The sequence below is a fragment of the Sebastes umbrosus genome, chromosome 3, assembly GCF_015220745.1.
Source record: "Sebastes umbrosus isolate fSebUmb1 chromosome 3, fSebUmb1.pri, whole genome shotgun sequence".
NCBI lineage: Eukaryota > Metazoa > Chordata > Actinopteri > Perciformes > Sebastidae > Sebastes > Sebastes umbrosus.
The window spans coordinates 9,193,888-9,305,436 of record NC_051271.1 but is presented as its reverse complement, the minus strand read 5'-3'; the positions used below and the strand labels follow the sequence as shown (position 1 = coordinate 9,305,436).

The following is a 111,549-nucleotide window of genomic DNA, read 5'->3' as shown; positions in this document are numbered from 1 at the left end:
GGTGGGCGGTGCTACTTGGTGTTTCCTCAACTGATCTCAACATGGCTGCTGGGTCACAGCCAAATCACAGCTCTCTGCAGTCTCCCGTCACGGGCTAGATTCTTTAAAGCCTGAAAACAGAGCCATGATGAGGTGCAGAAGTCTAGTTTTTTTCTCAGAAAACTTGAATTACAATATGCTGAAAGGTTAATATGGAATTTGTGCCCAATCATGGCAAAAAATATTCTGCCTACTGCAGGTTTAACGTTGTCACGGTCTGGCGGTGTGACCAGAGGTCGTTGGACTTTTCCTTTTGTTAAGGCTCCAAACTTTCTTGTTTATCTTTCTTAGTGGCTTATTACTTACTTCTGTGATATTCTTTGTTTTATTTGTTTAGTGTGTCCCGTTTCATTTTGATAAGTTCACTCCTCTTGTGTCTTGTCTGGTTTTACTTTATTCACCTTTGTTTGTTTCCCACCTTTGTGATTGTCTGCCCCGCCCTGATTTGTTCCATCTGTGTTCAATCATCCTGTTCTCCTCGTGCATTTACTCTCTTTCCCCTGTTTCTTTGTCACTTCGTCGTCGCTCCTCGTGAGTTGTGTTTCTCCTGGTGTTTCCCTCTCGTGAGGTTTCTCTCAGTATTTCTAGTTGACTCCTTGTCACTTTACTTTGTGGATTGGTTTTTGTAACCTACCTGCCTGGATCAGCTGCATTTGTGTTCTAGTTTTTTCTCTGCTGCCATCTCCTCATCCTTACCCGCATTGGGGTCCAAACCTGTTTTCCTGAAAATCATGACAAACGTTAGTTAGAATAGCTCAGTGGACTGTGAACTTACAACAAATTGACACATACAAACAAGCAGAGCTCCAGCGCAAATATAAGATTCACATATTTATTTCACAATTACAGAATCCACAGCAGGACAAGGGACTCTGCCCTCTGGTTTTTCCAGTGTTGTGAAACTGGAGCTTATACCATGACTATAAAACCGGACGAGCCTCTTCAGCATCATCCTTTTCAGTCGCATACTGCAGTGCAACTGAGTCGACGTTTGCCGTGATGTTTTCAACAAACAGAGACATGTTTGCTGTGTGTGCAGTCGCTCTCTTCTGCTTGATGTCTGTGAGCCATTCAGCTCCTCTGAGCTGCGAAGACCTGGTCTGTCCTCTGGATCAAAAGAATCCTTATGATATGGTGGGCAGTTGGGCTTTAATTGCGGGCGGCCTGAGCAGTGCAGCAGATCTGGAGGACTTCAAACTTAGAGACAGTTCCTGGATCCTCTTTGCCAATGGCAGCGAACCCTCCCAAATGCTCTTCACACGCCACTATGGTTTCCCTGACCGCTGTGAAATTTATCCCTCCAACATCACCGGCCAACTCGGCGGCCTCACCATGGAGTCATTGAACCTCACCGTGGCTTTCCTGTACACGTCCTGTCCAGACTGTGTCCTGATGCGGTGGGATGTGACGCCAGGTGACAAGCTATCTCCGGCCTTGTACCTGGTGAGCAAGAGGAGGGAGCTGGAGAAGAAGGAGATGGACGAGTTCAGGGCTCAGGTGAAGTGTCTGAACCTGCTTCCGCCTGTTGTGATGGATCCTACCAAAAAGCTTTGTCCAGAGGGGGCGGCCGGCGATCTTACTGCTCAAACGGAAGAGGGCTAAGAGACACTCTGGCTCATGATATACGGTCACATGGAACATTTGCACATGCTTTGTGCAAATGTTAAATTGTGCTGTTCTTCCTATTTTTGCAAATAATTCAGAGTTAATGAGGGAAATGCAGTGAATAACAAATGATGCTATGCTTAAATCAGTCTTCAGACACTGCCAACATAACATGGACTGACTGGATAACTTCAGGGAAAGAGTTTTATGTCTCTATAATGTCATTTAAGCAGACATGCAGCATCCTTGATATGATGCAGGAGTAAGCAAAGCATTATGTTTGTATTTGTTACTTTGTAATGCATTGTTTCCCAGAAATACATTTGTTATAGACTCATGCTAGATTATGTGTGGTAAAAAGATTAATACCAGCATTATATCTCAAACCACATATTTGAATTTTGCTGTAAATGAATCCAAAGATGTATTTTGTAAATTTCAGCTTGAATTAAACAAAATTGCTTCAAATTTGTGTCTGTAAATTAATAATACATCAATAACATGTTTAGTTGGATGTGCAAAAATTATTTTTAAGAGGGCTTTTTTATTCACTATTTGTTGCAGTATAATGTGTGTCCTTCTCATATTTCCTCTCAATGTTATTTATACAGATAATTACATTAAGATTCAGATTACTTTGATCAGTGAATCAGAATATTGAACATTCAGAATCAGATCAACTTTATTGTCCATTACAAGGCACTGGGACGTTTTCTTTGACGTGGCTCACAAGCAAAATACACAAAACCTGCATTTCTGCAAAACTATCTGTGCCAGTTTTCAATTGTATTATGAAGGCTGTTGTTTAGGACCCAGAAGCAGACACAGACACAGCTGGATGGTGGTTGAAAGTCAGGTGGATTTATTATAATAAAGGTGGCGAGGGCACTGGAGAAGGCAGGGGACAGGCAGGCTGCTGAGCAGGGTGGAGTGGCTGGAGGAATGAGCTGAGGCGGAGTGTGAGGATGGCTCGATGGGAGGCTGGCACTAGAATCCAAGAGCACAGGAGAACACAATGTTAACATGAGAAGCACAAGGAAAAAACACAAGAATTACCCTGGTATCTACGGTACAGAGCGGCCGAGAGTATACCAACTGGTAGGCAGAACAATCTGGCGAGGACTGGCAGGAAAACTGGTGTTCTTGAACTGTGGGTTGATTATTGACAGGTGCAGAGTGGAGAGTGAGACCAGATGCCTGTTGAGGAAGCCGCGTCCCTGCCACACCTACACACACAAACAGACAGGGGAGGGGGAGACAGGGGAAACAGAACACAGGAAAACCACTGGAGTCACGGCCAGAGCCATGACATGTACTGTATATTCTTTCAAAATCCAAGTGTGGTTACAGACAGAGAAATGCAGATTTAATGGTTTTTACCTTTAATTGCATGCTTTACAGAAATTGCAAATGCACCACTTGTGCAAGAGATTAGAAGTGAACATTGGAAAAGTCCACTGTTCTGGTGGCAGGTTCCTGCCTTAATAGAAAATTATTTTATGTAACTTTTGGGACACTAATTACTGTGATACCCTTGTATAACTAAAATATATATCATCAATATTTAAGAATTATCTGCAATAACAAACCAATGGATTGTAGCCCTGGTAAACTTATACGCTACTACTAAGTTAGTCTATTGTGGTGTGAGTCAATTAAACCAGTGAAATGCTAGTATTTTGTCCTCTTTGATTTTGAGGATTTTGATATCCTTTCATAATTTTTATGCTTATTGGATTTTGGGTGTAGCACTCCACCGTCCATGGTTCCCATTGTTGAAGCGCAACCTCCTTTACCAAAATATAGTTATAGCTAGGTTAACTATTCAAATAAATAGTTAACTTATAATAGCTATAGCTTTAATAACTACCGACAATGACCCTGCCAGTCAGGTAACTGTAACTAAAAAAATAGCTAAACATAAAACCTGCAACTATTACCATATAGCCTAATAGCCTACTTTTTTATTGTATTATCAAAATATAAGTAATATAAGTAAAAACCTTTGGCATGCCACTGGGGTGGACACTTGTTATTTGGGGTACTTTTCTTGTCTATTCAAGTTCATAAGAGTGAGTGAGAGAGGCACATGGTGTTGGGGGCATCCCAGGTGAAAGTGTTCAGTGTCATGGAAGCTGATAAGCATTCATTCTAGGTAGAGTGATAACAAGGCAACAATAACCCATGTAAGCAAAATGCTAAGAAGTTAGTGTCGTTTCAGGCAAAAATCTTTAAGCTAGATGCTCAGTTAGTTAAAGCTGCAGTGGATAGAATTGGAGCAAATATGATTTTAAAAAGTTATTTTTATAATACAGTCACCATATCCTGAGACAAAAGAAAAAAAAATCATGTGTCTCTGTGTCTCTGTGTCCTCCGGTGTCCTCCGGTGCTCCTAATGGCATCAGCATGATTTCACAGACTGGAGGAAAACAACCAATCAGAGCCGAGCTGGAGCCTGCCGTCTCTGAGCAGCTGTCAATCACTCGCAAACTCCGATCAAACGGTCAAACTAGGCAGCGTTGATCAAATATGAATCAATATTCTGTTACGTTAATGCCTATTTCTAGCATAACATTTTTTACCAGAATCATCTTGTAGTGTACTGTTTAGCTGTAAAATGAGAAAGTTTGTGACGCTTGTTAAGACTCCAGACTATCTTGTGTATCTTTTTAGTAGCTTATTAGTTCAGAAATTGTCGAGGGGATTTTTGGTTTCTTGGTTTTGGGGTTTTCTGTGATATTCCTTGTTTCGTTTGTTTAGTGTTTTCCTGTTCTATTTTGATGAGTTCACTCCTCTTGTGTCTTGTCTGGTTTTACTTTACTCACCTTTGTTTGTTTCCCGCCTTTGTGATTGTCTGCCCCGGTTGGCTGCCTGTAGTGCTGCTCAAATGGCACCATGAACTACTGGAACGTTCGTGGTTTGTTTGAGTTAGCCGCCATGGAAGCTTCACTACCGAGTAGCGATGACGGTGACGGGGGGAAGTCGGCAGTTGCATTCGTCCTCGAGGGAGCAAGTTTGTGAAAAGCCTGTGAGTACATATTCATTGAGCTCGAAGGCCTTCCTCTTGCACTTTGTTTTGATTCACTGTTTTCATATTGTATTTCTCACTCAAGTGTTATTGCATTTGGCATCATTGGCTATAAGCTGTTGTATAGCCAGGGGTCAATTCCTGTATGTGATGCTCATAAGAAGGGCTACATAATTAAACCCCGGTCTCTAAAATCAGTTCACATTATTTATTGTTAAAGTCTTTATTTGTTCCAGTAGAAACACAGATTTGTTGGTTGATGATTTACTTGTAAATCACAGCAAAACGCTGCATTTTCTTTGTACTATGTGATTATTGGTGAACTTACAACAAAATGACACATAAAAACAAGCAGAGCAAATATAAGAGTCACACATTTATTTCACAATTACAGAATCCACAGCAGGATAAGAGACTCTGCCCTCTGGTGTTTTTCCAGTGTTGTGAAACTGGAGCTTATAACTATAAAGCCGGACGAGCCTCTTCAGCATCATCCTTTTCTGTCACACACTGCAGTGCAACTGAGTCGACGTGTGCCGTAATATGTTTTCAACATACAGAGACATGTTTGCTGTGTGTGCAGTCGCTCTCTTCTGCTTGATGTCTGTGAGCCATTCAGCTCCTCTGAGCTGCGAAGACCTGGTCCGGCCTCTGGATCAACTGGATCCTCATCATTTGGAGGGCAGATGGGCTTTAGTTGCGGGCAGTTTGGGCAATCCAGAACATCTGGAGTCCTTCAAACGAAGAAACAGCTCCACCATTAACTTCTCCAATGCTGGTGCGAACTCCACCATTTTGTACACACCGAACGTCGATTTTGGTGGAAAGTGCGTCTATCACACCTATAACATCTCTCTGGAAGGCAGCACTTTCACCTTTGATGTGCGGGATCCGGTGAACCTCACCGTGACCTTCCTCCGTACGTCCTGTCCAGACTGTTTGCCGATGCGCTTTGACGACAGCGAGTCCAAGAAACCCCTGCGTTTGTTCCTGTTCAGCAGGAGGAGGGAGCTGGAGCAGAAGGAGATGGAGGAGTACGGGGCTCAGGTGGAGTGTCTGAACATGCTTCCACCTGCTGTGATGGATCCTAACAAGGAGCTTTGTCCAGAGCAGAGCGTTAGTGATCCTGCAGCTGCTCAGACTGAGGAGAAACAAAAGTCTTGAGATGCTTTGGCTCATGATATTGTCACATAGCGTGGAGTGGAGATGGAGTGTCTGAATGTGCCACCAGCTGTCGTGATGCAACCTTCCCATGGAGCTCTGTCCAAAGCAGATCACCAGTGATCCAGCCGCTCAAACTGATGCAGAAACAAAAGGCCTAAGAGACTTTGATTCATGAGTTAATGATATTTGGTCACCATATGTAAATAAATTGGCACTACAGTACTGTATGTCAATGACAGTGAGATGTTAAATGGTATTTTCCTTTTAATTCTCCCAGATATCATCAGTAAACTTGTCCTATTACAATAATTAGTTCTAATTATGCTGACATGTACCACATGAAATGTAAAAATGAGGTTGAGCACTGTGCATGATCAAGTTTTATTTGTTGCCCATTAAATAAAATTGTTATTTTTGACAAACTTGTCAGGAATGTCGGATTCAATGTTGAATTTTTGCATTTGGGCACTTAAAGGAATAATTTGACATTAGGAGAATTATGCTTAGTTGCTTTCTTACAGAGTTTTTGATGAGAAGATTTATACCACACTCATATTTTAGCTGAATCTACAGCCAGCAGCTGGTTAGCTTAGCTTAGCATAAAGACTGGAAACAGGGGGAAACAGCTAGCATGGGTATTCAGTTCAATTCAATTCAATTCAATTCAATTCAATTTATTTTTATATAGCGTCAAATCATAACAGAAGCTATCTCGAGACACTTTATATATAGAGCAGGTCTTAGACCGTACACCATAGTTTCGGTATGTCCAAAGGTAACAAAATCCATCTTTCTCTAAAGCTCACTAATTAACACGTTATAGGTTGTTTGTTTGATTTGTACAAAAAGAAAATTCCCAGTTTTACTTTGTTTTTATGCCAGACTTTGGACCCGTTGCCAGGCAACCAGAAACGTACTGGTCCTGGCCAGTATATTCAAGTACATAACCCCCGTAAAACATTGAGTTCTCATTTTTTTACACGTTGATTTTAACAAGAAACAAATATAGTAATTAGGGAGCTTTAGAGACGTATTTTGTTACCTTTGAACAGAGCCAGGCAAGTGGTTTCCTCCTGTTTCCAGTCTTTATACTAAGCTATCAATCTTCTCATCTAACTCAAGGCAAGAAAGCAAATAAGCGTTTTTGCCAAAATGTTAAACGTTTCCTTTAAAGAATAATTTGTTCCACTTATATGGGAGAAAATACTACTATGATTTTATCAGTGTGATAGTATTCTCGATTACATTTAGGTATAAATCACATAGAGAAATCTATGATGTGTCTCCAGTGAATGATTTCAACCACAAGAGGCCTTTTACACAGCAGACTAATAACATTAACAATGGCTTTGTCATGTGACCCTGAAACTGAAGCAGCTAAATGGACTTCAGCCATCATTCATTTTATTATTTACACATGTGCTTCTCCTAATGTCACAAGTCAAGTGTCTTCCATTAAAAAAAGTCCTATCCAATTTACCATGATGAATAAAACTATACAGTAACAATCTTTGAGTTTCTTCATGTTTTATAGATTAATTCTACTTACTGTAATGAGTTGCTTAGACAGCCTATAGCACCAGAAACCATTGGAATCAGTCCCTCTACACAAATGAATATAGAAATATACATTTACATATTTTAATGTAAAATTCAATGTACTTTTTATGAGCCAGGGTTGCCTTTTTCTCTGTGTTCACAACATACTGTACCATTAGACTGTCTACATATCTACACTAATCAATATTTTTTTGTTTGTGCCAGTTTTTAACGACATTTTTTTTAATAATAATATACACATATCGTTAACAAACCCCTCTCCAAAGTCTTTATCTCAGCTCACCCCACATTGTCTTCAGGGAAGAACAGAAACTGTTATTAACAGAATCACGTTCATTTTGTTTATTGCCTGAAGTGACATGCATGTGGTCTCTTTTATCTCTAGATTCAACAAATTAGAAAAATAACTCTTATTTTGGTTATGAACTTTTTTTGTGATCAAATTTTGTATTTCTCAATACTGGGACTTAGATTGACTATAGCAGCAAATCATCAGCATTTACATACATCTGTAATACTGGACATGGATCATTTTAACATAAGTATACAAACATGGTATCCTTTTTCTTTTTATTAATCCAAGTGTAGTATTTACGTATATTAGGGCTGCACAACTTTGCAAAAATATATAATTGCGATTATTTTTGACTGATTTTGCAATTGCGATATAATTTGTGATATTAGAGGGAATGATCATTTTTACATCATTATTCTCATTTTCATTGAAAAACATATTTAAATTATTGTGCTGTGATTTTTGCAGGGATCTACCAAACAAAGATGTTTACTTAAGTCTGTAAAAGATAAGATAAGATAAGATAAGATATTCCTTTATTAGTCCCGCAGTGGGGAAATTTGCAGTGTACAGCAGCAAAGGGGATAGTGCAAAAAACAAGATGCATCAGCTAACACAATAAAAAAGAGCTAAACAAAGTGTAACAAAATATGAACCATTTAAATAGAAGGAAGTATAAAAACAGGAGCAGTATATACAGTATTGACAATAAACAGACTATTAAAAAAATTATATTGCACAGTGAGAATGAAATGAAATTCCACCTGAAAATGTTGCACAGTATGAATTACACCTGAGTAGTAATAATGATATTGCACATTATACAGTATAGTGCAGTTATTGTCAGTATTTAGTGTGTGAGTGTAAGTGGTCTACTGGGAGCAGTGTGCTGGTTGTGGAGTCTGACAGCTGCAGGAAGGAAGGACCTGCGATAGCGCTCCTTCACACACTTTGGGTGGAGCAGCCTGTCGCTGAAGGAGCTCTCCAGTGCTGAGATGGCTTTTGGCCATGATTTTAACAAATACTGCAAAATTAAATGTAAATTGCAGAAGGCCATATTGCGATTTCAATAAAATTGAAAACATTTTGATTAATTGTGCAGCCCTAACCTATATCTGCCCGAAAAAGGGCTCTTATTTGCCCCTACAGTGTTAAAAATATCCCATCCTCACTTCCCCCACCTCAGATGTCACATTGGTACGACAACCAAAAATAAATAAATAAATAAATAAAATAAAAAATGAAAAAAAATGAAACATTTTGGTTATGAACTTATACATAACTACTGTTTGCATTGTTGCATGCTGTATATATTTACTGTAAGGGAAGTACAAGGTTGGAGATTGCCAGTTTGGAGAGTTTGGTGATCTTATTCCACTGCAAACACTGTTTTATTCCCAGAAAATATCTAATAAATAAATAACCCACAAAAATATCTGACATGGGAGAGAGCTACAAAACAGTACAACTAGTGATCAAACTTTCTGTCATTGCACAATAATGGAGTCCACAGTTAGATAAGGGATCATGAACCTGTACTGTGTTGCAAGACTGGACATTGGTGTTGCAAGTTGGACTATAAAATTGGACAAGCATCCCAATCCAGCTCCACTCTTGGTGAGAAGTAACAACGGAGACCACAGATTAACACAGAATCATCAACATGTTTGCTGTATTTGCCATCTTTCTCCTCTGCTTGATGTCAGTGAGCCGTTCAGCTCCTCTGGCCTGTGAAGACCTGGTCCGGCCTTTGGATCAGCTGGATCCTCATCATTTTGAGGGCGGGTGGGCTTTAGTTGCAGGCAGTCTCAACCACGTGGCATCCATGGAGGCCCTGAGACTAAGAGACAGCATCACAATGTACTTCTCCAACTCCAGTGAAACTTCCACCTTCTCTTATACCCAAATCAACCGCTTTGGTGATCAATGCCAGTACCTGCCCTACAACATCACCGTAGAGGGCAGCGCCTTCACCTTTGATGTGGGGAACCGCTTCAACCTCACCGGGTCTTTCCTCTACACGTCCTGTCCAGACTGTGTCGTGATGCGGTGGAATGTGAAGTCAAGGAAGAGGCAATCTCTGGACTTGTACCTGCTGAGCAGGAGGAGGGAGGTGGAGCAGAAGGAGTTGGAGGAGTTCAAGGCTCAGCTGAAGTGTCATGACCTGCCTCCACCCGTTGTGATGGATCCTACCAAAGAACTTTGTCCAGAACAACCCGAGAGCCAACCACCACCAACAGCAGCAGCAGCAGCTCAGACTGAGGAGGAAACAGAGATACAAAAGGCATAAGGGACTTTGGCACATTTGTACATGATATTCAGTCACACAGTTGAAAAAAAATATGACTGTATTACTTTAATATTTCCACATTCCTTATATTCCTTTAAATATCTTGACTCAATATGGTAATGAACGCAATGCATATTTCTCATCATGTCGCCCTAAATCAAGCCTGCCAATACACAACGACATGATGGGATTTATTTTGTTTGAATGTTTATTTCTGTTCGCCTGACATTACCCCGATGAAATGCAGCACACAGTATGAATCAGTGTTTTTTCTTTCTTCTTTTTCTTCCAATACATGGACACCTGCCTGCTGTAATTCCATTAACTCTCAATTGAAATGTAGTTGTTATTTTTTGGCAACCTTCTCAGGAATTTCAGATTCGACTTTTGCATTCAAGGGCCAAAGGAAAGAGGGTGTTGTATGCCCTTTGAGGCAAATTTGTGAATTTTGATTGTAGGCTGTATGAATAAAATTTACTTGATTTGATTTGACTACTTTAAAAAATGCTTTAAATTACACCTTGAAACAGGTCACTGAACTCATAGATTTCTGGTATTTATAGCAAAAATTGCATTCACTTCACAACAAGTCGTTGCCAGGCACTGACCGTCAATCTCAGCCATTTATCTGTTTTTTTACCACCTGACGACCCAGAGATACCACGTGATACCGACGTCGTTTGACTATTGGCTCACAAACCTTGTTAGAAATGGGAATCAAACGTCAGATATCTTCCACAGAGATAAACGAAACATTCATTTTGGACCCGCCAAATTATTAATTCACAATCATAATCATTTTGTTAGGAAAAGCCATACTTTTATTTGGTACCTTTCTAAAAGCTCTGTGGATGTATTATTTAAAAAAATAATAATTTAATATTTATAAAAATGTTATCAATAAGACCTTTAACGCATGTAATGCTTAATAAAATCACACCGTTTTGTTTTTTCCCCCAGTTTCAAGTGGACAAAATTAAAGCATGTAGTGATATAATCACCCCCTTATCCCTCTGGTACATTCCTCATTCACATGCATGGTGTAATAATTAATATGTGTTGCTCACTAATTGGATTAGTGCTATACATTTTCAAATCCACAACAATAGGGTAAGCCTCGAGCACGTGTTAGTGCACTCACACGTGCCCGTTCTGTGTTAGTGAACGTTTGCTAGTGTAAGCATGGTATGCAAATGTGGGCGTGCGCAATCGGTGTACTGGGGGTGTTAGTGTGCACGAGGGAGGAGATGCAGGCAGCGAGGCTGTGGAGCTGTTATTCCTTTTGTGTTGATTAAACAAAAGTGACCTGAAACAAGACAAGTGGGCCTTCTCAGAAATGAGTGTCTGTCATTTGGAGGGCGCCTTCAAAGCATTTTGTTAACAGGTATGTGCAACCGTAGATTGTAGCATTCTGTAATTTACTTTGGTGTTTTGTTGAACTTGAAATTATTGTACTCATATGTCTGTTATAATACAATCAGGTGAATAATTTCTACAATAGAAAACAATAGATAAACCTGTAGAGATCAGCTTTTCCTGGTGTTACTTTTTGCCACAATGACTAAAGCATATCAGTGACTGTAAAATGGCCAAAGAACTACAGTATGTCAGCAACCATTAGACAGCAGTAGAACTAATTCTAATTAAGGATGAAGTTGGCTGCATTTATTTAAATTCATTTGCATTTTTGTCAAATGCCCTCAGATCTTAAACTACCTTAGGACACTACTGACCCCGAAAAGGAGGGCAGGTTTACTTGTATGGCCCGTCGCAGATGTATTTTTAATGACGATCGTGATTTTGCTGTTCTTTTGATAAAGTGAGCCCCTTTGTAGATAATGAGCAAAACATAAGTCTGTTATGTAATAGGAGTTTTAATCCGCAATCTCTTGCAACCTCACTTACCCAACGAGAGACTTGGAGAACCTTTGCTTGAATTCTGCCAGTTTTCTCTGAGCATCTTAGAAAATAAAACCCAACAGCATGTCATATTAGATATATAATGCCATTCGTTTGTAGAAGCAAGGGAAATATCTAATTAGGGCATACCAGAGTTTAGTAGTCAGATTACATTACTATACCACAATGTGAATGAGGGGATTGTTTCACTAGCTCTAGCATTGCAGGATCATTGTATTAATTGATTTAAGCTTGTTTGTGTTCAGCAGGATTTTCAACAGAATCAGCAGGTGCAGGTGAATGAAACTGTTTAAGCAGAGATTTGCAATAGATTTCAGAGTTAAGACGATCACAACAATCGCCTTCTCACTGTGACACTGCTTTCACGCTCCATTTCACAATGAAACTTCACATTGAGAACTCTCAGTCAATGACTGACATATTATGCTGCAAATTTATGAATTGCATGAGAGTGAGTCTGTCAACATGTGGGCTATTGCTATATGTAGACTTTTCCCTTTATTTTTTGTGGAGGCAATGACTGATATGTGATAACTTTATGGAAATGCCAACTATCCCACATGAGAAAACGGCCAGTTTGACAGTCTGCACTGTAATTCATGTATATCCCCCGAAATCAATTTGCATGTTACCAGGAAGTACCAGGAAATATAAAGAGCAACAAAAGCTGCATGGGGAGGAGGTCGAGGTGGATGGGTGGGTCAAAAAACACTGGACTTTTGCACAGGAGACCTGTATTCGTACCCCGTGTGAAACTGGAAGTCAACATTGATTTGTCACGTAACTTCCCTACTTAAGTTAAGCCACTTCCGGTGTTATTTGAATCCAAACCACGATCTTTTCCTAAACCTAACTATGTAGTTTTGTTGCCTAAACTTATCCAAAGTCGGTCTTTTCCTAAAACTAAGTAGTTTTGTTGCTTAAACCTAACCAAAGTCCATCTTATCCTAAGAAGTTTTGTTGCTTAAACCTAACCAAAGTCCATCTTATCCTAAGAAGTTTTGTTGCTTAAACCTAACCAAAGTCCATCTTATCCTAAGAAGTTTTGTTGCTTAAACCTAACCAAAGTCAATCTTTTCCTAAGTAGTTTTGTTGCTTAAACCTAACCAAAGTCAATCTTTTCCTAAGTCGTTTTGTTGCTTAAACCTAACCAAAGTCAATCTTTTCCTAAGTCGTTTTGTTGCTTTGATTTTTTCCTAAACCTAATCAAGTAGTTTTGTTGCCTAAACCTAAGTAAGTAGTTTTGTTGCCTAAACCTAACCAAGTTGTTTCCTGTGAAGACGGAAGTTTATTTTGAAAAGACTGGAACGGAAATGGCACGTGCTGGACATTAGTAGGAAAACACGCAAAAAATTAGGAATAACTTTTCGAACTGTTGTCCGAGAATACGTTGCAGAAAGTCAACGGCACATCCACAGTCCACTCTAATAAGCTGTTTGTTCATCACATAGACATAGGACAATATATATTAATATTTTTAGAATAGAAAATAATGGTGAAGTGATAGCAACACAATTTTACCAATGACAGCTCAAATACAGTGATGGTATGTGCAGCTGGAGAGTGCATGGTTCCCCAAACCAACCATTGTTGATTGTAAACAGTGTCTGTCATAACTCTTCATGACTCACTGCTCCCTCACCGCTCTCATCCTGATTCACCCCCATTAGGCCACTTTGTTCTGCCGTGGTGCATACAGGCTCTGCCGTCATTGTTACTACAGTGTTCCCCATTAGTCCTGCCGTGTCATGCCGTCAGTCCTTATTATCTCTACATGAAGGGGGAGCTGCACTGTAACTATCTAACTATTGTATCCGTCCATCCGTCCCAACTGATCATCAGAGACTAGTCACCCCCAGTGCTGTGATGATGAGCTACATCCGCCTTAATGATCAGACTCAGTTTGAGTCCAACTAGAGTTGCTTGGCAAGAATCAACATGGATGGGAATAGGAGTTTGTCAGGATGCAGGCTGAAAAGAAGACGTCAGAGCAGTTTTGTGTGTATAATAAGAAAGGTGTGGAGAGCAATAATATTGATACAGGGCAAAATTTAAATAACAAACAGAGAGATAGTGTGTGTATTAAAGAAGAAGAGAGGAGCTGTACTCCCCTTTAGTCAGTATACCCTGCGGACAATCCTATTGTTATTTCAGATTGTGTGTGTGTACTGAGCCATTACCCAGCCTGTAAGCAGATTAAAGAAAGGTGAGTTCAGCAGAAAACTTTATACGTTGCACAGCGGAGTACAGTAGCTACCACCTTACAGCCAAAGCCAAGCACTAAGTTATTAACAGTCTGCCTGCCATACAATAACAAGAGGACTCTAGATAGAACACAAACGCACTATACACATCAACTGGATTGCTCTTATCCTACACCAGCTATCGTACACAACTCTTTGCACAAATGGGTGACAAGTTAAAAGAAAATAGAACATAAAGTGTCATAGTAAGGTATTGGGCTACCACAAAGACAAGACAAGATGAAAAGCAATTGTTTGTATTATTCTTTATTTATTTTGTATTTTCAGCATCTCTTTTAAAATGTCAGTAAATGTCACGGTAAAGACAGTATGATGATTCATTCACATGGTAGTACTACATTTATAGGAAACACTTCATTTTACAGGTCTGCAAATTTCATGGTAATTAGGGGATAATTAGCAAGTAACCTATTTGAAATTTCATTGGAATTACTGCCAAATCACCCCAATATTTACCTCAAAATTCATAGAAAATTACTTTATTATAAACATGATTTAATATTATTATTGAAATTATATGCTAAAATAGCATACAATTGTTAAACTAGGGCCCTTAGTCTTGAAAAGCGCTGCTCTTCATCGGAAGTAAAAAACCAAAATGAATAGCATATCAGTTAACTTTGTATTCTTTTCCTGGAAATGTATTAAATAAATTACCAGCTATTAGAAAATAGCGGAATATAATTATTATTATAATGTTTATAATAAAGCAATTTTCGATAAATTTGGAGGTAAATATTGGGGTAATTTGGGAATAATTCCAATGAAATTTCAAATAGGTTACTTGCTAATTATCACCTAATTACCATGAAATTTGCGGACCTGTAAAACGAGGTGTCACCCATTTATGCGATGAAACAAAGATGGGTGCCCATGTTTGTTGTTGAACTCCATTAATCACTCCGTTGTTCCCCCTTTTTCCCCCCTCTGTGTTCCTCTGCTTTCACTCAGACTGACTGGCTGGAACATTCTGACCGCTCCAAAACGGTTTTGCATCAGCAGACTTGTCACCATGGCAACACAGCCCGTGGCCTGGCAGGAGCTGGGTCCCGTCGACTCGCTGGACGAGGGGGTCAATGAGTTCTGGGCACAAGGTGAAGTAGGTGCAAACGTGAGCCACAACTCCCCTCAGCGAGACAAAAAGGCTCCCAGGGCAGAACCTGAAGAGGACATAGATGTCCCGAAGCCTGGAGCTCCGGACGAAACACGCCAAACGCTCTCAAGAACCGAAACACCTAATGCAACCAAATCAGAAAATCAGGAGTCAACAAGAATTAGTCCATGCACCCCCAGGGAGACGCAAGAGATGGTGACAGAATTAGAACAAGTCATCCAGCTATCAGACGCATTAAAGGCTCAAGAGGAATCTGTTGATCCATGTGAGGATGCTTTCACACCTCCTCCTCCTCCCCTCAGCGCTTCATCAACAGAGGAATGCTTTGAGAGAGAGAGCTTTTCCAGCCTAGAAGGGGAGGTGGCCGACTGGATCAGTGATGCTGAGATCATGTCAGACCCAACAGAAGACTTTATGTCTCTTCATAGCCAGAATAGTCCAGAACGGCCATGTCTTCTCACTGCGCCAGTAAATAGAGGAGAGGAGGAGGAGATGACAGGAGATAATATGACAACAGAGGAGAATGGCTTACAGCTGAACCTCTTACCAGATGACTACAGTGAATCTGAAAATATTAGAAACAACCTAGATGATGTATATACTGTGTTCTCTCCTCCGTTTGCTGATGAAAGTGAGGAAGAAGAGGAATTGAGCATTGATATTATGTCCTGTCAGCAGCAATGGACTACACTAGATGTCAGAGGCGAGCCTTTCCAACACTCATATTCTGCCAATACTTCCACTGAACCAACCTCAACCCCGCCTGCAGTTCCCTCAGCCAAACAGCAGAAGGAGCTGTTGTCCCAGTGCCAAAGTGAACTTGCCCCCAGGGGAGCAAACCAGGAAGCCGCACAACAGGTGCTCGGCCAGAGCTCTTCACCTTTGTCAACCGTTGCCATGGAGCTGCCCAATCGGGGCGGGGCAGCTTCTCAAGGCTCTGGTTGTGTTGTAGCTGTGAGAGAGAGGCACAGCAGGGTGGGGGAAAGGACTGAGAGAGAAAGCAAGCAAACAGGTGGAGAGGGAGGGCAGAAAGAGCTTGAAAGGAACAAGGCGGTTGGGCAGCAACACGGCAGAGGACTGTTAAACTTTTCAGTCCAAACACAAGAGGTTAAGACAGGAAAACACAGCTCTGCGTCCTCTAAACACACCAGGATGGAGAGCGACTCGTGTGACGATAGCCAGAGCGACAGTGGGGTTTCAGCGGACTTCTCCCCGTGCAGCACCCTGGAGGGCAACACCACCATCTCTACAGGCTCTCCAGCAGCTGCACCCAAAGAGACTCCCATTGAGAGGGAGATCCGACGGGCAATAGAGCGTGAGCACAGCCTGAGAAGGTCCAGAGGGCTTACGAATCCCCCCACTTCACCAGAGTACGTAGAGATCCCTTTAAGGAAAACTGTTCTCAGCCAGTCAATAACCGGTAAGCCTGAGAGGTGTCAAGGCAAAGACAGGCAGTTAGCAGGCAAAAAGATGCAGCACGAGATCCACGAAGAGAACAAGAGGGAACAGGATCTGGTCAAGCTCGGGAAAGTTCCAGGTTTCTATGACAAAGGCACCGTGCGCCAAGTCAAAGAGAGGAAACAGCTTTTTGAGGCCTTTCAGAAATCCAATGACTCAAATTTGACTGCCAGGAGTAAGACCACGTCCTGGTCCTCTGCCAGTGACACCTCAATCCTGGAGGACATGTCATCGCAGGCATCCACCATAGGAGGCTCATTCATGGAGAGGATTCCCACACAGAGCTCAAACTTAGCCAAAGGAGGAGGTTCTTTGACTCCCCGAGGTCCAGGCCTATCTGAGGGGACAGCCTGTCAGATCATTATCCTAGAGAACAATCTGAGTGTCCCAGCACAGAAGCTCTACCACGCCAAAACAGAAGTCGACTCTGGAGGTCCTAACATGTCATCATCCAGGACAGCAGGACATGGTGGGATTAAAGTGAGAGAGCAAGAAGAGGAGGAGGAGGAGGAGGAGGAGGAGGAAGCACCCAAGGAGAACCCATTTTTCAAGCTGCGCTCCTCAACAAGTTTAGTTAAAGTGGAGCAGGACATCCGGGAGGCTCAAGAGAGGGAAAAGGAGCTTCACAAGCAGAGGCTCAGTGTGTATGGGGGCACAGAGGGTGCAAAAGGAGGAGGGAGGCCAGGCAGCTCAGACGGAAAGAGTCCCATGTTGTCTTCTTCTTCACTGAATGGACTGGCTGTTCCTGACTTACCTGGCACATCATCCAGAGGGGGAACTAGACCCACAGCAGGTTAGTGTAATGCTGAGTAAGAGCTAGAAGTGTGTGTGTGTGTGTATGTGTGTGTGACAATGTGTTTGTGTGTATGGATGCTTGTGTTTGGGTATGTGTGTAATATTTTTTATATCCGTGGTGAGATGATGAAAACCCTCTGAAACAGCCCCGGGAGCACATTATTTCATTTTTCTCATGGTCAGTGGAAAACCTCAGAACATCTTTCGATATCAGTGTTAGCTGTTACGAGCAATAATTTCGCATCGGGGAGACCATAAGCTGGCCGACAAGAAAATAAAATCCTGTAACTCCGCACAATAAATAAAGCATCTAGTCTGTCATATTAATTGCAAAAGCTGAGTTGAAGAAAACCCGTTGTTGTGTCAGCAAGAAAGGAGCGCGTTGGAAGAGTCCAATTTTGGGATGAAGCATTCAAAAAGTGCAAACAACTTGTTTTTTTTTTAGTTCTTATGGTGATAAAGTTGTATATCTTATTAGTTCCTTATGACAACAAGAGCAAATGTGAAATACAGTGCTGCCAATACGGCCTGCTGAGAGGACAAGTTATTAACGTGCATCTCTGTGGGATTTCAACTTTGCTGCCATTGTGTGCACTGTGCTGTATAGCAGTGATTCCCAACCAGGCTTGCAGTTGCCAGGGGGTGCTCAACTAATCAATGTCCATAGATATATATATTTATCCTTTATTTAACCAGGTAGTACTCATTGAGATTAAGAATCTCTTTTGCAAGAGAGACCTGGCCAAGACAGCAGCATTTAAAGATACATTAAAGTTTCAGACGCCACAACATAAAACAAATGCAAAATAAATACATAGCATAATATCATACAAAAGCCATTAAAATCAAGAGTTTGAAGCCAACGTTAAAGGGAAAATATTCAGAAACACAGACAGCTCCCGATTGCCTCTGCTTCTAGGTCTTTCATTAATGTTTTAAATTCATCAAAAGTAATCAGATTTTCCAGCTTCAACTTAGCTTGCAGCGTATTCCAGGAAGAGGGAGCGGAATAGCTGAAGGCCATCTTACCAAGTTCTGTGCAGACCTTAGGTACAGATAATAAGTACAGGTTAGAATATATATTAATAATAATGTGATGAAACAAATACAGCCACATGTTGAGTCATGTAACACCTGAACACTACATGTTGAGCGAGTGTGAAGGCTAGTTAGACAGCAAGCTGAGAAGTCCAATAGCTGTAGGGCTGGGTGATAATTCAATATGATGATTTATCGTCTTTCAGTGGAATCATATCATGATGAAATCATATATCGAGATATTGTGATACACAATTACATCGTCTAAATTGATAATAACATACTAACTTAAATTTCTCCGAAAATCTGAATTGATAAGAAATTCAGTTTATGGGAATACACCAGTGTAGTTAAACCAAACTATTATCTTATCTCTGATTACTCTGTATTTGTGTGCATGCATATGCATATGTAAACATAGTCTGTGTATAGCAAGATATATATATTTTTTTTTTCTCTATAATTTTTCACTTGTAACTGTTATGCTCATTTTGCACAAATTCTTAATCAAATGAGAAAATACTCAGTACTTTTCATTTGTCAAGTATTTAATTCACACAAAAATAGACCTTACCATGTGGTTATTTCATATTGATCATTCATTTATTGAATTACCCGAGAACATGCAATATTGTGATATATATCGTTATCGAAATACGAAATAACCAATATACGGATAGAAGATTTTGGCAGACCTGTAATAACAGACCGTAGAACGCCGTTATTGACCAATCAGAATCAACAATTCTGTGTAATAATGTTAAATAACCTCCAGTTTAAAGCAAATGAACACATTTTGAACATGATGGGTGGTGTCGATGAGGCTTAGGGAGTACATCAGACGACAGACTGCAGTACAGTATGTTTGTGTGTTTTGTTGGCAGGAAGGATTGTCAATGAGTTTTTTTGTGACTGTATAATATGAATGAAAGTGTCACCAGTCATCGTAGATTTTACAACTGTGTAACAAACAGATCAGGGTGTGCTACTATCGGACCTGAATGACCATGACTTTTCTTTGTCTTATAGACAATGAGTTATGCAACCTTTTATATGCCTGCTTCATTTCCGGTGCCTACTTTTTCTTTCTCTTTCACCGAGTTCAATCGAACACATTTCGTTCCTTTAATTCCCTCTGTATTCCTCTCTTCTCATTTCACCGTGCTGCTTCAACATGTTCACTCTTAATTAGATTCAGGCAGGCTTTATTGCACACAGTGCCGAGCACAAACAAAATCACAGGAACACCTTTGCCTCATTGCTAGTACCCTGCTCTTGCTCATCCTGCCTGCACCCATTTTTTATTCTCTTTCTCTCTCTCTCTCTCTCTCCTGCAGAACGCCAGTCAGTTGGCAAGCTGGGCGTGTGGCCCCCGGCACCGGCCCCGGCTGAAGAGGAGAAAACGAACCGGCCAGAGGTGAGTCAGCGTTGCCAGTCGTCCTGTTGGAATTAAGTTTAATCATTACAATGCCCTTTACACTGCTTGCTATGACTTTCTGAAAATCTAACCAAGTGGAATAACACCAGGCCTCATATGGACATTTATTAGGTAGTTTTTGCTCTATTAGATTAACGCAGCAACCCTACCTACCTCGTAAACTTGGTATAGGACATGAAAATGTAGGCAAATCACCTTCCTGAGTCGTCGCACTCAAATGCAGTCAAAAGGATATCAGGTTCCACAATCATGAAGCTTCTTTAACCGAGAGTTCATATATATAGATATATAAATTGCAATGTCGCTCTGGGGGTTTGGTTAAGTCTCTCAGCGGCATGAATATGAACGCATGTTTTAAAAACTGCAATGGATTCAATGAAGAAAGGCTCTTGGGAGGATGTCAGCATCTCTTTTGCACCAAATGTGGGCCACAAACATCTGATAACATACTGAACACACAGTAAGGAGCTTATCTTTATAGATAAGGGAAGAAGGCAAACAGCTCTGAGACAGAAAGGGAGGGAGTGTGTGTGCGTGTGTGTGTGTGGGAGGGCGGGAGTGTGTGTGTGTCTGTGTGTGTAGTCAATAGTGGAGAAAGTGGAAAGTCAATTGACAATCCCACTGATTTCCGTTACCTGCCTTGTGGGTCTCGCATCTCTTTGAAACTGTGGTATCTCTGATTAGAGTTGAGTGCTGCTCCGTGGCTTTAGCTCTTTAATTCAGTTTGGCATTGATATGCTGGGTTTTAGCTGCACGCTTTCCATTTGACGTTGGCATTAGCAACGTTTTGCTCTCTTTCCTCTCACTGCCTCTCTCTCTCTCTCTCTCTCTCTCTGCCGGTTGGTTATCTGCTTTCTGCACAGACCTTGTTCCTGATTAGAGTTCAGGAACAAACGGAGGACTGCAGGAGAAATTGGCCTCAGTTGTTGACTGAGTCATCCTGAACATGGCCTTGGATCACAGTCGCATTACCCTCCCTCTGACTTACAGAGCTAATGATGCACATCCAAAGAGATGTCCTCTAGAGGAAATAAATTCATCCGTCTCTTTTTTATCTTTTTGCTCCTTTTTTTTTTTTTTACCTTGGTCTGCTGCTCCCACACATCTGATGTTTCTACTCTTTCATTCTCTTTCACATGCAACTTGTATACCTCCTCTTTTACCTTGCGATCGCCACTTACTCTTGCCGTCTTTTCACCCTCAGGTCCTCCAGAGTCCCCGGACCCCCAGACACAAGACCCCTCTGGTGCAACGCTGGGAGTCAGGCCTAGTCAACGGACACAACACAGAAGACGACTGAGGAGGCGTTGACGGAGCGAAACTAAAGGAGGGAGGACAGTTAGCCGAGACCTGGAGGGCTGAAAGACTGTGAGATAAAAAAGGAAAGCAGTGTAAGGAAAGTGCGAGCAGACTAGCGGATGGAGTAGGAGGAAAGAGAGAGTTTGAAGCGAGAAAGAGGTCAGGGATTGAGGCTACAAAGGGGGTCAGGAGGATTGGGAGCAAGGAAAAGGATTGGTGGTGGACTGAAAACCCTGAAGAGTCCTTCATCGAGGAGGAGAGAAAAAGGAGGAGGAGGGACACCTATTAGTGGATAAGCACTTGGCGTGTTTCTTGTGCTGGAAAACTCTGCATATAATGAATGTAAAAAGGCAAAAAAAAATAATGATAACATTTCACTGGAGAAAAGAAAAGTAAGAATGGGATTTTCAAACTTTAATGAAGTTCTTTTCCATAGGATTTTTTTTGAATAATAATGAGTTATTATTTTGTTGATGAAAATAGCTTGAGTGGTACCGTATCTAGCTAGAAAAACAATGTCATCACCAATTGTATGCCTTTAATGATGTCTTGACACTGAGTTACTAGTTTATTACACCTGTATAACCTAATGCAGTCCCATGCAAAAAAAATCTACCTTTGTGTAACTCATGATGCCTTCAAACGGGGTCGTGTTTACCGTGTTCACGAGTTGAGTCCATATGAGCGCCCCCCTCTTGTGGTATTCATGACCTCGTAAGTGGAAAATTTCTGAAATCTCCGAGTTCACGAGTTGTGATGTGTTTGTTGACGTTGTCAGAAATGGCGGAGGCCATGGAAGTTAATATATGGTAATTTTAGTCGTATATTGTTTTTTCTTCATAATTCTATAATATATCTGAGGAAAATGTTGATATTCCCAACGGCCTCATCTTTGTTCCTCTGTCATTATGCCTTGCATTTACTGCATTATGTTACCCGCTTGCTAATCTGCTAAACTGTACAGTAACGACAGTAACGTTAACATTGCCGTTGCACAGCAGCGGTGTTCTCACGACTTCAACACTTGAACGCCACGCATGACGTGTACATGACTTCCCAAGTTGTAAACACAAGCTCCTGAGTTTCATTTGAAGGCATCATCAGTCTGTTCAGTCTTTATTAAATCTGTGTCAGAGAGTTGTTGATTCAACTTTATAGTTAGTGGTGGGGTTGTATTTGACTGCATTATAATGAAACTCCATTTACATAGAAACGCATCTCAGCATAATGGAGTCCAGTCAAACACCAACACTCACTAAAAAAAAACGACCTGCTTTTATTGTGTTTGATCACTTAATTAAGGTGTTCCTAATAAAGTGGTAACTCAGTGTATATAGGCCAGTGATCTGAATTATTGCACGGGTCGTAATCCATAAATGGCTACTACTGTTTTATTTCGTGCATCACTACTGAAAGCTGGATTATAGTGCAATAAAGCACTTTCTTAAAAAAAAGGATTTCAGAGCTGAATGCTACGTAATACACAACTAATGGTTAAATAATAGCTGTTGTTTAGACTTATAACATTTTTTAAATGATGCAGTAAGTAAGTATTTTGGAATGAAACTTGACAGTTAAGAGTGTCTCCTTTATTTTCTTTTTTGTTTTGTATCCGTCTGAGGCAGACGTAATATAACGGTAATACATGCAGTGTTATTCTACTAACTCATGCACCACAGGAGCCTAAAATTACACTAATTACAGTGGGCTGAGGTCCATAATGGAGCCGCGTCAGTGCAGTTTCTCTTCCAGGGCTTGACCCGTTAGCACCGACACTATGTTTTGGCCACAAAATAAACGCCACCGATCCTCTGAACAATTATCTGCTTTATGGTTCTGTCTTTATTCGGGTCCCTAACGCTGTCGGTGGTCAAAGAGAAAAGGCGTCGCCATGGATACAGCTTTGGAAGAAGATGGAGGCTTTGCTAGAATTAAGCAGCATAAATGCCACAGTGGACCTTTGTGTGTGTGTGTATGTGTGTGTGTGTGTGTGTGTTTGTGTGTGTGTAGGTGAGATCAGCAGACCACGCTTTAGTGACCTCCCAATCTCCTGTGAATAATTCATCAGCTCATTCTGACTGGACGCAGCCCAGTGACATCGCCGGTACATTATTATTATGGCGGAGCTGCTGCAATTTAAGTGCTCAAAATTATTAATAAGCTTCAGCCCTCACTAGGCATCTTCCCTCATATTGCCACATTGCCAGGTTTCATGGCACATTACCAAAAACCTTGATATCACAGCAAGTGATGTAGCTACAGCCTGTCAACATATTTGGAAATTAAACATAGCAAACAAACTACACTCCCTGTAAGACCAAAAGCTTGGCGCTGAGGAGAAGAGCTGTAACACACAGTGTCGTTTATGTTTTGTTATCTAAAGATCAAAGATTACATTTTTTATGCTCAGACAATCAAACATGGCAACCCATCCAGGCAGGTCAAACTATACTTTCCAAGTCATCTCTCTCTCTCTCTGATATCTAATCTCGCTGCTTTTCAAATGTGGTGACCCAAAAATAAACCTGTCTATCACCCGCTCAGCTCCAGACTCATTTCCATGATATTTCATTATCACCGTCTCCCAAAGTCCGGCGGCACGAAGTCATCGAAGCGGCATTGTGTGAGACGGTCGGCGTTTAGAGGATTAGCCGCTGCTCTTGTAATGCCTCTTTGTCAAGAGGACAAAAGTATGAGAGGAAGTGAAGGGGATGTGTGTGTGTCATTTTTAGATTTATTGTAATATGTGTATGATATGTGAGTGCCGGTGTGGACTCAAATGAGTGTGCGTGTGTGTAGAAATAAAGCAGTGGTGGAATGTCATTAAGTGTATTCACTCAAGTACTGTTATTAAGTCTAATTTAAAGGTACTTGTACATGCTTGAGTGCCGCCATTTTCTTCTTCTTTTACTTCAGTACATTGCCTAGAGAAATATTTGTGACACTTTATTGTATTCCTTGAAATAAAAGCTCAAATTAAACCCACGTAAATATTTATTCATCATTTATCATTGAAAACGTAACCTTATATTGTATATTCAGCGTGTTCAGCTCATTAAAACACTCTCAAGGTTACACTAAGAATTAATTTAAATTAATTAATTGGAAGTGTAACCAATTAACACGTTTTTCTATTTACCATATGATTAGTACCAAATTACATATTTCAAGGAAAATTCTTGGATAAGACGTTTCAGTGCAGTTCAAGGTCAAAAATATAGTCATAATCTGCCCTGAGGTTATGTTTTGATTGTTTCAAGTCACCTATTCCTGTTTAGTGTTTCCTGTTTTATTTTGTTACTCTCCTCTCATTTCAGATCACTTCACTTCCTGCCTTTGTGTGTTTTCCCGCCAGTTTTGATTGTCCGCCCCGCCCTGATTAGTTTCACCTGTCCCTCGTTAGCCCTGCAGTCACCTGACCTCCTGCTCACCTGTTCCCACTTCCCCATCATCAGCCACTCACTACATATACCAGCCCAGTTCCTTTGTTGGTTAGGCTCCATTTTTGTTTGGACGTTTGTTTCCTGTGGCCTGTTTGCATGTGCAGCCCAGTCACAAAAAAAAGGGGTCTGGATGACACGTAATTAGCGAGGCATTTATCGCACAATAAGAATGCCGTTCTTGCTTTTAGCGTGTCATTTGTATGCGAGTGTAAACACATCAGCGTAAATATATACTACTGTCATAGCTAATGTTGTAGAATAAAAAGTGAGAAAGACACAAGACCAGAGATTTGTTTTGTAAGTTACTTTAGTGACGTTTGTGGCGTGTTTTCCGTACTGATGTTACGTTGTTTCTGTATAGTATAGTATTTTAAGCCCAACCATGACGTTTTTTCCTAAACATAACTAAGTGGTTTTGTTGCTAAACCTAACTGTGGACGTTACCTTAGTTTTGTTGCGTGGCGTACAAATAATAATAACTTTATTTATATAGCACTTATCTAAAACAAGTTACAAATTGCTTTACAAAGACATGAAAAGCAGCACAAATTAACAGGTAGTAATAAATAAAAATAGAGTTGATACAGTAAAAATGACAAGCAAGGTATGAAGTACTAAAACACAGTAAAAACAAGTAGAATAATTGCAGAAGAGTAATTGATTAAGAGAAAGCAATTCTGAAAAAGTGCGTTTTTAAAAGAGATTTGCAAGACAAAACATAGCTAGCCTGCCTAATCTCCTCCGGCAGGTCGTTCCAGAGTCGTGGGGCCGTGACTCAGAAGGCTCCGTCTCCTCTGGTTTTTAGCCTTGACCTAGGAATAACAAAGAGCCTTCTGCCGGAGAATCACAGGCTGCATTCAGGCTCGTGAGGGGTTAGTAGGTCAGAGATATAATTAGGGGCCAACCACAACCGTGCTTTAAAAGTAATCATTAAAATTTTAAAATCAATTCCACAACGTATAGGTAACCAATGTAGAGATGCTAAAACTGGTGTTATGTGGACTCTTCTGTTCTATTTTGTGAGTAGTCTTGCTGCAGCATTTTCAACTAGTTGAAGTTTGGAGAGGTTGTGTTGGGTGAGACAGGAATGCGGTGAGTTACGGTAGTCTCAACGAGATGTAATGAAAGCTTGGATCACTGTTTCTAGATTCTTAGGAGATAAAAAAGATAAATATTTTTAGATATTGACACGCAAATGACACGCAAAAAGCCTCAAATGCATCCTCATGACATGCGGAATGTCCTTGTAATGTCGTGTTATTCATACGCCTTCCCATGAGATCGGGTTGGCCTGTGACTCAAAACCTGTAAGCCATATCCATTAAATCATTGCATTGTTCCTGCTACCTCCTCATCTTTTATCTGCGTTGGGTCCTTCCCCTGCTGCCTGCTCTCTAAACTGTGACAAATATTTCACTTTTTACCATGTACTGCACAGTTCTACTTCACTACATTTGACAGCTGTAGTTACTAGATACCTTATAGATGACAAATTGGTGGTAAATAGGTGAATACCTTATAAAACTATCCAGTAGGTGTAAATTGGATCTGCTGCAACATCAATGACTTTTGAGGTCATGAGGTCATGAGGTTTGATGCTATACACGCAGGCCTCCAGTGCGTCATATATTTGTGTGTGTGTGTGTGTGTGTACTGTCAATAGACATTAAAAGAGATTCAGAGATTATTCTTTTGATTTCCTCACATACTGTATATGGGCCTTTTATATATCATAATGCGTCATGTGGGTGTGTGTTGTGTTGCTTTGATGTTTGAGAGAAGGGGGAATAAATGGCAGCTGAGTCACAGAGAATAAACACAACAGCACATTTCATGCAGTCTCTTTTATTGTATGAAGAGGAGGAGGGGACCTATTTATTTACTCGTTCACTGCAAACACATCTCCATATTTACATAAGAGTTTGTATAATGTTTTTTTTTTGTTGTTAATTATCAGATCTTAAACATATTCTTAAAACAAGTGAGAAAGGTTTGTTTCAGGAGAGTATCTGTTCCAAATCAGTTTGATTGAAGTCTTTTTTTTTTTGTTCAGTGTCAGTATCTCATCTTTAAACAAAACCAGAAATTAAAAGTGCTCTATGCGACATTCTGAGCAATAATAGCAGCAAGCAACTATTTGCTACGTAAAGATATAGAGGAGTAATGTCTACCTGAGCAGAGAATGAAGTCCCTCTGTGTGTATTGTAATTATAGCTTCTCCTCGGCTTTGTGTACAGCACATATACGGAACGGCCAGGCGTTAGTGAGTGTGAGCGTGCCCCACTCGCTAGCTCACGGCAATGAAGGTGGAAAGAGGAGAAGTCACATGTCATCATAGCATCATATCATTGGGGTACAACATGCGCGGTAAAATGTAGTCTGCACTCACCGAAATTGCGCCAAGAGCAACACTTAACTGCAGCTCGAATTACACTGCGCATGCGTCATACCCCATAGGGACCCCATCTCCTTCAATAAGACTTGGAGCACGGCCGCCGCTCTGCACTGCGCTCATACGGCGGTTATTGCTAGTAACGCCGACCCAATCGACGGCATCGTCACAGAAGCGTAGCGCCCACCTTCCGGTTCCCACTCAGGTTAACACCGTTAGCTCTGTCAACACTTTCACCATTGTATGCACTGTTAGCCCTGTTAGCTGCGAGCTGCTTCTCAGCCGTCGCCGTGTTGAGAGCCATGTGGAGGCAACACAAATGCTCTGAACTTCAGATTTACCGGTAAGCATCTTTTTAGAGCAATTTCAGAAATTGCCATACAGTCAGTTAGTGCAGAGTGCAAAAAGCTAAAAGTAGTTGAGCTCAAATTTCATGCTTTGTAAAAAAGTATTACACTTAATAACTCAGATTTGCTTTTGCTTTTGAAATCTGAATTATTTTACAAGGCTGTCTGCATAATATTACCGAGTGTTCAAAAGCCACTGACAGAGAGGGGTGAACTTGAGCTAATGTGTCTGAAGTGGTCAGAAAAAAGGACAAAGCAACAGCACTTTTCTCTGTAATCTATTGAAGATAATCTCATGAGACAATTTGCAACCCAACCTAAATCCTCCCTTTAGTCATGATTTGCTAAATTGATGAAGTGCATAGCAGCAGATTGAATTAAATGTAGAACCCAAACAGACTGCCAAAACTCCCACAGTCTTTAGATTTCAGCACACACCTTCCTGCTCAGCCAGCCCTTTAGCTAATACATGGAGACACAGCATGGGGTGGCAATAAAAGGCCAATTATCATGAGATTCAAGATTGCAGATGTAAATTATTATCGACCTGAGTCATAGTTCAGTGTGTCACATATACAGTATGCACAGGGTGAGGCTGCCACAAGCCAGTGTGCTGTGGGTGCAAATTAAGGTGCCACTTTAATTCATTGCATCGCTCAAGCCTCTTATCGTTATTCAGCCTCTTATTCAAACAAATCACCTTTATCTGGAGCTGAATATCTTCACTGTGTGTGCATGTGCTTGTGTGTGACCGCACAGGAAGAGTAAACTGACTCAGACATGACAAATCAAGCAGACTTTGCGATCCTTTAAAGGGGATGTAGCATGCATGTTTTCAGGTTCATATTTGTATTTCGGGTTTCTACTAGAACATGTTTACATGCTGTAATGTTCAAAAAAACACATTATTTTCCTCATACTTTCTGTCTGAATATACCTGTATTCAGCCTCTGTCTGAACTGCTCTGTTTTAGCGTCTGTCTCTTCAAGCACCCTTCCCGAAAAAGCCCCATTTGCTCTGATTGGCTTGTGAGAAAAACATGGTGCACCTTTGTAAAGGTAGTTCTCAAGGGGCCTTTCTCAAACCACCCCCTACACCTTCTCTCTACCTACTTCCACTCTGCACGTTCGCGTGCGGGGGAGTGGAAGTGGGTTATAAAACCCTCCCAACAACGAGCCTGCATCAAAGCCAACTTACTGGCTACATGCGTGAGTTTTGTGTTCGTCATGGAACACGCTCCGTACAAATGTACGTTCTGTGCAACTACCTGTACAAACATAAACTGTTCAAACTAAGACAGACATTTAATTTTGTCATACAGGAATTAATAACTTAGAAAACTGTCTAGAAAACAGTAGACGTGTTCATTTGATTGTAAAATGTTGTATATTTACAAGAACTGCTGCAAAAACCGAGAAGCTCATAAACATCATAGATAGAATCAGAGTTAAAAAACGAAAAAGAAAAAAATGCCACCAAAGAAGCATAAGAGTAAGTTTTATTTCCAGTTTCTCTGTATATTGCATATTCCTTTTATTCTTAATACTGTGACCTTTGCACATCCCCTAAAATATATCTTTGCACATTCTTTCCAAGCTCTTTCATTTTAAACAGACACATTGTACATATGTTTTTAAAAGTAGGCCTATTTTTTATATATATATTTTCATTGTATTTTTTCTATTCTATATTTTCTTTCTTGTTTATGCATCAAAACAACAAAGCAAATTCCTTGTATATGAAAAATCTGTAAGTAAAGATTCAGATTCAGATTTTCCTCCATAGGCTTAAGCCCTGTTTTACGTGGAGTGAATGTAATGAGTCTGCCGCCTCACTGCCCACACACTTACTTATGTATATTATTAGTGCTGTGTATGACAGTTGCCGCTTGATACAAAACCATGGTTACATGACGTTACGACAGTTTCTGTTTCTGTCAGAGAGAGGGAAGTTCGTCACAAAGCTTGCCGCTATATTTATACCCTATATACCTGATGTGTGTGCCTTAGACTGCAAACAGAGTTCACTCCGTCGTGGAGTGGGAGTGGGGAGGGTCCGGTTTGAGAAAGGCCCGTGTTTTCTGATCTAGACAGCCCACAAAAAGCTGACTGGGTTGTCTTATTTCACAGTTTGTGGGTTGGTAGGCACTCCAGGTACCCAAATGTAGCACTTAAAAAGTGTTTTTTTCATAATATGTCCCCTTTAATTAATCCTCCTTTTCCTGTCCTCACATGCCGTCTGTTTTCTTTTCTGCGTGTTTGAAAGAGAAATGAATAAATACGTTACCCCGTGTGCATTTCTGCTACCGGCCCTGCGCAGTAAAATGTAATAAAACTCAGTACATATACAGAGGTGGCTTTCTGCTGCGTCCTACAATGACAGCCCTTCTCTGCTGAGTTATTGTCCACCATAAAAGCCACGAACAGGTGGGAGGCGTCTCTCCCTCCTGAGTCCTTTTACTTTCTTACTTTCGCACAGTACTGAAGTCTCAGCATATTCACTTACAATGTAGGAAAAAACTAATATACTGTAGATATGAGGGCTCAGTCATAAATGTCCTCTGGGTTCATGCTTGTCCCATCAAACTGCCTGCTGTTGCATTACTGTGGATACACCAAGATTCATGCACCTCAGAGTCACATTGTTCCACTGAACTCAGGACCTGTTTTGTCATTATAAAGGAGATCAGCTTGCTAAATGACACTCTTTATGCTGTGCCATACCGTAGGTGTGTTTTTGACGTTCAAATTATATCCAAACGGTGCCCTCTGCAGAGTATTTAGCAAAACTACAGCAGGACAATTTCAGTAAGTGCTGTTAGTTGTCTTTTCCTTCACAATCACTACACACTGTGTCACACGGGTCTGCCAGCACATATTAAACGTGTGAGATACATCATTATGTCCCAGCCGGGCCTGAGATTATACTTCTGAATTGCTCTGCTCTTATCAACCTGCACACAGTTGGATGTCCTCAGGCAGGAACCTGTTTGCTGTTTACGGATCAAAAATGACCAAGCGTTTGCACTTAAGGAACCTCACCTCCTGCAAAATCAGTATGCCCTTTTAAATCACTTCTGAAAATGTAATGTTTTTTTATTGCATTGTGCAAGTGATTTGTTTGCATATGTATATTTTAGAGCTGCAGCGATTAATTGATAAGTTGTCAAATTAATCGTCAACTGTGGCACTTGATAATCGATTAATCTGTTAAAAAAGAAAAAAAAAGTCAAAATTCTCTGAATCCAGCTTCTTAAATGTCAATATTTTCTGGTTTCTTTACTCCTCTATGACAGTAGTTTGAATATCTTTTAGTTGTGGATAAAACAAGACATCATCTGAGGACGTCATCTTGAGCTTTGGGAAACACTGATCGACATTTTTCACAATTTCTGACATTTATAGACCAAACAACCATTTGATTCATTGAGAAAATAATTGACGGATTAATCAACAATAATAATAATTGTTAGTTGCAGCCCTCGTGTATTTATGTGTGCATTTAGGTTAGTATATTCACTGTATCTATGTAATACATCTGTGTATAGATATTCTCACGTTGTATGTGTTTTTTTCCCTTTTTTCCTTGTAAAGTACATTGAAATCTCTGCTTTTGATACAATAAGTGCTATATAAATAAACTTTATTATCACCATTTATATGTAACTGCAAAAAAAAATTTTCAAAGCTCCATATATAGTTAAATATAAATAGTTAAGTGTACAGACTTTGATTTTACATAATGTTATTGGCACTGTAAGGTATTGCAAATCTGGAAATAGCACTACAAAATAAATTGTAATCTTAGTTAAGCCTAAACAGTTAGACAGGTATGATACAAAACAATCCATTTAGTAGCTGTTATTAAATCCCACGGCGTCTGGTCGAACTGCATCGGCTGACGAACATCCTGTAATACGGTGGAAAGCCCCAGAGCGAGCAGCTACTAAAAGGACCTTAGGGTGACGTTGTTTTGTCATTTTCTAAGGTCAAGAATGAACTTTGAAGGTAAACTTAAGGTAAAGTATTCACAAAATAGATACAAACTTAATAATAATAATAATAATAACATCTGTATTTTCACTGGCTCAGTCACATGTAAGATCAACAAACATCATATCCTGTCAAATTGTACAATTTTACTGCTGCACATGAAATAGGAACTGGGGAAATAGCCCTTCCTGTCCTGCTGTGTAACTTCAACTAATGCTACACTGATAAACTGAATAAAGTATACACAGAGAGAGAGAGAGAGAGAGAGAGAGAGAGAGAGAGAGACAAACATGTCTAATGGCTCGGATGGATCGGGGTTGTGAAAGTGGAGTGTGAGTTCCATAACGGAGATCTGGAGGCCGTCTCTGTAGTTGAGTCCACACTGGCCCATTCCTACACGTAAAACACACACAGAAACAAGCTGTTAAAGATCTCAGCATAATGTTTCCTGTGATAAATAGTTCATATCATACCACTGGTTTTACTTTTAAACAAGCCTCCCTGTCTGGGTATCTAAAAACAGCACATTATCTTGGGTATTTCATAACCTAGTATCACTTCCATCACTACAAATACATCATCCCAAAAATACCCCGTTTTCTGACACTCCCAGTCTACATTCTCCGTCTCCAGCATGATCGTTATGTTGAAAGTTAAAAAATTGCTATTTCCTCTTGCATTAATCTAAACCGTCACTTCTTCTTTCCCAATTTCGCCGGTTCAAGTCCCCGCCTGGACCAAGTACCAGTTTGCCTCTTGGGGTGAGGTGCCCTTGAGCAAGGCACCAAACCCCCAACTGCTCGGGGCGCCTTTCATGGGCAGCCCCCTCGCTCTGACATCTCTCCATCAATGCATGTGTATAGGTCCTGTTTGTGCATGTGTGTATGTATTTCGGGCCTGTGTGTGTAATGTGTAAACTAACAACAGAGAAAACAAATTTAATTTCCCTTCGGGGATCAATAACGTCTTCGTCTTCTTTCTCTAATAAAACAAGACATAATAGACAAAAATATACCCTCCAAAAGCTGTGATTCGTGATGGAATTACTGCTCTTTAAGCAGAAGGTACATTAAGATATCACTGCTCAGACTGAGACACATCTGATATTAAATATTCAGTTCAGCTGTTTCTTGATAGCTGGTTGGTCTTTCCATCAGCTGGCGATGACAGCATTATGTCCTCTATTCAGTAACAGTGCACAGACAGCCTTTAGTGTAATGAGAGCCCTTCATCCAGCTAATTAATGAAGGTGATTACAAGTAATGAGAGGCGGACCCAAACCCTGCACTACAGCACTAACAAGGAATATGTGTGGGTTGACAGTGTGCTTGGTGATTGGCAGTGTGTGCGCACATGTGTGTGTCTGTGTGTGTTTGTTTACAGCAAAGGGATCAGGGATGTTTACAGTTGTTTGTCAAAGTGAATACAGGAGAAACATACCGCAGAGGCCGCAGAAATACCAGAAATACCAAAAGCAAGAAGCAGACTGATGTCAGAAAACTGCACATGATCGGCCTTAATTTGTGTCAAAATGAATTGTATTGCAAAGTTTAACTTGCTTAAAAGTCTTGTCATATTCTATGTTTTTCTTATTGGCAACAAATAATTGAACAAAATAATCCTAACAAGTACTGTGTATCCAAACACTCTCCTGCTGCTGCAAATACTCAAAACACCAAATTCGTATTAATCCACTGCTGAAAATGTACTATTTGAGTCCTGTTTGCCAAGAGCTGCCGTGTCCAGCTGTTTAAGATTCACATCTTCAGTAGGAACCACTGGGCTTGGTGCCACAGACTGACAGTATGAGGAAGTCAAAGTAAAGAGAGATTTCATCTCCTTGATATCCTTTAACTCAAGTAATAGAGCATACAAAGTTAAAAGGAAGCTATTGCTTAATCATAGTTGATAAATCCCCCAAGAATTTTTATTAGCAATTGGAGATTCAGGTATTGATTAATAATTACCTGAGATGTGAAGCTTGGACGTCTGAGTTCAATGTCTGCAAAACAAAGAAGAAGAGAGCATACACAGCGTGAAGCAGTGATTTTATCGGTATATCTCTTCACTTTCATGAAATATAGAGCAGAACTATTAAAATCGCCTCAAAGAAATGAAAGGAAACTGAATAGATAGACAATTAACAAGTTATATTTATGATCGTAAACTCACCAACAACATGGTCCTTAGAATGAACTTGAGTCCAGAACTGTGCTTCCTCCCTGAAACAGGTCAACACAGCAAACATTTTTACCACATTACCAATTCCGCAATTGCAATAATGCATTTTATGTGCCACGTTATATGAAAATCAACTTGATAAGCCCAAATCGGAACTGTGTAAAGGCAAGCCTATTATGTCAAATGGATGTTGTTATTGTGGCAGTGGGATCAATAAAGTGCAACTACTTTTCTCTGATGGCCATTATAGTACATTTTTAAACATATTCTGAGCAATTTTAAACTGCGTGTTTTATTGATAATCTTTCCTTTAAACAGTTTGTTATGTTGCCAACTTGAGAAACAATGTTCGCAATTGTTGTCTGTCATAACTTTAAGAAGACAAAATGATTCAGAATAGACAAACGCAGTGATCTTGGTATTTAAGAATAATGAGCACTAAAAAGACAATACCTTTTCTTCTTTTTCTCAGCTGCTGCTTTTACTTTAAAGAAGAGCGGAGAGACAACAAAGAGAGGAAACAATAAGTTTCACGAGGGAAAACAATCATGACAGTGTAAATGTGTCATGTGAGAAAGCAGAAATTCATGTGTGGGATACCTTTCCTGTGTGCCACAACAACCACGAGGGCCACTGAACAGAGGAACAACACCACGGCGGAGAAAGAGCCCAGTACGAGAGGCCAGTCCACACCGGACAGATCTGCAGACATCGCACTGGCATTAGTGGGAGTGATATTTGTATTCATTGTCACTGGAGGTAGGTTACTTCCTGCCACTCACAATAGATAAAATATGAAATAATGACATGTACCTGTTGATGATGGAGGAGGAGTTCCTGAAATATTAGAAAAGAAACAGTCACATTTTATGTCAAATTACTCTCTAATAAAACCACACACGTACAGTACAACCGTAAATCTGCACCTCTGGTTACAGCCAAAGGGAGGCTGCGCTCAGAGTGGCTCCATTTCTCTCCCAGTAACACATCATACTGGCACTGGTACAACGCCACTGGAGTGTCCTGGACAGGCACTGGGAAGGAGATCTGATGGTTGATCATGGTGGCGTGGTGAGTGGTAACAGGATGTTCATGATCAGCCAGGTAGAGGGAGAACATGGCGCCGGGGTACGCGGGAGACCCCGTGCAGAGCAAGTGCCACACGTCCGTCTGCTGCTGGAGGACAAGGGTGGGAACTGGCAACCCATCTGGCAACCAACAAAATCAGAGGAAACATTAGTGAAGGTGCTGCCATGTACTGTATATTTTATTGTATTGAAAGAAAATACATGATGTTACTAGATCAAAGGACTATGATGTTTCAACTAGAAGTGAAATTGTTAATTTATTAATTGCTATTAATCTGCAACAATTGTGATAATCAATTAATCTTTTAAGTAAAAAAAAATACTAGTTCCAGCTTCTTAAATGTGAATTTTTTTATTTTTTTTTTTTTTTGCAAATAAAATATGTCAGGTTCAGTAGTGGAATGTAACTATGTATATTTACTAAAGTACTGTACTTAAGTACAATTTTGAGGTTTTACTTTACTTGAATATTTCCATTTCATGCTACTTTCTACTTCTACTCCACTACATCAGGGAAATATTGTACTTTTAACTTCACTACATTTATCTGAAAACTACTTGTTACTTTGCAGATTTAGATTAATAATACAAAATATATTAACTAATCAATTATGATATATTATTATAGGTTAAGCTACCGAGCAGTATTTAAAATGAGCTCAACTTTTACTAGCTGCAACATTAAAGTGATGAACACATTAATGCATAAATGAACATAATCAAGTGATATATTACATATGATTCTGAAATGGGTACTGTTACTTTTGGTACTTTAAGTATATTTTTATAGTAATACTTTTGTACTTTTATTGAAGTAATATTTTGAATGCAGGACTTTTACTTGTAACAGAGTGTTTCTATACTTTAGTATTTCTACTTTTAGAAAAGATCTGAATACTTCTTCCCCCACTGGTCAGGTTGAACTTCGGGAAATAGTTATCTGGACATTTTCACTATTTTCTAACATTTTAAAAACAACTTTCACCTCCTTTGCAAATGTTAAATATTTGCATGCAGTAATTAATTCAAATAATATTTTTCAGAATGCATCATAATGATAGTTATAACATCTAATTCATAAACGCAAAATGACAAAGGTGAGTCAGAAAAAAACATCCCAGAACAATAAAATAAGTGAAACATTTTGGAAAAATGCAAAGAAAAACTAGTTTGATTGAGTTGTACCAAATGACATCAAAAGAAAAACCCACTTAATGTAAAGCAGGTTTATAAACATTAGTAAAGATTTATAGGAAGTCAATGGAGCAATAAGGTAAACAACAGGGATGCTGAAAAAGTAATGTGGGACATCCTCACCTGAAATAGTGATTTGAACCGTGTTGCTGACGGTTGAATTAACCAATCCCGTTTCCTTGGTGATCTGGTAGAGACAGGTGTACTCGCCCTCCTCTCCCCCCCTCACTGGTCCCACGGAGAAGACTCCTGGCTGGGGTTCAGGGTTCGATACCTGACTGGCCGTAGGCTGGAGGATAACAGATGTCAGCCCTGTTCGCTCAGCGGCCCTCAGCAAAAGGAAGGTCACTGGGTTGTTGTTATGGCTGGACTGGGGCTGAGCCTGAGACAGGAGAGGGAGTGAGCAGCTGAAGGACAGCATGTCACCAGGTTTTACCACACCGGTAGAGGGATTGACGGACAGGACTGGAGGAGGGAGAGAGGGCATGGAGCGAGTGGGGGCAGTATCTGGAAAAATAAAGAAAGGGAAAAGAAAATGAAACAACTATGTCTTTTATAGTTCAACTGGCACAAAAGTCATAAACTCTGGTAAACCCCATACAATAATGCTGACAACTTTGGTTTGCCACCGTTGCTAGCCAAACTTCCCTCTGTAACCGTCAACACTGGAAGCCAGTACGCATTGTGTTTGATGTGTGTGTGTGTGTGTGTGTATGTAGGTGTGTGGTTTCTAAATGAAGAGCAGGATGTTACCACCATTGCACACACCAACAGAGCGGATGACAATAGCAGACCACAGAGAGCACCTGCATGCAGCAGTGTGTTTCGGGGGTTGGAGAGGAGCGGATGGGAGTGTTTATTATTTTATACCACATGTAGAATCACTACTGGGTTCACACAGAACAGATTGACTCTACAGACTCTGCTGTTCCACTTTTAATCAGAGGTGGAGCTACGGCCTGGAGCCAACTTCTCTCTGCTTTGTCCTCTCAGTAAAAGAAATACAAGTAAAAGAGAGAAAATGTTTTGTCCGTTAAAGTTTCCATCAAGAAACTGAGACTCAAATCAGATTGTAATCAGTCTCAGGCAAGATTTCTATCAAGATATGGATTTTTTTTAAAACATAGACACACCTCTTGTGGACTCCAGCATCAAATAGGGACTGAACGCGCTGTAACGACCATCCTGGCCTTTGTACAGACAGCACAAGTGTTGGACTGAATCCTTCACCGTCACAGTGAACTGAACCTCCCGAGCACCAGACTGCGGCTCCTGAGAGTCAACCTCAAAGAACAAAGAGAAACACAAAGAGGAATAAAACACACAGGACACAACAGAAAACATACAGTACATCCTCAAAAAAAAAAAAGTACCCTTTCTCTGTCTCGGTATAACATGAACTGAAGCCCTCGCTGGCCCCCCGGGGCCCGGCAGACCAGAACCACTGAGCCCTCTGACCTCGAATGGACGTCTAGTTTAGGTATGGGAAGATTGGGAGGGGAAGTGGAGGCTGAAAGTCTTCCTAGACAGGAGAGAGAGAAAGGTATAAAGCAACAGTGAAGTAAAAATCACCGCTGGGATTGCAACATGTGGTGACGCTCACTTTGTACCAAACCGGTGATTGCAGCTGATGATGAGAAAATGAATGAATGAACTCGAAATACAGATATTGCCTGTAACTTCTATATTTAGTAAATTTACAACAAATAGATTTATTTATGTTAATGATTATATATCTAATGGCAGTTTCACCATTATTTACTTCTTCTTTAACCCCAAAACATCATCAATAGATATTTCTAGTGGAAATATATTGTTGTTAGACAAAACAAAAGGAATAACGATGAGAATAATGTAGAAACATATATGATACTTACCCCAGAGTTGTAGAGAAGTGAATATCAGAGTGTATATCCAAAGTGATTGTCCACCACTAACAACCTGCATCTTTGACACCAGAAGAAGACTGAATGGAGTAAGAAAGCACATACAAGCATGTAATGTACTGCTCGCTCTCTCTCTCTCTCTCTCTCTCTCTCTCTCTCTTCTCTGTTTTCTTAATACGTATCACATCCTCTTGAAAACAGAACGATTGGGGGGAAGTTGAACCAGTAAACACACTTCCTTTTTTGGAGTCCACTGGTGATGAGAATAAATAGCGGGCCCCAGTAATCCACATGTTAAAATATTTCTATGTCAGCACATTAATGGGGACACAGCAAATATACAGAACATGTCATCAGGATGTGGTGTGCTCGATAATCAGGAGTGGAATGTAACTAAGTACAATTACTCAAGTACTGTACTTGACTTGAGCATTTCCATTTCGGAGGAAGCCAATATTGTGCTTTTTACCACTATATTTATTTGACAACATTAGCTACTAGCTACTCTGCAGATTCATGTTATTAATACAAAATATAAATAAACTAATAAATCATGATGTACTTCAGGCCTATTCAATTACTTGTTTCAGAAGGGCCAGATCTGAAAAACAGTGAAGGGCCAAGTGGCTGGACAATTACATTTCCTATGTCTGATCTGCAAAGCTAGGAATTTAAATGAGAAAATAATACACCTTTTTTATCTTGTTGTTTTAATAAACATAATGTTGCTTTTTTTTCACTTTGACTCTCTTAAATTCCCTCTACTGAAACAGCCTCTTTAGCAGTATTTATGTGCTTAAGATATAACTAATGAATGGGCTAATTAGCTTCTAATAAAAAGATGATCTTCTAATAATCAAATAATGGAAACAACCATAAACTTTATTACATTATTTAAATAATAACACATTGTTTTTCCGTAACAGCGTCAACAGTGTGAGTGGTTGACGCTGATGAACGGGAATAAACTCTTTTTGGAAGAAATTATTATTATTTTTTAAATACTTTTTTCATATCTATAAAGGATCAAAGGGCTTGATTGAGGTTGTTAAAGGGCTGGATTCGGCCCACGGGCCACCAGTTGAATAGGCCTGATGCATTATTATTATTATTGATTAAGCAAGCCGACAGTGTATAAAGCAGATGAAATAAGCCCCACCTTTACCTGCTGCAACATTAGTGAGAAAGATGTTATCCTGTCACATTAGTATATTCATTTCTTAAAATTAAAAATGTAATATTGTGCAAATCTAGAATTTCATTTTTTTGTGATACAGTTTAATAAAAATGGGGGGAAATGAAGTGCAACGGTCGGATATTGAAATTATATTGAAAACAAGTTTATTAGAGTCGACACAAAAGCCTGCTCTTTGTAATGCAAAAAGAAGTAGACTTCAAAGTGTGGGAAAAGTCTGAGGCAGCCACATCTGCGGATGATGGAAGAAAAAAGAGGAATTGGATAATAGAGACGGAGATTTGCGTCACTGATAGATGGAACAAGATGTTTATAAACTGTATCAACAACTCCAAACTCGAATCTATGAGAAGCAGAAGTAGTTTAGTTTGCACAACAGCAGACTACAACTCAAGCATAGAGGAGAATTAAAGAACTCATTATAAATCTAATCCATCTCAAGGTGGTAAATATTCCTTAAAGAGGATAAGGGGACAGATTTAAATCACATTAGTCTGGGAACATTACTCTGGGAACTTCCACCAGCACTCGGCAAAATGAAGACTCATATTTCATAATCAATTCATCAAAAGGAGGATTGCTTCTACTAATATTTTATTGATAGTGAAGCCAGTTATAGAGGAGTAGTAAATCAAATGATGAGTGCAGATTAGGTGCGCTGCCCATCACTTTTCTTTAAGAGCCTCTTCTTATAAAGACTTATCAGGTGCAACAACATTTTAAACCCTTTAAAAACACGCCATCTGCATTTCTGAATTTATGCTTATTAAGGAAACTGGGTTTAACACATTTGCTTTAGAATCTCTTGTAAGGATTCATATTTCGTGTGTCATTCTCACCAAATACAAACAAATATGTACAGGGAAGTAAACATGAAGACACATGTCAAATACAGAAGAGAAAATGCTACTGGTGAGATGGTGGAATATTTTTGAGGAAGACCAGTCATGTTATCATGTTAAGCTCTGTTCTTTAGAAATACCACGGATGAATCATTTTCTATGAACAAAAGTTCCCCGTTTTAACCGAGAAATTAGTTTATTTTCTTCATGTAGGCTATAGTTAGATCCAGAACCTCAATTCCGTGACCAGTCTCCCATGACCTTTTATAAAAAAAATTGCCCTGATGTCACTCCTAAAAATCCAAGGATTTTTTGCCAGAGGGCCATGTCCAAGACGGCTGCTGGCGACATCTTGAAGAATTGACTTTTGAACCAGAGCACCTCGAATCATGTACGAAGACACCTTTTTTTGTGTAAGTCAACCACGAGATCCCATTTCTGACATTAAATTGACGTTATGACACAAAACTGACGAAAACTTAACTTTTGAACGGGAAGATGTTTTCAAGTGAAAATTGTCTATAAAAGACACTAGGCAATATTTGATCATTTTTTCTGGTAGATCATGACATTACATTAGTAGAAGACGACCAGATCTGGGTAGATTCAGACCAGCTCTGTAGAAGATGACAACATCTGGGTAGAATCAGACCAGATCTGGGTAGAAGATGACCACATCTGGGTAGAATAGGACCAGATCTGGATAGAATAAGACCCAATCTGGGTAGAGTGGTACCAGATCTGGTAAGAATAAGACCACATCTGGGAAGAATAGGACCATATCTGGGTAGAATAAGACCACATCTGGGTAGAATCAGACCCAATTTGGGTAGAGTGGCACCAGATCTGGGAAGAATAAGACCATATCTGGGAAGAAAAGGACCACATCTGTGTAGAATAAGACCACATCTGGGTAGAATAAGACCACATCTGTGTAGATTAAGAACACATCTGGGTAGAATCAGACCAGAACTGGGAAAAATAATACCCTATCTGGATAGAATAAGACCACATCTAGGTAGAATAAGACCACATCTGGGTAGAATAAGACCAGAACTGGGTAGAATAAGTGTGTATTGTTGGATTTATTATGTACAAAAGTGCTTACAATGACCTACAATAACCTGATTGTTGGATTTGTTGTGTGTGAAGTGTTTGCGAGGACAGGGAGGATGGCATGCTCTGTTCTTTTTGCAAGGTCAAGGAGAGAAAGGAGTCAGAAGGAGAAACAAAGAAGAAGATATGCAGCAAAAACATCACGTGCCATAAGCTCATGACTATTGATATTGTGTAAACCATAAAAACGCTGGATCAGGGATAGCTCGGGGTTCAGACTTCGCGAACTGACCCATGCACTGTATGTTGTCAGGGACACGTAGGTTGGATCCAGATATCTGTAAACTCTTTTATTTTACTTATGCAACATTGATTGTTCAGAATAAATTGTATTATTATGCTTTAACCCGTCTGTTTGGAAATTCTCTTTGTCACACAAGATTAACCAGCACGTAACTGGGCCTTGACCTCTCGGAGGTAGAAGGCCAGTTCCTTCAGTATCTAGATTACCGCTAATGAGTATATTACTGAGTGTCTTCTTTACCATGTGTTATCATCCACAATCAGGGACGGAGTCTTTGTCACACTATCAGAAATTACTTTGCACCTACATGGTGTTTTTTTTCAGTACAATAATGTTCTAGTCCTGAAAATCGGTTTCGAGTATGAACCTATTAATAGAAAAACTCTGGATTATATCTAAACCGGAAAAGTGTTGTGGTAATTTTCCTGTTACACAATTAATAATGGATCTCATCCAGACTGGCATGTTAGAAATATGTTTGTCCCTGTGAAGTGGAATGAGGTGTGTCTTATTTGTCTAGATTGTGATCTGCAGCAGGCTAAATGTTGTCCTAACACAAACTAAAACTAATAAGACTGCGAATTCTGTCAGAATAGTCCAGAAATGTGACATTGTCCTGCCTATTCAGGGCTCTATGACGTGTCTCTCGGCTCTGACACTAGTGAATCTGTTAATGCATCGTTTATCTCCACTCTCTTTTTCTCATTTAAGTTCAGTGTAGAAAACATTCAGGCAGCAGCTTCTCATTAGGCAGCACTGACCGTCACTTTCACTGCTTAAAATGGCAAACGTCGCCAGCGACAGGTCACATCAACAGCACAGCTGTAGCCAGTAGACGATTTGAGGGGGAGTTCTATTGAGAGTGTTTTTGTTTCTGTTCAGACAACATTTACTGCAGGTTACAATTTAGACAGATGACACACCTCACTCCACTCCTCAGGTACGAGGAAATCTATAGTGTGCCTGATTGGACAAGATCCGATGTTAAAACAGGTTTTCAGGACGAGAACATTGTTGTGCTGAACCCACCATACGCGTGTAAAGTGAAAGTGTGACAAAGATTCCGTCGCTGATTGTGGATGACACGTGGTAAAGAAGACACTCACACTGTGAATGACACGATAATGCACGAGGTAAATGCTTTAGGCGTGTCATTTGCACGCCATGTAGTCTGTATAGAATGTAATGTATGTGCAATGTAAATGCATCCCCGTAATTATACTCTGCTCAGACCTAGTTACATACATTTTAACCGGGACACCTGTGTTCAAGACTGGTGTTTTGTTTTGTAAGTTAGGTTGGTGACGTGTTTTTAGTGAAGTTTGTCACATGTTTTCTGTACAGATGTTACGTTGTTTCCATACGTATTGTACTTAGTTTACGAACTTAATCTAAGGCCAACCAAGATGTTTTTCCTAAACCTAACGAAGTGGTTTTGTTGCATAAACCTATCCTCTGGTGGACAGGCTGGTCTATTTACCCAAATCTGGTCATCTTCTACTTATGTAATGCCATGATCTACCAAATAAATGATTAAATATAGTTTAAAAAGTAAAATGTACTTTAGAAAGTGACTTTTATGGACAATTTTCATTGCAAAACATTTTTCCGTTCACCAGACAGTAGCACAGCGTCACCTCATAAATCAGTGATTTTACATCTGGTCCTTGTAATCCAGCAACTTAAACCGTAATTCCTGTTAATTTTAAGGATTTTTACCAAGTTGCTGGTGTACGAGTTACTTATTTTAACAATAAATAGCAGTCCAGTAAATTCATATCTATGTATTTATTTGTTACATTTTGTTTTACAAAGTTAGAAAAAAAATGTTTAAGTCAAGCCTGATGTTGCCTTACATGTAAAAGAATGATCCCAGTCACTTCCACACAGTGAGAAACACAGTTTATTAATTAAACACTGGTATTGGATCAGTACTCGGTATCGGCCGATACCCAAAGACCGGGTATCGCTGTTGTTTATTTATTAAATCACTCTATTTCCCCATTCACAATATCTCTTACTAAAAGGCAGGAAAAGGGTATTCAACATAGGCTCTATATACCTACAAAATATACTATGAACTGTGCTTATCTTTGACCTGTTAAAATCTATTATTGCTTGGTACTTTTTCCTCATTTGCCCACCATATAGAGAGCCGAAGGGACTGAAAAAGTTGGATCGCTGCATCCCTAGCCAAGGCTGTCCTCTCTTGTTTAGGCTATATCCTCTCAGTTTTTATTCACACACTACTTTTTTACACTTCACAGGCTATTTTCTTGTGATTTGCTTATTGTGCTATATGGTTTGTTGTAACAGCATGGCAAGGTATATATTTCATAATAGCCTCTGCTTATATTTTATTCCCTTACTGTGACAAATTACTTGCCACACTGTTTTCTTTGGCAATTAGTTGTTACAAACACTTCAGTGAAGGTGGAAAAACTAATGACAAACTGAATGGGAGGTGACAGATAAGTGTTCTTCTGTACTTTACTGGTAATTGAAAACAATGCTGTGCTTCCGGGTTGTGATTATCTTGTCAATCACCATCATCACTCCTCCTCCTCCTCCTCCTCCTCCTCCTCCTCCTCCTCGCGTGCAGCAGCAGAAGCATCCACGAGCTCCTGTGTGTCACACGCGCACACAGCCCGAGCAGTTTGCAGACAGTGTGTGCACTGTGATGTGTTTGTGAGTCACGTCCTGATAAAAACACCCCGAAAGAAGAAGAATAAAGCACTAAAATGATGGAGGAAGACTTTGTTCCTGAGCCGGGCCGTCTGCTGACCTTTGTGAAGATCCTCAAAGAGGTGTTCGACGTGTGTGACGAAGACTCGGACGGCTTCATCCGGCCGGAACACTTCGTGCAGTTGGGTTCTCAGTTTGGACAAGCAGAACAGGTGAGGGCATGCAGCATGGGTCTCTTACTTTCAGGAATTGGACATTTTTGCTTCGTCGTGTCCCCCTGAACCAGGGGTCAGCAACCTTTACTATCAAAAGAGACATTTTAGTCAAAATAACAAAAAAAAATTCTGTCTGGAGCTGCAAAACATTTGAGCATTGTGATGAAGGTAACACAGTTTATAGTCTAAGTATATCGTATATAAGTCTAATGCAGTGAGGGCCAAAGTGCAAATGTACTATGGAGTATTAGGGCCACATTGAGGGAAAATAAAATCTGGGATTTACAGAATAAAGTCATAATATTATGAGAATAAAGTCATAACTTTACGAGAAAAAAGAAAATAACTCGTAAAATTACTACTTTATAATATTGACTTTATTCTCATAATATTACAACTTTTTTCTCATAAAGTTATGACTTTATTCTTGTTATATTACAACTTTTTTTTTTCTCATAAACTTGTGACTTTATTCTCATAATATTTTTTTTTCTCTTAAACTTATGACTTTATTCTCGTAATATTACAACTTTTTTTTCTCAAACTTATGACTTTATTCTCATAATATTACAACTTTTTTTCTCATAAAAATTGACTTTTTATTTCTTTATATTATGACTTTATTCTTGAAATCTCAGATTTATTAATTTTTTTCCTCAATGTGGCCCTAATACTCCGTTGTACTGTCATAGACCTACAACAATGATAAATACAAATGAAAATGTAAACAATAAACAGTTATTCATTTCCATTTTTATAAATCCACAAGGAGCCACTGGAGAGGAGCTAAAGAGCCACATGTGGCTCCGGAGCTGCAGGTTGCTTAGAGACCCCTGCCCTAAACTTTAGTTCACCCTCCACCTTTAGTGAAGTTAGGTGCTATCAACCGAATAATGCCAGCAAATATGCGTTTTTTAAAATCTTTATTAAATTGAATAATTAAAAAAAAAAAAAATTAGACTACAAAGCCACAACTTTAGGCTACTGTTTATTGCTTTTTCCAAATATATAATTAGGGGCTTTCACATTGCTATGTGATGAAGAAGCTGTCATGAAGTTGCACTTTTATTTTGTGAAACACAAGAGACTGATTGGGAAGCTGGATCCTGTGATCTGATGCAGAGGAGGTTCCTCATGAAAGTTTTCCAGGTTGGGGCCAAAGTAGACAGATTTTTTTGTTCCTTAGCAATGCAACTTGAACAGTGGAAATATGACAGTATGACAGTCCTGCAAAACAGCCTGATGCTCCTTTTAGCGTTACCAGGGGCGGCTCTAGCCCTTTTGGTGCCCTATAGGCGGAATCTGGATTTGGAGCCCCTCTCCGGCACCTCTCTAGGGTTAGGGTTCAACCCCCCAGAACCCTGACCGTAACCCCCTAAACCCGTATACCACAACAGACATCAGACATCAGACATCAAAATAGTTTTAAGACAAAAAATTATGTTATTTATTTTCATAAATAACTGTATTTATTAAAATATAAATATTCAATTAGTCCTTGATATTGTTGGCTTAAAAGTTTGGTCAGTTTTACTACAATTTACAAATTTATTGACAAATAAGTGTGGCCGGGCAGATGAAAAAGAGTAAAAAAGAGTGAAAAGTGTATATTTTTATTCATTTATTTATTTGTTCATTTGCTACCGCATTTTTTTATTTTTTTATTTTATTTTATTTTATTTTATTTTATTTTATTTCATTTTATTTTATTTTATTTCATTTTTAGCCGGCCCTGAACATTACCGTCTGACCTGAAAGTTTTGTGTGGAATACGATGCTTGTTGAGCAAGACAATAACTTTATCGTTCACTGGGCTCACTGTCTGGTGGAAGTATGCTTTTCACTTTTAATATTTTTTTCAAACTACAGAATATTACAGACATTAGCCTACATACAGGTGAAAACCATTATCCCTTCGATTTGACAAAATCCAGTAATAATAAGAGATGAAGCCGACATTTAAACCAGAGGAGCAAGAAAATCATGAATATTGAACACATTGAGATGTGAATGGTGCAAACTGGCCCAGCAGAAGGCTTTTACTCAGTAGCCTATAAAGAAAAGTGGAGTATGATAGTTTATCGGCAAAATATCGGTGTTTAGTTGTTGTTGTTTTTTTGTAAAGGTTTGTTTTATTGAAAAACAGACAGTGCTTAATTTACAGTGTGATTGCAATATGTTAGATATGTAAAGTTTTCCATTTGTGCATGAAAAAATAATTTAAAAGAAAGGAAGAAGGAAAAAATACACGTGTGTACGGATTCATGTTAATGTACTTCAACATTCAAGTAGCAGTAATGATATCTTAAACAAACAAAAAAACAAACAAAAAAAAACATGTGTATATGCACATACAGAGTGAACACACCAGAGATAAAAGGCAGTTAATAGAGCAATAATAGATTCTATACATTTCAAAAGGTTAAGTTACAGTTGTTCCAGGAAGAGTCATACGCTCATATAATTTAAGAGAGGATGTTGATAAAGTGGCCCCAAATTTTCTGAAAGGTTGCAGGTTTCTTTTTTACATTTTATAATATCTTTTCTGGTCTCGGTGTATATGTTGATCGATAAGTAACACAAAATTGCAGTATGGAAATGCCAAAGATATGTTTGAAGTCATTTATAATGTAACACCGACAGTTTGACCACCAGAGAGCACTGACACTGTCCCACTTAGTAGCCTACATATAAACAGTTCTTTAATAAAATACATTTAAAGGATCCCTAAAATGTATTTTTTGATAATCTTTAACTTGATTTATTACCTCAGTAAACATTGTAAACATGAGTTTATGGTCTCAATCACTAGTTTCAAGTCTTCTTCAATACAGCATGATGTTCGTTTAGTAAATTATGGTCCCATTTAGAGTCAAATAGACCATAAAGCAGGGGATGCTTTAGGGCGTGGCTACCTTGTGATTGACAGGTCGCTACCGTGGCGTTGTCCGGTCTGGGAGTTGTCCGTGTTTTCGTCTTAAAACTTTAACCCTTTCATAGTGTGTTTTCTGTTCATTAAAGTTAATTATAACCTTTTCGGTCGCCTATAAATGTCTTATTCAGCGTTCGGTTGTACTTAGCTCCACCCTCTCGTGTCACTTCTGGTTGCAACACACCAACATAACCAAAATGCCAAACTCGAGGCTTCAAAACGCCAGTCCACAAACCAATAGGTGATGTCACGGTGACTACGTTCACTTCTTATATACAGAGTATGGTGCTGAGACAGCTCCAGCTTCTTGCAACCCTGAACGGGATCTTCAATTTAGAAAATGGTTAGTGTATGAGTGTATTTTGTAGTTAAAAGGAAATCCAAAGAGGATTTAAAGTACTGATTGATACGTAAATTGTGCTTCCTTCAAGTCTCTTCTTGAGAATGTTGTTGGGAAACAACCAGGACAGACTCTCGTCTTTCTCAGTAACTTCTGCAGAGAGGCTCTTGAGCAAACTTAAGTTTCTCAAGCATGCCACATTACCTCAGTCCTGAGTGGTTGTATTCGTTTATTCCTGTTGATATTTATGAATGAATGACTATGAAGCTTAGAAACAAAGACTACAAGCTGTATCTGTCATTATTGGGTAACGTAAGCTTAAAAACCCTTAAAAAGTAAAATAAGTTTTTCACTTCAGTTTTTCCAGTAAGCCTTGATCATGATGCTGTTTCATCAGATTGAGGATATTTCCTTTTTGAAGCATAGTTCATTATGAAAGACCTGCCTGCAAAACAATGAGGAAAGTGTCATCCCCTGTAACTTATTTGACTCAAAGAGCTGTGGGAGAGTTTGCGATGAATAAGGAATATCACTGATTAGATGTATTTCATCAGTGCCTGTGTCACTGTGGACGTCCCTCGTGTCTCACTGCATGTCAGGGTAATTGAACACTGGGCTTGATTGGCTCCCCAGTGTTGTGTTGCTCATCAGCAGAAACATTGCAGAGGCACTGATTAGCTCCTGAGGGAAGCTTTCCACTGACCTGGGAAATGAAGTGGATGCAATTTAGAACTCAAGCACCTACACGTTAGTAGAACCTCTACAATATAATGCAAAACATTTTGCTCTTCACAGTGCAGGGCATTGTATAACCTTTTATGTAAGGAATAATGTAAAGCGAGCTGGTCATTGTTGTGAAAGAAACCCACGCATTGGGGTGGTCCTCGGGGAGGGGTCTCTCATTGCCCTGAAGGGGTTTCTTTCACAACAAGCTGTACATTATCCTGCTTATTACACATGTACTTACTGAAGAAATCAATAATTTGACACAAAAATGGTCCTCCAGAGTCCGACATCAGAAGTGCGCCCATAGCAACGGTCTGCTATACATAGCAACGGTCTTCTATAAAGAAATAGCAGACCGCAGAACGCCGTGATTGACCAATCAGAATTGAATATTCAACACAGCCGTGTAATAATTATTGTTAATCATTGTTTAAAGGTGTAGTGTGCAGGATTTGGCGATATCTAGTGGTGAGGTTGCAGATTGCAACCAACTGAAACTAGTCTCGTGTGCCAAGTATGTCGGAGAACTACGGTGGCCGACGCAAAAACGTGAAAACGAATCTAGAGCGAGCGTTTGGTTTGTCCGTTCTGGGCTACTGTAGAACCATGGTGGCCGAGTCCGTGAAGAGGACCTGCTCCATATGTAGATATAAACGGCTCATCCTAAGGTAACGAAAACACAATGATTCTTATTTTTAGGTGATTATACACTAAATAAAAATACATATTAATATTATATTTTTGCCAATTATTTCTGCCAATAGATCCCCCTAAATGTTACATACTGCTCCTTTAAATAGGATTATATTTTGCAATTCAACTCTCTTGCATTGAAAGTAATTCAGAATTTACACACAAACAATTCTGTGATCATGTAACCCAAATAAGATTGTATACAGAAAAACACCTACTCTGTTTGGTTTGTACTTTTTAATTGATGCACCGTATCAAGCAGCCTCCTGCATTTGTTGCCCTCTCGTGTCATTGTCCTACATTGGCAAATCCCGCCGGCTGCTCCGTGACAACCTGACCTACTATTGTACACAGTAGGTGACACTCTCCCAGATGTACACGTGCAAATGTGCACACGCTCAGTAATCTATACAGTGACCTCTTTTCTTTCCTCTTCACTTTGTCCTCAAAAACTGAAGAAGTCATAGACGGTAATCTAGGCTGACAACCTTGTTGAACAGGTCCAGCTGATTCATACTAATAGATAGATAGATAGATTAATTGATCTAAATCCTCCAGTGACCTCAATTTAATGCACCGCAAAATGCTCTATAATCTGTAACACTATACATGTGACCCAGATGCCAGAATAATGGTTACGAGGGTGGAATGTGTGTGTCATATATACTAATAACAGACAACGATCATTTTAATTGAAAAATAATTACTGAGGTTTTTTTCTATTCTTCTTATGAGACCGCACTATTATTATTTCCACCTCTCAAAGTTGAAGCATCAAACTAAGTTGTTTCTTTTTAACCTGGAAAAAGCCCTGACGTTATTTCCGTTTCAGTCTCAAACCTTTGCTAAAATTAGTGCTGTTGAATTTGAAATGGCTGTGGGTAACTCGCAAAGAGAATAATGCATTATTCAGCCGCGGTGCAGAGCGCTTAAAGGCAGCAGCCCTCTTCAGTGATGTGGATGTGGGAGGATCATGAGTCAGGGTGTGCATGTACTTGTGCATTTCATTATACAAATGTATGATATTTCACATGAGGTGTGTTGGAATCTTTTATTAAAACATCCCAGTGCCCTCAGTCTTGGCTCAGATCAGAAGTTATTTACATATCATTATTTTCATTGGAGACAGTATTGCCTAAGTGAGGGCCTCAGGATGGCGATGTCATTTTATCTGTCTGTTTTTCCATTAGTCTACATGGAGAATACAGCTACTGGCCAAATGTCCATGTAAATTATTGTATATTCATGGTTCCTAGAGAAATATTTTCTAGTGATTTTTTTTTTTTACTTCTTGAACTTTCATGTAGTGTCATTATTAATTAGGCGTGAGGCACCGAGCTGGCAGGCATGAGGAGTCAAATGCGGGTTTTCAAAAAAAGAAAACAAGGTTTTATTTATCCAAAAATGAAACCATTTACAAAATTAGAAACTAAGTTCTGTGCCCATAAAATAGGTTAACTAAACATAACTTAAAGGAACAGTGTGTAACATTTCAGGGGATCTATGGAATATGATATTCATAACTATGTTTTCATCAGTGTATAATTTGAAGATAGGAAATGTTGTGTTTTCATTACCTTAGAATGAGTCCTTCATATCTACATCGGGAGCGGGTCCTCTTCACAGAGTCCATGTTGCTCCGCAATGTTTCTACAGTAGCCCAGAACGGACAAACTTAACACTGGCTCTAGAGAGAGCCTTTCACGTTTTTACGTTACCTGAAGGCCACCGTAGTTCTCCGACACGCCGTCTGACTTCCGTTGTTCCTAAAGTTGTGTTACTATGGTCAAGATGGCTTCTGAGCGAGGCAAACAGCGTTACCATGGTTTTGCACTCGGCGGGTCACGTTACCGCAGTCTTGGAAAGGGAGGAGTGAGCGGAGGGGTACTCAGTTGGTTGCAATCTGCAAACAAACCACTATATGACACCAAATCCTACACACTGCACCTTTAACTCAGGCTATGCTAACTTAACATACAAATAAAACAAAACAGGATAATTAGTCTATTATTATAAATATTTCAGTAATTAAAGGGGTCATATCGTGCTCATTTCCAGGTCTATACTTGTATTTTGGGTTTCTACTAGAACATGTTTACATCCTTTGTATGTTCTCTGCATACACTCCTTTAGCTAATAAATGGCGACACAGCATGGGGTGACATTAAAGGGCCAATTATCATGAGTTTCAAGATTGCAGATGTAATTTAGTATCGACCTGAGTCATCGTTATGTGTGTCACATATGCACAGGGTGAGGCTGCCACGAGTCAGTGTGCTGTGGGTGCAAATTAAGGTGCCACTTAAATTCATCGCGTCGCTCAAGCCTCTTATTATTATTCTGCCTCTTATTCAAACAAATCACCATTATCTGGAGCCGAATATCTTCACCGTTGGTGCATGTGACTGCACAGGAAGAGTAAACTGTGACACGACAAATCAAGCAGACTTCGCTATTACCCAGCATGCTAGTTTTCAGAATTATACTTGCATTTTGGGGTCTATACTACAGCATGTTTACATGCTTTAATGTTCAAAAAACACATTATTTTTCTCATACTGTCTGTCTGAATATACCGGTATTCACCCTCTGTCTGAAACGCTCCGTTTTAGCACCTGTCTCTTTAAGATCCCCTCCCGAAAAAGACCCGTCTGCTCTGATTGGCTTTCAAGAAAAATATGGTGTACTTTTGTAAAGGTAGTTCTCAAGCCGTGGGTGATGTATTTTTTGATGAGCCTGCATGTGACATAGGAATGGTAGCCAAATCTGAATGGCTTGTTGAATCAAATATTTTCTGATCTAGGAACTAGGTTGTCTTATTTCACAGTTTGTGGGTCGGTAGGTACTCCAGATATTCAAATGTATGAGCTCAAGCACTGAAAAAGCGAGATTTTCATGATACGTCCCCTTTTTAACTAAATGCATGCAGTACAAATAGAAACCAATGTACTGCCAATACTAAATAAACGGAGTATGATGTATGAAACAAAAGCAATGTGTCAGCATTTATCAGTTTGCTGATGTGTGCAATCTGCATGAGGTCAAAATGTCAACAAAACTCAGTGTTAATGAAGTGAAACTACAGAAAGTGTGTGCAGGAGGGTTACTGACATTTAATCAGCTATGTGGCAGCAGGTGTGGTCATCTTATAAGGACAAAATCTCCACTTTTACTTAAGAAAATATCAGTGTAATGGGTGCCTAGAGGTTGAGTCTTGTCCATTTTAGACATCTCTGCACCGCCATCAGGGAAAAAATAACAATTTTGCACATTCAATATCTCTCAATCTACTAGGCAGACTGCCATGAATTTGCCAAGATGATAAACCATATTGATTTTAATGACTGTACTGCCTTTCCTCTATTGTCATTATCTAGACTAACTTAACACTCAATACTCTTTAGGCTCTAAGAATATCAAAACCATCAATAATGGTATATTTGGCCAAACAAACAACACAGCATTGTGCTGTACAATAAACACCGCAGATTTCAGTGAGGCTGTAAACATGGTTTTGTTTTCAATATAAAGGCAGTAAATAACTTTATTGTTGGAGTTATAATCCTACAGGGTTATTATACATCAACATCCTATGTGACCTTTTTTGCTTGACTTGGCATAGTTGATGCTCTGGAGGAGAATTCAAATGTGTGTTTTTAACTTTTTGAAAGCAAAGTTTCTGGAGGTCAGTTGTTTGAGGGGCATGAGTTATTATACAGCATTGACTGTATAGTGTAGCTCTGCATTTGAGAGACCACAGTGTTTGCATTATAATGAAAAGAGTATAGATGCAACATGAGAGACTGTCACTGTTGTACTTAATATGGTTGGTGATGGCAAACATTCTGCAGCATTATTCATCTCTGGAAAGAACCATAGTGCAATGTTGAAAGTGAGGATGAGTCATGTACTTATAATTGGTTTGTACTTACCAGCCACCTGTCAATCTCAGAACCCGACTGGTTTAACGTGGCAGTGGGAGGCGCAGACCTGCATTAACACATGCAAATTCACATTGAAGTGGCTGACGATCCTAGGTAATAGATTTTTTCACAGCACACATTTTGAGTCGGCGTAGCGAGGAATGCACAGATGTAACTAATAACACCACGGCTCGGTTCAGTGATACACCTAAATGAAACGCAGCCATCACTGTTATTAATCAAACCTTTTACTGCAATGGCAAGTGTTTTTCTACCAAAAACCTTTTACATGCAACAAAATAATCTCTCAAATGTATGGATAATGTTGTCTTCATCGGCCCTCAGCCGGCACACATTATAGATACAGAGCCTTTTACACCATTTGGGCTGTAAGTTACTGGTCACAGACAAAAATGTTTTTTATGTGATATCAAGTATATATGCAAGTGATGTGAGATCATTCAGGGAAATGGGACGGTTGAATATAGTTATAAAACAAATTGCTGACATTAAGACACGTGTGTTGCTGTGTGTATGTGCGTGCATTGTGCGCATGCCTAAGTGCGTGTCATACATGTGTGTGCATACATGCACCTAAGTATATGGATTTAGGTCAAGTATACTATGTACAATGTGTGACCTATATCTGTATATGTATGCATGTTCTCTTCTGTCAACATGAACTAATACAAAATTGTTCGCAAAAAAAAAAGAGAGAAATATGTTTGATGTGCTCTGATAGCGTCATGTTTTCTCTTCCACAGGTGATGAAGTTGGCCAAATGTCTGTACCCCGACTCTCACGGGAGGATCAACTTCAAAGACTTCTGCCGCAGTGTCCTCTCCATGAAAGGTCAGAATGACATCCCGAGGGAATTACATTGTCTGTGTGTGAGAATTAATAGTTTTAAGGACAGCTCGTGTGTTAGTTTAGAGAACACACTGTGACTTTCTCCCTTTTACAGTAGCCTTGGGAATAATTCAGCACAGACTACATTTCTATTTCCATTAACTCAAAGTCCTACAATAATCAAAATGTTCTTTTGCTACACTACTCAGCAGAACAATTTCAGCATTTCTTTATTGTTGTTTAAATACATTCTCCTGTTTGCGATTGATGCCTTTATGTGAGGATGGTATGTAATCTTAACCAAATCTCCACATGTTATACAGATTTAACAGTAAAACCAATGGTTACGTTCAAACCCCTGTGTCACCCATATTGTTTTGGTGTTGAGGCAGAAAGCTCATAGACAGATGTTTAAAACACTGGGTACATTAATCCAAAACTGTCTGCAGGGCTGGATACTACTAGAGGTTAGAGAGATAGTGTGTTTGTTTGTTTGTCTAAATGGGATGAAACCAACCTTTTACTGTAATGTGGTGTTACTGTCATATCCATTCAGCTACCTGCAGGCATTCCTGGAGCATACTGACTGATAACAAACTTGTTTATGTATATAATAATAATAGTTGTATTTGTGTAGCACTTTTCAAGCTGGGAGCTCAAAGTGCTTCTCCGTAGACTGCATAAAAAGAGATCAAATACAAAAGAAAACTCAAGGACAGCGAAATACAAGCACACAGCAAAAAGACTATATAAAAGGAAGTCACAAATAAATCATCCAAAAGGTAGAACAAGTGAAAGCATTAAAATAAACTTAAAAGCAGGTGGGTGTGTAACAGAGCTGTATTATGTAAACAAATAAGACTAGTTGTTAGATGAAAACACAAGCAAAATGTATTTTAAGACGGGATTTAAAAGGAGAAACAGAGTCAGCAGGTCGAATACTAACTAGAAGACGGTTCCAAAGCTGAGGTGCCGGTACAGCAAACGCTTGATCACCCTTTGACCTTAACCTGGACTCTGGAACAGCTAGCAGACCTGAACCAGCAGATCTGAAAGGCCTTTTGGATAGTAAGGAGTTAAAAGTTCACTGTTGCACTCTGGCAGATTGCCAGTTTATAAATTAGTATTTCCCTGTTTTTATGTATTTAAGGATTAAATACTAGTAGTAGTATTATCAGGAGACACTTTTACAATCAGCTAAATGGTCAGCTCAGAGTATGATGGATGCATACTATGTGGCTCTAGTGAAGCCCTAATAATGGTACCCTGCTCAACCAAGTGGAATAAAGTATAATTTATGCCAACTCATCATATTTCCTCTTCCCGGGTTCTGTTCTCTTTGTATTCTGCCAGACAGAGAGTCTTTGTAAAACCAGGTCAGGTCCAGTGGACCGAGGCCAACCAGGACACAGGAGGGGACAGAGCCGGGGTCCTGCCTCTGAGTTAGAGCTCCACAAATTGGGTTTCTGCATTGTTGAGTGGTATCGAGTTGACCTGGCATTAATAATGTTGATTTAACACTCGAGTGTTGGTTAATGATCTTAATGATCTTAGTTAAGGAGCTACACAGAATGTGACGTCCATTAGATTTCCTTTACACCAAAAGTACGGTAGATCATCGTGAAACCCCAATGTAGACTATATCCCTTATAACGGCATCATGTATAGGTGAATTGGATGAATTATAAGTACATTTAAAGCGGCTATAATTGGTATTTTTATAATAGCAATGTATCAAAATGACAAGGTGAAGTGTGGTCGCTTGTCGTGGTGAACCTACAGAGAATTGAATCTGCTGCTTCCCTCGGCTTTACTGAGCTTTATAGATAGTTTCAGCTCACTGCTTAGCTCTCCGGCCCTCGTGTATATACAGTACATGAGACTGCTCAAAACCAGCCAGCTTCGACCGACTGCTGATTGACGGTGCATCTCTAGCTGTTAGTTTAGGAAGCACTTGATTTATTCAGCAGTTTTCTATGAGCGGAGCATTTTAAACGTCAATATCGCAGGTGATCATGGTCATTTAATTGTGGGAAGCCAAAATCGTGATCGCGATTAATATTCGATTAATTATGCAACCCTAGGGTGATGTTAATGTTTGCTCACTTGTTATACCCGCGCGACAACATATTCGGGGGGTATATAGCGCTCCGCATGTCCTTCCTTCCGTCCATTCGCGTGTCACACTTTCTTTTAAGGAGCAGAACTTGGAAACTATTTAACCTAGGACCTTTAAATTTGGTTTGATGGTTGACAGTGTGGTCTAGTTGTGCCTTTTGGGGTTAGAAGTCCAAGGTGGCCAAAATTGGGCACCTTGGACTTGAGGAAGGAGAGCTAATAACAAGCTAGATTGTGCTCAATAGACTATTTCCATTAGTTCCAACAAGGCAAAACCTTTGGCCCTACTTTAGCAGGGGTCAAGCAGTGAGCCATGCTCACTTTTGCCTCATTTCCTCTGCCCTCAAGTGACCAAAAAAAAAGAGTTATTACAGTTTTAAGGGAAAGTTTCCGTTCCATATTTCAGTTTATTGTGCATTTTGCTGGATAAAGTCTTTTACCTCATGTCAACTCTGTAAGCCGTCCCCTCTGTGCCACTTCACAACTGTTTTCATGTGTCTCTCAATGTATTTGGGTTCCTAAATAATAGATGGGTTTCATAAATTACACCACTTATCTGCTCTCTCCTACAAGTTTTATCACAGGGAGTGTTTGTGTTTTCGTCCCGATATTGACCCGCTGTTTTTAAAGTGGTTTGGGAGCTTCAGAGAAGCTACTTCTCTAAACCACACAACAGAGTCTTGTTGTTGAGGCTTTTGAAAGGTTTGCAGAACAATGTCTTGTTGAAAATCAAAGCTACATTTTCCATTTTCTTCCCTTTTTTAAATTTGCAATGTTGAAAGTAAATAAAAGTGCTCTGGTGAATAACAAATTGAAAACCTAGAATAAGACAAGCATGCCAGTGCATTATCCTGAACCAAGGTACAACACACAATATACAGGTGTTTGTCTCAACAAATATATTGTGTACTTAGCAGCACTTTCACTTTTAGCAGCTTGGATAGGAAGTCATTGCTCTGCAGAATCTCACACAGACTGAGATGAGTCATGCATGCTTTTATTCTTTGCAGGTTATGGTGGCATCGTTAAAAAGAAAAGTGGGCCACGGTTCATCAAAAGGCCAAATAAGACAGCCGAGAGTTGCTACTGGGTAAGTTTTTAAAGTGTGTCTGTGTGTCTGTATCCTTTAATAAGTGTCTAATTTAACTGGAATTTATAACCCCAGTGACTCAACTGTCAGTCTTTGACACACTTAATTTTGCATGTCATGCTGGATATACAGTACGTCTAGATTAATATCAGCACTGCAGCACATGAAGTGAGCGGCAGGTTAATTGTGGTACAGACAGAAACGACAGAAAGTACTTGGCAGCTTCCCCCGTGCCTCTGTATTCGTTTTACAGTCCAGTTGTGCACATGTGGGCAGTTGTTGCCCCAGCATTCCTGTAGTCTGTGGGTTATACCACAGTTTAGAAGTTGTATGTAAAATAAATAATGGTTTGAAACTCAGTCCCAATTCCTACCATAATGAAAAAAAGGTATGTCATTATTTATGAATTCTTTGTTTAGTCTTTGTTTTTAGACACAGGTGCAGTAAACTATAGTTTTCAGTAATACATGTGCAAATAAGTAGAAGAAAATGTGCCAAATTTTCATCCTCAATTTTTCAATATAAGACCAGTTACACTGTGTCTTGTGGACTGTGTGTTTGATCCATTTTACAAAAATGTAACAGCCATAATGAGTCACAACTATAGCATCAACAACGCTGCAGTAAAATCAGTGGATGCAGCTTGTACTTCACTATTCTGTCCACTTGGTGGCAGTGTTCAACTGCAGATGTACAGTAAAAGACAGTATAAGATAATTTACTCAATTACTTGCTTGTATGTTAACAGTATAAAAATCCCCGATGAGTCATTGGATAAGGTGCATTTCTATAAACTGATTTGTTCTTCTAATTTTAATGTATTATTTTGGCGTTTAAGGACCCTTGGTTAAATGATAAAATAGAGGTAAAGGTTTATTGTCTGCTTTCACAAGAATTTAAAAGATTTTCCAATTTATATTTAAGGTTTTACAGATGGAAAGTTTTTACAGATTTAGTAATTTGGTTTTATTGCCACACAGTCTTTTGTTTGACTCCTACTGACGTCCTGTACGCTGAGATAATTGGTTCGTTACAGTCTAACTGAGGTCCCTAGGTGTTACATGTGACACATATCTCATAAATTCCTGGGCCTGTCCTTTGGGAAATTTGATACAGTCTACAATACCACTGCTTTGCATAGCAACGAAGTCAAATAGACGTCAGCTCCACTTCATAGTAGAGAAATAACTGCTGCAGATTATTCTGTGCAACAGTGTGCGTCACTATTCCAGCTTCAGATTGTTTGTCTTTTAACTTGACTCCACAGGTTTCAAGAGTCATTTTACTGCCGTTGGCACAGTGTAACATTTCATTGTACCAATAGAGAAGTGCTCTTAAAATATTCACACTGGGTGAAATGCAATATGGTCGCTGCCTACTGCGTCTTTCACGGGCAATACAAAGCACTTCTCTTTTTTTAGAAAATGCTGTCTCATTTGTGCACTTCCCTTTGAACAGCGGCGTATAAAAGATTTTCTGGTAGCAGTCACACCATTTTCTATTCCAGGAAGAGGTGATTTCTTTTCACTGTTTATCATTTTCTCCACACAGTGACAGGTAGGTGTTGCAGTTATGTGTTTAGTCGTGTGTTTGAATAAAAATGCATTGTGTTTTAACTAGGGCTGTCAATCGATTAAAATATTTAGTGACGATTAATCACAAATTAAATTTTTCTGTTGGAAATGTACCTTAAAGGGAGATTTTTCATATATTTAATACTCTTATCAACATGGGAGTGGGCAAATATGCTGCTTTAAGCAAATATATGTTTATATTAATTATTGGAAATCAATTAACCACACAAAACAATGATACATTTTGTCCAGAAACCCTCACAGGTACTGCATTTACCATAAAAATATGCTCAAATCATAACATGGCAAACTGCAGCCCAACAGGCAACAACAGCTGTCAGCGTGTCAGTGTGCTGACTTGACTAGAGACAGACAGAGGATAAATGATGACATGATATACTGTGATAGAGGATTTTATCATTGCCCACTACAATTTCAAGTTCTTTATTTATCATATGCACTACAATTACAGAGAAGCAGTCGTTTGTATTGAAAATCTTAAGTCTCAGGCTGAAGTAAGGGATAATGTACAGCGAGCCGGTCATTGTTGCAAAATAAACCCTGACATGGCGATACAGGGGTCCACCCATCCCTGTTGGGGTTTATTTCGCAACAATGACCGGCTAGTTGTACATTATCCTGCTTATTACCTGACTACTTACTTAAGAAATCAATAATTTAACACAAAAATGGTCCTCTGGAGTCCGAGATCAGAACTGCGTCCATAGCAGTGGCCTGCTGTAAAGAAGTACAGGACTGTAGAGCGCCATGATTGACCAACCACAATGGAGTATTCAACAAAGCTGTGTAATAATGCTAAATAAATAAGTATGAAAAGTATAAAGATCGTGCAAGTATAAACAGAATGAGAAACTAAACAATATGGTCATAGTGTAGTCATAACTCACAGTAACGGATGGTTAATGGAGATGATGCTGCTGCTTCTGATTACAATGAAGTTAATGACATTGCTGACAGTGAGGATAATGTTCAAGAGATCTTTTCAGAAGGCTAAAATTAAAAAGATTAGATAGCTAGTAGGTAAATATTTTATGTACAGCGCATAGACACTCCATTTGATTTCACCTTGTTTTAGTGCTGTTTGTGATAATAGGTCTGCTTACAGCTGCTGATATGAGAGCAACTCGGCCGGTCTGTATACATAATTGATCTGTTGTAACATCGAGTCTATCGTGCTAAGCAGCATAGATAGTTGTTTACAGGGAGTGTGTGTCTTTTCCTTGGATGAAATACTCTGTAAACTCTAAACTGCTGCATGAGGAAGCAGCCGCTGCATTGAAATTCACTGGAAGCTGCAGCCAGTCGATGCTACAGTATTGGTTTCCACAGAAAAACAGAGTGTAATCTGCAGGTACTTCCTCTTTTCCTCTGTATCTGTGCAGAGCTTATCTCATTTTCCTGTTGGAAGGAGTTTTTCCTCTTGTGGTAGATAGAGATAATGTGAAACTAATAACTGCTATTTAACCTTCTCACTGATTAACATCTCCTCAGTCTACTGGAGGTCTTTTGTAAACGTCTCCTTATCTCATTTTCACATTAGAGACGACTTCTCTCTCTTTAGCTGGATGAAGATATGTTGCACATTTTTCGTAATTAGATTTACGATCCATAGAAGCTCAGTTATTTGAGTGCCGGGGTGTCCAGTTGTGGGAAAAAATGTTCAGGAGGAGAGTTGTGTTGCCATAGCGAGGAGAGGGAGGAATCCCAGAACTCCCCAGGGTGGCTCTGCAGAGGTGTGTGTGTGTTTGTGCGTGTGTGTGTGTGTGTGTGTGTGTGAGGAAAGGTGAGAAGTGTCTCATTATTGCCAGACGTTGTAGGAGAGGATTTATTAGTTTGCTCTCCCCTGCTGCCTGGGTTCACACACACTTGAAAACACACACACACACACACACACACACAAATATGAGTAAGGTAATATATTAGGGAAAGACACAGCATGGCCAAGGCAGGTGCTGAAATGAATTTTGGCACGTAGCAAAGACAGATTGAACTGCTGCGCTGAGCACCTGGTAGGATACGTGTGTGTGTGTGTGTGAATGTGTGTGTGTTTGTGTGTTGGCCTAGATGTTCAGCTCCAGAGTAACAAAGACAGCAATAGCATGATCAATAGGAGAAAGAGTGGGAGGAGGCTGTAAACAATACTTTTTATAGACTTGAGTAAAAGACAGGAAATTAATATCTGATATAATCTCTATCTAAATCAGTCAAACATCCTTGATGATATTAAAAGCAGCTGTCTGTGGATATATTGTCCTCGCTATGTAACTCCACCTGTATATACCATTTATTCATTATAATACTGTTATACAAATTTTTTATACAATATATCATTAGTATGTAATTTATAGAAAAGCTCTTATTCATCAGAATATAACACGTCGATCCTTTGTACCTTAATTACAACCTGCATATATGTATATGCCTACTATGTACTGTACATACACCACATATATCCTCATTTGTATATATTGTTGTAATCAGCACTTTACTAGTTTGCACACTGGTTAGATGCAAAACTGCATTTCGTTGTACTTGTATTTGTACAATGTGCAACGACAATAAAGTTGAATGTAATCTAATCTAATGTGCACAGACAAATGCTCCTCCATGTGAATCCCTCAAAACATTTTGGGACTCAAATGTGACTGATGGTGAACAACCGATTTAACCATGTTTTATAAATAGCAATAGATTTTTGGTCCTGTGGGGACTTTGGAACAAGCTGTAAACACAACCACTGACGTATTACCACCTTATAAAGTTGCAATGGCGAACCTGTTAGCAAGCAGTTTACATATCCAGCTGATACGGAGCAACATTAGCATTCATTTGGAGTCATGTCTCTGGCTACCTACATTAAGTCCAATGTTCAGTCCCTTTAGCTCTGTTTTTGGTCTCCAACAACTCCTGAGGGAAGTATCTGGCTCTTCAGCTGTTAAGTGCTCCACTATGTTCACCGACTAGTTGCTGACGCCATGTCTATACAGGAGGCGTATGAGTGAGCAGAACGTTAGCAGAGCAGCAGCTTCGGTCCTCCTTCAGAATGTGTTCAGGCGTTACCGCAGCCTGTGTAGAGAGATGTATTCATTAAAATAGGAGCGTAGTTCTTCCGTCAGACATGCTGGAGACGGACAACTAAAAAACACATCTGTAACTTTGTCTGTCTGCTGTTTTGGAACAATGTCTTCATTATTTTAGTCTGACATCCCCTCACATTCAGTAAGAGGTAATTCGAAGCCCAAGTGCTACATACACCAGTACTTAACCAGCAGGGAACCTTAAAGAATCCTGAAAATATGTGGAATCTGTATGATGGCCCAGATTCGCCGAGCCGCTGCAGAAAAATAATCAATAATTTACACCTCATTTTGTCCTCGCATGGAGAGATGTTACTTCTTTCTCCTTAGGGTTTCTAGCAGGTCAGAGGAATCATCTCTGCCTCTAATCTGCTGTTCAGTCAAAGCTCGTCTGCTCTTTCTCTGTGTGTTTTCTTCATCTCCTGCTTGTTTCGTTTGATCTCTGTGATCTCAGTAAACACACATCCTCCCTCATCGAGACCGTTTTGTTTGTGTGTGTTGTTGCGGCTGCAGAAGTGGAGTTTGCAGGTCAGACGTAAGCCACAAAAAAATGTCATCATGTCACCCTCATCTCTCTTTTTCATGCCCACCCATCATCTGTTTTATATATGCTCTTGTTTAGAGCACTTCTCTTGCTTTTATTTATCATCCATCACTCCCCAGCACTCTGCTGCTTGTATGTTTGTTCATCTCTCATCTTCTTCTAGAATTCTCTTTCATGCATTGCTTCATGTCCTCTCTCTTACCCCTCTTGCTTGTCTACATCTTGCTCTCCCTCTCCTTTGCATCTCTTCTCGCTTCCATCCTCCTCTTCTCCCTCCGTCCACATTAGCACTTCAGATGAACAGTGATGAGTCTCGGCAGTCATTTCATGGTCTGATTAAAGAACTGTGATGGGGAGAAGTGATGCAGAGAGGGGCGGTGGGGGGAAATCGAGACAGGAGAGAACAATAACGGTGAAAGTTGAAACAAAGAACAAAGAAAAAAGGGGATTAAAAAGGGAACCAGCAAGAAACAGAGAGCGTACAAAGGGCATGTTTGCTGTTGTTTGTGCAAGAGCACGATGTGAAAATCAACCAGCCGAGCCGCAGTGCAGACTGCGAAGCAGAGGCAACATCCCTGTCACTGCAACATGAACACTTCCTCATGATGACTATATCAACACTCTTTCAACTCACTGAGTTAGTGGAAGTTTGTCTAAAAGGTCAACATCAGTTTGTGTATAATGTATTCATGCTGTTGTTCATGCAGTATGCATGAGGTAGTGTTGTCCTTCTCAGTCAGCAGTGTTATGATTTAAATAGTTCATATCACGGTGTCGTTTCATGCAGAATTTATCCACAGTATCTGTAAATCACACTGAGCAGCTGCATTCCTCCACCACTAAATGTTGATACCCTGTCTGCAGTATCACTTGATGCCACGTCACTGATGTTGTTATGGCACCTCAAACCTTCTTAGGGAGGAGGTCATAGTTGGTGGTTAGGCTTACAAAGTGTGTGCGTTTGACGTGAGAGATGACTTTTCGCATCCTGTTTCCTGTCAGAGTTGGTTTCTTTTAACCATGATGACCACAATCTTTCCGTATCCTTAAAGGGCCAGTGTGAAATGGATTATAATCTTAATAAGTATGTTTTCTTTAGTGTATAATCATGTCAAATTAACAGTTTTCGTTACCTTGGAATGAGCCGTTTATATCTATATAGGGAGCGGCTCCTCTCTTCACGGAGCCGGCTGCGATGTTGCTACAGTAGCCCAGAACGGACAAACCACTGTGTTAACTTTTCCTGTTTGGTGCCGGAGTCGGTAACGTTACTCGCTCCCGATCGTTACTCCACTCAGCCACCAGTAAACAAGACACAGGAAACCTCTGTTGGTCTTGAGGAGCTGCAGCATTTATTTCTGCACAAACTGCAACTTCCACTGAACATTCACTTGATATTCTCAGAGCTAAACTAACTCTGTCTTCTGCTCTACTAGCTCACTTGTTCGCTCACACACATTCGCCGCCGCTCTCTCTCTCTTGCTTCACCACTCACTTCCCACGTACACACACTCTACTATTCTCCAAATAACCTACACTCTTACAACAACTGGCTCTAGAGAGAGCCATTCGCGTTTTCACGTCGGCCACCCTAGTTCTCCTACACGCTTGGCATACGGGAGAGGTTGCAATCTGCAACCTCGCCACTAGATGCCACCAAATGTTACATACTGTCCCTTTAACCAAAACGTTTTGTTGCTTAAACCTGAATGAACCTTAACCATAGCAGTAGAAAATCAAAATAAGTCATTTATATCTTTAGTATGTGAGCAATGAAAAACCACCTATTTTATTTTTAAGTTTGGAGGACGTGTTGGTTTAATTTGCATCAGTATCTTTGACTATAAGTGTGATTAAAACATGACTGAAGGCAGAGACAGGTCTGCTCCGTCCGATGTTGCTGAGGTTTTTAAGCTACTCTGCTCTCTCTTGTTGCCACTGTGACCCTGATCAAGATAAGCATCTCGAAAAAGGATAGATGGATTGTTATCAGTATTTTTTCTCTTAAAGATGAACTGAAAATCAGGCAAGGGATTACATGAACTTGTCTTATGCCAAGTTTTCAAAGTTAGCAGGATGAATAGCAGGACTATTGATCTTGTTGCATCGATTAAATAATAATTAAGTTAAATTATTAATATCTAAGAATCTAAGAACCGCACTATAATGAATTCCACTTCTGTCAGATCTCTTTTGCAGATGGGAGCAAAGACTGTATGATTTGTAGAGCTTGACCAACCAGTTCTGTGTATTTCTGCGTTTGTTTTATGCTTTTGGCACACGTGGAGCAGCATGTGTGAACGCCTGCAGGGATGTGACGTTTGGACAATCCCAAACCAACACGGTAAACTTTCTGGCGATATTAAAAGCCAACACATCTGACTGATAGCCCCGCTGACAGCCATGGAAACCTTGCGATATGTGATGCCACATTGTGAACCATCTGGTATGATGTGATGTGATGGCACATTATGACAAGCTGTCTTTTTAGATTTACCGTTTTTCTCGTGATCAGAGGACGGGGCTGGCAGTGTGTCCTTCTTCTGTGATGTCTGCTAATGACCCAGACCTTTTCTCAGCTGTCACGGTTAAAGGCTTTTTGAAATTTCATTTGAGACCGCAGTCATCATATGTCATATAGAAGTATGGAGAGCTAAAATTAGTGTTCCATCTTTTGTGGTGTTTCCTGCTGCAACAATTACACATCATTAAAATATGTAATGTATAAATGTAGCTTCAAAATATTTCTGAGGATTTGGGGAGATGTTTGTACTCACAGAATTACACATATTTGGGTTTTGAAATGAACATGTGATATCACAGAAAGCTTAATTTCACATAGTGTGATGATTCAGTCTCTCCTCTTTAATAGCAAATCATAAGACAAGCTGATTTTAATATTATAATGGTTGCATTCAGGTGCAAAATACATCATGTCAGCTGTCAACCTATTGCCATGGCATGTAATGTTTGCAACCCAGATAGTAGTAATACAAGTTTGTTCCAATGTGTATCAATCGGCTTGACTTTTTGCCAAACCAACTGGTTTGACTGCCAAAGCTGTGATTTAGTATCACGGAACAAAAATTTGCGATTAGTGTAAAAAAACAAACAAAAAAAACAGTAAATATTATTATTCATTTCTGCATGAATTGGATCCTGTTCAGGATACATGGTGTTAATGGGTATAGTATAGTGTTGGAGGGTGGAGTGTAACACTGAGACCGGTAACACATTTAGAACAGAGTGGTATACAAAATATCACAAGTATCTTTATATAGCAACATATATACGTATATAGTAATAGACTACTGCATATCCCATATACCACGACCTGTAGGAGGAGTATAGCATGTGGGTTAACTAGCTGTAGCACATGTAGCCTAAAGCAAAAATCAATTGGTATTCATTGCTTCATTGTTTGTTTTATTGATAGTATATTGACTTTGAGTACATCTAAAGAAGGTTGTTATGGGAAGCAAGCATGCTGAGTGTGAGTGATGACAGTAGAAAGAAAAAGAATGACACAAGGAAAACATTATTGGATTGATGGACGTGAAGGAACGTGAGTTTGGAAAGAGATAAGAGCTGCAGAAGGAATGCAGAGTCTGAAGAGAGACGAAAGGGAAACAGAACAGAGAAAACAAAGAGAAGATAAGAGGTAGACAAAGAGAGAGAACAGACGAACGACAGAGACAGATAAACCAAGCAGTACCTTTTTATCTAATTTATCAATGGCTGAGCCATTTGGCCTGTGATTGTGAGTGACGGGGCCCATTAGTGCAGGTGACACTCATCAGGCCTCACTTCCAAATCAGTTCTCTGTTCAGATGGAAACAGGAACGAATGATACGGTCAGGACGATATGGTCACGCGTGTGGGGTCTGCACTGCGGCTGCCTTTCTCAAATAGATTAGCATGGTGTTGGCAGATCCTGAAAAAAACATTAAATGTGTTAACTGAAGATTTAAAATGCAGTTAAACATTGCATTTTAATAGTTAATTTCGAGAATTAAAAAAACAACAACTTGTGATCACATGAAAAAACAGTAGCTGTTATGCAGCTGTGTGGAAAATATCATCGATCACAGTGCTGCAGAAGTCTCCAAAATACCCTTGAGTAAAGCAGCCAGTCAACCCAATACTGTGGAGTTGCAAAATCATTCCAATCCTGTTGAAGCAGAGTAATCAATGGATGGTATCAATAAGGAAAAACAGCAAGGCATCCTGGTGGAAATGGGACACGGTGCATGTAGCTGCAACCATTGTTGTGTTTCCTTGTTAATTCCTCTTGGTGCTTCACACTGTCAGCTACCAATAAATGCCGTTAAAATATATATTTAAAGCAGTATCTGGCACTCGTTGCTGTTTCTATTGTCTCCGTTATACATCAAAATTCCCAGAGGATTGGAAATGCGTCCAACAATAGTCTGATTGGGAAGGAAGGGAATTACATGTTGTTCATTTGGAAGAGCACAAGCATTGCAGCCTCTCAGTTTTTTGGCACCAATGTGTGTGGCTTAGTTGTTTAATTAAAGTTTTGAAAGACTTTCATACAAACACACACACACAGTCTGGAATAGAGACAAGGCCCAGCAGAGTCCCGCCAATGACAGTCAAGGACATACCGCCACCAAGCAGACATGATTATCCTGTAACTATCCGGCTATAAGGAAGGACTGCTAATGAACAGAAGCATCACTCGTTCACCCCGAGACCCTCCCTCTCTCTCTCTCTCTCTCTCTCTCTCTCTCTCTCTCTCTCTCTCTTTCTCTCTCCATCACACATACGAATTGCCTTTCTCCCAGATCTCACTGACTAGCAATGACTTTAAATCGTATACACAACTGGCTCTCACTGTTGTACTGTCCAATTCCCCAGTTTAATGTTTATGCATGTAACTGCTGTACATTTACATTAACACATTCCCTCAACCTTCTTACAGCATTTTTTTTTTTTTTTGCATTAATACTCTCGTACTTCCTGTGTTGTGTCGACCACCCCATCTTTCCACTTCCCTCTTCCTCTCATTTTAGTGGGGCAGTTAAGCTGAAATATTCATAACAATTGTGCATTTTGCGATAAAAGTGACACATTTGGAACAGATTTTATGTTAAAAGCTTTTAACCTGAGAAAAACATGAAGACCAGATAAAATGAGCAAGGTCACTTCAGGGTCAAACTTCACCCCTTTGCCTTCATGACACAATGACAACCAATACACCATTAGAACCGCAAGATCTTCAGCTTTCCATTGGTATCTTTTCATTAGCAGTAAAATTGGCAGAGATATCTCTAGATAAAGTTCAGGATTGAACAGATTTCACGATCAACAGATGGATTTATTGACCATTTAGTGACCATGCTCATTCTATTTGGTTTTCACGTTTTTCTCAGGTTAAAAGCTTTTAAAAAAGTACCCTTAAAAAATAAAGAGGAGGAAAAAACATGTCTGTGATCTTCTGACATCTGATCTAATCAGCTTGAACACAGCTTGGAAATCATCAAGAGTCATAAAATCAGTTTTCTGCAACATTTAGGAATATTTAGCGCCTATTTAGCGACCCTTTTTATAAATGGCTGCAACATATAAACCTATATCTGTGCTAAATGTGTTGCTTTTATTGCAAAATGCACAACTGTTCAGCTTAACTGCCCCGCTATTTCACCCTCATCATCTCTAAACTCCAGATTACAGAGCATCATCACACAGAAACAAGTCTCTGATTTTCATCGGCATTTGATCACCTCAGCCAGTCCTGTGTGTGTCCCAGGGCTGATTCTTCTATGTTATGCAGAACAGACTTGCAATGTTTAACAAGTTACAAACTCCACAAAAGGTGTTTGAAATCGTTTCATAGCAACATTCGTATACTGCTGATATGAGAATATTACATTACGTTACGTGTCGAGCTTCAGGCAGTGTTGTGAGGTGAATTAGCATTTGGAAGAAGAGAGCTGCAGTGAATGTGACAAGCCAGGCTGGAGTCTGAGAGGAAGCTGAGGAAGGTGGTTTCATGGTAGTTATTTCTGCCGTTTCTATTGAACTAGTTATTCTGTAACTTTACATGACTTTTATTCTGACTTTGAGCAGGCTTTGAGTCTCTATATCCCTATGTGAGTGTGTCCAGACTGTCTGGTAGTGGACAAAGGTCACCTCCTGCCAGGAGCATCTGCTTGTTGCTGGGACAGAAAGTGTCTGAGTGTGTTTGAAAGAAATTAATGAGACTAACCACCCAGGAAGAATGACGGCATCAGTTGTTTCAGCAATTGCCTAAAAATTACGTTCAAGTGACAAAACCGGAGGAATAATGACAGGAACAAAGAAGGAAGCCAGGTGACGTTGTTACAGAGTGACTAAGTCCGCGGGGAGGAGGCAACAAAACATCTTCTAATTGACATGAACAAGCACAACCACAATCATTTCCTAACCGTAACACCATGTTTACTATTGCTACCATCTCAGTGTGTGTGTGGGTGATCTCTTCTGGCTCTTCCTTTTTTGATGACACCCCTCTTAACACTTTGCTTTGCCATCACTTTTAGCTGTTAATTTCCACACAACTTCTCTTTCTCTCTGGTGCCTCTTTCATCATTCTTAGCACGATAGAACGGAGAGCAGAACAGACAACATGCTGACTGGCTCAGCCGTTAAGTGTCCTTTCTGCAAATAATGTAGAAGTAAGTGTGTCAGTGCTCTGCAGAACACAGTAAATTGAAGATGTAGACATGGATCTGCAGAGATATTTCTTCATGCACTTGTATATATAACATCAAAACACATATGTGTCAATGCTCATCAGTGGATGTACACTCAAAAACACACAAATTTGTCATCATCAAAGCTGAAATGAGAGATTGTACTGTATTCACAACCCGGTCTCACAGGAAGGTGTATAAAAAGCAGGACATGAGGACGCATTCTAGCCTTTTTGTGTGTCATTTGTACGCCACGCAACAAAACTACGGTAACGTCTGCAGTTAGGTTGAGGCAACAAAACCACGGTTGGGCTTAAATTGAGTGCGTAAACTAAGTAAAATACATACGGAAACAATGTAACATAAATGGAAAACATATCACAAGCGTCTCTGAAAAACGTGACAAACATCATTAACGTAACTTACAAAAGAAAACGCTGGTTTTGAACAATGGTCTCCTGGTTAAAAGTTGTGTTTTTGTTGGACACACGAGCGGCCTTTTTTCCTTTTTTTATTCTACATCACTAGCTCTGAGCGTGGCATATTTGGACAGATGCGTTTACGTTGGACTCAGTACAGACTACGTGGCGTACAAATGACACGCCAAAAGCAAGAAAGGCATTTGTATTGCACAAACGGGCTGGTATTTAACAACGTAACTGCATGGCGAAACGACAATATTTAATGTATTAAGAAGCAATTCCATTGAAATGTAAGGCTGCACAATTAATTTAAATTTTATCGTCATCGCATTATGGCCTACTGAGATTTTGAAATCGCAGAAGGCGCAATATTTGTTAAAGGCGAAATGTGTGTCCTGGCCTATACACATCATATTCTACAGACTTAAGAAAACATCTTTGTTTGGTACAGATCCTTGCAAAATTCACACCATAATCATTTTAATGTGTTTAAATGAGAATAATGATGTAAAAATTATCATTCCCTCGAATGTCGCAAATTATATCACAATTGCAGTATCAGTCAAGATAATCGCAATTCGATATTTTTTCAAAATCATGCAGCCCTACTAAAAAATGACCCTTAATAACCTTCTCAGTCACAACAGTTGCACAGACTGCACTGTGTCAGACTGATTCAACTATCTGACTCTTTCATGTATCATTTAGATTCAGTGTGACCAACAGGATACAGTATCTGTCATTTAGTCTGACTTTCAGCAGAGTCTCTTTTTCTCTTTCCTTTACTTTGTTGCTTTACTTTACTGCTGGCCTTGTAAGAGCTGCAGACAGGAAATTGGACTGCTTCTGGGTCTTTGTGGTAGTTGGAAAAAAAACCTCACCCCTGTGGCCTCCGTGTGCCCTGATTCTTATTAAATAAAATACTTAACTCTCTTACTTTCTGTCTCCCCTCCCTCCTTAATTTGCTGTCACTCTCCTTTCGTCTCTCCTGTTATCTCCCTTGACCACCAGTGCTGGAGGTCTGGGCAAAGCTCTGCTGTCCGTCTGTCTGTCTTGTTATGCATAATTAGTGTCCAGACCCTGTCTTCCTCTTTTCAAAGTGGATAAACTAAATTGCTTGCAACAGCACTGTTGCCCCCAACCTTTCTCTCTCTCTCTTTCTGCCCCGCAATCTGAGCCAGCGTTTTCTAATGTTGCTCAAAGCCAGTGTGTAAACCTCTTCACTCCTCCTCACTACCCCCTGTTACCATCCCTCTTTCCATTTTCTTACTTTACTCTCTTTCTACTCTGCTGCTCATGTTTTATTTGGGCCTTGCCTGATTTAATCATTGATTTTATCCACTAGCTCTTTAGATCCTCTCATTCCCTTCCTCTCTTTGCAGTTTTTTTGTTTCTTTGATCTCCATTTTCTCCTTTGTTTTTCTCACTAGCTTTCAGTTCAAGTCAACACATCTTTTTTTTCTCCAGCATCTCTTCCCTCTCTGTTTCTCTCTGTTTTTCTCTCTTTTACTCCCTCATCCTCCCTCCGTTCTATTAATTAGGTCGCTGATTGTCCTGTGATGTGCGGACTGAATAGAAAAGCTGTCACAAGGGGTCATTTCTGGATCACTGCCTCCACCTTCTCTCCTTTTCTCTCTCTCTTCCTCCTCTCTTTCATAAACAGCACAGATATGCACACACACATTCCCACTCATAGTGGGAGTTATGGCATTGCACCACACTGACTGTTGATTCACCAAACTGACTGGAAATTACCTCAAAGGGCTACAAACCTGAACCTGAAACTTAAAATTAAGAGAAAATAGAGGTTTAACATAAGTTTTAGCTCCAGTATCATCACATTTTTTATTTGTAATTGTTTGCGTTGTGATATTTCAGTCCGGTCGCATGAAAAGGCGTATGAATGACATATCAATGCGCAAGGCAAAAGTGTGCAATTCACAACACTGTTCTTGCAATTGGTGTGTCATTTGTACGCCATGTAGTCTGATGCAATGTAAAGCTAGTGATGTGGAAAACAAAGTGAGAAAGACTGCTCATGGCAGGCGGAAGGGGAGGTGGACGGGTCCAACAAACACAGGCAGTTCACCAGAGACCTAACTAAGTTGTTTTGTTACCTAAACATAACTGCATTATCACATTACCATAGTTTTGTTGAGTGGCGTACAAATGACACCTGAGAAACGGCACACAAATGACACGCAAAAAGGCTAAAATGTGTACTCATGACATGCGGGATGTCACTGTAATGTTGTGCTATTTATACACCTTCCTGTGAGATCAATTTGGATAATTTGTTACACCACTATTAGTGATGAAAGTGACTTAAAGGAGCAGTGTGTAGGATTTGTCGGCATCACCGTTGAGGTTGCAGATTGCAACCAACTGAAACTTCTCCTGTGTGCCAAGCGTGTAGGAGAACTACTGTGGCCAACGCGAAAACGCCCTATCTAGAGCCAGTGTTTGGTTCGTCCATTCTGGGCTACTGTAGCTCCCTATGTAGATATGAACGGCTCATTCTAAGCTAACAAAAACATGACGTTTCTTATTATCATGTGATTATGCACTAAAGAAAACATACTTGTTAATATTCCATTTCAGCCAATAGATCCTCCTAAATGCTACACACTGTTCCTTTAACATCATTCTAGCACTCACTTGTTCTAGCTGTGAGGACACTGAACAGTGCATGTAGCAAGTTTACAAGGCAATTTCACACATAAATGTTGCCTCTGCCTCAGGGTTACAGTGCAGCCATAAAGGAAGTTTAATGCTTGCACAAACCGTTTCAACAGGTACAAATCATATTCTCCACAGTGTCATAACAATGTGACACACAAAAAACCACACAGCTGGCTTAAATCCTTTTTTTTCCACGTAAACGAGAACTGTGAGTGAAAGAAAGGAGTCGTCTTGGTGCCAACTTCCTGTGTCGGCACCCAGGTGTCTTCAAACCACAACACTGCTGCTCTGCTTGTTGTGCTAATGGAATAATACCACAAAATAAAACACTGCGGTTAAAATGAAAAGACTCATCACATGTTGAACACGTTATCGCTGGTGTCATGTTGTGGATTGGTTCCAATGCTGCATATTCTGTTAAGCTACTAAAGTGCTTGCGCTTTACTACAATGTGTCTGTTGCTTGCACTTTACAACAGCTGTGAAGTACTACAAACATGTGAAAATGGCAGCCCTTTTCATGCATGAATAGATTAATTCATGTGTCCATTTAGGAGAAAAGACTAAAACCTGTTTGGGAACAGTAGAGGCTTTGAATGCCTCGTCCACTGTGTGGGTGATTTGTTTGCATCACTTTGCAAAGTGCATTTATATTCCAAAGACCTTGGTCAATAACTCTTTTCATGGTTCAGTGTTTTCCCTCCTGTCTGTCAGGCTAATTAGCAGCCATTGTCTAGTTGCATTGTTTCGGTTCAGCTCACACCAAGTACCCCTTTCTGTAACCTTTTAATAGAGGAAATGAAAACCTCCATTAAACTCCAAACATCCTACTGAAGCTCTGTTGCACTTCTTCTTCATCTTCTCTGAGCTGTAAATACACCGGGGATTTATATAATGGTTAAAGTTTTGTAGAAAAACTTTGAGTGTGCCTCTCTCTCCCCTTCCTGTCTCAGTTTTTAATCAGACCTCACTTCCTCATTGATCCCTCTGTCACTTGCTGTCCCAGGGGTCTGGTAGTGATTTGATAGATGGATAGATGGATGGATGGCCAGGTAGTGTATTGATCATCAGGGTTTGATCTGCTGTCAGTCAGATGCTAGCCGGGCCTGCTCAGCATACTGACGCAGGAGATTCTGTGTGTTGCGTACGTGTCTTTTCATCAAGCTTAGCATTGGCTAATATCGGCCTACATGGATGAAACTCCAATTGTGAGGCATGTTCACTGACTCATAACTGACTCATTATTAGTTTGCACATAATCCATTTGTTATTTATACTCGCATGCCAATTTGAAATAACACTAAACATTGATCTGATATGCAGCCAAAGGTCTAAACCTAAAGGGTAACTTTGGTATTTTTCAACCGGTGCCCTATTTCTCCATGTTTTTGTGTCTAACTGACTAATGGGGTCAACTATTTCTGAAATTGCTCCAGTATTTAGGGATAACGCTGTAACCAGCCGCCGCGAAACAAAGACAATCAGAGCCTGTCATGGCAAAAACAAGCACTTCTAATGGACGTAAACAACGGTGCCAGCTTGCCCCAATAGCACCACATTGCAGCCCGAGATCGGCTGCCGTCTACAGCTCTCTCCCTCAATGCTGGACCAATTTCAGAAATTATTGTCCCTATTAGTCAGTTAGACACAAAAAATAGGTCCCACATTGAAAAATACCAAAGTTGCCCTTTAATGTCCTCTATCTGTTACCCAACAGCTGGTATAAACGTGAACTTGTAAGTCAAAACTCCACAAAAGAATTTAATTAAAAAGAAAAAGAGACAAGAAAACAAAGAGAAAGTTACAGACAGACAGGGTTTAGTACTTGTGATGGCTGGGAAAATATGTGTTTCCACCGCAGGGCTTGATTACACTGTCATTTACAGTGTCGCTGCATACAGTATCTCACAATACACATACCATACCTAAAGTGCATACCATGGAGTCTAAATCGTATTGTATACTGGATACTTGTCTGTCATTCTTAACTGTGTCAGAGTACATTGTGTCCTTCCATAAAGAGATGTATTCTCACTATGTGAACCGTAATCAATACCTCCACAACTGTGTGTGAGTTTTCCCTGCAGGCAGCGTTAACCCAGTAGCCTGGTTTCACTCATATTACAGCAGCCATACAGTCACCAACAGATAGACCGGGTCCTGCTGTGGCTCATTCTTTACATATTTGACCTGCAGGATTATTTTAAAAATATTCTGTGTTACTGGATACGTTACTGCTTATATTTCACTTTAACTACAGTTCTGTGAAAGCCGATCAAACCTTGTTGTTTTGACTGTTGCTCATATTTCAAAGACAATATATTTTGTTCTTACTAGATCTGCAGTAACAGGAAATAGTGTTGCATAGGTGAAATACTGTTCTACTCTTGCTTGCGACTACGTGTTGTACTGTCTACACACAATGGTGTATATTGTTGCACGGATTAAACGCAAGAATAAATCAGAGGAAGTTGATACAAAATCACTGTTCAAACTTTTTTGTTTGACAGTATTTATTCATATCCTCTTGTATATGTACGATTGTGTGAATGTGTGTGTTATATCTCTCTCTGTGTTTGTCTATGCAGGGTCTGTGTACAGTCTGTGTGCATTGCCTCCTGATGTAGTGACACTAAATTGAAATGTCATATTGCATAGATGTATTCTGCTCTGTCATTCTCTTCATCTGACTTTTATATTTCCCCCTTCACTTCATGTGTCTTTTTCCTCTTGTAAAATTCATCTTCTGCATTTTCAATCACACGTACTGAGACTCATTTATTCATGGTCTCACTTTTTCTGTCGAGCCCGGCGAACTCAAGATAGCAGCAGAAATGATATTGCAGATTTCAGGCTTCTCAATCTCTCGCTCGCTCACCGACTTGCTCGCTCACACTCCATCTGATCCCCCTCCTCTCAACGCCTACATTGTCATTATAGTGAATTTCACAAAGTTGTGCAGTTAGTGCTTGCATGTTGTCGGATCTTCGGCTCCGGAACAGATGTCACCTTTAAATATACTCCTCCAAACGCCAACCCTGTATAATGAGAGAGGATAATTATAGCATCTAAAGTGTGACATTTCAAATTATGTGTGACTATCAATTATGCCAGAGATTATACATCATTTAAGATATCAAATCTGTGAATGCGGCCCGGTCCAGTAGTCTAGATCAGTAGATCAGTCCATGCCATGAGGGGTTATGGAAATTGTCAGGGGCAGGAGCACCAAAACAATTCAGTAGGCTGAAGATTCAACTGCAACATATAATACTGAATACCCAAGGCTAGTGGGACTAAAGGCCCAGACACACCAAAACGACATCAGAGAACTAGCAGCGATGAAGGCCTCTGTTGCTTCCGTGTATTAAAATGATCAGATGAGATGAAGATGAAAAATCTTGAATTTATTCGTTGGCTTGCTTTCTTCACTTCTGTTTCTCTTCTCGTGCACTGATTCCTTTAAGCTGAACTGCTAATCGGAGTGATTTCTCTCACCAACGGGCGCCTTCGCCAATTCAACATGCTGAATCGGCCGAAAAAAACCTACGACACAGGCATACTAGAGCCGATGGTGCGGGACACACTGCAAAAACTAGAGCTGACAGACGTTCACCGACGGCCCCAAACTGGTGTGTCAGGGCCTTAATATGAAAGGCTAGCGTACATTCAGTTTGTTTTACTGATAAGAGAAAAAACACGAGAGCCTGTTAATAATTAATACATTTATTGGGTCTTATTTATAGTATCTAACATATGTTTTCAATAACACATGCATAAAACAAAGTTGTGATTCCTATTCAAGATAATATAAGGTGATGCGGAAATGACAGTAAAAATGGTCCGGGACGTTCATTTACGCACAGACTCATTCTTCGATAAGGATAAGGCCTATTGTTAATTGGGTCGCGATGGTTTATCATTTTTAAAAAGTGAGTTTCATTCGGCCCAGATGAGCAGTTGGTTGGTAGTATCCCTGCCTTGTTTCTTTCTTGTAAGCTTCTTCTGCTCTCCTTTCCTCTCTTCTTACTCTACAGGGCCTCTTCCTCACTCTCTATCCATCTCTAACCCCACCCTCTTCCTCTCTGTCATTCGTCTTGCTGCATTGCGAACCCCAGCAGCTGCTTGAGAATCCCCCACAGATCTATTTCAGCTGCAACACGCACATTTGTTAGGTTTGTTTTTTTTATTATTACACTTAAGGGTGTGTGTTTGCTTTAGCCCTACATGTGTCCATTCACCTATGAGGAGTATAATACAGATTACTCAACCACCACCTCTACGTTCATCACTTTAATACTACACCTCCCTTCACTCCTTTATACACCATTATAGAAAGTAATGTAATAATGTCTTCTCCTCTCTGAATGGCATTAAAATAACTGTGTTAACACTTTGTGAAAGCACGTAGTGAAAACCAGGCTCTTGGTCCATAACTATGTGTCACTGTCTGAATGAGGCAGGTAGACATGAATAGAATTGTAAATGGCTTCTTTGAAAAGGGGGGGAAGGGGCCAGCCCTTTAACAAATTGCACATAAACAAATAACAACAGGCCATTGGCTGAGCCACTGCCAACATCTTTTAAATGTGAAGGAGAAAGAGGACAGGACAGAGGGAGAGAGAGAGAAAGGAGACCGCAAGAAGGGTGCATTCCTTTCCACATAATCAGGTTTTATTTGGCTCCCTCCGCTTGGATCATATCTCTCTCCTCCTCTTCATCTTTCTCACCACCTCTCTCTCTTCCTCTCATCACTCCCATCGGTGTAAGAGTACTCACATCAAGCATCAGGACTAAGCATGCAGAGTGTGAGTCATGAAATTAACACTGTAACACTGAAAATGTGTCAACAGGCGGAAGAGAGAGCGAGAGAGAGACAAAGATAGCAGGAAGGTTACAAGTTCACTGACATTTCCTTGTAATTTTGGCAGGATTGAGTTTTGGCTTGGCTGCCATCAGATCCAGTTACTGGAACAAGACATGAAACCTGAGCTAACACCATACAAACAAGCTTGGAAACCGATATCTATACACCCAGAATATATGAGCTTTTATCACCATTATAATGACAATGTAGGTTAATATGATTTATAAATTACTCTATCTATAAACAGCCAGAAGGTGAAAATAAATTCACAAAAACAGCATAAAAACATACATCATCCTTCTTTTTCTATTTCAAGTGGCACAGAGACCGAAGGGGATTTGTTGTGATGGCAGTAAGAGTGTGTGAGTTATGTCTCCGCAGCATGAAGAACAGGTCTGTCAAATATAAGTAGGACAGCAGCAGCGATATGGGGGGCAGCGATGTTCTCAGGTGACAATATTAAGAGAGAGCGGATCATAACAGTGCAGAAATATAGCAAATATATCTGAGATATTATTCTCAGTGAAATATAATCTTGTTTGTGATCAGTTCTTAAAAAAATTATAATAGATTCAGACTAACTATATGGTCCATGACATTCCCGGTCCAGAAAAAAAGACAAAATACTTACCTCATACCATTTGTAGCTACTCGCTAAGTAATTTTTATGCTACTTGCCTCAACTCTTCTTTCAAAGTTAAGGGCTTACTGTTCAAGGGAAACATTCATAAACATGCATGTGTATATCACAGATATATATTGACAGGAATTTGATTAATAATACGAATTCATTAGCCAATTCTAGACCAAGTATAAGGAGCACAAGTAGTAGGGGCGGGAATCACCAGAGGCCCAACCATACAATATTATCACAGTACTTAAGTCACGATACCATCTAATTGCGATTTTAAACATTTTGCAATGTGCTGAGTAATAAGATACAGTTTTCACTCTGTTCATCTCAAACTTTCCATTCACATATCTTGAGGTCAGAGGTCAAGGGAATCCTTCGAAAATGGCCATGCCACTTTTTCCTTGCCAAAATTTTGCGTAGATTTTGGAGTGGTATTTAGCGTTCTTCCTGACAAGCTAGTATGACATGGTTGGTACCAATGGATTCCTTAGGTTTTCTAGTTTCATATGATATCATCACTCTAGCTTTAAGACTGAGCCCGTTTGGCCGTCGGATTGTTAAGAGGTTAACCGTTTATATAATAAAAGATTGATAATTGACATCCATTTAGCAAAACAATATTGTGATACTATGCTATATCGATTCCTCCCCAACCCTAACAAGTAGTGCATGTGAGGTTTAGAGTTGCTACGGGTAATCTGTTAATAGAAATGAAACTTCAACCTCCGCCTGTATTGCTTTGTGCAGCACAACTGAAACCAGGTCATCTTGTTGTCTTTGTGGGAAATGTATAGCTTCACACGGACGCAGACATACTGGTCGTTAAAACATGCTGATGGTGTTATAATCTAAAACTCGGGCTCAATCTGCCATCAGTGCACAGCACTCTGCCTGCCCTCATATCATGGTAATGTCCACATGGTCCTCATTTCAGTTGTGGTCCATGAGGGTGAAAAGTTGGTTGGAATCATATTAGAGCCAGTAAACTCCGGCCACTGTAACAGTAACAGTAAAACACGGTATAATAATCACATTTTTTTAGCTCTAATTAGAAGTAGCCTGGGCTTTTCTCTGTATCTCGGACTCTGATAAGAGAGTCTGGTCAGCATCCAGCTAGAATAAGAGCAATTTAAAAGATACAAGTGAGGAGAAAAGAAGCATATAGAGTGGCAGCTGAAAGAATGATTGAAATGCCCTGCGGAGCTGAGATAAGAGTTGAAAAAGAAATAATAGTAAACATTATGGAGAGCCCAGTCAGGGAATATTTCCCTACATTCATTTAAAACTTCTGTAGAGTCTTTGAGGAAAAGATTAAATGCTTGAGGGCACATCAGTAAGACCTTAAGTTCTGTGAAATTATTTAGAAATGTAGAAGAAATTGCACAGCAGAAAAAGAAGTTGTTTTTGAGAAATTAACATAGCAGAAAAATAAAGTTTTGCTGTTTAGAGAAGGTTGGCGCAAAGGGAATTTCCATTCATCCAGTTTGCACGTCAAATTATAAAAATACCGACATGTTATTTATTTGTCAGTCTCACTGATGAGTTTAAATTAATAATCAGCTCTTATAAATGAATGATGACTTGGAGTTTTGGCACATTATTTCTCAATTATCGCATCAATACAACACAATGTGTCTGTAAAAGATCAACTTCTCAAGAACCACGAAAAAAAACATCTTCATGTATATTGACGGTTGAAAGGATTTCATGAGAGATTTAAGGATTTTCTCCACTTTGAATCATATGAGCCTACAAATGAAATGCGAACATGTGATTCTCTTACAATGGATTAACCCCTTAACACTCTGACAGCAGGCCAGGCCACTATTCTGTCTTTCAGGCCGAGTTTTCAAGCTAGAGTGAAGATACTGGCATCATATGAAACTGAAAAACCTAAGGAATCCATTGATGCCAATACGCTAGCTTTTCGGGAAGATCACCAAATAACGGTGGAAAAACTGGCATGGCGATTTTCAAAGGGGTTCCTTGACCTCTGTCCCCCACCACTAAACCTCTAAAAAAGAGGGCAGAATAGTTAACCAATATGTCCTCTTGTTCTGGATTGAGAAGTAACTGGATTGTAGTGAATGTATTTTATGTCAGAGAGGGGAGATACAGTTTATATAATGATATGAGACTTATATGTGGTTATTATAATACTGTTTAGGGCTGCAACTAAAGATTATTTCCATTGTCGATTAATCTGTCGGTTATTATTGTCGTGATTAATCAGTTAATTGTTGATAAAATGCCAGAAAATAGTAAAAATTAAGCCCAAATTGGCATATTCAAATGCCAAAATGCCTAATTCAATGCACTCCAAAACTCCAAAACAAAGAGATTCCGTTTAATAACATAGAAGACTAAGATAACCAAGAAATAATCACATTGGAGAGACTTGTTCTAGAGTATTTTTGGCATTTTTGCTTAAAAATGATTTATTTAATTAATTCATTATTGAAATAGTTGCTGATTCATTTTTTAATTGATTAATTGACTAATTAAACTGTAATGATAAGGCTTAATTGGTGTCTTCTCCTGTTTTTAAAGGACACATTGCAGATACAAGTGATTTTCTGAACTCATTTGAGAGTTTTAGCCGAGCGAAGTGAACAAACAAATACCATCTCTAAAGCCCCTTTTCTCCTTCCCATTGTGACCAACCAGTAAGCGTCTTTTCTTTTTGACCCATCCTGTGGAATCTGCTGCATCACTGAAGACAAACTGTTTCAGTTTAAAGTGACAACAATCACCTCCCTGCCCCCCCCCGTCTCCACGGCCCACACAGGCAGCACCGGCCTCTTCCACAGCACAGACACACACACACACACACACACACACACACACACACACACACACACACTGTGTGAGGCAGGCAGGGCTTCATATGCAAATATAGCCTGAGTGGGAGGCAGCCGAGAGCAGAGTGTGCAGCAATGTGAGGACTCTCACAAGCCCCGCCCACAGAAGCCAGTTGCTAAGCAACCGTTGCATGGAGGGAGGGGGGGGGGGTTGAGGAGGAGGGGCCATGAATTCAACAACTGTTGCCTGATCTGAGCTCTCACTGTGTGAATGCGAGTCAGCCGGCGAACCAGTCAGCGAGAGAGGCAAAGTGTGTGAGTGTGTGAGGTGCAGAGTCTGTGCTCGTGTTGGTGTGTGTGTGAGTGTGTGTGTGTGTGTGTGTGTTACAGAGAGAGAGAGATTGTGTCAGTGTAGGAGAAGCCAGGCAGCCGGTGCAGTGTTTTAAAGTGAACGATACATCCTGCTCGGCTCCTCTGCCTCTCTTTGGACTATACCACTAACAGGGACTCACCCTTTGGACTATCCCGACTATCCCTTCCCTCTTGGAAGGGAACACCTGTGTGTGTGTTGTGTGGTGTGTGTGTGTGAGCCAAGACAACGGACTTAGCCCTGGTGAATCAGTGGATGACTTCAGTGGATGAGGGTTTTGCTGGTTGGAAGAGGGGGACTGCTGACCATGGACTCCCCTCACTAGTAAACGGGGTAAGCAACCAGACTGCACCCAACCAGCTGGAATAATGGAGCTGATGGGAGATCACTTGACAGAATGGGAACAAAACAGAAAAGAGACCTGTGTGGGTTTAGTGAAAGAAACAAAGGCGAAAACATGAAGGAAGCAGAGATAGTTTATATGTGAAGGGTAGAGTTAAAGACTGGCGAGGGGGGGCAGCTCAGCAGCAGTGCAGAGTCCATTGTCCCCCAGTTTGTGTTTGAATGTGTGTTGCATGTAGTTGACCCTGCCTCACAGCTTCCCTGTCTCTCTGTCTCGCTCAGCTGTCGGTGTCTGTGTCATCACCTCTCTCCTCCTCTCTTCATCTCATCCCTGTCTGCTCTCCTCTTCTATGTCTGTCTCACAGTCACTGGTAGCTCTGTTGCGGTTCAACATCTCTTTTTGATGACAATGGGATTAATTGGAAACCAGGGTGGCTGCAAGGAGAGGCAATGACAGAGTGTGAATGAGATGTGAAGAAAAAGTGTGAAGGGAACAGGGCAGATGTAGCACGTCCAGGTCCGGATAGATTGGAAAAGATAGAGGTGGTGAAATGTAAAAAGGGACTGAGGAGAATGATATTTGGCACATAAATAGTGTAGGCTGTTATGATTCATTCTGTCATATGTGTTTAAAACATATAAGTGTAATTCAAGTTATTCCGGGTCTGTTTATTCAGGCTATAGTTGAGTGAAAAAGGGGAAGTTTATACCATAACAATCATGTTTTGAACCAACCACACTGCAAATGTAGGTGCACTGTAGACATAATACACACATAACAGGGCTTAGGAATGATTTAATTGTATTTAAAGACATTTAATTAACTATTAGAACATTTTAGATGAAATCATTTCACAGTAAACAATTCAAAAACTGTCAGGGTCAACATTTTAAAAATAGGTTTTACTGTAATTTAGATCATCTAGATCTAAAAAAGAAAATATGAATACAAAGTGCTGTTGACTGATACCTGTACTGTACTTTCTGTACCTTGTAATATCCATTCATTACTCCAAAAATAGAAAGGCAAGGTGAGTTTCACTTGTATTGTGGGGATTTCAATAGCAACACATGACGTCAGACTAGTCGTTTTGAATGCTCCTGGTCTGTGACTGGACATTACGTAACGAGATTTACTCGTCCTCAGCCGAGCAGGAAACTCTCTGTTCATTGTCCCGAGCAACAACAACAACAACAACAACAAAAAGAGACTTTTATCTCTCTCATAAATCATTATGTTTATGGTTATATAGTTATAGTTTTTCACAACAATTTGATTTTGTTTCCTTCAACAATTATTGACACTGAGCCAAGTGCACTGTGAGTACACCAGGACTAGAATAACTAGATTAACATGCGGTGCTGAGCTGTTCTGGATGAATGGAGGCTAATCTGCAGGAGTTAAAGCAGTCGCTCCTCTCTATGATTTCTCTCATTCTGTCTAATACACCGATACTGAGAGAGAAGAAAAGAATAAAACAAGTAGACAAAACAAATATCTTTAACACAAATACTTTCCCACGTTCTCAGAGTTAATGCACTGCTGTTTTTAAGTATTGTCTCTGGACTTGTTATACTTGTTTTCCTTTTAGAAATCAGTTATTGTCGTCACAGAATACAAAATTTGAATCACAAACGTCACATGCAACGGCTGAAAATAAGCCGGGTCGTGACCACCTGCTGAGGGTCCGCCACTAGCGCCACACTGAAATGCCCCCCATTCAGCGGCCGACAGCAAGAGGGCCGACAAACAAGACAAAGCACTTTGTTAAAGACAGACCTTCTTTTCTTTTCAGTGGACATGAGTTTGATGACACAGAGAGGACAAACAACACGCTAAGACACAACACTCTTTGGCTGTGAGACGATGGATTTGAGCAGTGAATGAGATTGAGAGTTCTTGAGTGTTTGTGAGTCAGGGTGCTTTTCCTTGAAGATGAATCTTACTTCCCTAATAATAATAGTGATAATGATAATTCAAGGGAAGCATGACTGAACCTTCCCAAATGTTGAATCAGTGGACTGTAGACTTAAAACCATTAGTCAATCAGCAAAATGTTTGATAATCAATCAATGTTTTAAGTCAATTATCAAACAAAAATGTCAAATTCTCAGGTTCCAGCTTCTGAAATGTGACGATTTTGTGCTTTTGTCTGTTTTATATCATTGTAGATTAATGATATAAATGGTTTTAGTCTGTTGGTTGGACAAAACAAGAAATCTAAAGATGTCACCTTTGGTTCTGGGAAATTGCGAGGGACATTTTCTGAACTACATTAATCATTAGTTACAGCACCAGTAGGCTGGAATATTACGCTGTCTGTCGTAGGGCTAAAAACAAAGCACACTCATGACTTCTGTGGGTGAATGCCGACTTCCTTGTTTTGATGTGAAGCAGTAGTGGGTTTTGTTTAAACATACATACATAACACTTAAGAGTTCAGAACAGGTGGCTGGTACGCAGAGAACAAATGGACTAATAAACCCACCAACACCTGCCTACTTGGTGTGACAGCTTCTCTTAACTACACTTCAATATGTTTCTGTGATGCTGTTTGGCATCGGCCACATTTGGGCTTTTATATCACATGCCCACACAAACAAACATTGAGCTTCCTTTTTACGATCTATTTTCTCTCTGAAGGGTTGGTAACAGGTACTCAGGGATAAGAAAGTACGACACAGCTCTTTGATTTAACTTTTGGACCAGGTTGAGCCTATTTCTGATGTCACACATTCCCACACTGACTATGTTTACATGCACACAATATGCTGGTTTTTGCTCTTATTCTGAAAAAGACAATATTCCTACTAAGCTGTTTACATGGCTAATGAAAATGAATATTCACGTTTACATGCAACTGTGCATACTCAGATTAACGTAACCGGTTTCGTTCCTTCAACCACTTTCTTGAAAAGGTCGGCGTTGTGATATTTGCGCCTATTCAAAAACCTGTTGATATCGAAGTCTTCATAGTGTTTAAAACTAGGTGTGTTTCTCCTTCCGACCAGAAATGTGGCTTTTCTTTTTGGACATGCATCTCTGCAAACTGTGGGCTAGTTGGTTTGTGTACAACGCCCAGAACTGGCAGTAACAGGCAAGAGGCCATAACTCACAAACTGCAATAAAAAAGAAACAATTGAGACGCATATTCTGAATGCGCTGTATACATGTCCAAAGAATACTCCTAAAACCAGAATAATATCAGCATATCCCACATGTCTTAATTGGAAAATGCTCCATTCGGAATAAGACCTAATTCATAATATCCAAAAGGAATATGCTGTTTACACGGCCCCTATCGAATTCTGAATATTGTCATATTCGGTATAATAGTGGAATATTAGTGTGCATGTAAACGTAGTCACTGACGTGTACAGTAGATACATTAGAGCATTGACTGAATGTTGTGCAGTCAGCACGATACAATAACAATAGCTTCGCGTGCATCTTTGTGTTCTACAAGTAACAGAGCTAAATCATCTTGTCATATGTCTCCAGATTTTTTCTTAGTAATTACATGCACTTCACTCATTGACTCACGCCCACACACACACACACACGTAATGCAATAGAACAGTTTAATAACTCCCAATCAAGGGATGTATTTCAAGTTTTCCTTGTTTAACGGGCTGTATACTGTATATACAGGAACACACCCAAGCACGCACGGAAACGTTTTAAATTGAAATGAGTAAGGATCTTTGCTGACAGCACTCTTTTGTTAACCGCTAACCTCAACTGTCATCATGAACTGGTTTAACCGTTTAACCTTTTTTTTATAAATACCCCCTTGATGAAGTCAGGATTAGCCAAAATAAACTTACTTTTCAAGGACGTATTCTTTTCATTCAGTAGATTCAGACATACAACAAAACACAGGCACTCGTGTTGTTTCACCTGTTGGTGTTCCTTGCGTGCATCTAACTGGGTTTCATTGAGAAAACCTCCACACAGTCTCCAGTGTGCTGCTCCAGTCCCTCCCTACATTGTCCTTTGTCCAGCGCAGCATTCCTGGTAATCCAAGCAGCTACCTGTTTAAACTCAGGTGGAAATAAATCTGTGTGCGTGTAATGCTTTTAATAGTGTGTAGTTGTGTTTGTCACACTGCTCTTAAAGCCCCAGTGTTGATGTTTTTAGTGTTGACAGTTTTGACTTTAAGATGAACGAGCACGGAGGAAGAGAGGGTTTATTTCACTATAGGGAGTCTGAGGTGTTTTTGTGCAGTATTTCAGTTGGACGTGTGTCTCATTTTCTGTAGTTTCCCACAGTGTTGACTTCACAAAATGTTCGTAAAATATGACTCATTACTTCCCCTTTGTGTTCATGTGTAGGAAGAGTATTGCTTACCATAGGAGCTGAATAATGCAGACACGCAGGCAGAAACATGCACGACACACAAACAGAGAGGGTTTATGCTCCCCTGTCGTGCTATTTTGAAAAAGTGCTATTGAAGCAATTAAAATAGGTGTTATATGATAATCATCACTCAACAACTGAAGACTATTTAAAGGTAATATGTGTATATTTGGGTTTACAACTAACTATTGTTTTCATTATAGATTCATCTGTTGATTATTTTCTTGATTAATTGCTTATTTGCAGACCCGGCAGCAGACATAAATCTGTGAGCGGGCATTTGATATCCGTGAGTTGGCCGTATGTAAATATAATAGGGGGCACAACCATGTGAGTGTTGATCAGGCCGATTATACATATCTATACATAGCATATGCACATTGTGCCAAATCTTCACTGATTTAAAAACAACACAGGTGAAGTCATTGACACTGAATACATTGAGCAGATCAGTGGAAATGCAGCTTAGGAAATGGAGCATAGCTATATGTTCTTGGGCGCTGCAAAGATGTGGACAGGCTGTTATGTTACGAGGAGTAGCCTATCTCACATTCAAGCTTCACATTTGCTTACATTTAAATTTTTGGGGCTACACTCAAGACTATCAGGGTTAAGCAATGCCCATCCATGCCGCCGGGACTGCTTATTTGTCTACGAAATGTCCGAAAATAGTGAAAATGTCAATCGCAGTTTCCCAGAGCCCCACCTGGCATCTTCAAAAAACAAAAACATTCAATCTAATATCAAATATGACAGAGATAAGAAGCAAATCCCCACCTTTGAGAAGATGGAACTAGCAAATGTTTGGCGTTTATGCTTGAAAAATAAAACAAATAACTGACTAATCAAGTAATCAACTAATCGTTTCAGCTGTTTCGTACACATCTGTGAATTAGAATATCTCTTTAAGGTTCTGTAAAGCCTCTTATGCCCTCTTGTCCCACAGCTTCTTGTTACCCACTGGTGGGATCTGAGGCTCAGAATGACAGAAGCAGCCACCGCTAACAGAGTCAAAATGCTGAATATCAAAGCAGAAGCATTAAACGATTCACTTTATAGGTGAATATTTCTGTGGTGGCAGCAGTCGAGGAGCTCGGAGCTTAGAAGAATGGGGAGAAAGAGAGTCAGAGAGGATGAAATGAACAAAGAGAGAGAGAGCCTCTGCAGAGAAACGCCTCTTATCTGTGGAGCTCGCTCTGACAAACACAAGCAGAGAGACTGCTGTTCTTTCTCTGCTGCCCTTCTCTCTCTCTCTCGCCTTCCTCTCTCCCCGATCCATCCTCTATATTCCCCCTTTTTCAAAGTGTCCATCACTCTTCATGCTCATCCTCCAGTCCCTTTACTGCTGACTCACTCTAAATCAAAGCTTCATCAGAGTGGATCGATCCAGTCGATGTCAGTTCTGCTCATCCAGTCCCTCCCCACACTGCGTGGTGTAGCACTCCATCTCTGTTTTGTCCTCTCTTGTCTTTTGCACAACACTTGTTTTGTGTGATTGTACAGCAACGACATGGTTAATGTCCAACTACTTATACAACAAATAGGCAACACCTTTTTAAAACCCTATAAGCTGTATAATTCCTTTAATCCAGTTTTTCAAATGACAAAACCGCAAAAATGTTCCTTACATATTTCTAGAGGGTGGTCCTGAATAGAGATCATAGCTCATTTAAAGCCTTATAGGACTGCTATGGGGAGGAAGCTTAAAGAAGACCTATTATGCTTTTGTGCTTTTCCCCCTTTCCTTTAGTGTGTTATATAGTTTTTTGTGCAAAGTTACAAAGCCCAAACTCCACGCCAAAGGGAGTTACTCTCCCCCACAGAAACACTGCTCCTGAACTGCCTGAAACGCCTTGATTGAAGTCCCACTTTATCTTCCTTAACGTGGTGATGTCACCAAGTAACATATTTGCATAACGGCTAATTTGGCACGCCCTCAAACAAAGCTAGTTAGAGCGGAGCTGGAGCGGAGTCCAAAGAGTTTTGTTTGGTTGGACTTTTCGAGAAGGGGAGGGATTCTCTTGATTCTTGTGTCTTTTATTGATATTAATGGCATTATCTGCTGTATTCTTTATCTGCTGTAAATTAGACACAAGTGAGAATGTCACTCTGCTGGCAGCATTTTCAGCTGAGAAAATAAGATATTCAGGTTGTACTGCTCTTGCCCAGCCATGTCCTGTCAAGTTCAACGCCATCTTCTCCTTCTATTTTACATTTACATCAATGGGGCCATGAAATGCATCGTCATCCACATAATTCTCCGCCTTGCCAGAAGGGGCGGATTAATGATTTGTTCAGCACTAAACTGGTATTGACTCTCAGCACTCAGCATAGACTAAAGGGGCTGTCAGGAGAGCTGGATGGGGAGTCTATCTTTTTAATGACGGCTGCAACAAATGTTGTTGTCCAACCTGATAAAGACTTAAAGCCTTTGATGACTTTGAGATTGAACACTAACCTCAAATTAATTGGCCTTTTCAGTGAGTAATTAGCTCATGTCACTCACTGTGTGTGTGTGTGTGTGTGTGTGTGTGTGTGTGTGTGTGTGTATGTGTGCATGTAGGCTTTCACTATATAGAAGAGTTACCGCACTGTATGTAATTATATGCCAAGTATATATGTTAAAATACTTGGCCGGTAAAGTTGACTCTGGTTCTAATTGTTGAAAAGAGGAGATGTCAGAGTGAAAACCATGAAGAGAAACATACAGAATGAACTTGTGCATTTTCTTTCACATTTTCAGAAGATGCATATTCATTTACTTTTCTACGATCGTCCCATAGACTGTATATAAGAAGTGGACGTAGTCACCGTGACGTCACCCATTGGTTTGTGGCAGTTTGGAGGTGGAGCTAAGTACAACCGAACGTTGAATAAGACATTTTTTGGCAACCAAATTATTACAATTAACTTTCATTAACTGGAAACACACGGAGGTTGCCAACTGGATAGTCCTCCAAATTAAAACGACAAAATTCGGCCATTCCCTCTAGAACAACACATTTCACATTCAGTTTGCTACGAATAACGAGTCAATTTTACTTGACTTCCTGAGAATAACCTGCTGTCTGTGCCTCTGTGATACGTACTGTATGTCCATGAGGTATTTGCATCGCTTATTTGGATGGTTTCATGATTTGACTACAGGTCACGTCAGAGGAAATAAGATTGCAAGTGATTATATGAGCAGCAGCACTTCAGTGTGTCTCTGAATGCACGTTTGCCTCCCACTCACCTGTTGTGTTCCAACTCCTTCTCTTACACAAACACACACACAAATACTGTATGGTGGCCTCCTTAGCGACTAGCACTGTAGCAGTAATTGCAATACAATAACACCATTTGCATCTCACAATTTCTAATACTGTAGTCTTCCACAGTGTTGCTCAACGACTGCAGCATGACAAATACATTACTCAACATTTTGCGCTTCAGGACTGTCAACATGGTGTGATTGGTTGTCGTCATTCATATTGCATAATCTCCCATCCATGCACTGCTGAAAAACTACTGTCGCTGCCAAGCTCAACTGAAAGTTAATTAGGAGGTCAAAGTATGACTTAAGGTGAGGCGTGTGTGTTGCACGGATAGCAGGGCTCGCTGTTGTTGTTGTTTTTAAGTTAGTTGCAGTTGTCTCTGGTCTTTTCGCTGCCGTCTCTCTTTTATTTCTCTCCACTTGACATGTGGTGATCTCATGAGACGTGTCCCTGCTCTTTATTTTCTGTCCCTCTATCCCCTTTCTTCTCACTTCTTTCATATCTATTGCAGCTGCAGTGGATGTAAATCATTTATATTTCCCCCCTAAGAGCCTGGCTGTGTTAGAGCCTCTTCTTTACTCCGTATCATACATACTGTATCTATTCATGCTGCACAACTGTTGCACAACACCTGTATCTGGAAAAACCTGTGCTATGACTCTTTGTGTCTAATACTGAAGCTGTCTGACTTGTATTGTCCCAGAGAAAGTTTACACATGACATGTAATAAATCTGTCTCATTTGAGAAGCTCATATTTAAACACTGCACCTGGACAGAGAGATCATTCACACATACATGCACAGCTAGTCGTCGTTAACACACAATCACACACTGTATACAAATTCACATCGTTTTCCTAAAATAACACAACACACCCTCAAATGGACCACAAACACACAGCAAAGGTCTGTTCACTCAACCTGAATTTCTCATCTCAGAAAAAAGGAGTTTTTCTTTTGTCTTCTTCATCTCTCCATCGTCTTCTTCTCTCACCTGGGAGAGCGGGAAGAAAAGCAGGAAAAATGGGATGTCTGTATTTTAACTAGGTCAGACCCTGCAGCAACAGACTCACAGACAGATTAGAAATCTTTTTTCCTATTTTATTTAAAAAATGTGATGAAAACCTGTCCAACATTAGGCATGGTGTGCAGCAGAGTAATGCTATAAAGCCTGCTCTGTCCTTCCCTCCATGTCTTTATAATCCTTGTCGATCAAAGCACGATAAAGTGTAAAATCTCTTTCAGTTAATACAGTTCTGTTCTGCATTTGGACCCGTGAGAAGTCGCCATCTCTTATATCTAACTATTACGCAAGGAATCTCTGTCTGTCTCAGAAAATAATCTTTTTCCCCTGGATTTTGTGGGTCCAGACAAATCTATCTATATAAGTCACGCCCATTTGCATCTCTTGATTTTCCGCCAACCTGAATTTTGTCCAAATCTGATTTTTTGCTACTCGCTCTTCGTATATCTCGAGAACCGTTAATCCAGTCATCTTTACACTTGGCGGGTGCAAGCAGCAGTTCTTGACAATGCTGCAAGCAGAACTTCTGGGTGCCAAGCAGTCGGCCCATTCCGGACCGGCACTGCACTAGTTTGGTATACATTTTGACTGTAAGACATTTAACTGAATTGAGCCTAGTTTCATTGCATTTTTTAAAATGCTATTGATATGTGAAAATACCGTCCTGCAAAACAAATACACTATAGTATAAAATAGATGTTGATATAATACATTAGGTGTACTACCAAACACTGAAAGACACTCATACAGTAGATTCATTCACCTGATGAAACCTGCTGATAAATCACCGATAACAGAGCTGACTTGGCCCCAAAAAGACATTTAATGATGATAAAAGTCCTCCTTAGACCAAAGGGTGATGTGAAGGCGCGTCAGGCTTCAGGCAGAGCCGCTGCAGTTAAAAGCACAGCAGATCTCGGCGTCCTCGGTTCAAAGCCACTGGCAGGTTGGACGCTGTTCGGCAGACCAGCTGTGTTTGCGCTCCGGGGGAATCAAGCAACTCCAAACCCTCTGTAGGCTCATGTTTTGGCAGTTCCAGCCCTCGGGCTGATCTGGAGCCGGCAGGTACAGAGAGAGAGGCATACTGTATAAACACACACAGATCCTCCCTCCATCATCACTTTTTCACTATTCTCATCAGAGTAACTCAGAGTGACGGGCAGAGTGCAAAGTAGGATGTTACTGTCCGTCAGCGTCTTTGCCTGAAACAACAGCTGTCAGAAAAGCTTTAATTGACAGCCTAAGTGATGCCACATGTGCTTCTGTTCTCCCAAAGATGCTACATGACTGACTGACTGACTTACAGGAAAATAAAGTTCTTTAAATATTTTTGAAATGACAATTAAATACAACTTCTTCTCATCGATGTTGTAGTCAAGACCACCTAAACCGAGACCAAGTCATGACCAAGATTTGAGGGCTTGAGACCAAGTCAGGACAAAGACCAGACTAGTTGGAGCTGCCTGTTCCTTCACCTCACACTGTGTCTTTTTTCTGCTGCAGGGAAATAAGGAGGCCGGTCTAAGGAATGCTAAAGAGATCTTTATCCTTGGTTGTATTCTCCAGACCCCATGGTGGCTCTTTGTGACAGCACAAAGCCTCAGTTTATGAGTTCAATGGGTACTTTTTAATTTAGTTGTACACAGGCATGCAGGTTTGTGTGTGTGTGTGTGTGTGTGTGTGTGTGTGTGTGTGTGTTTGGTTGGGTATGGGATAGGGATGTAAACAAATATTAATATATTATTTGGATATGAAAGGTTGATTGGCTCTAAACAGACGCGAACAGCATTCAGATTGTTGCAGTAATATTCGTAATTTACAAACTATCTCAAAATGCACGCAAAATGGCCAATAGAGCTTTTTGGTTTTGTGTTCAATTGCTTTCTCATTCTTTTCATAGACACTTCAAACCAACTTTATTTTCATCTGGATGTGCATGCACAACCTCCCTTTTTTAATTAAGCAGTATGGCCAATAAGCTATTATGGCCCGTTTGTTTATTTTATGAGACACTTCAGACCAACTTTGCATTCCTCTTGACTTCCTCCCATTATATAAACAACATCCAGCTTTTAGAGAAAAATCAAGCAACATGTAATGCAATTTTGACTCATATTTTCCCACTTTTAAAAGCTCTATTTCCACTATTCATTCCCACCCAGACCATTAAAAGTTACACAACTCAAGTTATACTTACTTTTATTCTTTTTTTGAAGGTACAGAATTACGTCGTCTGAATTGCTGATAACAAGCACATACTAACTGAAATTTATCAGAAAATCAGATGTGAAATATTTTGAGGGAATATCATTTGATGATTACGGTTTTGCATTTACATCACACTTATAAATACACTTATAAAAATAGAAATATTCATTTTTTTCTTTAGAATTTCACTTGAAACTGTTCATTTTGCACTAATGTTTTTAATAAAATGAGAAAATAGTCAGTATTTTTCATTTGACAAGTACTTAATTCACACAGGAGTTTACAAAAAAAAAATATATATATCATTATCGAGATATGAAATTACCTACAGTATATTGGAATAGAAGATTTTGGCCACATCGCCCAGCCCTAATTTAGGTACATGTAATTTTGTATATTGTGTTATACATACATACTTATACATACAATCTAGACGTTTTCTAACACCGTTTTGGTGTAGGCTCTGCTCACTTCTAGTGTAAATCCGACTACATACAGTATATTTTTGTGACATACATCCAGACAGTAGCTTTGCGTTACACCCCTAGTATGGGATTGAAAATTCGCTGTTCAGCCAAGATTTGTACATCAGTGGAGCTTAAAGGATGAAAAGTCGAGGTTGTGTGTGTGAGAGAGAGACAGAGAGCAGTCTGAAACCTTTATTAGTCTGTAATGTTGTCTAATACCCACCTGACTGCTACGTTGTTATCTCTCTGCCTCTCATATCTTTCTTTACACTCGTCTAATCTCACCTTCACACTGCACTGCTAATTCCTTTTCATTCCTTCTTTGTTCCTTATGCCCTCTTTTTCTTCTCCTCGCTTGTTAGCTGTATTCTTCTCTGCTCTACTTATTCTTCCTCCCCACCTCCATCCGTACCGCCATACAGTACATGCCTATTTCACTCCCTCTCCACCTTTCTGTTACCCAACATGTTACTCAGCCTGCTCTCTCTCCTCTGTGATTACCTCTTCGCCTGCCCTCCTCCTTCACGCTGCACTGTGTTTCAGCTGCTCAGTCATGCTGAGATAAGTCCTTGTTCTCTGTTGCATTAGACGGGATTTGAGCAGTCGAAGAGTGAAACTAGATGGAGCGGGACCTGTGACCTTCGACCCGTTGCTCTTTCACCTTTTCTAGCTCTCCAGACCCCCATACGTGAGCTTAAGACCAGTCCCACAGTGAAGGAATTTACTAAATGGGAAATCCAACCAAACCCAGAATCCACAAGTGTTAATACTCACAGCAACCATGATTTGTGAGACTTCCATTGTCTAAAGATTATACATTTTCCAAGATATTTGGATGTATATCAGAGGGATATGAACATTTCTCCACCATTTGACATGTTGATGGTATGATAGAAGTTCTGGAACCGTTTTGATTGGGTTAGCTGAATTGTTATATATATATATATATCATTTTTCATTTGAGCTGCGACAAAATTGATTAGTTTTGAACAATTAAATTAATCACCAACTATTTAGATAATCGATTAATCGGTTTGAGTGTTTTTTTAAGAGAAAAAAAGTCAAAATTCTCTGATTCCCGCTTCTTAAATGTGAATATCTTCTGGTTTCTTAATTCCTCCATGACAGTAAACTGAATATCTTTGAGTTGTGGACAAAACAAGACATTTGATGACAACACTGATCAACATTTTCCCCTATTTTCTGACATTTATAGACCAAAAAACGAATCGATTAATCAAGAAAATAATCGATAGATTAATTGACAATGAAAATAATCGTTAGTTGCAGCCCTAATTGTCGTTATGATTTTTTTTACTCTGTATTTCTTTTTTGCAATTTGTTGAATATGCACCAAAACAAGTCATGCTACATTATTCATGTTTGCACATAACCATGGATATACAGACAATAACTATATTACTTTTGATTAGTTTATGAAAACATCTTAACATGATAGTCATGAGGCAGGATTTGATCTTATAAGGAGCGTCTTTTCTAAATGAAGTGGATTTATTGCTTGCAATAGAAAATAATGGTAACGTAAATGATGCTATCAGTGGAAAGAGTCAATTGTGGTTATAATATTTTCACTAAGAAGGATTTTAATAACATCACCGTGATTGTAATAACAGCTACATTTACTCAAACTCTGCTTCGGTTTGTTTGTAAATGTGTGTGTAAACTTCCTCTCTATCTCTTCCTTTCTCCCCATCATTCTCCAGGGCGGTGAGGAAGAGCGGAAGTGTACGGTCATCATGTGCACGCGAGCCTATCCTGACCTCGTCCCTGAGTGCCAGCTGTTCCCGGGAGAGTTTGAGGAGGAGGTGGCAGACGAGGGCAGGGAGAGGGAGTCAGACAGAGACAGCGCAGTGGAAAGCACCCAAGGGTCAGACACCTCGGACGGGCCGATCAGACCTGGAGACAAAGAAGACGCACTGGGTGATCTCTTTTTCCCTGGGGAGAAGTAAGCTTTGTTTCATCTTTGTTTTTTTACTTCTGCTTTACTGTCTCTACTTACGTCCACCTTCGATGATGCTCCTTGTTCCAGTGCTGCATTCAGTGGAGACTTTCATTCATGGGGACAAATGTCTGTTTCTATTCAGCTTGATGGTCCTCGATGCTGTTTTCTCAATCAGACTCTCTAAAATTCTCTATCAGACTAAAATATAAAAAAGTTATTTTCAATTAAAGGCCAAAGTCCGATAGCCACAGCAGCATGTTTCCTCTCGTCACTACTTTTCTGTATTACGTGTCAGTCTACAAGTTATATTTTGGGGAATATGTATCCTCTAAAGGGCTCAAATAACTACATTTGTAATCATGTTTCATCAATAATTTCAGATCAGAATCTGAAACAAATTCTACCATCACTTATGGCTTTGTTTTAATTCAACCTAAATGAAGATAATGAATGCTGAGTGTAAGTAAGTATAACATCCCCTCTCGTTTTTCCTCAGGTGTGGTCAGACCAGCGTCTCAGTGACCTCTGACCTATCAACGCGTTCCTCCGCATCTCTGAACGAGGAGCAGTTTGAGGACTACGGAGAAGGGGAGGAACCGGACTACATTCCCAGCAGCCCCTGTCCGGACGACGAGACTCGAACCAACGGGTACTCCGACCTCGGCTCATCCGTTCCCTCTAGGTAAGAGAGAGTTACAGAGAGAAACACTGAACCTCAACGTTGTTTACCTTGTGCTGTGTTCACACTACGAGCGACGCAGCAACAGGCTACAAGTCATTTTCAATGGAAACCGGTGACATGAAGCTACAAACTGACGCCTACAAATAAAGTTGAGCTGGTCTCAACTTTTTTCAGCGCTTTATTTGTAGGCGTCAGTTGAAGCATCAACTAATTATTTATTTTGGTTTCAGCATGTTCTGTTCTGTTCTGCCAGTTCCCATTGCTATTTAATGACATAACTATGTCTAGGAGCGCTCGAGCAACACTTCAACAGTGACTCGGCAACAATATAGCTGGCCCAATTTTGTTGATTTTGTCACTCGTGGTGTGAACGTAGATTTAGCCACCGAAATATTTATGAAGCCGCCTAAAAACACCACCATGACATTCCAGGATTTTCCAGTGTTCTATAGTGCAGATGTGATGACCACCTCTGTGTACATCATAAAAAAAGAATACTTCTTAAAAATAAAACATTAATATTCTGCAAACAAGAGCAGAGGCGCTTTTTAACACAGTAAATTCTATATATTAAATAGGTGCGGATATTGTTGTCACGACCCCAATAAAAGTCAAACATTTGGATATTAAAACACTCATGTTAGGTCTCTCCCCAACATCCTCCGAAGAAACTCAAGTTTGATCAAATTCTCAAAACTCTCAACGCCTTTTTACCCAAGTTAATACAGTAATGGAAACTCTGCTTATTAAACTAAACTTAGCTAATTGCGTAGCTACGTGGATGATGACAGATGATTACGTCATGTACTGATGACCTGCTTCAGTTCAAAATCATTATGACTTCGAGTTTATTTGTATCCATGCTCACAGTTAACAGTTACTTACTTATTCATGCACACGTGCTCCCATACATACTCATGCATACTCATTTACAAATACAACCACAACACTTACATACAACCATGCATACATTTTAAAACAACACTAATGTGTTGTTCCTTTCAGTTCTGTATTGTACAACCTGACTGCTGTAGGCAGGGCTGCTGCTTTTAGCCTGTTTGTTCTGCGCTGGACGTGTGTGAGATTGTTGTTTTGGGCGTAACAGGGAGTGATGTGGAGAAAGTACAGACAATCACATGGTCAAGTAGTTTCTGCAGAACTAGCCTTAATTAGCCTACGAATTTATATAATTATCATTCAGCTTTCTTGATGAATCATAGCATTTCTTCCAGGCCCAGTAGCAAATGTTTGGTGGCCCAGAACCCAATGTGCTATATAATTATACATTATAATAATAATTATACATTCAGTTGTGTCTTGGCTTCTTTGCTGTTTCTCAAAGGTTAGGATAAAGACATTGACCAGTTTCTGTAGCTCCAACTCAGTTAAATATTACGGACTGCAGAGTCATTACCTGACTCGTATTATTCTGAGTTTTGACTGTAGAAGTGTAGCTTATGAGTTCTTGCCCTTAAGGCTACATTAATATTCATCAAAGGCCCGTGTTTAATGGGATTAAGTCTCCCGGCTGATAGAGTGGCAATACTGCTGCATGCTCCTTCCACGCATACCAAGCAGACAAAACTCACCAAATGGAGTTGGCATGGGGATTTAAATTCAAAATGAGGCAGCGGATTTACAAGAAGTCTTAGACAACTCAGCATGGGAAAGAAGTTTGAACGACTACAGTAGAAAGTGGGTGAAAGGTTCGCTGGTATAGTGCCTCCTAAACCAAATATTAAGAGCTTTGGAGGTTGAGATTGTGAGAACTCTGCTGTGTTGACTTTCAAAGTACAAACGGTGAGCTGGGAGAAAATAATTAGATTTATTGGAGTTATTGGAAACTATTACAAAATCAGGGAGTGTATCTTCAGGTACATGTCATGCATCATGGCCTCTCCTTGTTTTGGCAACTGTTTTGGTAATGAGGTCATTGTTTTGCTGTCTGCACCTTCCCAACACACTGTAACACAGGGTAGGCAACCTTTGGCACATGGTAGTTTAACCAACGGCACACTAGCAATAAGTACAAGAGAGTTTTTTGGAAATGTTGAAGTGCCCTCTCATCCAAATGCCAAATTACCTCTTTCACAGCCATTGGCAGTTGCGCCTATGATAATAATTCACTTTGTGTGCCTAGTCTGATAGTCTGTAGATTATGTAGCCTATAGATAAGATATATTTGAATAAAATACAGTTGTACCAACAGAGTACAGTAGAGCACAGAAGCCGTTTCCAAGCTGCGAGGCAGACAAGTGCTCGCGTCTGCCTGTCTATTCACATGAGGAGCGCAGAGACCCTGGGGACCCCAGCGGAGACGTCAGTTGAGTAAGCGGTCCTTAATGTGGCCCAGGACACATTTGCGTACACACTGCTAAAAGAATGTGGCCATGTGTGGCCCAGACCACCTCTGAATGCGGTCTGAGCGATCTGATCTCAGTGCGTCCTCAATGCGTCTTGAGTGCGTTCACACCTGTACATAGAGCTGTCCACTTGTGATCCGATCACTACAGGACGCACGTTAATACCATGTCTGAACAGGCTCTTATTTACTGTCATTTGATTGATTTTTTTTTCCCGGTCCGGTTAATGATTTAACTCAGATGTGGATGTTTTTCATAAGGATGGCAGCCCTCTTGTATAGCGCTCTCATATAGAATTACAATGTCCTGATTATGGGAGAAACATGTGTTGCACGTTGCCTACATGGTCGTATGTTCATACATGCATGCACTTGTAATCATCAAAATGACTCCTTCTCAATGTATCATATAAAAACATACATACAGACAACAGACATATAAAAACTGTGTATGTCTCTGTGTGTGTTTACAGTGCGGGCCAGACTCCTCGTAAGGTGCGTCAGCATTACAACGGCGATCTGATGGATGTCTACTGTTCTCAGTGCAGCAAAAAGGTCAACCTGCTGAATGACCTGGAGGTTCGCCTCAAAAACCTCAAGTCTAACAGGTAGGACACACACACACACACGCAGCACAGTATAACACAAGATCTTCACCCACCAAATGCCAGTTGTTAGCACAGCTTCAATAAAGAGTGACTTTGTGAGCTATTTCTACACAGGCTTTAGCCTTTTCCTGCTGACCACCACTCTTATTATTCTGACTGTAAGCCAGTCAAGTCAAATCAAATCATCAGCATGTATTCGCTGACTGCTGTTTTTCCTGACACTTTTATCCAAATTAAACCTCCACATGGGGAAATATACCGTAGCAGAAAACACGACTCAAATAACAAAATTGAAAACAGGTAGGGTGATCTGTGTCTGTGGGAAATCAGCGTTAATTATCCCAGCAGGTATTTTTTAACCATGGTACTTTAAAAGAACAAATGTCAGCTATTAAAAGTATTGTGCAGGATAGTATAATTTAATAAGAGTATGTTTAAAGTGTTCCTCCTCCTGTTTCATGCATGTACTAACACTAACTGATGGTTATGTAAGGCTGGCAGTCCTGTGCTTACCTCATCAACCATTGTAATAGGGAATCTATTATTGGAAACATAATCCGAGGTGACCATTAATAGATCTGCTGGCTACATGCAAACACAAGTGCACGCAAGAACACACATGTGGAGTTATTTGAGGACATATAATGTTGTAGAATAAGTTTTTTTTTAATATAGTGTGATCTGTGAAGTCACTTTTTTTCTTTGTTACTTGGACTCAACTGCTGACTCTGCAGGATTTCTCCCCAGAGAGAAACTATAATTCAACATGTCTCTCCTTAATCAGACCTATGCTTTCCCCTCATGAATAATGAAGTAGAGAATGGCAGAAAGAAAGAGTTAGCGGAAAGAGTAAGAGAGAATGGAGAAATTACTTTAAATGGAGTGAGCTCATAGGAAGTGGATACAGACTGAATAGGACGGTGGTGGGAATGGATTTCGATGAATATGAAAACAGTCTAAAAAATGAAAAAATACGGCATATAGATCAGTCCAAAGAATGAATGATTTTAGGCGAGACTAAATGGATTCAGAATGGACACAAAAAAGGGAGCTTTTGTCACACAGTATTTAAAGGATCACTTATGCGTGTCAAGCTCCTTCACACACAATTAGTTCATTTAAATTGGCCACAGTGAAGCATGGGTAATAAACTCATGAAATTACTGGGTGGGGTTTGGTTCATGAAGAAGACATAAGTGCAATCACGCAAACCAAAGTTCATGTAAAACACAATATTTTTGCTCTCATTGACAAATATGGCGCTATTGGTAATGTATTCATGTGAAATATTCTTTGTCTAGTGCAGTTGATCTCACTGTGCATTCACTTTTGAGAACATCTGTGCATTTAAAGGGATACTTCAGGTGTTTTGAAGTGGGGTTGTATGAGGTACTTATCCATAGTAGGTGTATTAGCTACAGTAGCTGATGGTCGGCACGCCCCCTGATTGGAGAAACAGACAGGAGCACCGACACCGCAGCAAAGCAATACAGTGCTGTGGAAGGGGATGGCAGAAAAACATATTTTAGCCACCTAAAAGAAAGGCTCACCAAAAAAAAATCAATATCTGGTTAAGTGTACGCTATATTGAGAATATTTTCACCGCTTTATTTTGCCGTCTGACAGCCCTTTCCTTCTCCTTTTTGACGGCAAACTGATATTCTCTCCTCAAACCCAGCAGCAAAGCCGCAAAAACAGTATACTGTAGATATGTTTCACTTTCAGTTCAGTTCGCCGTTGGAAAATATAAATATTATAAATATAGCGTACACTAAAACGGATATACATTTTTTTCGGTGAGCCTTTCTTTTAGGTGGCTAAAATATGTTTTTGCTTTGCTTCGGTGTCGGTACTCCTGTCTGTTTCTTGATGCTGTGGGTGTGCCAACCGCCATCTACTGTAAGTAATACACCTACTATGGATAAGTACCCCATACAACACCACTTTAAAACACCCAAACTATCCCTTTAACTTGTGGGAGGAAGCAATGGTGTCGGGGTTAAAGTTTTGCAGCATGCCATTAAAAAATCTACTGTCATAACTGTAATGATGTTAAAACACAAAGTGGCAAAACTTAAAAAGTTAAAAGTTTTAATTGATATATTTTGTACATAAAAGCACCAGTTAATCGATCACATGCACTTTCACACAAAAAAAATCCAATAATAAAAGAGTGCATTGAAAGTTCAGAGATGAAAGATAAATACTGCTAGCAGTAATTCTCCTCTGCAATTTAGCCTCTTAGACTTCTTCAAAGAGGGCATTTAGGTTAAGTGAAACATTAGCTGCAGGGGAATCGTTTTGTCACTCAGGATTATAAACTCTGCTGAGAGGATCCTCCTGGACGATCAGCCTCTGAGACACCCGTGTCAGTTATTTCTCGGTAAAGCCTCTTGATATTGTAGCACTCTGTTACCACAAAGTGACATTTTTGGATAAGATGCATCTCTTTTGAGCTTGAGTTTTATGTCATTTGTGTGGCCCTACAGTATGTTTGCCCGTTTTTGTTAATCCGATGTGAAACCCAGCACAGACAGACTGAAAGAGTCTTTGGGCTTTTGTCCCCCCGAGACAGTTGCTGAGCTGACAGAAACCCCCGCTCACTGAACCAAGAGTTAAATGGTGTTATCATTGACATGTCCTTCAGTGTTTCTGTCTCTCCCTCTCTCTCTTTCCTGCACATCTGTCACACTGAATAACTAAAATCTTAATTGCCATCAGCAGTTAGTTCCACTGCATTGTTGAACTGTGAGTCTAGACATATCCATAGCAATTGAGTGTAATAAAAACGTCTGTTGTTTTGTTTTTCCCTCTGTAGCCCCAACAGGAAAATCTCCAGCACTGCTTTTGGAAGGTAAGAGACTCACCTGTATGTATGTATGTGTGTGTGTGTGTGTGTGTGTGTGTGTGTGTCTACAGGGAAGGTCACTCACTTGTACTCTGTGTGTTTATGCATTATACAGCCTGTTCTGCACGTGTTTGCTCTATTTGTTGACATAGGCACAGACACAGTAAGATTCGTTATCACTGAGCTGCCCGACCATTGTGCTCTAACAGCCAGTTAATTAGTAACTGGTTATTCAGAGAAGATGCATGACATTTGGATGGAAATTAATCTGATCTGAAACCAGTAGCGTGCTGGAAAATCTTTGGTAATACGTCATTTTACAGGTCCGCAAATTTCATGATAATTAGGTGATAATTAGCAAGTAACCTATTTGAAATTTCTTTGGAATTACTGCCAAATTACCCCAATATTTACCTCAAAATGTATAAAAAATTACTTTATTATAAACATTATTTAATAAATATATTCCGCTATTTACCAATAGCTTGTAATGTATATATAATAATTAGTATATATAATAGTTTAATATTATTAGTTTAATTCATTATAGTATATATAATATTAAATAACTTATTTGAAATTTCTTAAAAAAACTCCCTGAATCATTACATTCGCTACCAGGTTACATCTGTGTAGACAATAAGTCACACAATGGTGAGATTTGTGTCTGATCAGAAGTGTCTTCTATTAGTTTTGGTTATCCACCTCCGGTGAAGAGCAGCACACAGCCGCTTCTCAAGCCTAAGGGCCCTACTTTAACCATTATATGCTATTTTAGAATATAATTATTAAATAATGTTTATAATAAAGTAATTTTTGATCAATTTTGAGGTGAATTTTGGGGTAATTTGGCAGTAATTCCAAAGAAAATTCAAATAGGTTACTTGCTAATTATCACCTAATTACCATGAAATTTGCGGACGTGCAAGTGTTACCAAATGTTTTATTTTTGTTCCGAAGTTGAGAAAAAAAAACTTCAGCTATACGTGGATGTATCCCCTCTTCATGGCCTGTTGGTCTGTACTGAGAGAAATGTTTTGTCGCTCGGCTTTTGTCCTATTTCCACCCACAGTAACTGAGTTATAGCGACAGAGTGAAAACGGCCTGTCAGACCTGATCTATGTATTCAATTTAAGGTTTGGCTCACTCCCCTCGTTCCCTCTACTGTCCTCTCTGTCTGCTTTGATTACTTCTTCCACTTTATTGCTCTTTTCATCTCTTCTTCTGTTCTTTCTGTTTCTTTCCTCTCCTCTCCATATTGCTAATCTCAGTAATGGATCAGAAGCTTGCTGTTCTCAAGTTATTTCCATCAGAGGAAAAAGAGGGCATATGTAGTCACATCGCAGCATGAATGTCACACTTGATTGTGTGTGTGACACAATCAGATATACGCACACATGTGTGGGTGTCTGTTCAGGCATCTACAACAAGGTGTCTATGTGTGTGTGTGAGTGTACTCATTGAAATTCAGTTTGCACCAGCTTCTCTGCTTGGCACCATACTTATAGTCCGATGCCATTAATGCAATCTTGCAGTAGGATCACTGCAGAGCAGAGCACACTTCTTTTCACTCCCTCACACACACACGTATCAGCTGGTCCTCACCTGGATCTATTCCGGGCACATTCTTATAGTTTGTGTTGTCTCTGTGTGTTTGAGCAGGCAGCTGCTTCATAACAGCAACTTGAGCAGCAGCAACGGCAGCACGGAAGACCTTTTCCGAGACAGCATCGACTCCTGTGACATCGACATCAATGAGAAGGTATCATTGTGTTTGTGTCCTTTTGTGTGTGTGTTTTTGTCCATGTTGATCTGTGTCAGTAGACCTTTATTTAACTAATCTCCTGCAGGAAGTAACCCTTCCTGTTCCTGCGTAACTACTGGAAACTCATAAAAGATTAAATATATCTCACCTTCAGCATTTTATTACGCTCTTGGCACTAAAATCACAGAGTAAAGAGTTGTTCCTGGTGGGTGCACAGCCTCTTAAGTTGAGAATGCTAATTCACAGGATGAGCCCTGTCAAGATTCCTCTTACGTCTGCAAATTCAAAGAATAGGGTTATCATTTTCAAGCCTCTAAAAAAAACGTTGGGAGTTCTGGAAAGTGTTGTTGTTTAGTGCCAATGTGATATTTCTTGTTTTGTTGAGGGATATTTCCTAATTTCCATACTGGCCAGCATTCCCTTTTCAGCACTAAATATAATTGTCACATGTAATCATGTTTATGGTGCAAATTCAGGATTTAGTTAACCGTCTCTGTCTCTATCAGGTGAGTTCTCTGGAGAAGAAGGTGGCAGAACTCGAGCATGAGATTCTGATGAACGGTGATCTCAAGTCCAAGCTGAGGCAGGAGAACACACAACTAGTACACAGGTAGAGTAAGAAAACGGGTTTCAGAAATACACATGATTTATTTTATAACAATATTCAGTTCCATATTAAACAGATCATTCTGTGTAACTTCTTTCCCCATATGAGTAATTGTGCCGACAGAACTGCAACAGAAAAAGTAACACACTCAGCTCAGTTAAGAATTTAGTGTGATGTGTTCATCGTCTCAGGGTTAATGAGCTCGAGGAGCAGCTGAAAGACCAGGAGACGCGAGCAGAGCAAAATACGCATGAGGGGCTAAGACGACACCGAGAGTCCTACAGCAAGATGGAGAGAGACAAGAACACACAGATAGAGCTGCTGACCAGCCGGTGAGAAACACATCTAACCAGCACACATACCTACATGTTTATATGCAAATGTATGAATTCATTAAAGTTTATAATCTGATGCTGAGATACAGGTTAGATTATTATATTTTTTTATGTAAAAAAACTGAACATTGTGGGGCTCTTAGATTGACATGCCTGCCTACAGAATGTAAAACTAAATGCTAAACAGAGCTCACAGATTCCTCCTGGGGTTAGTCAGCATATACTGTGGACGTTTGCTTAAACCGGTGCCTCGGCTCCCTAAGAGACACACTCAGCTTATTATATTAAAGTAAACTGACGTGCAGGTTTTTGTGTTTTTAGAGCTAAGCAGGTGGAGGAGGAGAACAGTGAGATGAGTCTGAACATGAGCCGACTCAAATCACAGACAGAGAAACTGGACGAGGTAAGCCATATTTACTGTTTGTTTTCTTTCATCTTGTTTGTCTTTTCTTTATTCTGTCCTTATTTTTACATTTAAAAGGGAACTCCTTTGATTTTACGTATCAAAGTTTGTTTAGAGGTATTGGGGATTACTTCTGCATATGTGAAAAAAGTTGCATAAAGCCTTTTGTGGCTCCAGAGGAAGCTAATCTCCAACCGAACTGTCAGCAGTAGGGATGTATTGTGGGTAATGTAGGCACCAGGTTTTGACAAGGAAAAAAATGTGTGCAATAAAAAAGACAGATCTCTCATTCTGCTGCAGTTTTATAGGAGTGCATGCTAAATTACCCTAAAGTACCCTTTTAACACATCCAGCTGATGCTCTTATCTGTTTCTCTCTCACATTCAAAGGTCAACACAGTCCTACTGTCCCTTTCAAAAATGTCAGTTTCCTTAATTGTCAAATAATGTGTGCACACATACGAAGATAATGAGGAACTGTGATATTCACAAGATGAGGTGTGCCACTGGGTGCTGCTGAAACACACCTCTATTTTGAGACAGTATAAATAACACCAAAGCTCTTGCTCTGGAAATAACAATGTGTGACCTAAGGTGTCACAGAAAATGAGAAACTTAAAGGCAGAATAAAAAAAAAATGTATAGACTCGTACAAAATATAATACCTCTCAATCATCCCTTGTGACCCTTAAAAGTGTCTGGCGATGTCTGAGATCCTGCCCATAAACTTAAAAACATAGCCTACCAACCAGGTGCCAGATCGTAAGTACACATCCAAGAGGAAGCTACCAAAATAGCGGACACGGCGCCAGAAAAACGCAAATATAGAGAGGCAAAACTCCAAGTGGACATAGCTCGTTCCACGGTCAGAGGGCGTTTGCTTCTGGTGTCGTTTAGTTGGGGAGGAGGGGCCAACTTTGAATGTTGTGTTTACAAACCGCAACCGACAAATCCTACTCATTCTGTTTTTAACTCTGTATGGAATTTACGAATAAATGCACACTAAAAACCAAAGACTTTTGTTGTCTAATATTATATATACAAAAATGTTTTATCATTTTAGATATGTGTGTATGTCTTTGAGGGTTTTCAAATTTTGAATGATTGCACACTGTAAATAGGAATGCCTGTCTCATAAGAGAGTGTATGTGTGCTTCAAACTGTAACTGTGTATGTATGTGTGTCCGTCCTCAGGAGAAGCAAAGGATGACAGACAAGCTGGAGGACACCAGTTTGCGCCTGAAGGACGAGATGGACCTCTACAGGAAAATGATGGACAAACTGAGACAGAACAGATACCAGTTCCAGAAAGAAAAAGAGGCCATGCAGGAGGTGGGGGGAGACTATTTTATGCAATCAGACACATGCACAGAGTGGGTTGTTTGTTGTGCTGCTCACTCTGTTTCCTGTCTTTCTCTTTCTCACTGCAATTATGCCGCCTCGTACACCTACACCTACAAAACACTGCACTGGCATTATATAACACTGTTCTTCTGTCCTCTCTCTGTGTGTGTAGCTCATAGAGGACCTGCGTCGAGAGCTGGAGCATTTGCAGCTCTTCAAGCTGGAGGCAGAGAGGCCTGGCCGCAGTCGCAGCTCTTCCTCTGGGCTGGCAGACTTCAACAGCAGGACCAGGGAGGTGGAGCTGGAGCACGAGGTCAAGAGGCTCAAGCAGGTACGGATGGAAGACTCTGTTCAAACGTCTTTGTTGTGCACGGTCAGCTCAGCTCAGTGAGTGCTGTAGCCGCTGAGTGTGCTTTAAGATGAGGAGATAATCATAAAACGCTTTCACATTGATTTTGGAGACTGGGAAGCAAAATGGCGCCTGTTGCACAGCTTTGGTTTGGATGCACTGAAGAGTACTAGATGTAAAGATGAGATGCAAATTCTCAAAGCACGCTACGTAATTACACCCTCACAGATTGAATGCTGCCTATTGTGTACTTGATTTCTTACAGTATACTCATCATGGTTGTTGTTTTTTTAAAGCAGCAGCAGAAGCATCTTGGCTGACCACTTGTTTTTATTTATTTCAATCATTGAACAAATTATTATAGTTTTCCTATCCTTGGTTTCCAAAGTGTGCCTGAAATTGATACATTTTTGATGGACAGGTTGATTTTATTATCAGAAATCAGAATCAGAAATACTTTATTGATCCCTGATTGGGAGTTGGGACGTTACAGTTGCTCTTCTAGAGGAAAAAAACATAGAGAAATATAAAAATAAAGGAGTATGTAACATGTAGATGGTGTACATAATATATAGTAGATATAGAGAAATATAAATAAATAATGAAAATAAGAAAAATAAATTACAAATATGAGAAATACGTACAAATATGTGCATCAAACACATACAATATATAACCACTGTGTAAATAAGTAATACAAAATGATGAGAAGGGGAATCTATTAAGTGTTGTAAATATAAATGCAAGGATAGTTTAAATAATAATTAAGAATATTTCTTGAAATGTACAGTATAAATTCTGTATTAATGACAGTGTATTGCACAGTTTCATTATTGTACAATGAATTGTACAGTTTAATCAGTATTGCATAGAATAATACAAAAGGAATTATGGAGTATCATAAGCTTTTTAAAAATGTTTTCACCATTTAACATAACTGAGCACCATGCAACTTACTCTAAGTCTCTGACTCTCTGTCACTCCTTTCAGGTGTTTGCAACTTTTGTAATCACATTGGCTCCTCTCATTCCCTTAAAATCCCCTTCAACAGCAGCACCATCCTCAACATGTTGTACTGATAGTTTGGTTATGCAGCTTAAGCCAGTTTCATATTTAATTCTGGCTGCAGAGTACATGTGTTCTTTATATTTTTCTCTGTTCTTTCGTTTCTGTATTCCCAGACACGGTGACATTTGCCTCTATTATCTGCCCGCTAGACTTAAATGTCATGTTACTGTTTCCAGTCCTGCAGAGTGTACAGACCTGGTGCAAAGTAAACATTAGAGACCAGGGAGTAGAGGAGAGTGTTTTTCAGATCTCTCTGATAAGACTTGTAGATGTTAGCGCTCCTTGAAGTTGTATAGAAGCCTGTGTCTGACTCATTGTCGTGATGATATACATTAGAAGTGATGCAACTAGGTTCCTAAGCCAACAGAAAAGGCAATACAGGAGGCATAAGTTACTAAAACCATCAAGCCTTGATGCAACTCTGTAAATGGTGCGTAGCCAGTCAGTTAGAAGTGCTGAAATGTACAGTGTGTGTATCTTATCAGAGACTAAGATGATAAAGTCTATGCCCCCCTGTAGCCTCAGACCAAACTTGTCAAACTATGTGCAGGCAAGCAAGAAGGGGAATGATAGCAATGGTTTTATTCCAGCTTCAATATGCAGATAGTTCTTTTTTTATTTCTTTCTCTCTCAATATATCAACGTCTTATCCTGAGCTACATCCTGCAGTTTTAGATTTAGAACAATTTGATTGTCTGTGGTTGCGAAAAATGATCTAATTTGAGAGACTGCCCTGTGACATCCATAGCTCACTATCTTACAGTATGCTTGCCTGTGCACTTCTGTAAATGTCTGTATGTGTGTGTCCAGCGATTTGTGCCCCAGGACTTTCTCCCAACTGAATTCCAGCACCTGGTGTTGTCTGGGGCTCGGCTCCGTCCTGGTCTGATGGTAAAATTGCTTCCGTGACCTCCCGATTAACAACTAATCACAATGGAGTAGTGTGAACGCGCCCAAGCTGAATTGGGGTCAGTGCTGCAACAACCCTCGCTAATGGTTAAGGATAGAACGAGGGGAAAAGCAAACTGACCTCTTGTCAGCACTCAGAGGCAACTTAATCATGGAGCTTTTCATAACACACCAGACAAAGCAGGGCAGCAGTTTGTTCTGTAACACGCATATAACCCATGTTACGTCCTGTAGGTGTTGCCAAAATAGATTGCTGTGTTTGCTGCTGGATGAAGTACATGAAGTGCAGAGTTTTGTCGTATGGGTTGAGTGAGGCTTGAGTAGCGGCCATTTTTTCATAACAAGCACTATCGCCGCTGATACACTTGTGTGGTCCAGACACTTATCTCGTTCTCTATCTACCTCCCCTTCCCCTGATTCTGTCTTTATAGGAGAACCAGAAGCTGAGGGAGCAGAACGATGAGCTCAACGGTCAGATCCTCAGCCTCAGTCTGTATGAAGCCAAGACCCTGTTCGCCACACAGACCAAGGCCCAGTCTCTAGCTGCTGAGATAGAAAACGCCTCCAGAGACCAGGTAAAACAAACAAAATACAGACTATGCATGCATATTATCGTCATTGTTGACTGTTAAATGTTCCTCAATGGATTTCATCTGAACAATATTATAGGTGCTTTACATACAGTAGTTAGAGCGCAACTGTATTTCTAGGACAAATCACAGCATGACCGTGTTCTAGATATTGCATTATTGTAGATTTGAATCTATTATGCATAATATGGAGGTCATTTCTCACACACAGACACTGAACAACACCATGCAAATAAGCTATGCTATAACTGAGCACTATGAAATCTGTACCTACAGCAGCATAAGAGCAGAAACAACTAGTGGATTGATCGATTAATAGAAAATGAATTGGCAACTATTTTGATAATCTCTTTAATCTTTTATTTTTTTAAGTAAAAATGACAAATATTTTCTGGCTCCACCTTCCTGTTATGTGAGATTTTCGGAGAAATTTTAATTAGTATGTGCTTGTTATTATAAATTTAGACAACATAATTGTGTATCTCGTTACATGATTTCATCACGATACGATTTCATTGAAAGACGTTAAATTATCATATTGAATCATCGCCCAGCCCTGATTATTGCAGATGTACCCATAAATAATGATTTGCATGCAGTCAACAGTAGTCCCAGAGGAAAACTAAGAAACTCTTGTGTTATAATACTTATTGATAAACTGAAATGAAAATGTGTTTGACGTACGTCTCTCTCTCTCTCCCCAGTTAATGGAAGCCCTGAAGGAGCAGGAAGAAATCAACATCCGTCTGCGTCAGTACATGGACAAAATCATCCTGTCCATCCTGGACCACAACCCCTCCATCCTGGAGATCAAGGTCGACTAGCAGCGACTCAACTGGGATGAGAATCATTCTCGGGAGTCTCGGGAGAATGAGGATCATTCCAGTTGTTTGATCGGAGCATGCAAACCCGAGTCAGGAACCTGTACAGGAGAGCAGAGAGATCCAGGGTCAGTCTTAGAAACTGGAACATATAAATAAAGAAGCATCGCCCCCTGCTGTTTGTGGCGGGAAAATGACTTCCAGAATTGGGCTCTGTGCTGAACTAAAGGGAGTTTTCTCTGACTGCAGGTCATACTACTGTGACTCTTCAACTTGATCCACCCTGCTCTGTTTTTATTTGCTGTGAACTGTAGTCACAGCTTTGATCTCATGTGACAAAACAGGTGATTTCTTCCCAGGAATATTCTGCGCTCAACATGCTTTGAGGATGGACAGTCACTCGATGTAGTACACTGGACATAAAAACTGGAACAATGTAACCTGACGTGGATACTACTGTATCCTGGTGTAATATTAGCTAAGTTATCCACAGACGTTTTAGTAAAATACAGCGAGACAGACGAACAAGAAAGCAGAAAGCAGAGGTGCCTGATCTGTAAACTGCCCATCTTTTCCCCTCCGTCATGTACTGTAAGTGTTCTCTGAAGAATGCATGTCGACGACTTATTTGGACAGGCACGTTTTTTAAGAGAGGATCGAGAAAAGTGTCAAAAGTGGTCAGAGAAAGAAAACAATAAGAAGCAGAAGATATGAAGTAAAGCATCTCTTCTCTTAAAGAAGAGGGCCGTCAGATGAAGGACCGTGTATGCAAAGCAAAGGAAGGTTTTCAGTGAAGTCGGTGATGGTAAATTGAAGGTGAATTTGTTTATTCTTGAGAACATGTCTTCCAGTAACCTTGCAAACAGCACTTGCAGTGTCAATCAGTCCAATAGTGAATCTCTTTTCACTGAGAAGTGGCCCTTAAGTTGGTTCAGATGAGTAGTAGAGTGTCACTTTATGGAGCAGAAGCTGCAACCAAGGAGTGTCTTTAAACTGTAACCCTCATTGCTGCTATTTGCTAGCATTGCATTGGCTTGAAAAGGTACACTGTTGCTCGCAATAGACGCAATGATGTTGCACAGAAATGTAAGGATATGAATGTACAGGGTGTGTGTTGGAGTGACTGGTAGCCATTGTAACATGGTTTACTGAATCGTCTCTCTATGCTCAGTGAAATCAACTCAGATATTGTACGTGAGCGCGCACAGGAGACTCACTTTTTGGGTACAAAAAAACTGGATTAACAATCTCATTGAAACCTACAGGTTGCAGATTGTTTTTTAAAGCCCTCTGATACTGTAAATATCATGAATGTACAACTGGATATTTCACTTCCTGTGAAGCCAAAAAAGGCTTTTTGACTTTAAACCGCTGTAATTGGTTAAGATGCGTTGTAACAGACATGTACAGTATTCAGTACTGTAATGATGAGGGCATTGTTCGGGGTGGAGAAACAATTACAATCTGCTGTATTATGTAATTATTCTAAACTTGAGTTTTGCTTCCTTGCACAAAAAAAACAAAACATTTTGTTTCCTTTTTGCATGGTTCACCTTTTCTTCTGTCTGTGCCTTTTGAGGACATTTTTCAAGACGATGTTGCTAATAGATTTACATAGTTTTTTGAAGGTGCGTTCTATGTCTACATCTGACATATTCTCTTGACTTGTAAATGTTGTAATTATATAGTGATAATTTGTATTCATGTGCCACTCACCACTCTTTTTCAGATTGATACTATGAGAACTATTTTATACTGTTTTATCAAAAAAGAACTTGTGATTGCTTTTAGGTGTCCTGTTAGAAAAGCAGTATAGCACAATGCTTTGTATGGTACGCAGGCCAGGTTTGGGAATACTTTGTTAATGTAATGCTTTTTTTTTAATGCAATGGTGTTTTGTTTGAGTTCTCCGTTTTTTTTGTTAGTCCCGATAAGTCCATTGCTTTTCAATCTGCTTTAAAATGGCTTTTTCTATGGTTGTAAACTGTCTTCCTAACTTAAACTAAATGGTGAGCATTATGAGCAATATTAACTTATTTACCAATACCTGCTGATTTGTGTTTTGTTTTGCTTCACAAATCGTTTCACTCTATAGCTGCTCGTGCCATTCTAGATTTCAAAAAATAATAATTAAAACAGTACATTAAACTGTAAAATTTGTCACCAACCCATTTCTTGTAGCTCTTAAGTTTTGAATCATTAGGGCTATCCAATGCGATGTAGTCACTATAAACAGCAATAAAAATGGCTTTGGCAGTGATGCAGTCTCATGAAATTTCTTATTTTAAATTACGTTTATTTCTTCTCATTCCATTTATATCATTTCTAAAAAAAAAAAAAAAAAAGAAATCACGTGTTCTATGCCTACAGTGTATGCTGCTGATGTCTTAGCTGCCATTGTGTACATACTGTGCTGTAAATAAAAAAATTGACATTAAAATAATCCATTCTTATCCATTTACATGACTGATTTCAGAATTTACAATCTGTTAATTGAAAGCTGATTACATCTGGAAGCATATGTCTATACAGATCATTTAAACATGAATGGGCCCACACGACTGGAGTTGAAAGACATGTTAAGTGGCGGATAGATCTATCTTGGGATCTATAGTATTTGGCCAAAAATATATGAACAGCAGAACAAAGTACGTACCCCAATATGACACCCATGTGTGATTGTTGAACATCTCATTACACCATTAAAAGTACAGCCTACACTGTACTGGAAAGGTTTCACAGTAGCTTACC

The 111,549-nt window shown here is 39.8% G+C and overlaps 3 protein-coding genes across 7 annotated transcripts; 2 read left to right on the top strand and 1 right to left on the bottom strand.

Moving 5' to 3' along the window:
- The first annotated feature begins 10,625 nt into the window (after nucleotides 1-10,625).
- si:ch211-207j7.2 lies at nucleotides 10,626-21,787 on the top strand. The gene is made up of 4 exons (XM_037764060.1): nucleotides 10,626-11,365; nucleotides 15,117-17,530; nucleotides 19,908-19,987; nucleotides 21,213-21,787. The coding sequence occupies exons 2-4, from the start codon at nucleotides 15,178-15,180 to the stop codon at nucleotides 21,306-21,308; spliced, it is 2,529 nt and encodes an 842-aa protein (XP_037619988.1). The 5' UTR covers nucleotides 10,626-11,365; nucleotides 15,117-15,177; the 3' UTR covers nucleotides 21,309-21,787.
- Nucleotides 21,788-31,184: 9,397 nt separating this feature from the next.
- LOC119485107 lies at nucleotides 31,185-37,980 on the bottom strand. Of its 2 annotated transcripts, none has more exons than XM_037764419.1 (11): nucleotides 37,822-37,980; nucleotides 37,318-37,466; nucleotides 37,078-37,228; nucleotides 36,068-36,451; nucleotides 34,589-34,870; nucleotides 34,476-34,499; nucleotides 34,263-34,364; nucleotides 34,116-34,146; nucleotides 33,654-33,703; nucleotides 33,449-33,483; nucleotides 31,185-31,874 (listed from the first exon to the last, which is right to left on the bottom strand). In XM_037764419.1, the coding sequence occupies exons 1-11, from the start codon at nucleotides 37,931-37,933 to the stop codon at nucleotides 31,776-31,778; spliced, it is 1,419 nt and encodes a 472-aa protein (XP_037620347.1). In that variant the 5' UTR covers nucleotides 37,934-37,980; the 3' UTR covers nucleotides 31,185-31,775. The 2 variants fall into 2 exon arrangements, with proteins under 2 accessions (XP_037620347.1, XP_037620348.1); XM_037764420.1 differs by having other exon boundaries at nucleotides 37,318-37,462; nucleotides 37,822-37,944.
- Nucleotides 37,981-43,874: 5,894 nt separating this feature from the next.
- On the top strand, nucleotides 43,875-111,255 carry rab11fip4b (RAB11 family interacting protein 4 (class II) b). 4 transcript variants are annotated; one of them, XM_037764415.1, is made up of 16 exons: nucleotides 43,875-44,124; nucleotides 53,506-53,593; nucleotides 56,719-56,798; nucleotides 93,870-94,111; nucleotides 94,605-94,790; nucleotides 97,626-97,760; nucleotides 100,579-100,614; nucleotides 102,271-102,370; nucleotides 102,880-102,983; nucleotides 103,172-103,312; nucleotides 103,637-103,718; nucleotides 104,912-105,049; nucleotides 105,234-105,392; nucleotides 107,289-107,369; nucleotides 107,819-107,962; nucleotides 108,682-111,255. In XM_037764415.1, exons 1-16 carry the CDS (start codon nucleotides 43,969-43,971, stop codon nucleotides 108,799-108,801), a joined length of 1,992 nt encoding a protein of 663 aa, XP_037620343.1. In that variant the 5' UTR covers nucleotides 43,875-43,968; the 3' UTR covers nucleotides 108,802-111,255. The 4 variants fall into 4 exon arrangements, with proteins under 4 accessions (XP_037620343.1, XP_037620344.1, XP_037620346.1 ...); XM_037764416.1 differs by lacking the exon at nucleotides 107,289-107,369 and having other exon boundaries at nucleotides 43,878-44,124; XM_037764418.1 differs by lacking the exons at nucleotides 43,875-44,124; nucleotides 53,506-53,593; nucleotides 56,719-56,798 and adding an exon at nucleotides 58,250-58,355.
- Nucleotides 111,256-111,549: the final 294 nt, after the last annotated feature.

Bases quoted from the DNA above. Each gene is read 5' to 3' on its own strand.
- si:ch211-207j7.2 (XM_037764060.1), top strand. From the start codon at position 15,178: ATGGCAACACAGCCCGTGGCCTGGCAGGAGCTGGGTCCCGTCGACTCG. The intron at 17,531-19,907 runs GTTAGTGTAATG...TCTCTCCTGCAG, and splicing joins GGGAACTAGACCCACAGCAG to AACGCCAGTCAGTTGGCAAG. The intron at 19,988-21,212 runs GTGAGTCAGCGT...TTTCACCCTCAG, and splicing joins AGAAAACGAACCGGCCAGAG to GTCCTCCAGAGTCCCCGGAC.
- rab11fip4b (XM_037764415.1), top strand. From the start codon at position 43,969: ATGATGGAGGAAGACTTTGTTCCTGAGCCGGGCCGTCTGCTGACCTTT. The intron at 44,125-53,505 runs GTGAGGGCATGC...TCTCTTCCACAG, and splicing joins AGTTTGGACAAGCAGAACAG to GTGATGAAGTTGGCCAAATG. The intron at 100,615-102,270 runs GTAAGAGACTCA...GTGTTTGAGCAG, and splicing joins TCCAGCACTGCTTTTGGAAG to GCAGCTGCTTCATAACAGCA.
- LOC119485107 (XM_037764419.1), bottom strand. From the start codon at position 37,933: ATGTGCTTTCTTACTCCATTCAGTCTTCTTCTGGTGTCAAAGATGCAG. The intron at 34,871-36,067 runs GTGAGGATGTCC...GTTGGTTGCCAG, and splicing joins GGTTCAAATCACTATTTCAG to ATGGGTTGCCAGTTCCCACC. The intron at 34,500-34,588 runs GTGCAGATTTAC...CTAATATTTCAG, and splicing joins CCCTTTGGCTGTAACCAGAG to GAACTCCTCCTCCATCATCA.